Genomic DNA, 144179 nt, shown 5'->3' with positions numbered 1-144179 from the left:
TAAATTACATACAAAACATACTGTAGGGTAGCATCAGTTCTGTGTGCAGCAAAGGCAAACCCCTTTCTAACGCAAAAGGCATTTCTCTTTGTCACAGGTAGCTGGAGGTATGAATATGCTGCATGGTGGCTATAGTTATGCAACAGATTTTGGAAAAAAAGCAAGCTAGACATCGTGATAAAAATCCTTTGTTTTAGCCCCCTACTAGTAATAACCAAAGTTCTGCTTCAGTGCTTCAGAGCTGCCTTTTTTTTTTTTTTTCTTTCTGTGGGTGAGAAGTAGTTCACTTGGTGAAATATTGTGAAATACCGAACACTTTGTTAGTCCTGCAGAATTTGACTAATAGTGGAGATTTTACAGGAACAGAGGACTGATGGGAGGTGAGCTAAAGGAGAGTCTGTTACAGAATCCAGTTGCCCTGCGCTGGTCCCAGCTGCAAAAATGATAGTATATGTGTGTATTGATTTTTTTTACCAGCCAAACCACTGAGTGTACCTGAACCTGTAAAACAATAGAATATTGATCTATTAAAGAAAATGATCTATTTAATGTATCTATTCTCTTTACTAGTGCAGGGTGCAGAGAGACATCCATTTGCTGTTGTAGCCTGGCATACCTGTTCCACAGATATGTGGTGTAAATTGAATGTGTAAATTTAGCCCACATCTCCTGTTTAAAAATAATGAAATACTGGCTAAATGTTCCACTGTCAGTTTCCAGATACACCAAGTGGCTTGCACGGAGCCATTTGAAATAGAAGACCTATTAATAAGTAGAGCTGGATTTTTTTTCCAACCAGCAATTTGTTTAACAGGTTTCCACTGCAACTCCTAAATGATTTCACTTAAAAGGACACTGTGAATGTTAATTAAAAACATTCATTAGGGTTTTAATAATTCCTTAGAGGCTTTAAACACAAATCTGTTTCTGTACAAAAAATGTTTTTTTTTCTTGTCTTCATCCATCTATGGAAATGAATGCATGTTGCTGGACTGTTAATACTGCTTCACCTCCAACCCCCTCTTTGCCTTGAGAAAATAAATATACTTTTTATTGGCGATGGGGAAAATTCACACTCACATTTTAATTTTCTTTTATGATAAACAATTGGAAATCAGAACTGTAACCCAGCCTTCTTCTGTTTGATCAGTTCAGACATCTCTTTTGGGGGAGAGGCTTGTGTAATGTTGGTTAGGTATGTAAGCATGATATGGTAGATCTGTTCCTATGTTACACCAGTACATCTTTGAAACCTCTGTTTGGTTGGCATCAGTATAGCTGGGAAAAAAAAATCTAATTTGTGTTGATAATTTTTGTGAGCAATATGGTTAGGCAAAAACTGAAGATGGCTGAACATGCCACATAGATGAAATTCAGGGTTCCAGATTCATTGGGAGCTTTGCCATTAACATCAATGTGACCAAAATGTAATTATACATGAATATACAATGCACACAGGAACTCATGAGTCCTTTCATCATTCATAAAAAGGAATGGATATATGTGAATCTTTTCAAATCTTCATTAGGTATATTTTGACAGTATTTGCTGATTCTTTTTGCATATTTCCATACAGAGGAACCTAACTCAAATATTTAGACTCGTGCAAATTTTAACAATTGTGAGGCTGTATGATTATCCTTGTATGCCATATTTCTATGAAAGCAAGTCAGATTGTCATTTGTATTACTGGAATTTTAATCTGCTTTCTTGGTCTTTCTCTTGTACTTTCTTAGTTCATGCAGTTGAAATCTAAGTCTCAATCTAATCTCATTCCATTGTTCAGGTCAATTTTTTCCCCTTTGTATTTCTACCAAATATTCCAATTCTGTCCAGGTGCGAGGCATAGTAAAGTACATGGTTTCAAATTAATGTTTTTTGTTTGTTTGATTTTTAATCTCTTGATTATTAAATATCTGTTTAAATCCATTCGCCCATACATTTCATTTGCATAACTGAATGTTTTTTTTGTAGTGATGCATATTCTGTATATGCCAGCTCCAGAAGTCTTCAAGGAGAAGTGTATTTCATAGTTTTCACTTTGTGGTATATAAGGATTCTTATTTTTTGAATAAGTATTGATTGCATAGTACAATTGTACAAGCTTTACTTTTATTCAGAAGGAAAAGCTTGGCTGATGATGAACAAGAGCATTCATGGCAGTCCAATAGGGAAAATAATACCTTGACACCTGTAATGAACTCACTGTAAAATTTCATAAGAGCAAATGTTGCTGTGCAATGACTACTGTAAAACCAATATGAAATCCAAGATTTGACATTTTCATTTGAAGTATGGGACACTGTCTGTGGGTTTCTAGTTCTGAAAAATTTGCGTGGCATATTCCAGTGTTGCCTGCTGTATTGGTAAGGAATAGCCAATCTCTTCTTAAAAGGACCTCAAAGGGACAAGAAGAGATTAACATTGAACAAGTATTCTTATAGCAAATACTATATCCTACCATGTTTTCCATATATTCAAGGAAGAGTAAGCAAGGGAGATATAACCATCTCTCAGATTAAATCCTTAATGCAGAACAGCTAAGGTTGGGCTCAGTCCAATATTAGTTAATAGCAGCATCCTAAAAAGCTGAAAATGTTTCTAAGGTCCCCCTAAGGAGAGCAGAAAGTGCTTTATACAGAGAAATAACAGTCAGGTTGTCATGATGAGACATAGTTCAACTCTGAGCATATCTACTTCCACTACACATTAATTCTCCAAGCTGGTACTCATTGACAGAAATTTCAAGGTGTTTTTCTAGCCTGGCAGCTCTCTTACAGACTCCTACATAGTCAGAGCTTGAGGTCAAAGTTTATGTAGGCACACACCTATATAAAGCACTTCTGTTCAACCCTTTTGAATCTTCATGGTCCTGGCTATCAGTGGCTATACCTGGATCACTTTTCACTTAAGACTTTAAAGCAGATAAAAGCTGGAGAGCTGTAATAAACAGATTTACTACATAACATACAGGGTTTCCCCCTATTCTTTGCCTTATTAACATGCCAAGTGGTTCATTGGTAATGTTTGCTTTGATACTCACAAATCTGCTTGTCCTGCAGACATTAGGTGCTATAAAGATGTCACTCTCAGAACAGCACTTTTGAAAATGCTGTTCTCAGGAAATTTTTGCTATTTCTCATTACCCATCTTGGCTGATCTTCAGTGTTTAACTTTGCAGTGCAGCTTGTAATATGAGACCAAAAATAGAGGAATGTGGAAAATACTCCGCAGTACCACTCTTTAAAATGTTTGAGCAGTCACCATAGACTTTCAGTATTTCATACCCACAAAGCAAGGCAGCTGGTTGCTGAATTAACAGCTAAGATGGCTATTCAAATCAGACTTAGTGTGTTTAAAATGACCTAACATTTATTCAGCATCACCAATTACAAAACTCTCTGTTACATGCCTAGATAACCTTGTTGTCTGTCAGATAAGTCAACTGTTTCTATTCCTATGCAGCCATATAATTGCATGAGAGACTATTAAAAAGTTTTCCTTGCCTATCTTATGCAATGACTGTTGCCATTTGGAAAATAAATGTTCCCCATCACAGAAAATGAAAGAGTACCAGATGTGGCTTGTGAGAATATTTGCTTATAATACATGACAGTTGGTTTTGAAATTCATCTCTGCTCTTGGGGACATTGGGTCTCACCTCCCACTTTTCAGAATAGTGTTTTAAGACAGGAGGTAACCTCTGTAGAAAAACTTTCTGTTCCTCAACTAACACTGTTCCAACCCTTTTAAAGGCCAAAGACAAAGTGAATATAATGCTTCATTAAGGCAAAAGACTGTGATCCATTTTCCGTGTTTTACAAAAACTGGAAAAGTTTTCCAGATCAGTTTTGGAGGACCAGCTTTGCAAAACTGCAGGCTGGAAAAGTTCAGGATGAAAAGAACTAGAAAATACTGTGAAACAGATTGCAATAGAAAATCCTATATTATATTCATGAAGATATGAAAAGTACTGTTACACAGCCAGAAAGTTACTTTGCCACCTTGGAACAAACAAGCATTTCGCATGGTTTCAAATATTCATTATCTCAAATGTTTTGACCATATTGTCTTTAAAAAATACTACATTGTGAACAAATAGATTCCTTTACATTTTTCAAATTCAGTCTCAAAAGACTTCAGCATAAACATATGTTAAAACTGCTCATTTTGAAAGGAGGTAGGGAATAGCCTTGATGAACAAGTTTTATAATACATGTAAATGGAAAAGGAGGCAACAGCAAAGAGAGTGAAGGTGCAAGAAGTTTAATTCAGTCCATTTAGAAAGAACCTGGGTAAATTTAGGCAAAGAAAATGGAAAAAACAGTGACAGGAGATACAATATTGTAGAACGAAAAAGTTTCGGTGGTTGCAAGGAGATAGAACTGAAGCAGCAGTCAAAATAGCTGGGAGATGTCTGCACAAGACAGTGATTAGGAGAAGAGCTGCCATGGGTAAGATTGCACTAGGATCCGTAGACATGGAACATCTTAGGAAGCAGTGGGGAGTCCTGTGTAAGATACCACAGAGGCAAGCCTGGACATGCAGAAAAGTAGATTCAAGAGTCATTAACTCTGAGAAATAAGTATGTCCAGAACAGCTGGCAAAGACATCCAAGAGATGGCAGGGAAGAGGGGAAAGGGAATGATGACCGAGCCTTAAGAGGTGCCAGCAGACACAGGGGGAAATAGAAGATCCATCAGCATTAACTCTCTAATGCTGTCAACCAGATGAAGAAACAATAAGTTGGTGTCACAAAAACCTAAGGGTGGGAGTATCTTGTGGAGTAGTGTGCAGCCCATGATGTCAAAGGTAACATAGCTATCAAAGAAGAATGAGCACAGAGAAATGACCCTACAAGAAATAGGAGCTTAATGTGAAGGATGACAAGACAAATTAGATACTTGGCAGTATACCTAAAGCGACTCCTTCAGCTACTCTGACCACCTACATTGGCAGAGTAATTAGAAGATCTTCCAAACACAGTGATAAATGGTGTGATAGGGACAGGGAGATCTATGCCTATTTATAAAGTGCCTGTCATTGCAGTATCTAGATATCTCAGCAGACAGTTAAAGAAAGATAGTCACTCTCCTATAGGAGAATATTTTCTTCAATTTTGGTTAGATGTGTTTGGTATAAAAAGATATTCCAAATAAGAAAAATGTTGTCAGGCATGAAAAAAGTAGAGAAGGCCTCTCTGCACTGAGGAGCTGTGTACATCTTTAGGAATGGGAAGTATTCATTTTTTTTGAAGCTGAAATAAAAATATCTGTTATAGAACTTTATAATGGTTAGCCTCTTTCTGAAGAAAAAGAAAGGAAAAAAACAAAACAAACAAAAAAAACACCTCAACAAGCCTATGCAGAAAAGAGCTGGTGCACAGCTTCACTAGCAGTGTTAGGAAATGGTGCTTAGGGCTTGGAAATAATGAGTTCCCAATGTGTTTTTCTAATCAAAGTGTCAGCATGAAATTCACTATATTTGGAGACCATCTTATTACCAAGGCAGCAGTGTATGAAAAGTTCATTGTGGATAGTATTTTCGTGTCTCATTTTTGAATTAGATTTGCCTTTGCCCTTCCCTTTTAATAGTTTTAAGTCAAAAGCAGTAGAAACAAGACAAGAGCAGTACTTATCACATCTGTTCTAGCTTCCTTGGACTAGCAGACATCCCTGTCAGTCTTGGTCATCTTTCCATGCAACACTGTTTTGAGCTTGATACTCAAACGCTTCCCCACCTCGCCCCCAAGATTTTGGCACTTCATAAATCAGACAAATTAGACAAATCCCATGGTGGTACTTCTTTCCCTGTTTAGTCTATTGGATGCAGACAGGCATGTACTGTAGGTTTCTGAATAGTTTATTTTCTAATTTATTTTCTTATTTTTGTGGGTTTTACCCAATAATGTTTTCCTATCACAAATCCAGAGACATATTTCCACTGCTGAATCCATATAATTGTATCAGGTGTAAACATAGTGGTGCTTCTAAAGAGACTTCTGTTCCTTCTTTTTACTTACAGTAGCAACATCATGTATTCTTGAGAAACTGATTTTCTACTTTACATTTTGTTTAAAAAAATATGCATATATATAATTAGTGACATGTATGATTATGTTTCTAAGAATATGGAAGAAAGAAGCAGATTAGATTTGCTTTATCTTAGTGAAAGCAGTCAAAGGAATCCACATTTTCTTCCCTTAATTCTTGCCTGGTTTTGATTATCTAAGTTATGTGAGCATTGCAAAATTTCTTGTAATTTCTGATACTTTATTTTCCTAGAAAATCTCCAAACAGCTATCCAGGAAATTGTTACTTGATCTTTTTTGTAAGCCTTGTCTCATGTCCACCCTCATATTTATGTGAACACACAGATATAGATGTAGCCAAGGCTCTGTCATATGATACAAGAGAGCGCAATATAGTTTGGTATTAATGAAAGAACGAAGAGTTAAAGGGCTGCTGGAAACTCTTTAAACCCTTCACAATCTGCTAACAAAAATCTAACAAAATCTGCTCCAAAACAAATGTAGGCATAGAGGAGAATTCAAATAATAACATGGTTATACTGCTTTGCTTCATGGAATACATGTGTTACTTAAAAAGAGATTGTTAGAAGTTGTACAGAGAGTGCATGCTACTTTGCTGTGCTGCAGAATGTAAATAGGAATTACAGGCTTGTTCTTAACATATACACAGTGCACTGCAGGCAGGATTCAATAAAATCTGTTGAGAGGAAGTTGCTAAAAACAAATAAACACACAAAAAAGACAAAACAAACAAACAAAAAAATGAAATTACATGCAAAATCTCATGCAAAAATGACAAATCCACCTGAATTTCACAACATTAAAGCATCTCCCCAGTTGGGTTCCTAAACCAACCCTTCCTTGAAAAAAAAATGTAGCTGGGAAGATGAGGAAACACTATTTTTTACTCATTAGCTTACAAGATAGAAGATAGAAAAAAAAAAAAAAAGTCTGTATAGGTTGGTTTTAGAAGGAAAGGGATAGACATTTAATGCCCTACTACAGTCCTTCAACCCCCTCTACACCAGAGCATGTGTAAGTAAAGAGATGGGGAGTTAAACAACTTCCATTAGTAAAACAATGTTATGTTCATGTCTGCCAGCTTTGTTGCCAAACATTCTTTATGAACAACGGGGAAAGAGTAATCCTTTGGACTGCATTCACAAAAATAGAGGTTATTAATAGTAAGTGTTGCAGTGTGGGACATTGACTCATTAAAAGGTGGAGTATAAAAACCTGAACTGATATACACTCCACATTTGCAATTATGTATTGTATTTTAGTTCCAGACATTTCTGTTGATATTGTCCAAATTACGGTATATTTTTTGTGATCCCTCTAATAACTTTGAACAAGTGTGTTGAAGCAGCTGTTCATTTGGACTATTCCACATTGATTGTGAAAACTCAAATGCTTCTTGTACATCAGCAAAAGATTATGCAAAAGTCATCCAAACAAACAAGATCAGCTGAACAAAAGCAATAGGAATGTTATCTGATAACAATAACTGTTTCCTTCTCATTTTTATACAATGTGAACATATAGATTGAAATGACTGCAGAAGAAAAAGTGATTACACAGAAAATGTTGACAAGTGAGAAAGGTAAATTAACAAAAATAGGTGAAACGTTGATGTTATTTTTATGTTTCTTTTAGCTATAATCAATGCTTGAAGTGCATCAGCATGCCATGGTACCAGCTAGTACTATGCACCAGCTAGTATTGCCACTGGTGTGGGGGTTTCTTTCTTTTAAATGTGCATAACATCTCTTCATTATTGCTCTCTAGGCAATGCAGAAAATGTTGCTGTTCTATCCCTGTAAAATATATTAACATTGATTCAAATCTTTTGTCAGTGGCTTTTTTGTCAGTGACTCGTTGCTTTAGGACACTCTCACAGAAAGAGGTTCATTGCTCTGGCTAAGCACCTGCCTTCTGACAATGGAGAGAAAAAAGGCTGAATCTTTCTTTCAATGAAAAGTGGGAGAATTTTTGTGTAACTTACTGTAACTTACTAGGGGGAAAACAAACAAACAAACAAGCAAACAAACAACACACATATCTATGATGCTTAGATTAAAAGTAAGTTGTACACAGTGCTTATACACAGTGCTTACAATGTGCATCTGTTTACAAAAGACCAGAAGATTTAATATGTAAGCATGAATAGTTGTTTGCTTTGTTCCCTCCTTTTCTTATAAAGGACACTTTCCAGTGTTACAACAAGCTGCTGTCCTTGAAATAACTTTATTTTTCTCCTTTTGGCATTTGGGGGGAGGAGAAAAGGAAAAAGTCATAAAATTTTGTCTTTACTTTCAGAAGGATCTTTCATACTTCATCTTTAAAGTGTCTTTCTAAGACTCGGAGTGCTATGCATACTGCATTTTACAGATGAGGAAGAAGCTAGATAAAAAATAATGCTTTACTTTCAGATCTTATGGTGATGGTTAATTGTACAATTGCTCCTTCTTTTGCAGTGTCTGGCAAATGTCATCTCTATGCACTTCAGTTTCTCAGAATCTAGGAATCAAATGAGCTACAAGCTGCAATAATATCTCAATATTTGGCCAGTCTCTTTTCATAACGTTAGCCTACTGCCCTTTGATACAGCTGATGACAGAGATGATTTTACCACCTACAGCTTAAGGTTTCTTTGTCACAATTACTTTAGAGTGGTGCTGGGATGAAGACTAAACTCAAAATACCGTGATTTCTTTATCTCATTATAAAATTTTCTCTTTTATAACTTACTTTTCTGTCTGGCCCTTTGCTTGCACCCCACACCCCTTTTTAAGGTACATTATTTCCAAGATTATCATCCACACTATATCTTTTTCAATTTGATTTTATACTGTTGTTTGTTTGTCTCCCTTGGTGATTTTGGCATTAGGAGACCTGCAGAGAACCATGTACCCTGTGCTGGCAATGGTATTGCCACTGCAAAGAGGAGACTGAGAGCATGTGTTAAAAGCACAATCCCTGTTAATGTGGGTATACCTGGTATCACTAATGTGCGGCTATATTGATCCCTCAAGGCTACCATCATCCTGCACTTCAGAGAAGCTCCACTAAATTATTCTCTGGGTGCTTCAGCTTCAGCCAGAGAACCATAAACCTGCAGCCAGCATCAGATTATCACTGTGGTTATTTATGTGCAAGTTTGTCTGGACTAAAGCTGTGGCAGGAGAGAATCCTAATAAGTAGTCTTCCTTCAGGAACAGGTTTGAAACAATTTAAATAAAGGTTACTTATATCAACATTTACTAGTAATTAATCATTACCTTGCCAGTCTTGACTATCCTACTTTCCTCCTTTCACTGTCTAAGCAGGGAAAACCCAGTAAAGGCCTAAAAATCTATTTTCATATTCATATTCAAAAGCTACCTGCTTTATTAGTAGTTTCACATCCCGAGCCCTAAGTGCATTATATGTTTAAATTAGGGTCTCCCCGTAAGTATGGTTTTTGCTTGTGAGGCATGACATCACTGGCAGAAAGCTTATCATCTTACTTCTTCTGGTGACAGTTAGGACCCAACATGATTTTCTATTGTAATATTTGCATTTCTGGAAGATTAGAGCGTCATCAGCAATCACTGTAGATCATACACAATCCCTCAGGATGTGTATGTGTAAAAAGCTTATGACATCTTACTGTGGTCATCTACCTTCACTTCACCTCTCAACTGATGATGACTTCCCTGGAAAATGCAATGTGATGTTTTAACATTTCCCTGTTATTTAAAAGCTACAAATTCTTACCAGGTTTCTAAAGCCCACAAGAGTAATACTGCTTGAAAAAAAACAGCCTTCATTAATATAGAGGGAGCTAAGTGTACTTCCATGTTTACATGTGTACACAGGACACTGCTATAACGTTACATTAAAGGTGAATCAGAATTTCTTTTGACTAGATTCTAGTGTGATCACTAAAGACTCCTAGCCTTGCTTTTACATGAAAGTCACCTCTAGCCTGTGGTAAATTTCAATAAACTGTCTCGGTATAGAGAGTAAAGATGGCCATACATCTATGTTAAACTGGATTTTGTGGAAAAAAATTGTTAAGGTAAACAGTTATATTGTTTTAACTGTTACTTAATAGCTTTTAGTTTTACTTTTTATTTTTAAATTTTTAATTCCACAGCAAAAAGTTTTCAATTATACTTGTTTAAAAACAGTATGCATAGTATATTTTTATCTGTTTCTTAGGTTGTCTTCTCTAGTTTTATAATATATTGTAAGTTTACCTTTCCCTCCCGTGTTTTGCATGAGGCAGTTATACTCTTTCTTCCAATTAGGACAACTGGGCATAATATCATCTATCCTATAAAGGATATTTGCATGTTTTACAACAGGACAAATGGGCAATACATTTTTCTTTGCAGAAATTAATATTCTTCATTGTAAACAATATAATCCATCATGTTTGCTCTACATGGTGAAGTGAATATCCTGATAGTTAGCAAGAAAGCTTACTGAAGTACAGTGACCATCTGCATCTCTCTGTTGGGCTTTAAAGGCCAGTTCTCCCTTCTAAAGATTTATAATACAAAGGGCAATTCACTAATTAGTACTGTAAATTAGTGTTGCCATGAGGTTAAAAAAAAAAAAAAAAAAACCTAACAGCCCCTGCAGTATTTCAATTAATGTTATTTTTAATTGCATGTATTAGCATTTGAGAACAAGATTGATTAGCTTTTGACTGTCAAAGAAACAGAACTTGAAGCTCTTAAATACTAAAATGGAAGTTGTTAATTATATTTAAAAATCCATAGATACAGTACATGGAAATCTGGAAGGTCATCTGAGTACTAAAGAGAGTATGTTTCATTTCTGTTCTGTTTAAATAAAAATTTGAAATGTTTGCATAGAGCCGCACGTATTTTTCATGCTCTCTACTAATTGATCACACAAATTAACATCTCCAGAAATCACTTTAAAAACAAAACAGCTTTAATAGTGCATCTGTTTATAGAAAGTAATTTTAGAAGTTGTTTAACTTTAAAGTGATTAGTTAATTCTCAATTTGTGATTAAAGTGGCAAGACCTGAAATTTCTCCTAAAGCTGTCATGGATATTCCTCTGTAGACCCTTGAAGGCTGGTTCTGAGACAGGACTTGTGCTCCTTTAGCCCCAAGTTGAAGACCCCTGCCTGAGGTAGGCTTAGAGACCTCAGAATGGGACACAGAATAGCCAGCAAACACAAAAGAGATCTTCCTGTAGCAAGCTAATAAGGATCCTGAGGCTAGCTGTTCTGTGTAGCACCCAACAGAGCTGCTTGAGTCCAATAAGGTAGCCACAGGCTGATAATCTTTCCAGAATACACCTCTAATTATTGTTTAAAAGAAACAACCACTTTCAGGACTTTCTCCATTATTAATAGGCCCATGTTAGAGCAGTAATCTGGGAAGCAGAACACCTGGATTCATGTTCTTCCTCAGCTTGAAAGGGTTTAAATACATCACCCATCTTGCAGGGATATATATTAACATCCAGACCATGAAGGAAGGGAGAGGAAGGGAAGGGAGAGAGGAAAAGGCAATAGGCTTTTCTTCTAACTAGTTGTGTTGTGCTGTTTTGCAACAGAAAGTGAGTGATCTACTAAAGCTAAGTATTTAGCCTTATCTATTTCAGTATTGCTTGAGTCCTGCCTGGACTCAGGAAGAAAAAGGTATCTGTTCAAACCAATTAACTTCTGGTTGTAGCCCTTAGGCACTTGTTCAAGTCCTCTGAAGATTGTGCAGTGGAATCTAAGTTGATGTACGTTGTTAGACCTCTATCTCCACTTGTTGAAGATCTTCTCTTTAATGACTCTTGGACGCATACTTAAGTGTTTTGCTGAACTGAAGCCTTCAACCCAGATCCCAATTGGAGTGGAAACCTTAGTTCCACACGTGGAGGACATGGCTCCTACCATTACAGAAGCAAAGAATATAAATCTTGGCAGCAGAGACCACAGTAATTGACAACATTGTGCTGACTTCCGTGTTCTACCTTTACCTCTTGCCATTTGTTTCACATAATTATTCATTAACCTTATTCTTTTTCTCACAGACATATACAAAGAAAATGCTGCAGATTATAAGTAATCATATATTAATTATTCTACAACAATTTTAATGTGAAGGATCTATTGCCTGGTTTCTTACTGCTTGACATCTTCTAACTAGATAATAGTAAAAAGTGAAGAACTCGAAGGAAAGGGAGATTAAGAAAAGTAAAACTGAAATTTAAAACATAAGACAAATGAAGCCTGGTACCTTCCAGTTAGAAAATAATAATAATAATAATAATCACACTTTAAGTAAAAAAAAAAAAAAAAATCAACATTTCTCAGAAATTTTCATTTTGAAAAAGGTTTTCAGCTGAAAAATCTTTCATACAAAAAATTTCATTTACATGTGTCAAAACAGTATGTCAACACATCAGAGGACAAGGATTTTTTTAGAGGCAATTAGAAGATATATTTTAGAGCTAATTTGACTATCTAATGAGAATATCGCAAATGAAGTGATTCAAGATAGCTCAAGTACTAGTGATCAGAGTTTGACAAGGTCAAAAGTTTCTATTATTAATATTTATATACTTAAGTGGGCCAGTAGTTTATTCACAGTTAATACTTAAAAAACAACAACAAATCAACAAACAAAAACACCAACAGCATAGTGTCCATCAATGAATTATTATACCAATCTCTTCTAACCTGCTCTTGAATCCCTACCTGCAGTACACAGGTCAAATAGAATGCTATATTTAATTCCTGGAGAAACAGATTATAAATCAAATTAAATAGAATTAACAGTACCTAATTACTAGTTATATACTTCACCTGGAGTACCATATTCAGTAGTGATCACCATACATTAGGATATAGCCATCCTTGGTGGCTTATAATGCAGAACCTGAAGTACAATAAAACTCAGAGAAAAAGGAAAAAAATAAAAAGAGAGAATAAAAAAGCACTTTATTTTTAATATTTGAATAAAATTCTTGAGGTTTAAAGAAATTGTCATACATGACATTTTATTAGATAATCATAAAACAATGAATTGCATAACTGGTACAAACACATCCTGCTGATCTCTGAAAAGAAAAAGTAGCCTTAAAATGTTTTAATTTTGTTTCCACTACATGGTTGTAGCTTTCTGGGATAGAGGTACTAATTCTCAAATTGTTAAGAACTATCCTAAAAACAGGTTATCTTTACATTTCTGTTTACTACTTCCTCAAGATCTAGAGTAATCACTGTAAACACAGAAACAAGGAAGTGCTGTATCCTTCTCCTATAAAACTTTGCCAATGTTATTTAATTACAAAGCATAAAACATGAGAGGTACACAGATACCACTAGTGCTTTAAATTGGACTAATCATGGCAAAGTTTTAAATACTTTTTCCTTAAAGAGTGCCTTTTAAGTGTTTTGTAAGTTATTTCCCAATTTCTTGTGTCAACAACGAGAGTCAGTTAACATCTGTGTCTTATTTATCTATTCGTGTGTTGGGAAAATGCCTACCTATTTCTATTTGTAATCAAGACATGTTTCTTGTTGGTATTCACCTAATACATAAGTACCAACTTATTGTTTTACAAGTGGATAAAATGAGAGAAATGAGATTAGTTATAATACTGAACCTCTTTTTGCTTTTGCTTCTTTAAAAGTATGGACATAAAAGTATTCCCTCCACCTAGACTTAAGCCCTTTCTAAAGGGCTTTCAAGAGGCATTGCTGTGTTAGGGAATGCTTGTGCAGCAGTTAAGGATGTGATTAGCTTTCTGGTCACTGAAATTTTGATATGCATACAGCCTTAATTTTTGCAGGCATCTATTACTTTTTGGCCAGTATGTAAGGGGTGTTCTCATTGTTGGCTGCCCAGCCATAGACAATTATCCCAATACGGCTATGTGCTTTTTTATTTTCAAAAAGAGTGACAACCACCCAAAGTAGAAGAATAAGCTTAACTCGTCATCTGAAGAACTATGGCAGGATGGTGACAGAGAAAGACTGCATTCTTTCTTTTGCAAATGAAAAACAAAAGTCCAATCTTGCCTGCAGGAGAATTTTATTTATTTTTTTATTTATTTTTTTCTACCAGTGTTTGAACAGTATGACATTTCTTTGCTGAGAAGCCATTACTTCCAGATATTGCCTTGCCACTAGAAGGAAGCTGCTCTAAAGAATGACCTCACGAGATCTACTGTCTACATGTAGACTTGGTTGTAAAGAAGATGTGTGATGAATATTACTGCTAGCAGAGTAAGGAGTTAGAAGCTCATTCTAGGAATCTAACATCAAGATTTTTCATGTAACAGGTATTACATGCCTTTGTATATTAAACCAGTGTCATACAGAACTAAAAACTTTTTTTTTTTTTTACCACTACACCAATAGTAAATGGGTCTGTGATAGGATGTCTATATTATATTTCCAGTTTTCTTGCAAGTGTATTTTTACAATGTATAGTTCTTATTACTTTAATGGACTCTGAATTGATTTGCTTGCACTACAGAAACTATGAGACCAACTCTGAGAATGACATGTTTCTTGCAATTTATTTATTTATTTATTTTACAGTACAACAGGTTACTGAAACACTCACATAAGTTTTGATAAGCCATTCTCCTATAGTCTTTCCTAATGTCATCTTTACTTTATTTTCCATAAATTTAATTGAATCCTGATAGGACTGTCTACTGAAAGACTAAGACGCACTTATCTGAAGACTCTGAAAGCCTTCATGCTCCAAGATACCACACTCAGCAAAATACGTACCCACTTCTAAACTTTTTCACACAATAAGTTTGATGCATTTTGGGTCTGTCTGGCAGTACTGGTTTGTTCTGTGCAAGCAATTCCTGTTGCACTGGAATCATGTTCTGTCCCCTGCAGGATAAGAGCCAAAGAGAACTAAACCATGAGTCATTCTTCCATGAATGACATGATTCTATTAGAAAAGATACCTCATGGAGGAAAAAAGTCTGTTAGATCCAATGCACAAATTCAACTAACATAGCCACAGGAAAAAATAGCTCTATGGAGGATTTTATAGCAAAAATGCATAATAATGGTCTTGTTTGGGAATTCAAAGATAGCAGAGACTTATACTGAAGTTTACTGAGCTTCTTTAGAGAACTTTAGTGTTAGTAATAAATTTTGGTTTGAACACTAGCTTGATGCATTAGAAAACTATGCCAAAGTACACTTTTGTTCTTGTCATGAAAATATGGAGAAAAAGGTCTACATATCACTGCTGTGGCAAGTTGACATCCAACAAGATTTATGCTATTTGAAAACCCTATTCTTGCTAAATACATTACATATGTAGGTTCAGTGTAATTTACTTGGAACTTTGCTGCTACAAATAATGTTAATATCTCTGTTTTGATATGACATGAAATTTATTTAATCTGGTACCTCATTTTGAAATATATTCATTAAAAGTGCTGCACGGAGGAAGAATCTGTCAGCGCAAATGGTGTTCATTTTCAGTGTGACAGTATTCACAAGTCCCAAGGAATAGAACAGTTGAATAGATAATGTCACATATCATAGCATTATTCGGATGGTGTGATCTTCTTATTGATTGGACAGCAGTTGCAAATTTAAAGCTTATGCTACATTTCACTAATACCATGACAATGAAGAACATGAGAAATGGTCTGTCAAATGTGTGAAAATTGTGTCATGCAAGTAAATAAAGACACAGTTTATAATTCTCTGTAAGGATGAGGATAACATTTGTTCTGGAATTAAACAATAATGAAACAGAGGCTCTGCTTTGTGCTTTAAACATAAAATGGGGTTATAATGGAAGAACAATTCTTTCATTACTGATATTATGAAATAGCTGAAATGGTTAGCTTCCCTATAGTGTAAAAAAGCCACTTCTCAAGCAGATAAATGAAGGTAACACTCTTGAGACTGCAGTTTGTAATCTCTGTAGCATTATCAGCCTTTGAGACAGAGGGAATTTTATCCTCTTTTTATTGTTATAAAATAAAGCTTCTTTTAACAGAAATCTTTCCTAGTTAAAAAAAATATATATATATATTAAAAAATATATATATATAATATATATATATAATATATAATATATAATATATATATAATATATATATAATATATAATTATATATAATATATATATAATTATATGTATATAATTATATAATATATATATAATATATAATATATATATATTTATATATTTTTTTCCATATGCAATACTTATCAGAGCTAGAGTCCAAAAGGCCAAACTAACACTTCTAGAATTCTTAAACTATCTTTCATCAGGTTATGTCAGAACTCAAAAGAACTGGAACAAACGAGTGAATAATAGCTCATATCATGGCATTATTTGGATGTTGTGAGTAGAAATGCGTCAAGCAGCATGATTAGAATTTGTTGAATATATTTTTATTCTATCCCTCACTCAGTAGCATTTTAAATGCCATGGTATCCTGCCTGGCCTCCAGCTGTCACTCTAGAAAGGCACGGGTCTTCCACAGATCCTCTGTCATTTTTGCCAGCCTCATGGAGATGTCTTGAACACTCTCAATGTCACTGCATTTATGCAATTGATTCTCCCTGGGAGTGTTTCTGGGTTTCATTATGTGCTTAAACAACAAGGAGGAAACACTAATGAAGTAAGAAAAAAGATGTAGTCTGACCAGAGAGTCAGGGACTTGGAACTTGGCTTTCATTATGCCTCTATGGGAGCACCTGTATGTTCCCAATGAGAAAGGTGCCTGGATCCTTGTGTTTAGGGTTCAACACAGTTCAATACACCCAGCTTTTGCAGTGTGTTACATGTAAAATGTAAAGCTTGGAAGTGGAGACAGAGGTAAAGGGATCTACATCCCTTGGGTTCCCAGGAGTAGAGACAGAGATACGTCCTTGCCCATGTCCAGCCTGTATTTTAAGAGCAATTCCATGGTCATTGTTTACCCTCTGGAGGGCACTCTGGAACAAAATTAGAGCAAACCGGATTAACTTCAGGAAGGGAATAGAGAGTTGCCTTTAAGCGTACCTCCAGTTTGGTTTGTGTATCCACTCACTGCACACTGTGCCTAGCCTGGCTGTCCCCTGTATTTCTTTGTCCTTGTGGAGTTATCACTGGACTACCATTGGCTGTACAGAAGAGCCTGGTGGAAAGAGCCTTCAAAGGGTTTTGATGTTGCTTTCCACAAAAACAAATATTTATAGCATGTAGGCTGGCTGTGAAGATAGTATACACATGAGCAGTGAAATCTCAGAAGGACCTGCAAGCTCAGGTGCATATGGGCTTAATTATTCTTCTAGTTTATTGCCCTATCCACTAGCTTGGATCTGCATTGTGTGGGAGAGAGAAGTTGTTTTTTTTCACTTGTTGAATTACTTGCTGAAATGAATTTTTGATGGCAAGCTGACAGAAATATCCCTACACATCTCTTCCAAGCAGGGCTGTGCACAGGAGTTGCCTGCTGTTTTGCAAGGTATGCAGATGGGTGTGATCACCATCATTGACAGCATCCTCACTGGAGCTGGCAGAGACAAGAAAGAATGTCAAGGATCTTTATGTTGGGATTTTTTGGTCTCACATATTACTAAGGTTTCATTTTCATATATTTATCCAATTCTGCTGAAAATTGCCACCAGGTAAAATCATCCAGGCTTGCATTTCATTTTGGCATTTTTCCTAGTCTCTTGCCCATATTTTTCTGTATTGCTACTCGCTTTAGAAAGGTGACAATGGGGTGCCAAAATGAGTCACTATCTTTCAAAGGTCAGCTCAGAGAAAGAGTAGCCCTACAGGCCTGATCCCAGCCACGCTGATAAGTGTCCTGTACATCTCTGGACCTTTTCAGCCTGGAAGGCTGTGTACCCTTGCTTCAGCCCCAACAGAAGCCATGTAATGGAATGGTACCCATCGCTTACTGTCCGATTTGCAAACAATGTGCCCTGTGAATGCCCAATCTGCATCAGAGTACTGTGCCAGTCACTCCTGGCCTTACTTACAATGAATCTTTAGCTCTCATGAAGTACTAAATCCCCATAAATGATGATGAATTTGCTGTCCACTCATTCTTTGTATGAGTAGAAATTCAGGAAACATAGTGCGTGAGATGCTCTTGAACAAACAGCTCTTCATGACATATAATCTGTCCACCCACAAAACCCTCCTGAGTTGCCTGGAAAAGAGAGGGCTTTTGAGCATGACTTTGGGCTAACTAGGTTGCCCTGAGAGAATAAATGTGATCTGCAGACCCTAGCTGCCATGATTAACAATATGCAGTTAATGGATAGGAAGGATCAAGCATCATCAGAAACAGTCCTTTATTCTCCCTAAGCATTTAAAACTGTATCTCAATCATTCCAGCACAAGAAATAGGGCTGAAAAAAAGTTTTTATATAAGTAATTTCAGGGATTGCACTTCCTTCTAGAATGACAAACTACTGCACAAGGAAAACAGATGAAATTATATGACATAAATTTGTGGTTTACTGAAAACCAAAATAAGCAATTTGAGTCAATTAGGTATGTGCTACAAGTCATTCCACTGTGTGTTTTACAAGTGAAATTTTCACTCTCCTGACACAGTCTATATATTCTGCTACAACTGTTCAAATGGGTTATGACTTTCTTTTCTAAATCAGTAAAATAAGCATCCCTCAGTCCCTGGCAGCAGCAAATGGAGCCAGTATTTCTGCTGCTGTCTGCCACCCCACGTGATCCATCCTTCATACAATTACAGCACTGGCAATGCTGAGCAGGAGCTTCACAAGAAAAAGAAGACTCCAAACTTCAGCAAAACCATTCAGCTATGTGTGCCCTGGGGTCACAGCCATGGAACATGTCGGGAGACCAGCAAAACACTGCAATTCCTTTACGGGATATCAAGGGATCCTTTATCTTGCTATAACCATTCATGGACCCCTATCACTTTCAGATGATGGCAGAAAATCGTTGGCACTAAAGTCCCTACTGTCCAGCAATGACAAAGAAAACGTCACTGCGTATCAATTGTCTTGTGGCAATTGTCACTGAACACTGACAGCATGCAAAGTGCACTGCCATTCCAATTATTAAAAGGTCTTTTAGTCCAACCTGGTTTTCCCAAAGGTAATTGCTATCAATTTATTTATCTAGTTTTTCCTAATTACAAGAAGAAAAAATGGCTTAGTGAAATGCATTGGCATTTCATAGTGTTTTTGGGGGAAAAAATCCCCAGAAATGTAGACAAAATATGTTTCTTTAGTAGAATATGATAAGTCATTCTCTATTGATTTAGAAACTTCACTCAAGGAAAGTTTTGCAGTGTTTAAAATGAGATTGAAAAGTGAATGCATTGGATTTTTTTTATCTGTATTATCAAAGTCTAGGGTTGGTTTTGATTCAGTCTTCTTTTTTTTCCTGATGAAACGTTTCATGTTGTAATGTAATAGAATTAATAAGATCTGATACACTGACTTTTAATGAAATTTCATTTTTCAAAAATAGGCACATAAAAATGTCTCCATAATAAACTTAATTAGAGAAAATAGAAGATTGTATTATTTCATCATTAATACAAAGAGATGGATAATTAGGAGGATGCGATACGCATATTGAGTGAAACCAACCTTCTGCAGGAGGCTGGAGTATACAGACCTTCTGTGGGATGTTATTTAAGCCAATATATAGGACTCCAGGCCCCATCACTTGCTATGGTTATAGTACTCAATACTCTTTAAATGTACTTTTCAAACTCAGTGCTCTCTCCTCCCTTTGGAGAGGTATGCTGCTGATGTACTTTGGCCCATCCAGGAAGGAAATCTTTTGCCTCATGGGGCCTTGTGGACTACTTGCTGAATAGTTTTGCCCTCTCCTGTGGGGACTAGTGTAAGCTAAGAGACATCACTGGCACCTCCTATGGTTGATCTCCACTTCATACGTTTTTTCAGCACTGAAGAAATGGTAACAGTGCTTATATTTTAATCCTTTCATAGCCTGCTTGTGACACCGAAGTCCACAAGCTCTAAGTTATCACAGTCCCACTGATGACAATTTATACCAGGTGAGGAACTGGCACTTTACACTTTGTTTTTTTGGTCATCTGGTGCAGATTATCTGTACCCAAAACATATTTGTATTAACCATTCTGTTCCAATTCCTCCCCAGAAGAGCCCAAAACATGTTGCATTTTCCTTTTTTGTTCAGTCTCCCTTCCAGTTCCTTAGCCTTTCACTAAAGCTTTACTTTCTTGGTTTCAGTAATTTTCCTGACATTTTTCTTCATTTTCTTCTGTACTAGTATATCTTCATGTGCTTCTGCAATGTTATTGTCAAAGTCTTATTTCATTATATAACTCTTACTTACATCAGTTGATACACTGCACATGTCAATACTTTTATTATCCAGTTTTTACCACAGAAACAGTAAAAAGTCCTCTATTTAGCTTGATACCATATTATTTGTAAATGTAGTACAAACTGTGGTGTTCAAAATGTTGTGTTGATGACTGAACCAGTTGCTGTTTTGCTGGAAGATGGAGCAAATGGAGCAAATTAATTTTCTGATGCAATCAGAATGAAAGGCAGTTTTTCAGCTGTTGAGGGTGAAATTCACTCCTGTTCACAGGATCTGTACAAGGACCTCATTTAAGTTTAGCCAATGTGTGAGACCTTGTATAGGTACTTTACACTGACGGAAATTTATTGAGCTGATTTGTTCCGTCTATTATATTAGTACTGTTCCGAATATGCTAAGCTCTCATTGGTGAATTTTCTCTAGTAATTCCATTCTTTTTACCTTGTTACCAATTTTATGATTGATATTAAATTAGTCCTATCAAGGATGATAGCTTCCCAACCTGTCCTAAAATATCCCCAACTTATTTTAAGAAAATATCCCCAACTTATTTTAAGAAAATACAGCCAATATATTTTAAAATAAATGTTTTAAATTATGCTTATATTAAAAATGACTATTCTTAGTAACCAACATTCATAAAAAGACTATATCATAATAAAGTAGTGTAACAGTATTTGGAGAAAAAGTAGCTAAAAAAACATTTGCATTTCAAGCCTACAAACAACAGGGTTTTGAGAAGTGGTTTGAGAACTCATTGTTTTCCAAACTGAGGTGCCAGAGTTAACTTCTACAATCACTTGAAACCAGTTTTTCTGATGGTTCCACTGTGAAATAGTCTGCCATGTAGTGGGATTTTTGCATGCACTTCTTTGGGTTGGGGTGTTGACTTTTTTGCTTTTAAACAATCATCATAATTTCAGGCAACAGCAGTAAGACAGCATGCTACACCCTATTTTCACAAAGACCGGACAGGCAGTTGCTGTTCAGGGAAGCACTAAGAACTGAAGGTAACTTTAAATGCCTGTGAAACATAGTCCTGGATGTGCATTCCTGGGGTTAGAATTTTACAAGTGAGCCTCTCGGTTTCATCCTGCCACCCGTGTTTTCAGTAGACAATTCCATGTCCTTGCTTCCAAACCACCTCTAGCAGTGCACCTCTGCCAGTTGACAGCAGCCCTCCACAGCACACAGACACTTTGCAGTGTCAAAAAGCGTACCAGTATTTTGAGATCAAATTAATATTTCCCCATTTAAAATTTTGACATTGTGAAAAGGGCTCTGTTCCAACTGATTGCTGCTGTGAATTGTTCCTTACCCCTTATAATAAGTCATTAATTTTATCATTGCTCCTCAGCAGATATCTCATGACAACAGGCCTGTAGTCATACCTTACTAGCAACTTCATTGATTAAATGTTCATAAAGCAACAGCTGTGGGGAAGGTGTCTATCCCTCAGTCCCTGGGTTCATTTCATGCTTGTTGCTGTGAGACCACAGCCTGGTTTTGCTGTACTTTTGGTAGTGGCCCCAAGGTCTGGCTGCAGTTCCTGCTGCAAATCTGTGCACAGCTTGGAGCTGCCAGGTCTTCCCATCACTTCCACTCTCTGCAGAAACAGGCTGCTGATCCTGTTTCTCAACAGCTTTCAGTAAGCTCAGATCTAGAATCACAAAATATATTCTTCATATTCTTGCTTCTCTCTTACCTCTCCCCCCAACCTGCTCACTGTATTTTATGGGGAAAGTTTGGTGCCGAAGACTAATTCCTAGAACAGGGTCTGCTGTGAGAAATCACAGCTGGAGGCAAGCTCTGAGTTCTCTGACTACCTGCTTGGGACTTTCAGTAGCTTCTCTCCCCAGATGACATTTTTGCACTGACTTTTGCAACCCCCCTTCTTTCTGTGGGTGCTGTACAGGGTAGCCTCGGCATCTTGCTCCAGGCTCTGAACACCACCACAGATGTCAGACATCTGGAAAGTAAGCATCATGGCAAGCATTCAGACCTCCCACATGTGAGCACATCATCTAGATGACTAGATTTGTATGACTAGAACACTAAGGAAAGACGATATTTTTTCTCTCCGTGTGTGGTATTTTTCTCCACAGCCATATGATAACACTTCTATAGTGGGTCTCTCATATGATTTTCCACCATGAACTTGAATTCCCTGTCTTTTCAGAGACTCATTCATATCCCCCTTGCATCCAAGGAGAAATAACTCAACCCCAATGGCCACAGATAAAACAGCTGTTATCAACCTATTTGGCTGGGTTTTTAGCAGATTTTGAACTCTTGGGGAAAGACTGGGGCAGTGGAGGATAGTGGTACAGGACAGCATGCATCAGGTTTTCTTCAGCATTTAGAAGTATCAGTCTACCCTATCTGGTTACAGTGTATAATTCAATTAGCATTGTCCCTTAAATGCCTGTCTGCTGAGTTATCCAAACTTATTCCCTGTTTACTCCTGTGGTCCCCTTTATAGATGCATTTCCTGTTGCCATTAGTCTCTATCTTTTTCTGTCATTTTATTTCTCTGCTAGAAGCCATATAATTCTTATCAGCACCCATAGTACATCATCCAATCCTCCTTGTATTGTATGGTGCTATCAATATTCCATTCTTATATGTTTTTAATCTCAGACAAGAATATTGTATCGTCTTCATTCTGATAAAAGAAATGTAATATTTTTTGTATGGAAACTATTCTGTAATCCACATGAATATACAAGAGATTTGTTTTCTGTATTGAAAAGAGATCTTTTTTTACAGTATCTTTAGATCAGAAAAGACATTACATTTTTTAACATGTTTTTCTCCTTAAAGGATGAATTTAGTGCTCATGAAAGCTGCCACATTGACAGCTCTGAGAAAAGAAGCCTATTTAATTGGCCATGGAAAAGATAATTAGCAGCAGTGTAAGCTAGACTGCTTATGCATTCACCTGGAAAAATCTATGATCCTGCTTCCATTCAAGTCAATGGTAAAATTCCCTCAAACCTGGTGCTTCATTTGGCTTCTGAGCCTGCCCACAGAAATAATCCCTGTGGCAATGGTAGATGTTAGGTATTCTTAAAATTCTTCTCCAACTGGAGATACCATGAATATGTTTGGAGAACTGAACACTTTTAATGTGGCCACATCTCTGGCAGCTATCGGTCTATGCCAGATTTGCATCACTGACATGGAGAAAAGAAAGGGTATAGCTCTTTGCCACAATTTCAAGCCCCCCTGATGATTTTAAAACTGATGGTATTAACCATGCATGATATATTACAAATCTCCTTTAAAGTCACTTTTTAGCTGTAAAAGGAGTGAGAGATTTTATCAACAAATATGGTGTCTACCACTGTGGTTTGTAAATGTTATGCCCAGAAGAAATCTTATTTTATAAACAGATGGATCCTTTTTACTTGATTCACTAATGCTTCACAATTAACTAATTAACAGGTTTATTGCCAAAATTAGCAATAAAAAGTGTTCAGGAGTTTTGACCAAAGCAGTCTTTGGCAATTACATAGATACAAAAACAATCTGCATGATAGTTTGAGGCTAAACATTCCTCAGATCAGAATTTAACCTGCTGTTTTCAAATAAAAGTTGACAAATAGGAAACCAAACCCTGCAGATTTCTTCAACCATTTCATATTTGAGAGCCTCAGTCTTAATTAGTATTAATTACAGGTAACACAACAAAAGTTTGAAGGGGTGATTATGCTTTTTCTAGACAAACAAAATAGTTTAATGTTCTACATGTTAATGGACTAGCTTCTTCATTAGTATCCTCTAATGATATAGTTCTGGGTCAGGAATCATTGTGTTTTTCATATATAAATATTTATATTTATATATAAATATAAATATTATATAAATAATATTTAGTTTTAAAGGGCACCATATCCTATAGGAATATATAGCACAAGAGACATTTAAAATCTCATTATTGAATATTACAGCAGATAAGGAAGAGGAGGAAGTCTCATAAAAACAGATTACTTGAGTAATCAACCACACAATTTCCTTGTAAAAAATCTTTCCCTTTCAACCTTATACACACAAAATGAAAATGAACAGAGTTTTAAAAATGAACAGTTTTAAAAAATCATATTCATTTTGTAGATTTATCTCCTGTATTGATTAATAGATGTAGACCAGTGATTTACTCACTCTTGGCCATTTATTTGAAAATAAAACATACCCTAAAGTACAAAATATACATGTAGTCAAGGAAAGTCATAGTCAAGTCAAGAAGAGAGTAATTTGCAGGTATACAGTGTCAGTATGTGTGTCCATCCATATGTAGCAATTCAGTAATGATTTATTATACTACCCAGTCTGACCCATTATACCTTCTTTTTGACATTGCATCTTGCAAACTGTTTATATTTTTCTTTCTGGACAAGATCTGTCTGTACAGTTTACAGAAGGTAACACTTAAACTGATATTGTATTTTGCAGAGTGCTCAATTTTTAATACAATGGATGGAGAATGAAGTACATAACTCTGTTACCATGAGTGGGAGTTATTATATTCCATTTTCTACAGACTACAAAAATAATGCATTATTATTTCCTTCCATTTTCTACCCATGATTTGCTGGTCTATTTACATAGCTGATAAATAAAACTGTCATATAAGTGACCAAAAGGACAAAATGTTTTTCTTTTTTGAATAAGGATATAAAGTCTATATAACATGGATTTAATACAACATAAATAGTTTGTTACTTGTATATCAATATTGCATTGTAATATATCAATATTGATATATTCATCAACATTCATTCAATATTCATCATCATCAATATTCATCATACATTCATTCAAGATATCAATATTGCATTTTAATTATTTAAAAACAACAATAAAAAACTATTGGAAGACTTGTTTGGACTTAGAATTTTGTTAAACTGAACTATTTTCTTAAATGTAAGATAAAGCCATATTTTTTCTGATTACAGCATTTGATTTCATTGTTACTCTAATTTTTATTCCTTTCTAAAGGACTGTTCATTTTCTAACTTTAATTTCTGTGAATGAAATATAGGTATACATTTGGACTGGTTTTGAAGATAGTCCTTAATTTTATATTTAACAGTGTTAACATATTTATTTATCTTACCTTGTATGTTAGGTTACAATTTTAAAGAAGTACTTTGTATTGTGGATTCATTTAATGAACTGAAGCATATCTACAGTAATTTATTCACAGTGGGCCTCTTCTGTTTGTATGTATTAAAGAAGGACTCTGCATGAGAGGTAATAAACATTGGGGAAGTTTGGAACTGGTGTAGATTGCTAGAAGTTTGATTCTTTAATGTTCTTAGCATACGTACCAACCAGAATATTTTATGAAGAGTGCATGTACTAAAAGGCAAAATTTCAGTTTATGTCAGCTTTCTTTTAAGTGGAGGATGTTATCATTCTGTTAGAAAGGAGTGTTATAATAATAGAAACACCGAAAGATTTAAATATAGAGAGATAGTGGACAGTGCTATAATATACAATTTATCCTATTTGATACTTGTTAACAAGGGCAGTGATCCATGAAGAAGATTCTTCCTTGAGTTTTTGTGTCTGAGCTTAAATTAATGGTTTGGGAGTGGAGTTTATTACTATGTGCTATATAGCTAGCAATCGTTTAAATTCAACACAAACTGCAAATGGACTAGAGTTCTCAAGGTGCCTAGTTATGGTTGTGATTGGCAACCAATCATTTCTTTCTCATTTTCATTACAATATGTCATCAGAAACGCAAGTTTGTAAGATGCTTCTTCTGTTTACCATATGTTTTATATTCATGAACCCAATCACAGAAAAAAAAAAAAAAAAAAAAAAAAAATTAAATTAGCAATACTACTACCTTTTTCAAACATGAAGCAAGTACATACATTAGTTTTCAACCCATCTGACCTTTAAGGATTAGTAAATGAGAAACAGACATCAGCAAACAGCATCTGAACCTTTAGGGACAGTTGATGTAATCGTATGCCAGTGTGGCCTGCACATCAATATAGTGATTCCTAAGAATAATAGAGATATTATGTTAGTGAAACAGAAATCATAGAATGATGATCTGAGGATCAGCGAGAAGTAAGGTTTTGACCTTGAAGAGGTTTAAAAATGCCTTCTGAACAGCTATCTGGGACATAATTAAAGGCATTTTAACATGATAAGCCCTGAAGAATGCAAACCATCATCTGTGCACATTGAAGAGTAAAAGATATTGCTTTTATAGCTGTGGAGCTTATGGTCAGAAGTGATATGAAATATTGGAAATGTGACAGTTTTATAATAATTTTATACTCATTGTAATAATTTTCATTTGCAGCTTTTTGCCAGTGAATCTCTGGACTGGCATTAAATATTTCTCACTCCAGCTTGCTCTGCAATATTGGAACGTCTCTGTGGCCCTTCTTTTTTCACATAACAGTGTGCATAGAAGTTGCAAGCAAACAGACATTAAGATGATGCCTGTTATTCAAGCTAACAAAAGAATAAGGGATGAGAATTCCCAAATACTTTTTGTTAAGTTTCTACATGAAGAATTCACTGGAGTCTATTACAAAAATGCAACTGTGGTATTTCAAGCAAGAAAATAAATAAGTCTGGTTGACTTCTGCAAACCAATTATTGCCAGAAAATGGGAAGATGAAAAGAAAATATGCAGATGAGGAAACTCATAGTACTTTTTTTTTTCTTCTTCTTTGAACTCTGAAGCAGTCTAATCAATATCCCCCACAACACACGGAGAGCATGATGTAATCTAGCTCTTCTGTAAAACACAGGATGGACTATGTTATCTACTCTGTGGGTTCATCACAATAAAACTGAAAATAGTGATACATTTCATGTTAATTTTTCTTCTACTGAGAAGTATGAATAAGTCCAGAGCAAAGAGTTCAACCATGTAGTTGAAACAGAGGTGCTTTTATTATTGCCGTGGAAGTACCATGTAAGTTGCCTGCCTGTTTATGACTGATAACTTTGGCTCTTAAAGTGACTCCCTGAATGCCTCTCTTCACTTAGTTAGGGAATTATTTCTCACAAGCTGTAGCAGTATCTCTTTTCTATATTTAAATTTCTGTAATTGTTCCTATATCTGACTGTATTGCTAAACTTTAGTCAAAACATTGTACACTATGCAATTAAACCATTTCCATTGTCAGTTTAAACAGTTGCTCCTTTCTTTAAATACCTTAACAGAAAATTCAACCTCCAACTAGCTCTCAAACTCATAATCATACTCATTATTTATCTTAATAATCATTATAGCACATTTGGTCTAAATCTCTAATTCATTGACACTTGTCTGCTGGGAGAGATTCCATTTGTAAATGTTGCATACCTTTCATTTTGGAGGATATACGGCAAAAATGTCCTAAAATCTTACTACAGGACGATAAATCACAGTCACTGATATCACAGCTGATGAATGGATTTTATTTAAACTTTTGTGACATCAAGGTTTGTGTTAAGAGCAAAAATGGTTAAGTTAATCTCAGAAAACCTTAGAGAGAGGTACAAATAGATATATTTATGTGTTTCAGCTGAACTACAGCATTTGATAAGCAACCCAAAGCAGTACAAAATGTCTTAAATGGACGATTTGGATCAGAGAACGGAAGAGGTGGCTGTCACCCATAAGATGAACTCATCCAGTCATGTTCAGAAATTTGGCAAGAGCCCTGACACAAAGGAGCCCAATTCTGCATCTGCATGGAGCATCAAAGCCTTGCTCCTTGTGGGTGAAGCCTCTCAGGAGTTACTGCCTAACCCTGAACCAATACAACCAGAGCAGCCTATGCCATGGACTTCAAAAGCTGAACCCCATCTGAGGTGAGAAGTAGGCTATGTGTGTTTGGGTCAGTGGTGACAGGAGCCAGGTAAACAGTTTCCACTAAACAGACAAATATTCTCAATCCTTCACTTACTCAAACATGAAATTCAAGTTCGTTATGTTTTGGTTTTGGTTTTGGTTTTGTTTGTTTGGTTGCTTTTTTAATCAAAATCATGCTGGAGATGTATTCAACTGCTCACAACTACACCAAATCATTCAAACTCTTACTACAACTGGTTCTGAAAAGAACACTGCTGCCTTCATTTACACCCACTAGGAATCTCCCAATTGAGTCACTTCCTCCAAAAGTATACCAGATTCCTAAGATGCTAGATTATTCTGAAAGATACTGTAGAGTCTTGCATACAGATAAACTGCAACAAGTGTAATGTAACAACTATAGCAGTTCCTCTGAGATGAGAGAGATTATTTCCCTCCATCAGTTTTTTATTGTTCTCTCCTGATAAGACCCTTTACTACCCTTAGGGTGCTTCTCTTCTATTTAACCAAGAACGAAGAAAGCTATTTTTATCATTGAACAATATTTATTTCTGTATAAAAATCTTTCATATTTTGACGTGTTTGTAATGCTTTGAGCTTAATGCCTCAGAGAAAGACTAGCTATTCTCAGTGTATCTGTTTGTGGCACTCAACAGAAACTTTTTGATTTCCTTTGTTTATTAATCTTTATATCTATGCTCTGTTTTATACTGAGAGTGTAACAGCATTCGTGGCTTTTATTTATGTCTGTATTAGCCTCAGTGCTGATATATTTTGCTAATTAAAGATGTACAGCATTTATGTGATGCCATGAAGAATGCACTATTTCCCTGCCTTGTAAACTGGATGGCTAGAAAATGTTTAATCACATTAAGGGTACAATAACAGTCTTTGTCCTTCACATGGGTTTCCAGTAGCCATAAAGATATAAGGGAAAAGTGCAATATTTATTTTCTGCATAAATATTTTTTCAGAATTTAAACTCCATTCAGAGTGAAATTTCAGTGTCTTTAACTAGCAGGGTTTTTTGTTTGTTTGTTTGTTTGTTTTTAATTCTTTTAATTCATTTACCTCTTTCAGAAAAAGGCCAACAGTTTCAGGCTGCCTACTGACACTATTAAACAAAATTAAATAAATACTGGCTCAACCGTTGTGCAGCTAAAGAAGAGTAGATTTTGTGCCTGTATAGTGCTGCTTACATAAGCACAATGCTAACTACCTTGCAGGCATTGATTTGCATGGTATCTCTGTAAACCGCTCCAGACACAGACAGATTAATGAGCTCCTCTGTATTTAACCACCTTCGCCATTAATTCTGAGACTCAGAGGAAAGGAGAGGAGAGGTATCCTGTGATACAAATCTACATATTCTCTCAACTCTCTCAAAACTGTTCCGTCTTTTATATTGACTTCATTATGTTCCAGTGGCAAGCAAACAACAACTGCCTCCCCTGACTGAATTTTATTCTGCATTCCATTTATTTGTAGCATACTACATCTCTATTAAGGCTTATAGTAAAATGGAGTGTGAGGCTTGCTAGGTTCTGGCTACATTAGTAAAAAGATGGCAGACAGTATCATAGGCTACAAGAAAAATAACGTTTGTAATATATTTGTTCTCTTCTAGCAATCTTGCAAATTTGTGGTTTCTGTTTTATTTTTGCTCTGCTAAGAAATCAGTGCTAAAAATCAAATATATTCTTTGTATAATTTGGTTTTCTTAGCCCAATTCAGCCCCAGAAAATAAAATAATAATATTCCACCTGTTTTCCTAGAACAGAATGGAGTTTTCTTGATCAGAAGCCTGTGGCTTCACAGTATTTTGTACCAAATAAGCTCCAACTCCTCTTTTCTTCCATCTCACAACTCTCTCTCTTTTTTTTTTTTTTTTTTTTCCTTAGCTTTTTACTTGCACTAGGCTCAACTTCCTTGGTTTCCAGGATAGAGTCTTGTAGATTTGCTTTGGACCATTTAGTAGAACAACTGAAGTAAACTCCTCATTCGTAAAGCAGGTTGATTTTACTCCCTCCATGGGGAAGAGGGCAGGCATTGGTGAAATCACAGTTAAAAATAGCAAAGATGAACAATGTGAGGAAAAGATGCATTGATTTATTGTGATCTTAGTGATAAAGTAGTTTTCAGTTTCCAATGAAGGTAGAAAATACATCTTAAAAAAAAAAAAAAATCCAGATAACTTCCCTCCAGAAGAATATCCTAAGTGTGGCAGGGAAATAAAGAAATCTCAAGCAACCTATCAGTGATGTTCAGTAGATGAATTCATCTGATCTGGCATCCCCAGGTCTTTCAGACAGGAAGTGCACAGAAATGGCACAGTTCTCATGCTCCATATAACACTTTATACTTTTGTATACTTTTGTATAAAGTGTTATACCTCTGTGAAGAGACACTTCACAGACCATAATGTCTAGGGGAAATCTAAAGTCTGATAAAAAGTGTTTAACTTTAACTTTGTTAACCAAATAACTGAATATATCATCTCCATCCTTGAATTAATATTATTTGTAAAAATACAGGCAATGAAAATCTGAAAAAAGAAGTGTAGAAATTTAATCTTCTTGTTAATAAAATTAAAATGTTTAGACGTTATTTATATGGTTTTTATTTTTATTTACAACCATTTTCTTTAGTAGTAGCACCACATTGCAAATCTTCCAAGAGCAGAATCTATGAAAGGACAATCGACAAGATAATAATGTAAAACTAACATGAAAGGGTCATTGCTCTGAATCACAATCAAAGTTTTAAGGAGCATCATGGAGTAATGGGGGAAAGAACTTCCTTCTTCTGAAAATAAATGGGAAAGAGATTGGCCTTCTATTCTACAGAGGAGATAGAAGGTAAAATAAAATATCATTCTTCATTCTTAAAATGTGGTACAAGACTGAGATACTGTTAACATGATGTTAATAAATGCTCAGTTCTGCTCTATGAACCTTCTGGGCAAAATTTGTTATGCTTAATAATGTCAAGGAACAAGGAAATTTTAGCTGTAGTAACCATAATAATATCTCTGTTCCTTCAAGAACAGTATTTTGGCTTGAGGCTTGCAATCCTCCTGCTGCTTCCATATGAACTTTGGGAGCCAAATTATCCAAAACAGGTTTTTTTTTCAAGTGGAATGAACCTGATATTCCCACTCTCCCAGGCAAGTGAGGCAAGCGGGAAGGTTGCACAGTTGCAGCCATCACACCATGTCTCAAAGTAGAAAGGACCAACAGGGACTGTTAAGCAAATTAATGTATTTGGATGTGACTGAGTCACCTAAAACATAGATCACTGCTGAAATGAGATGGCATTATTCAATTGTCTTTATCTCATTTCTTTGTTTATTTGCTTCTAAACTCTCTGATGGCGTGGAAGGGGTGGAAGGGAAATCTCTAAATACTTCAAATGTCCTCCTAAATGTGTAACTCTGCTGAATACTGATGACAGCTACAGCCATCAAGTGCAACACATCTAGTTGCAAGAAAATAGTAGAGAGCATTCCCTTCTCCTCCCTTAACACATTATACTTTTATTTCAGATCTGGCAAAGTAAAATTACTGCCCATGCACCCTTAGCACCTGGTTCAAACCCATAAGAGCTCTTAACTCTCTTGTTGAGAACAGATTAGTTTTCCTTCTAATGAGGGGAGCATAAGGGGCAAAGGAGGAAGAGAGGTATAACAGCTATTCAGGGACAGATCAGAATAAGTATAACTGCAACCCTGCCAAGTCAATAGAAAAGAGAATGGTTTTCTCCCTCAGCTCCACTAGAAACTGCAGTGAGTATATCTACACCTTCTGTGTGACTGGGTCTGAGTCATGGACTTTGGCCCTGTGAGCCTCCTGCTATATCCAAATCAGGACAGAGGCACTCCCACCCCTCAACTCAGGGTGGGATGCTGGTTCTCCCCAACTGAGAGCAGGGACTGCCATGAAAGGCTTTCCTCTGCATTTTCAATACACGGGTAAATGCAACAATTCACACTGCAGATGCCTTATCCTCATTTGTTGCCTTTGCACAAGGAGTGAAGAGAATCACAATTTCATAGCTGAAACTGGCTTGTGTTATTGGGTCATGTCCCTAGCTCCTATCCAGTGGAGCAGGCCAGGGGAGATGCAGTCATGCAAGCAGTGTGCACTTCAGTGGGATGCTCTCTGTTCATGTTCAAAGTTCTGTGAGTTGGCAAAAGGCTCAGGTGGTGGGTACTCATGTTTTTTATTTCTCAGTAGTACACAGTGTAAGAGAGGTACTCATCTCCAGACATTACTATCTCAACTGGGACATGGCATCTTGTAGCACCATATCCCATGCAAAGGTGATCAACAATAAAGATCCAAGCCTCTACTTAGTCCAGAAAGCTTCAGTTTCTTTAAACTATCACCCACAGGAGCCTTATCAAAATTAGGCAGTACTGTGTTGAGACAGAACATTCTTATGACTTGTAAAGATGTGACAAATTTACGTCCAGTGGTCCAGCTCCTCTCAGAGCAGCTCAACTAGGTCACCTACTTCTGTTGTCCAAAGTTGATCAGGTAGGAATCCAAAAACTTAACGTGCGCTCTCTCTTACTTCTTACTTCAGAGAAACTCACGCCAGTATTAAAGAACAGGCATCCTCATATTGTACTGGTCAGATTTCTGCTTTCTACTGCCATTGCCAGCTTGGATGCAACTCCCCTGCTAGTAGTCCTGGCAGTCCTTGAAGGAGCTGCTCACTGCTGTGGATCCAGCTCTTGCAGGTGCCATTTCAGGCACTGAAATTGAGACACTTCTCACATTCCTGCTTTTCTGCCAGAAGAAAATCAGGAACGTGAGAATTGCTCTTGCTGCTCCTATGCTTCATTACCTTACCATAATGTCCACTTTTCTTCAGATATCCCTTCACCTGGGATAAGTGTACTGCTTGCTTTATGCTTATTTCCCAACAGAAATACAGTATTTTTTTTTCATAATCCTTCCACATTTAAAATTTGAATTACAAAAGAAGAAATAAATGCAAATTATACTGACTGGGCTGGTTTTGCCCCAGAAATCTGGGCCTGGCCTTCTGCAAGTGAGTGGGATCAGTCCTTGTAAGTCCTCTGATCTTCTGGCAATGGGGTGCACTAATATAGTAATGTGGAGACATCAAAATACAGGGAAATTGTATGCTACAGGAGAGAGGGTATGAAAACAGTAGGAGTGAAATGAAAGCTGACAAATTAGACTGTGAGGCCTCTTGCGCTTGCTACGTGTCTGTGCAGTATGTGATAGTATTGGGGCACTCAGGGTATGAACAATAATAATGAGAGATCAGTTGATGAGTTGCACAATGGATAGCTGAAGTAGCACCTTTATTGATTCTTCAAACTATTTAATTCTTTCTTTCTAGCTTACTCAGATATCTATTTAGTTGGCATCTGTCTTAACTTCATACATCATTGTAACTGTTTTCTTCCCAGACTGACTGCTACTTAAGGGATAATAGGAGGGATGCTCTGTTTTACTAGACAATAATATGGTTCCTGCTTGAATCAATTACAAGGCTGAAGGGAACCTGATTATTGCCAGAGAAAATGGGGCATCCCTCCTATTGTGCTTAATATACTAGAAGTGAACCAATAAAGTTGATTTTTGGATACAAAGTTAATTACATTGAAAAATCAGCTGTAATCCAGCTGATGAATACTGCTTTTAAACACCCAGAAGTATACTCATTTAGACCTATTATTTCCTATTTGTAGGAATTAGGGTCTCTATAAAGTTAGCTGATCAATTTCATTTTAATTGTTTCCTTATTATAGAAAGAAGTATGGAATGAAGATAATACTCATGCCCACCTCTCAAGGGTGTCCTGAGAATTAACCAGTTAATGCTTTTACAGCACTTTTAACTTGTACAAGGAAATATAAATGTTATGCATTATTAAGTAATAATTAGTATTAAGCAGGAATACCTAAAGAGCAATTACAGATTGCTTTCTCATGCCCTTTCCAATCCCTACCACTTATTAGGAGGAATCCCACCTAGAGTGCGGAGAATGCACTGCCTAAGGACTACAATTTACATCTGCCTCCATTTGTTTCAGTAAATCAAGCCTTCTGGCTCTCCCTTTTTCCACTCACATTGAGAGAGACAGGTTTACAGGCAATGCAAAGCAAGGCTATGTGTAGGCAAAACATATGCCTGCAAGCCACTAGAGAAGATAGAACATGTCGGAAAATAGGCCAGATGGCTGTTCATTTATCTTTGTGGACTTTCTGTCTTGCAGCATTGGACCTTTGATAATGTTGAGATTTTCTGTGATACCCCTGATGACATTTGTGCTGAAAGTCTGCCCAGATGTGGTGAGAAGGACAAAACTGACTTTGCTTTCAGGTTCTTTGTGTCATGTGGAAGAAAAACATCTAAGAAACAAGAAATGGGTGTGCTGCAGGTATTTACACCTTCATAAACTTCCACCTCCAAGTGATGGTGAAGCTCCTGAACATCACCCAGTAAACAACAAATATCAGTTGCAGATGGAGATGTGCATCAGTTCTGCCTAACAACCACGCACATAGGTTTGCCTGAAGGAATGAAGATTTGAATTTCCAATATTAAGATTTTTAAACAGTACACATGTGAAATAGGGAGGTTGTAGGGTGATAAGGATTAAGAGGGAGAAAGCCATGAAGATTCTCTCATATCATTTTACTCACAGAAGACCTCATTTTGAGAGAGGCAGTGTGACAATAAATACGTTGTTTGCTCTGGCTGGGAGTCTGCATTTTTACCATAATTTTATGTAATCTCCCCAGCAATTCAAAGGAAAATACAGCAGACTCTTATGTGCTCCTGCCACATTTATTTATATCGCAGGAACCAGTCACCTAAGCTTTCAGCTTGAAGTTAATAAATTCTGTGAGCAGTTACACGATGCTAGAGTTGGCAGATAAGGCCATCAAGCCCACAGAAAATACTCACTGTCCCCTTTCAGGAAAGAGTTGTCCTGTTTCAAGGCCTTGTCCAAGCTAACATGTAGGTTTACATTATTCAGCATGCTAAGGGCCAAATTCTGTCCCTAATGAATAGAGAGCAGAGAGCTCCTGCTGCAGCTGAGGAGGCAGGATGGGCCAGGCTACAAAGCACCCATGCTTTGATCACTGGTGAGACCTTCCTCTTATCAGGACAGAGCTTATCAGACATGTTCTGCACAGGGGTGAAAAAGTTTAGCTTGCTGTGCTGCATAGCCAAACCTTACCTGGTTGTGAGACTGGTGGGGGAGTGAGATGATCGTGCAGGTTATTTTTAACATGTTCTGGTTTCCTTCAAAAAATTGAAATATTCTTGTATTCCTAGCCGTGGGTTAATTATATCTTCATTTTCAACCAGCATTTATCCAATCCACATTATATTTCTGTAACATATTTTATATGAGTTTTCAATCCTACCACATCAAGTGCTTCTTTAATGCAATTCTTCTGCTAGTCAGAAATATTAGTAATTAAATTCTCTCAAATACGCTAGTGTAAAGCAAAGGGAGAACATCCCAATTCTATCAGCACTGGTGTTAATTATTTTAGGCAAGCTGTCATTTATGTTTTCTAAAGTGGATTTTGTTCTTGCAGTCAGGAACATTGCTTAGTGCAGAATTAATTAATCATTATAAATATAAAACCTGCAGTATCAGCTTCTGCGTTCAGTAAGGTTTCAAGAGGCAAGGTTGAAGGAGTCAATAGGCTGCTGTGGGGAATCATGGTTTTTTCATCTGATACAAGGACAATTAAATTATACACTTAATCTTTACAGGGATATGTATTTAAATCATCATTGCAAAATAATAAAAAAGAAAATTTGATAATGCATTGTAACTGGCAAATTTTAGTGATGCAATATTGTCTTTAAAATGCTGTATAAAACAAGATTAGTGAAAGCTGAGTTTACTATAAATCTGAAAAGTTGTTTTTAAAATTATCTTTCTCATTTTAACTATTCAGAAAATAGATGGGTCATTAATTTACTTGCTGTACTACAAACACTGACATATAGAAGTACAAACCCATGAGAGTAAAGAGATAATAATCCAACCTTGCCTAGAGCATGGTGCATAAGAACTAAGTGCCAGCACCTGGAACTATGGGGGTGGCTTTAATAGGAAAGGCCAAGCAAGACTGACAGCTCAGGAAAACGAGAATTAATGACAAAATAAACTCAAAATTTAATCTTGTTATTTGGTGCAAATGATGTTGGCTTTTCTTTTCTCTCTCTTTTTTTCCTTTTTTTTTTTTTTTTTTTTTTTTTTTTACCTACACTCTCAAAAACTCTCAAAAACCAATTAAGTGATAAAACATAAAGGGACAAAATTTCATTGCTTTACACCAGCAGAAAAATGGCTGATTATTTTCTCATGCTAGGATCAAAAATGTGATGAATGGCCACTAGCCACTTTACTGAATTGACTGCCACCATCATGTAGCATGTCTCATTGTTTTACAATCTAGATTTGTTGGCATTTAAGCTCTAAAAGCAAGGTATGATCTTGGGCTTTGAAGACATGATGGAAATTGAAGATATCTGAAGAAATACAATCTGAATCCCATGCCATGCATGTTTGCCTCCTATTGAAATTGTACTCTCTACATTTCAAAGCCATTCTCTTGACATGTAGGTTGTACGTGATTGAAAGGTATGGGTCTATCTGTGCAATACATAGTAGTATTAATTATGTAAGCTTCCTCAGTTTTATAGTTTATAATAAAAGATATTATTTTATGATTTGTATCACTACAATTATGTTTCTAATGGGATTTTAATTGACTTTGAATCCAATTTAAAAAAATCCCTATTTTTAAAGCACACCTCAGCTGCTGCCACTTTGAATCTGTGCCAAGCTGGCAGACTGTAACTCATTGTGTCATCATTTAAATGTCTTGCTGCAGTGCTGGCTTTAGGGGTTCTTAAGTGACCTGCATTTAATACAGTCTCTTAACTGGTAGCAGTTTCAGAATGTAGGGATGCTGAAGTCTCAAATAAGTGTGCTACTGACAGTAGTTATCTAGTAGGATTGTGTTATTTAATTTTTCTTGACACTTGTTAAGCTGATAATCTTTTAAAGGTGCTTTTATGAAGTACTGCAATTACTTTCCCAACACATGCTTGGAGATTGGGCCTACCCAAAAACCCTATTTACCTAGACAAGCCTAGGATTTGGTAGGCATATAATTAACTGAATACTATTTTACAAGCATCTTTCTTTATCTTGCATACAGCTGACATCCACATCCAAATACGCACAAAGTTTGAAGTGAGTAGAAATATGAACCTTTATTTCTTCATTTGGGCTAGTTGTTGTTGCTCTATGTCTTTCACATAGCAATTTCCCAATCCTTCTATACGCATGTTGATTAAAAATACATAGAACTCAAGCTGAGTTGGTTTTAGATAACTTTCAGTTATAAGATAAGCAGTAGTAATATTATACATGCAGAAACCTCTCTTAGTAGTTGTGATAACTTCACATAAACTCATTTGACTAAATAGAGCATATGACTGCCCTCAGACTGAAGCAACTGCCTAACACCCATTGAAAACAGTGGTTCATCTACCAGTATCATGTATATGCTGCTACTGCTGATGATGATCTCAGTTCATGCTTCAGTCTTTAGAGCTTTCCAGAGCAAACTTTCCATTAACTCAGAAGACTCTGAAAGGTTAATTAATCACTGACTGGGTCTGAGGGAAATTGCAGTAAACTATTGCCCAGAGGTATTAAAGTGCTCCTTGCGATTGGCTTCAGGCAATATTACCTAATCCTAGGAATGGTTTTAACCTTCAGGCAGCAGTTCATTGTGGTTGGCCTCAAGTGCAGTCAATAATAAGTATATGCTATTAGGACTGTGCTGGTAATTGAATCTTGGTTTAGTGGAAGAACCAAGAATTTTGAAAACATTTTTGTTTGTTTGTTTAGGTTCTATACAGCATAACTTTTGATAGCATTTTTAACAACTGCGAAAAATGAACTAGAATCAGAATGCATGTTGCCTACCCCTGTTTCAGAAAACAAGAATTTGACCTGCTTTTCTTCCTCTTTCTAGACGAATGCCCTAAACACTGAGATTTGGAACATTGATTTTATTTCTGCTGAAATTCTTCCACATTTTAAAAAATGTTCAAATACTAATTAGTACAGAAGCTAGTACCTAACTATCAGGACATAGTTTTCTTCTGAGCTCTGAGTATCTACATTAGTGAATAAAGAGGATATCAAGCCAGCTAATGAGTCAGCTCCAGGACCAGTATGGTTGTGTCAGTGCAGGGCTGTGCTCAGGCTAATTAGCTCATTTGAAGAGAAGAGCTAATTAACTCTGGAAGAGCACTGGGCGGCTGTTTCTCATATGCAGCTCCTGTTCCTGCTGTACACCTCTGCAGCTCATGTGTAGCTCAGACTCTACTGTAGACCCCTGGATGCTGCAGACCTCAGTGCAGAACTTCACTATGATCTGAGAATAAAATATGTGGACATGGTTAACATCTTGTAGTTAGTCTTTTTTTGGTTCAACTCTTTCATCTTTGTTTTATCTCTGCATTTATCCATTATTTGCAGTATGCTACTGAAAACTGTTTAGTAGCACGATTTCTTCCTGTAAAAGAAATAACAAAAGTATTTGAGGCATCAGAAACAGGTGACAGAAACCGTATGGCTGCACAGACAACCAAAATTTCCAATGGCCCTTCTGGTTTGAATCTACCATATGAGGAGATGCACAGCTGACAAAACACAACTGTATGGCTCAGCAGACAGGCATGAAAGCAAGTGTAGATGTGACTTTTCTAACAGTTACTGCTTAGAATTTTCCATTTAAAATTTGCCCTTCTGTTTTCAAATAACAGTACTAGTATAAAAATGCAATTCTATTACCCTACAGTTTCATTTTCTATACAAATTCTGAATACAGACTAATACATTTCCTCTCCCCATGATACACCAAAGTGTAACCCACTGAATAAAGAATAGCTCCCCGTGCAGCTGAGCATTATATTATAATGAAGAGATTCAGTTATCAGCTTATTAATATTTTTAAATGAAACAATTGTTTTGAAACAAGAAAAATAAAGAACTATTTCTTTCTATTGTGTATTTGAATTAGGGTGTTTTCAGTCATTATTTCAAATGAGTTCAATAGAGCTGGCATAACATAGATCCACATAATAATAATAAAAAAAGTGTTGAATTATTATGTTAACTTTCTGAGTACCATTGTTTGTCATAACTCAACTAAACAGGCAAGTGAGACATTTAGACACCTGATGGCAATCTTTCATTAAATTTGATTAAATATGATTTGTGCTTCTTTCCGTAGGAAATTGACTTACTATAACAATACATTTTAGTTTTGTATAGCATTTTGGTCTCCCCCCCCCAAAAAAAAAAAAAAAAAGAAAAAAAAAGGAAGAAACAAACAAACAAACAAACACAAATCATCTTACGAAGCAGAATGAACATATAATGCTTCTTGTATGCGGGTTCAACAGTTCCCAGAGAGGCAGCATGGGAAAAAAAAAGATGAGCTGAAATTAGTGGGGAAAAAAGCAAGAATTTTAAAGGAGGAAAGATGTTTAAGCATTTTTGCAGCCAGTTAGAGTGAGAAGAAACTGGAAGAAAGTAGCAATGGGAGGGAAGAAAAGGTGAGTGAGGTTTATGTTGTGTTAAATGATGCAACAACCTAATGACATGCATGGATTGTGTTACTGCAGAGACTTAAACAGATGCTGCACACTTTTTCTTAGGGCTGACTGGCCAGCTAGCCAGGCTTTCTTATTGTTATGCCAAGTACAATAAAGTTATTTTCACAAAATGAATGTGATCATCTGTGACAAATTCTACCCTTCCTCTCTATCTACAGTTATTTCAAATGTACTGAGCTTTGCAGCAGCTCCATACTTGAGGCTGAGAGGAAGGCATGCTGAAGGAAATGTGCATTCAAACCCATTTGGTAGCTGATGAAATAAATAGCAGTCTTGGTGTTTGTCAGTCTGTCTGTTCCAAAGACTGTAAAGTGCTCTTCTACAGAGCACTTGACAGGAACCTGAAAGAGGTAGTCATAGTTGTCAGGATCCTTGGCTCCTGACACAGTTTTGTGGGATCAAAGGAAGGATGAGCAAAGGACTCTATATCTTTTTCTTCTTCTGGATCCAAGTGGCAATTCAACTCTTTTCCCATATATAGGGGCCTTGACGGGAGTGGTGGTGGTAGCTGAATAGCACATCTATCTTCCTTCTCTGCCTCTCAGACCTCCAACAATTATTTACATTGGAAACACTGAAGAGAGATTTTATGTGCATCCAGTTCTGCTGTCCCTGCTTGAGGGGCTTGAGCACAACTGGTGAGTAAAGACAGATGGAGGACAGATAGGTAAGCCCTTAGACAGTCCCAGCTCTCTCTCACCCGACAGTGGTTTCATCATGCAGACTGCCCAACTGTGGAAGCATATTGTGAATGCCGGGGCTGTGGTCACTCAGAAAGAGATGTTGATTAGTTTTCAGGAGGTAGAACAAGAACCTGTCTCTCTTTTCTTCCTGAAAATATACTGCCATCCTAGAAACAGCCTAAAGGAAAGATCTATTTAGTATTATTAGAGGGGCAGGTGACCCATTCTCTGTAATCACCAGTAATAGGACCCACAGGAATGGTGTTAAGCTGAGGCAGGGGAAGTTTAGGCTGGACATCAGGAAGAGGTTCTTCACTGAGTGGGTGGTTGCACACTGGAACAGGCTTCCCAGTGAAGTAGTCACTGCACCAAGCCTAAGAAGTGATTGGACTGTGCACTTAGCCACATGGTCTAAAATTTTGGGTAGACCTGTGCAGTGCCAGGAGCTGGACTTGATGATCCTTACGGGTCCCTTCCAACTCAGGTTATTCTATGATTGTATGATTTCATTATTATGAATAAGTGTAAGCACAAATGAGTGCTTGGTCCTGGACAATGCTGAGAGTAACCCATATTTGCTACAGGAGGTCTTCTAGTGTGTTACTTGGTGGGAGAGAGAGAGATTCAGTCAAAAATACTACCTTCTGAAGCATCTCTTGGTTTTGCATATTAGTTTCTGAAATATCTCTTGACTTCAAGAAATGATGTGCCTCTTGGGTTGGGCTAAAACATGTAATTCTGGTAACCTTAAAAATTGTCTGACAGAGGCAAGGGGATGTACCTGACCTTTTCTTCATAATATACAAACCCACGTTAAAATCAACAAAGCATCTCTTGTAATTTTTATACATCTCCATAAGTAGAAGCAATGGCAGTATTCAATACCAAAGAAGTGAATTTTAACCTTGCTTCCCAGTTCACCCAGCCACAGATCCTTACAGCCACAAGGTTGTTTGTGAGGTGGATGTAGGATGCCAGGTGCCACCTCATCTTCAATGGTGGAATTTGGTATTCTTCAGCCTTTGAAGACTATTTGCAGTCAAGACTCAGGAAGACAACTGTGTATTTGAATCCTCTTTGAACGTTTGTCTGCCAGATGTAATATATGTATCAATCTTACCTTTCCAAGATCTCTTTTATAGCATCATAATTCTTTGTCAAGAAATAGTCTTTTGTGTTATAGAAGATGAATGAACTGTGTTGAAGATACAAACAAAGAAATCAGATAGTTATTTTTTGATTTGTCCCTTTACCTCAGTAAGCAAAAAGACTTCCTGTAGTCATGGTGTAAAGATGTGCTAGTCACATTAATGTTTCTACATCCAAATTTTATTTAGCTTCACAAAAATCAAACGGAAGACATAAAAAAAAAAGAAAAAAAAAAAGAAAAAAAATAAACTTAGGTTAATAATTGAAATAAGACATTCAATTTCTGCTGCTGTAAGGGTTACTTGAGCTGTGGATACACCATGATCTTAGGGCAAGGGCTGGAATTTAAAAATTTAACCCTTCAGCTAAAAGAACAGGGTTTAAAAGGCTAAGAGATTATCTAATGTTTCACAGCATTATCTTCAGCTACCATTTAGAAAGCTATAGAAATTAAATAGAGCTATTGGGATCTGATGTAAGTAATAATACCTGTTATAAGAAGTATTACTTGTAACTATCCCCCTTGCCCTTCAAAAAAGTTATAATCAGCCCTTACCTCAAATAAATTTGAAAATTCAGGATGGCCATCAAAGTAAATTATACAGATTATACTTTGAAAAGTAGCAATAATGAATTAGTAATAACATCACATGTATATTTCAGTCTCCCAATCCCAATGTGTTTTGGAAGTAAATCATTAACAAACTTTTAATGCATAGGCTACTTTTTAATTCACTGGCTCCCAACCCAGCTACTTTCCTTGAAAGCATGGCAGCTACAGGTGCTCTATACCTTCCTTTGGCAAAGGAGACATTTGCTTAACCAGAAGCCTAAATTTTAACAGAAAGCCCAAGATTTCAGCCATTTGAAATGCAAACAAGACCTGTCCTAGTCTTTTCTATTGATCATCATTAATACAATCACCCGTTTCGTGTTGATGAAATCAGAAATCTTCCTCACCTTTCTTTATTTGGAGTTTTAAAGCAGTTCTTGACCAATCTCCTACATGTTCAAAGCCAGGTGTCAATAGGGAACAACTTCTTTTCACCACTGCAAGCTACAGGGTTTAGATAAGCAACAAACAGAGTCATTAGAAGCATTATATAATTGCATATACCAGTTATGGGTCTATGGATGAATGACTATTATATTAAAATCCTCTTGGCAGACGGCCTAAGCAGACATATGCAGTGGAAGCTGTAGCAGAGATCTAATTTAATTTACTTTTTTAAACCATCCTTTGTTTTGGGGGGAGGTTGTTGTTGTTTTCATCCCGACAGATTTAGTTTGTATGAAGCTTAAAAGCTGTTATAAAGATTTGGAAACCAAAACCTGCCTCTTCCAGTAAAATTTCTTTCCTTGCGGAATTTAGAAGGATAAGATTATAAGAGTTGCCATTTCTCTGGTTTTTGATAGGGATTAGAATCCTGGTCTAAAGTGACCCATATAATAAATAAATAAATAAATAAATGAAATATGGATGCTGCATCTCTGCTAGGAAAACTGGGACATTGGGTCTCCTTTGTTACCCCTCCTTTGTTACCAGACTTTGTTACCTGAAGAATATCTTCAGTGTATATCTCTAGATGCAGGAGATTTGTTTCTTTCCAATGATTTCTTTACAATGAGAGAAAAACAATCTGTTAGTTAAAAGTGGAACTAAATGTTTTGTTACTGTTATGAATTTCGAATTTTTAAACCAGATGCAATGATATTTATTGGATTTACAATAAGATATTCCTATGCCTAAAGATGTAAGCACTTTCATATAATTAACATTATATTAAATGCAGTTACACTGAGTCTCTCCAACATTAGAACGGTCCACTTCCCAGCTAACTATGTACCATGTGCACTCTTGTGAAGTGTACATGACACAAAGCTGAGGGGTGCAGTCAATACACCAGAAGGAAGGGAAGCCATTCGAAAGGACCTGGGCAAGCTTGAGAAATGGGCCCACATGAACCTAATGATGTTCAACAAGGCCAAGTGCAAGGTGCTGCACCTGGGTTGGGGCAATCCCAGACAAGTGCAGACTGGGAGAAGAACTCATTGAGAACAGCCCTGCAGAGAAGGACTTGGGGGTGTTGGTGGACAAAAGGCTTGATACGAGCCAATAGTGTGCACTTGCAGTCCAGAAGGTCAACTGCATCCTGGGCAACATCAACAGAGGAGTGACCAGCAGGTCAAGGGAGGGGATTGTTGCGCTCTGCTCTGCCCTTGTGAGGACCCACCTGGAGTGCTGCAGCCAGGTCTGGGGTTCCCAGCACAAGATCCAAAGATCCACAAAGATGTGGACCTGTTAGAGTGGGTTGAGAGGAGGGCCATAAGGATGATCAGAGGGCTCTAGATCACCTCTCCTGTGAAGAAAGGCTGAGAGAGCTGGGGGTGTTCAGCCTGGAGAAGAGAAGGTTAAGGGGAGGCCTCATTGCAGCCTTTTAGTACTTAAATGGAACTTATGGTAGAGAGAGACTTTTTACATAGGCAGGACAAGGGGAACAGTGTTAAACTAAAAGAGGCTAATCTAAAATAAGATTTAGATTTGATTTTTGGAGGAAATTTTTCATTCAGAGAGAGGTGAGGCACTGGAACAGGTGGCCAAAGATGCTGTGGATGTTCTGTCCTTGGAAGTGCTCAAAGCCAGGTTGAATGGAGCCCTGCACAACATGATTTAGTGGGTGGCATCCCTGCCCAGGTCAGGGAGGCTGGAACTACATGAGCTTTAAGGTCCCTTCCAACCCAAACCACACTATAATTTTATGATATGATTCTATCTTCAAACCTGTTCAAAAACCTACACAAGAGGTTTATTTTGTAGTCTGCTGGAATGGCGTGTTTCACAGGCAGAGAGGAGATCCTTTGGATAGGCCATACATAATAAAGCACAGATATGTTAATGATGAGAACATGAAACAGAACCATATAAACTCTGAAGGAGAATGTCATTACAATCAGATATATAATTATTCACAAGTACTACAGATGCTTGAAAGATAAATCTGGAATCTCCTTGCTTTCTGAAATTTGGTGTACAAGAAGAGGTGATTCTTTTACATTGTAACTACTGGAAAATTTAAGGATGTGTATTTAGAGAAAGTTGTTTATCATCAAAATTATGTTTTTTACAGCCGGTTTATCACTTGATTCCAAACTTAGGTGATTTTTGAGCATTTCTGATGAGACTTCACAAGTAATTTAATCCCTCATCCCCACATTGCCAAACACTTGATTGTTAGGGGGCTGCTGCACATGACATTTTCACAGCTTCATCAAGTGCTTAATGAGCTTCATAATGTTGAGTCTAAGGCCTAACCTTTATTAATTCTCAAGTTCTGTTTCAGTGAGGTCACTGAGATCTGGTCATCTATAAACGTTACTAACTTCTCGAATGACATACCTTGCAGTTCCTTGATCAGGCTTGTTGCTATAGAGAGACCTACACCATTTCACAACCTGCTGATAAAAAATCAGTAGTTTCTGTAATACCTTGCCTCCTTTGTTGACTTTGATATCCTTAGAGGTACTGCAGCAAATACACCTAAATACCTAGAGGACCTTTCTATGTAATCTTAGCAGTTCATAGCATCGTTCTCCTCTTTCCTCCACTCTTTTCTTAGTACTCATACATGCATCCAGTTCATTCTTCACAATCTCCAGATGCCTTTGTATTTTCTTTGTAACTATAAGGTAGAAAATAACTTAACTGCAGAGGGCTCTGAAAGGCATCCTCAGTGGCATGCTATCTCTAAGTCTTTTAGTCCTCAGTGAGGACCTGAATTTTGTTAATGTGTAATTAGGCATTCCTGTAGAATCAAGATTATATTATTTCAGGTGATATTTAGTTCAAACTTTGATTAAGTGTGGTAGGTAAATTAATCATATAATTTTGCTTGCTGGTTTACTAAACTTCTTTTATATTTTTGTTTTCGAAACTTTCTTTGGACTTCTGCTAGTGCATGACGTGCTATCCCAAGTTTGACTTATATATCTCCTCCCTCTAACACTAATTTAGTTAGAGATCAGTTTGTTGTGTGTGTTCTTTTTCATAGTCATACTGAGTGTCATATTAATGTTACCAGTCATTCGTATGAAAGTCAATAGCCAAAGTTAGCAAAGTAGACCTAAGAAGAAAATCTTAATTTTATTAGCTCAGGAGGAGTACGGAATTTGAGCCATGCTGAGATAATATCTCATAGTAGGTCACACCCAAGGGCTGACATTATCTCTCAGGAACACATGTTCCTGGTGTGACTTATTAATTATATTTAATTGCATGAAAATTAATGATCTTTTTCAGTGACTACTGGGTTACTCTACACCTGCAAGACAAAGTATATTAACTTAATTTTCTTTGTCTTTGAGCAGCTAGATGCTCTCACTTCATCTTCATCAACTCTCTACTCTTCCAGTATTTAACTAATTTTATATTGTTTAACAGCATGAACACTTTATGATTTCAATAACAAAATTCTCTGCTGTTTTTATTGCATTTATAATATGTGGGCAAAATGGCAAATTTACCTCATTTACCTTAAAATTTCCCTTGATTTGAGAAAGGTTTAGAAGTCATTTGACAATATAAATATATAAGTTCATAATTCTGTTAGACTCCTGTTTGTATTAGAATTAGACATTATCAAGACAACCAAGACCTCTACAATCAAAAAGTGAAACAGACTAATAATATTGCTGGAAAATAAACTTCAAAATTGGTTTTAAGTAGCCGTATTAAAAACCTACTATCTCCCCCAGACGAAAGTACTAGTATTAGAGAACATAAACTACTGAAGGGCTAGAAGTGAAAGCTCAAATAAGAATTTTGTATTTCTTAAAGAGTTTCCTAGCCTCAGGACAGAGACTTTTTTACTATTTTTTTTTTTCTGTTTGACTTTGCAGATCTTAGTTCCTTTCTATGCTTTATATGATAAACTCATATACGCCATATTCATAAACCTGTGATACCTACTAAACAAATTTAACATTCGAGACATTTCTACTTTTGATAACCTTTTTGTTGAATGTACTGTGTGGCTGATTTTATGGAGTAACTGTAAAAAGCTGGAATAAATGATGAAAGAATCAAGAAAAACATGCTCTGAAGGAAAAGGGATGATGCTATGCTATTGCTGCTGAATGTTATTCGTTACAGTCTATAAGCACAGCTGCAGAATATTTACTGATGAACACTTAGCAAGACCAGTATATCTTAAGAGACCAGAAGAATGAATTCGAGCTTTAAATATCTATTCGTTAATTTTTAGCATATACATGTATTACATATCTTTCCACAGACAATCAAGCTTCTTCAAAAATACCTATTTCTCAAGTCTTCCAAATGTTTCCAACAGCATGAATCTGACTTTTATAGTGTTCTCTTCATGTTAAACATAGTGCTGAACACTTGAACAATCCAATGCAGCCCACACACCTGTAAGATTTATTCTTTGTAGTAGCATATTGTTAAATTTCTTACTCATAAGATCATCATTTTATTGAAAATATAAAAAGTAAAAACTTGTAAATGAGTGTAGAAAAATTAATTTAAAACATTAACTGCTTTTTTTTGTTTGTTTTATAACATTTTTTATGCATTTTTAAGAACAGTTTGAGTTTCAATATAGGAGAGAAAAGACGATATAAGAAAGTTCAGGTCACTTGAATTCATGATTACATGTATAGTTGTATTTAATGGCATATCTAAGTTTTTTGGTCTGAAACAACATAAAAATATGAAGACCAAAATTCTCATAAAACTTTCAGTTTATTACTCATTCATTTCAAAATGACTGTTTAAAACTTACCTCTTCAGTCGTTTAAGAGGTGACTTAATCAAGTGTCTACATGAAGCAGGCTTATTTGATAGCAGACATCACTTAAATCTAGCGGAGAAAGATATTACTCAAATGGTTGGAAGCTGAATTTTGACAAAAATGTCTGATACTTTATTACGTATGAGAGTAGTTGACTACTATAAGTTAACTTACTGAGTGGTGTGGTAGGTTCTCCATTTGTAGAAGTCTTTAAATCAATATAGAATACCTTTTTTTTTTTTTTTTTTTTTTTTTTTTCCAAGAACTCCTGTATTCAAAACAGTTGCTGATTAAATGTAAGAACTGTCATGCTCCATGCTCTTTAGCCTATATTACTTCTGAAGTCAAACTAGATTATAATATGAGACCCTCCTGGACTTAGGATCTATTAATTTTTATATCTTGGCCTACTACAGAGAAAAGTTTTATTAAATACAGCTTTTCTCTGATAATTTTTAATATTTAATTAGAACTCCATCATTCTAGGCCACTGGATGCTACTGAACTGGCTAGTGATAAATTATTTCTTGCTGAAGTACATTAGCTGTGGCACGCTCTTCTGGAGTCAATAAATTTCTCATGGGTCTAAAGTATCTTATCAAAGGTTCCTTTCACAAAACAGTAACATAACTATCTTTGTGCAGGTCTAGAACTTATGGACTTGAATTCCTTCTTCTAAGTAGCATTTAAGTTACATGTATGTGTAAAGTTCATTTTCTCTAGTCAGTGGTGGAAGATAAGATTTGAGAGAACTTCTGTTCATAGTTATCTATCTCTGTTGGTTTAGAGCAATCTTAGTTATGCTTCTTATTGTATACATAAATTAGGATTTAATTAAGACTTGAAGGCAAACTACATCACTAGCTGTGAAATGGAAATCAAGAAAAAAATAGTGTTCCATCAAATTTTCTTAAGTATACAAAAGTCTTCTATGTGCTTTTGCCTTTGAGAAAATATAACGTAAAATGAGGCAGATGTTGCTTTCATGTTCATTACACAATAACATTTTAGATAAAATGATCATCAAGTCAAGCTGATAGCAAAGAAAGGTTCTTGATCTTTGTGAAATATGCACACAAAGATAAATATGATCATGTTTTCAAGTTGAGACTTTCGGTGTAAACAAGAGATTCTCACGTTTATACAATTGGTCATTGGTTGACAGCCCTAGAGCTTTATTTCTTGAAATTCTTTAGAACAATCTATGTGAAAACATCAAAACACAATCCTGTTGGACTCAAAAACAAATCCGAAAACAAAAAAAAAACAAAAAAAAAAAAAAAAAGATGTATATAGAGAATGTTTTAGTAGGGAATGGGAACTGGACATGACCTCTTGGATCATCAAGAGCTTTTTATTGCAGGTAAACAAGTCACATACTGCATTCGAAAGAAGTAGTCTCTGTCAGTTTCTATCCAATCCTACCCGTTAGTAACTTTACTTTTTTTTCAGCAGTCCCAGCTGACACCTTCTTGCAGTATATATCTTTAGCATTCCCCTTGCATGTGTTCAACCACAACTTTCCAGCAGCTGCTGAAGAAAGATTAACTGTTTTCCATTTTCACAAAGAAAATTTTTGATGTTTGTCAATCTCATCCCTATTATCCCAATCTCATCCCTATTAAAAGATCCCAAGGATCTTTTCTAAATGCTTCTCTACTGTTCTACGCAATTTCACCTTTCTCTCAGAGTTTGTTTTCTGAGCAGCTACTGCTTGTATCTGCAAAGAAAGTGAGTTATTCGTATCAGAGAACATACCCCTTTTCACATCCTAAATCTGAATTAATTATATTGTCAGATTTCACAAAATCTCAGCCACCCTAACTGTTTTTCAGAAATCTGTGTTTTACTTCTAGAGTTCAGCTTTTTGAATGAAAGACTTTAATTCTTACTTCCCATTTTATCCTGACCTCAGGGACAGGTGGATTGTATGTATTTCATCCCTTCCTTTTAATCACTGTAAGTCCCATGTTTCAGAGTCATCAAAGTACACGGTGATGTGTTGATCCATAAGGAAAGAATCTTACACATCACGTGAACTGTGTGACCTAGACGGAAGCATGGATTTTTTTATTATTATTATTTTTAGTACAGAACACAATGAGAGCCAGTATTTGACTCATTTTCTTGGAAACCCTTACAGATTTTAAATCTTGACCGCCCAATATATATGATGTATTGGAGAATGGTGATACTCAGGTCCCATTCCTAACACATGACTGAGCCATGTGATCTTTCAGCCATGTGATCTTTTCAAGGCCCATTTTTGGGATGTATTTCATATGTCCTGGCTGTCAGGGTGTACTTTCAGTGAAATGTTTTCCATCAGGCTCTTTGCTGACTGTTATAGAATTTTCTGATTACCAAAACCTATGATAATATGAGCTGCATACCCTGACTGTTTTGCAGAACAGAGAAGTGCTCTGAATGCTCTTACACCAAACCAGTCATAAAACCTAGCTGAAAGTGTTTTATTTCCTCCATTATACTCTCATTATAAAATGGGCAAATTCTAAACATTATATTTCTGTTCAGCATTGGACACAAATAATTTGCAACATAATATGCCAGAAAGGGCATCCTTAATGGAAGGTGCAAGATACATTTTGAATTAATGCTGGAGAAAAGTACCCATCATTTCATCCTTCAGAAGAGATTAATTAGTTTAGTTATTTTTGAAAATTCATCTGTTAAGAGAAAAAGTACACTGACATGAAAAGAACCTTCAAGAGAAGGTTTGCCTCATTATAGGACTTTTAGATTAAAAGATAAAATTGAAGACATACTTTTAGGTAATATGAAAGATAAATCCTAAAACTATTCTTCATAAATCATTTCATGTATTACTGACCCCATGGGTACACGATAGAGGGACCCCTTTATGGAGAAGCAATAGTATACTGATAGTATTTATATCTGCCTATTGATGATAAACGGTATTCTATAATGACAGTGCTAAAATTGACTTTTACTTCCTTAAACCATCATTGTATCGAACCATGTAACCAGAAAATCACAATGTAGTGATCTTTCTGTATGCTAATCCTTCTATGAGAGCTTAATGACTTGTCTGTTCATATTGGAGATAATAAACTCCACAATGGAAGCAATAGCTGTCTTGGTGACTTTGCATAAATCATTATTTGTAAAAGTGAAGGAAAACCTATACACAGAAGCTAAGCAATGAGATTACTCACCTTTTCAGTATTAACTCTGATAATTGGCTTTAAAGTATCTGTAATATGGTGAATAAATAGATACAGAGCAAAAAATAAATATTATCTCAAGGTGTAATCAATAAGATCTCCTATGTAGTCAGTAAAATCATTTAATATCTCAGAATGATTGACCTTTCCTAAGCAAAACCATACTATGTGCTTATAAATAACAAGGACCTGAGACTATACAACACATGAAAGAAAGAAATGGAGTTTAACAATTCAATAACGGAAAAGTGAAGTAATTGTTAAACTTTATTGTTACAGGAAAACACGGGGGACCTGTCTTTTTAAGTAGGAGATTTGAATGCTGTGGGTAATAGGTTTGTTATTTACAAAAGTGTCTGCAGAAAATAACGCTTAGAACTTAGTATCTCCCAGAGAAAACACATCTGTAATAAATTGAATAAATGCAATGGAAAGAGCACTTACTCTGTCTGTTAGTAAGAAAGCATAGTCTGTAGATAAAATTACCCTGGTATGTATGAGTTGTGAGTGCTTAAATCCCCTTTCAGCCTGAATTTGAACAGTAAAATAAATAAAATTTGTAACTTTATCTCCAAACTTGAGAACGAGAGTGAAAGGCTTTATTCATTTTCTTTCTTCTCTCATTGAATAAGGAGATACCAATTCTGATTCTGTGTCCCTTTATTCCTTAAAAAGGGAGAGAGTGGTATCCACCAAACTATACACGGAAATAGCAGTGCATGTATGTGTTTCGGTAGGGTCTTGCCTTAGCCTTGCTGTCTCTCATGCTGTCTGTTATTCTCTTGTTGGAGGTTATCTTGAATTGGAACATAAGTTCTTGAGAACTAGGGCTGTGTCTTTGTCAGTAATTACACAGAGACAAGGCTTTAACCAGAAGATGAAGAAAAAGAAAAAGCAAATCAGAATTAAATGAGCCAGGGCTGAAAGAATGGAAAGTGGGCCCATTTAGTACTCTGCTGGTTAGTGCTTTAGATAGTTAATTAGTGAATTTGATTTGTATTGGCATATTTGTAATTCTTGCATCCTCTGTCAAAGATATCAAGATGTCAAAGAAGACAGGTGGAGGAAATGTTAATATACATCTAAATTATGCAACAAATTTACTTTAAATTCCTTTGTGAAATGACCTCTCTTCCTTATCACCCCCTACATCCTTTCCTTGCTTAAAAACAATTAGGAAATGAGTTTTTCTCAGGTGATGTAGGTAGTCGGCTTCACTTCATATGACTTACAGTTAGTAGCTTGGTTAAAATTACTTTTTATTAGAAATGGTCACTTGAAACACGATGTAAAAATTATGTTAAGGGTAGAAACCAAGAAGCTCAGCTTCTGAAGTCAAAGCAGTTCCTGAATGGATGGCTGCATTACTCTATTTTGAGGATAGGTAGCCCTGCAGCACAGAGCCAGTTCAAGTGAAGTGCTTTGGACAGGAAGGTCACCTTATCCATACTTTAAGCTGCTACCCTCCTTTGAACCACTAGTGGACCATAAGGGAGCTAACCTTTACAGCTGAAGCTTCCTTGCTTTGTTTGGGTTTTAGTATACTATAACCAGCACATTAAAAATACCCTTATTCTGAAAAAGTTTAAACATGCTCCAGGAAAGAAAAACACCCTATCTCCAAATGCATAGTGTGTATCCTGAAATGAAGACCTGAAATATTCTTTCTTTTATATAACAGTAGTGCATGAAAACACAAAGGTTTAGAGAAAGAAGAGAAAAGCCATATTACTAAACATCATATTACTAAAAAATGTTATTGAAAGAGAGGATCTCATCTGAATTTTGATTGATAATTCTGAATAATGAATAAATAGCCTTTATTTCTTTCTTAATATATCTGTATAGTTCCGCTTTATGTTAATATATTTTACATATAGGCTTAATGAACTCCTTAATATAAAAAGCACTTGATCTTCTCTTCAGTGACAAGTTGTAATGTACCTTATGAAAATTTTTGGAGATCATGACTAAAAAGGTATATAACACCCTGAACTTTTGTTACAGGTTATTTTACACTGTGAATAGTGGTTAAAAATCCATTTGTTGCTTAACTAATTGTTATGTGTAATTAATAATTTAAAAGTTGAATAATTCCTGTGGATACTCACACCACACTCTGACATTTATTTTAGTTTCATGCATTCATAATATCCAAAGGCAAAATTTATACCCAAACAATTTAGTTTCCCAAAATGCCTTTGATTTATTTTCCTCATTTATATTGCCATGGTGTTTGAAGTGTGCCAAGCTGTTATCAAAGAGCTATGGAGGAAGCATCCCCTCCATAAAATGCACAATCAAAAGCATCTATCCTGCAAGCTGCTCCACACGGGAGAACCTTTATCCCTGAGTGGAGGTCTTTTGAAACACATCCCAGGAACAAGGAATAGACTCTGCAGGACACTTTTTTTTTTTTTCTTTTTTTTTTTCTTTTTTTCTTTATTAATGAAGAATGCTGGGGAAGGAAGAAGCATAAATAAGAAAGATTTTTATTTGAATGATCCTCTTCAATTCATCATCACATTATGAAATGCTAGACAGATGATAAATATCTTCAAATATTTAACAATATACCTCAAAATGCAACCATGTAATTTTAAGTATTATAATTACCACTAAAAGCATGTATTTAAGAAGAAGTTGTCTGTGGTGCCAGACTAAGCAGCCAGAAAATGCCAGATGTAATCATCCATAGGATCTTAATTGTGCTCCACCTGTGCACTTTCATGGGCCTGAAAGAGTTCTCTGCACGTGCTTTTGATATCTCAGAATGTGAATAAGGCCTCCATCAAGGACGTCTGGCAACTATAAATTCAATGTTCCTAATCTTTCTTGGTATTCACTACTATAAACAAATGATGGTCTTTTAACTCAGGTTTTTCATCTAACTGGTAAAATATTTGTTCTAAATTCTCATTATGTGCAATTACAATATCTTTCCCATAGCTCCTTAACCATTACAACACAGATTTGAAAGATTTGAAGTATGGGAGCTGGTATTTTGGTGCTGTCAATCAGCTGCCAATGAAAAGTGACTCCTAGCACAACTGTGTCAGGTAGAATGAGCAATCAGAAAAAAAAAGGCTAGCCAAATTTCCCCTGCGTTCCCCTCATTCCCAAGCATTTTAAATACCATGCCTGTTATTTTACTTGCTGGTGTGTTGGTAACAGCCTTGGTCCAGACCTTTAAAATGTTCACTGTCAAATTACAGCTCTGCAAAAAGCTAAATTTCCCCTTAAAAAAACAAGTGATGAAAAAAATGAAATTGATACTTCGGCTAAACCCAAATGGAATTTTAAGAGAGAAAGGAAAGGCATTTCTATAGCTTGAGATTTTTCTTTTGCTGCATTTCAAATACTTGCTACAAGCTACACAGGTGATAGCATTCTTAGGAAAGCTTCTTTTTCTTAGGAAAAATCTTTTATAATAAAAATATTGAGAAATATAAAAATGAGTAACTACTATCTTTCAAAGCTACTGGACTTTGCAACCCAAGTAACATTTCCCAATATAAAGGTTTTGTGGTAAGCTTAATAAGCAGTCACATAAGGATTTGTAAAAATGTAAGCAATTCACGTTTCTTATCTATTTGAAGATACTTAACCTTTAGTTTTGTGTTTTACAACATATTCACAGCATCCATCTATTAACATATGAATTCTAGAAGCTTACTGATTTTTACAATAATAGAAAAACAGTTGGTTTTATTTCCAGCTGCAGCCATAATTCAGGACTTAGTCTAGCTGCTTCTTTCCTCCAAGCCTCATTTTTTTTCTAAAATGTAAGGTGACATACTAACCTTCCTTTACAGTTCCTTGTACCAGCTATGGGTGAGAATGCAGTATAAAACAACTGCAGTTTCCTAATGCAATTTTCAGTTTCCAACTTTTTTGTACACATCATCCTCTCCTTATTCATAGCTGCACAGAGCAGTCCTCACACCGCACTGCTGACAGGAGCAGACCACAGCCTAGTATCTGCTTTCATTTCTGTTTCAGGTAATAAGACAATAAATATTTAGGTAATAAGATTATAGGTATTTCCTTAGGAAAGTGCCTTGCCCTTTCATGCAGCATTTTGTGTTCCTCTGGCATCTTTCAATACTTATTTTATACTATAAGACCCAAATTGAGAGCTGTTCAAGATTTTCAGGTTAATATTTGGAAGGAAAAAGGGTGAGTTCAGACTGACCATTGCTCACAAACTTCTGCTCTACAAGTAATTCAGGGATGCCTTGTAGTAGTGTAGAGAGAAACTGATATTTAATAAATTCACTATAGATACCTTTTCAACAACCATCTCTAGTAACCATATCATCAGCTGTATTTATCTGCATTTGTTTTTGTACTAACAATTCTTGAAAACATTGTGGAGGACTGGGAAAACACATCTAAGTAGAAAGATTTATTTTCTTGGGCCTTATTAGATCAATTTTGGGAAAAAAGTGTGGAGCACTTAGTCCCTACATTTAATGAGGATTGTTGGTGGTGGTTTTTTTTGTTTGTTTGTTTTTTCAAGCTATAATCAAATGTCTCTTCATGAGCTCCTGAGAAGCAAAATGCATTGTTGAAGCTGGACCAAAGTGCCTGGGACTGAGATGTTTTATGACATTGTTCAGGGTCCCTCAGCCAAGAAGGGAAAAAGATGGTGGCAGCTGAGAATATCAGTCCCAGTGTAAGTAGTTACATTTTCAAGGATTTCAGGTTGTGGTGACTAGCAGTTATTCTCTAAAACTTAACAAATTACAGAAAAGAATGCATATGTCATATCCCTTCCTTAAAATCACTGAAAAGACATCTTAACATGTACAGTAGATGTCCTTTTCCACTCACTCCACTAAAAAGATTTGCATTTAAGTTTCACACATTTAATTCTACATCCTAAAATGCCAGTATGTTACTCTATAAACTTCAGCTTGAAGCAATTATTTTTGGCATTCTGATCACTGAATTTATTTTTTTTTTCTAATGACAAAGAATATCCAAATACAACTATTCAGAAATCTGCAAAGAACTGCAAGTTAAAAGAAACCCGAATTAGGTCCACATTTTCCAAAATGAGCTTAAAACATAAGATTAATGGTTGTACAGATTTGTTAAATTGTCCTTTGCATTTCTATATAGATCCCATTATTCCTAGAAAAATTTTCAGGACATTTCAGTTTTTGTCAAAACTAACACAACCTCTCTTATCTATGAAGCTGGGATTCCCAGCTGTTGGATAGAGGACGTGCTTTTCTTATTACTCTCATCTGGTACTAAATGATAAGATGGACGACAACACTCCATTTTAAAACTAGCTGTTGCAATAAAAAGCTCCTATTGTTACATGGGGCAATGCCTGTTGTTAATATTAATCTCTAAGAATCTAATAACCTAATGAAATAATTTGCATCATGGCTTATTTTGAATGCTGTTGCTTACAGTACAGTGCCAGTAACATGAAGAAAGGGCTTATTTTTCACAATTTAAGCATCTTGTAGCATGGGAGTATTCAGCAGATGCAAATGAATTGCTTTAAACAATGAGAAATACTGCACCTTCTGCAAATGAATTGATTTAGACAATGAGAAATACAGCACTTCTTGAATGAATCAATTTGCAGAGTACAGCAAAATTCTCAAGTGCTAGTATTTTTAATGAGTCTCATGTTGTTTGTGTAGGAATGTCTAGAAGATGAATCAATCCTCATGGCACTCTTCCTTTTCTTCTCAACCTTTAATAAATACTGAATACTCATTGTCAAGCTAGTTGTCAGATGATGAAAATCCAGTCCATCATCTTGGAGGCTGTTTTAGAACGTTGATAGTTTTGATAAACATAGATATACACAAAAATCTGTTGTCTCTAATGCTGACTTGCTGACTGCAGTCCTGTCCTCAGTCCTCTCCTTATATCATCCAGAGTCCCTCTAATCCTGAATTTCCACCTAAGGCAAATGTCATCATTTGTTAGCCAGATGTGCTTAGTGCTCAGTTCTCTTACATATTTGTGTGTATCCTACTCTAAATTACCATAGGTAGGTGGTACTGCTGCACTTTAGCTAATTAAAATTATTTTTAAATCACTCATTTAATCACAATAGAAATAACAATATATGGGGGGAAGGGGGGAGAGGGGGAGGGGAATATGAGAAACTATCAGACATTGAAATCCCAGTTTCTGATCAGATGCTGAAGTAACATGACATGTTAAAAAACAATAGATCATCAGATACTGTAACTAAAACTTTGTTTCTAGGGAAAAAACAGCAAGAACATCAACAACAACAACACAACAGAGGAACCAAAGTGGAAAGGGGAGTTCCAGGAGTGATCTTATGAGACCCTTTACAACTCTGAGATACAGGACCCTTGGATTTATTCCACAAAGGTGGTCTCTGGATCCCCATATTCATCAGTTAATAATGTCTCATAGAGAATCACACTAGTCATAGTTTTGTTTCTTTTTCTGTAGTCTAAGAGCCTTAAAAATATTATTTCTTCTTTTCATCTGATGTCACTGTTACTCAGTGGAAATCCAGTCTCTGGACTCATCAACTAGTGAGTCACCACCAGTCACTTTAAGAACAGGTCTTAATTTTGGGGAGAAAAAAAAAAGTCCTGTCTCAGTTTTATCTGATGGAGTAAAACAGGGTGTATCACTATATATAAATCAAGTATATACATATGTATATCATATGTATATCAAGTACATAAAGATGTATTCAGGATTTCTATATAAACATATGTGTACATACAAATTATATAATTAAATATGATAAGATGGATTCCCATTTTAGACCTTTGAAAGACTATAGTTTCATTTCTTACAGAGATACGGCTGGATGCTGTTTCATTGAAATAGTGCAGTTAGCCTTCAGTAACTCCCCTGCAATGTCTCTGAACGCAAAACCTGGCACCAGTGCTGTAACTGGGTAGTTTGGAGAGTATTGCAAGTACAAATCCTTAAAGGACAGGGACTTCATTTGGGTCATAGAGAAACATCAGCCTTAATGTTTTCAAATTTCACAGTTCCTTGTACTGTGGACATTGAGATATAACATGTAGCAACCGTTTAAAAAAAATTTGGTTGATGGCATAATCAAGGACTGTGCTGACAACACAGAACTGTGGCATGTGGTACTGGAGTCCCTTGATTTCACTGTGGAATGCTATATAGCTATACCTATAGTGCTGTAACATGAAATAACAGAAAAATAAATACATTATTTGTATATAATACAGAAGATTCTCTCAAATGTCACCTGCACACAGTTTTACCTCTTCTAGTTGTCATTATTACTCTTGACTGCTATTGTGGTAAAAACTAGAGTCTGTTTATGACTTGAACGTTTTTTTTTTTGATTTGCATAGCAACTGCGTAATCAAACAACAAAAGATTCAGCAGGAAAATAGTGGGGAGGGAAAGGTAAGGTGTTGGGTGAAGACCTGATAATAGGAAATGTTCAGGGTCAGTATTATATTCAGCTATCTCTAAAAAAAAAATGCTTTTTCCACTTACCAATCTATTTCCTATTACAAAACAGAAGTTTGCATTTAGTTGATGGAATGCAAAGGAAAGACAAATTAAGAAAGATAGACAGAAGCACAGAATTGCTCAGCTTGGCAGGCATCTCTGAATATTATCTAGTCCTAATGCCTCTTTCCAAAAAGGGTAACCTAGAGCACGTTGTTCAGAACTATGTCCAGCTGGGATTTAAATGTCTCCAAGGAGAAGTCCACAACCCTTCTGATCAACCTGTTCCAGTGTCTGACCACCACCACAGTAAAAATAGTTTTTAATGTTCAAATGGGGTTTTCTGTATTTCAGTTTGTGCTCATTTCCCCCTTGACTCTTCACTGTCCTCCACTGAGAAGAATATGTCTCTTTCTTTACTTCCCCCATACTAGGTATCTGTAAATATTGACAAGATCTCCCTGAGTCATCTCATCTTGCAGCTGAGCCATTTGAGCCCTTTTAGCCTCTCTTCAAAAGTCAGACACTCCAATCCCTTATTCACCTTCATGGTTCTTTGCAGGACTAACTCTGGTAAGCCCCTATCTTTGTCACAGTGGTGATCTGAGAAATGGATCTGGTCTCACCAGTGCTGAACAGAGAGGAAGGATCATGTCCCTCAAACGCTGGCAATCCTCTGCCTAACACAGCCCAGGAGGCTGTTGGCTGTCTTGGCACAAGGGTATATTGTTGGCTTATGTTTATGGAGATTTTTTTTTTTTTTTTCTGTATCCACGCAAGTGCTAGCAAAAACTGGAGCCTAAATGTTGTAATAAAAAGTTTATCTATAAACTATTCACTAATATTAAACTACTAAATGAAGGGACTTGGAGGATTTCAGGGCATATGTTTATCTCTAGGTAGTGGGAAAACTGTCCTATTCATTGCACTGATCCACTTGAACATTCATGCTAACTAGTTCCACAGTGAGCATTCCTTGTCCGTGGGGTCTTTGGCTGATAGCAAACAGGCTTGGGTGCAAGTAGTAGACTTTAGGGGCTATCCTCAGAGGCTCTGATTTGGAGTCTACTACACTGGCTTAGCTCTTTGGTCAAGTCCCAGGTCTGCTTACCTTGACATCAGGATCAGGTGCTATGCTTCTGTTGATGTTGATAGATAATTTGTAAATTGTGTTGTCAACACAACATTTAATCTGTTCCAAACAGCTCATAAACAAACCTATGATTAATTCTTCCAGTCTGTGTCTTCTGGACAGGATTTACAGCGTTCTACTTGTGTGGATGAAAAATAGAGAAAGACAAGCTGTCACCACTGAGAAAAAGAGTATTTTTTCCCTACACTTTGTAGCTTAAGAATCATTTTATCATGACTTTACTGTATGAAAATGGCAGAAGATTTAAATTTGTGAGTGATGATGCAGAAGCTGTAAAACTTGATGGACTCAGGAGTGTTCATACCAAATTACCACACGCTATACACATTTTAGGCCGGGAACATCCAGTTCACAATGCAATAGAAATTCGGAAGTGTTATTCCATGCATAGGACGATGTTAGCCAATGACATTTGAAAGAGCTGTTTATTTATAGCCTCAGCTGAATGTTGCAACACAGCTGGAGGAAAAAATGAGTAATTTCAAAGACAAATAATTCAGGAGATCTGTTGTGGATGAGGGGTGGGGAGGCACTGAGTTTACTGTGTCCAGATACTGAATAGCATTAAACAAAGAATCGGAAGGAGTAAGGCTTGTTTTACTAACCTTGTCTTTTGTTATCATATTAAATTTTACTTACAACTCAGAAGATCATGTTACTGTAGCTTTGAAATATTTTTCATTTATGTGTGCCTTTGAATCAGCGTGCTACTACCTCTGTTGGTTTAGTCCAGTCAAGACATATATACAGTTCTGAAGCACTGTTTTCATAAGGTTTTTATATCACCCTCAAGCACAGTTCCCATCTAATAACTTGGGTTTGAAAATTAGAAACTCAATGCCACTAAAATAAAATTCTATTCCTATCAGAATTATTATGATACAACATATACAAGCAGTTTGTGGCTGATACGGAAAGATTAAAGCAAATAGCTATCTATTAATTTCAGGAGTATCAAAAATGTAAATAGGAACCTGACATACCAGTTCTTTTTTAAATGCTAGCTAGTTTCTGCAATCCAACTCTCTTGGATGAAATATATTTTTGCAATCTGCTTTTCTGAGTTTGCATATCTGCATCTTTAAAGCCAATTTTGGTCTGTTTTTTCCTTTCTCTTTATTTTCTCTAATGCATCTTCTAGGTTAAAAATATATATATATATTATTTTTGTGCATGCATTAATGTTCATAATGTAAAAGTAAGAAGGTCTGTTCCTAAGAAAGGATAACAATAGACTGATGCCTGTAGATAGTTTGCATGTAACATCTAGGGTAATGCTAATCCAAATACAGAAAGTAATTACACTGACCTTGATATCTGTCATCATTATCTTGCTCATAGCACAAATTTTTTGCCAAAGATGTCATCAAAACCATAGTTTTAGATCTATTTCCAGTAAGAAACTCCTTCTAATCATTGCTGTACAAATGTTGTGGTTTTAAGGATACAAAAGTATCAGTGTATCTAATCGCCATAATTGTTCCAAGAGAGAATTAAGATAAACTTCCTTCACAGACTTCATTCCAATGGCTTTCATATACTTCTTGCAGTGTCAAAGCACTTCAAAACACTGTTTTATAGAAGATTATCTTGTACCTGGGGAAAAAGAAAGGAGAACAGAAAGAACAATTTAAGGAGTTAAAACACCTGAAGTGCACTTCATTCTTTCATAGGAAAAGATGTCATAAATTGACAAAATGCTCTAATGTTTCCCAACTTATAGGAAGCATTTCTGATATACAAGGTACATACCAACAACATGGCTAAATGCAACGATAGCCCCTGAGAAACAAGAGACTCATTCATCCACACAAAGAGAATAATACACAGTGATTTTCAATCTTCTGTGAACAGCAGTGGACTATTGGGTTTATTCCATGATTATAAAAGCCTCATAATCTATGATTGCTGCAAGCAGAAGTGATTTATTGGAGTACTCTCACATATATGAGATAAACCTATAACTTGCTGGCAGCTATTTTTTTTAAGGAGGGTATTAAAAGAAAGGCCAGCAGCTTGCTTACTTTGTAGCCTCAGAAAGCAATGATTTGCAGCTTCAAAATATCAGTTTTGATGAATAGTTATGGTGAAATTATAACTGCTGTTATACAGTGAGATAAACTTTCACCTCCATGAGGAAAATATAGATTACAAAAACGGATTGTAAACAATCGATGCTTTATATTCCTCTTTCCTAACTGAGCAATTTTTGAATTTATGCCAGTCCGACAAAAGCATTAATAATGTTTAGCCACTAGGTATTTGTGAAAGAAATTGGAAATTGTTTTTAATTTGTTAGTCTGGTGAAGCGATAACACACTGATTCAAGAAGGAGGAAGAATTGGTGGTAGCATTATGTATGCTATTTGCATACATAGATATAGAAACACAAATGTATGTCCTCCTACATGTACACACACTCTTCTGCACAAAGGAAGATAAGTATAGTGAATATAGGGAGGAAAATCATAATCAGTTTTCGAGAGATAAGGAAGGAAAGTAACTCAAAAGCAGGAGAGTCTCCAATGAGTTATGAAACTCATTTCCTAAGTATCACAGGCATTTTCAACATTCCTTTTATACTTGTTATATATTTTAAATTAGTCTTATTTTATGTTCTTATTGAGTTTTCTTCAGTTATCTCATCTGTGAAATACAGTGCAAAGCACACAGCCTATTTGCTCTATATAATCTATGTGATGAGGTCTGGAAAGGAAATTTATTATAAATAATGTAGTGAGATGCATTTTAAAAGCCTTGTCCTATTCAGCTGAATTTCCTCACTTTGATTTCAAAATCAGTGAAAGGTTCACATGCTACAGGAACAAAGAAGTGAGTAATAAAGGAAAGAAAATCAGAAGAAATACAAATTGCAGCTGGGAACATGATTCAGTTTTGCCAAACCTAAACACAAGGAGCAACATGTTAAAATACTCTGATGAGAACCACAAAATTCCTTCATGCAGAAAACTTAGAATGAGCTTCACATTCATGAGTTCTTATTGCCAATTTAACTCAGTTCAGCATCAAAAAAAGGGAAATTCCATACATTTGTGGTGTAAAGGTTATCTGAAGACTGAAATTAAACAAAGCATAAGAGGGAGAACGAAGTCCCTAAACTAAAGTAGTTTTCATAGTCTCTTTGAAAGAAAGTGATGAGTACTTACAAAAATAAAAACCCAAGCAAGAGCCCTGGAAAAGGTTTACATATTGGAATGTAGTATATACAGGCCAGAAGAATTATAGACACAGAAAAATTAATCTGCCTTTGAAGAAGGGGTGAGCTGGAAGCAAACTAAGTCTTTGGGCAGAATCACTTAGTGCTTGTTAGGCGTGAGATAGGTTTCACCAGTTCCCAAGTCGGGCAAGTTTTTCTGTCTTGTTGACAGGAAAAGAAGAAAAAAATTTCTTTCTTCCTCTCTTCCTTTCCCTTTCACCAGAACCCTTCAAAACCTTCTATACCTTCCAGATTATGTGTTAATTTGATAGATCTGTTGTGATTCCTCTGTAGACAAATATAATGCAGAATAGATATTTCTTAGGTATTTTGTTCAAAATACACAGTGTTTGGAAGTGATTCACCTCCCTGAACATTGGTGCATTTAGCACCATCTGACACATCCTGCGTTACCTGCGATATCTTCATAGGAGTGGCAGATATGACCCAGCACCCTGCACCATTCTGGATAGGCACTTAGGAATCAACTTGTATGTCATTGTATGCCTGTGCTTGCACAACTGATTTGTGCCTCTACTTCTAAATCTGTATGACTTTTTTTCTTTTTCAGTTTAACAAGGTCTTGGTTTTACCTTTCATATAGATTGATTGAGTGGTTTCAACAGTTACTGAGTAACTTTGAAAGCCCAATTGCCCCTCCTACATAGGTTTCAAATTCATCTCATTCTTCTTAGAGGAGGACTTCTCATGTTCAGACCATAAGATATTTGGAACAGAAGACTTACATGCTTTCTTCTCTTCTGTGCACAGAAACTTCAAGATTCAAAGTTTTATATGATGCAGGAGAGTGTGTCTGAGGGCCCCAGATTGAGGAAGGCAAATGAAGTCCTTACTGCCACTGCAAAACTTGTGTCACTGCAAATTACAGAAAAATTTTGCTTGCAGGAGCAAGATCCACATCCACAGAGCTTCACCTATTCTCAGCATATCTGCACCCCTGGATGTGGCTCTATAACTATTGCAACTTGCACAGTCGCTTTTTCCTAAGGAGGAGAAAGCAAAACAGGGAGAAGCAATTTTAAAAGGTGCTTTTATTACATTTTAGAGAATTTTTTGATTGATATTTTGTGTTGAAAAAGTCTAGTTCAGCAAAAATACAACTTTCTGCATGGATGTATCAGTTTCAGTGAAGAATACTTTGCAAAAAGTTTCCTCAAACACAAGGGGAAATATCGGCTATGAGCTAATGTGTCCTATAATAGGACATTACTTAGTGGAGATAATAATTGGATTAATTGCAGGATGGATTGGAATCCTTGCATTACTATATGCAGGAGAATACTGCTATATGCAGGAGAATACCTTATGCACAAAGATAATAATTCTTCTGATACTGTCATTTTTCAGCTTCTCCAACTTGACACTGTTCCTCTTGATAGGAATGACTGAGTTTTCATTGTAAAGGAAGGACTGACTCTAGTTTTGAGTTTAGAATGTTGAGACTGGGGCATTTAAGTTAAACCTGCTAGTCCATACCAGGAGGACTGGAACATTATCTCATACTGAGATGTCCCACATGTGATGCAGTAGGGTATTCCATGACATCTTAGCACTTGACATTTTGAAAGACATTTGAAATGACTTTGCTTTGTTTAAATGGAGAATGGAGACTATTTTAAAAATCTTGTTGATTTTTGGAGAAAAAAAAAAAAAAGTACATCTCACATTATTGGAATATGAAAATTATTCTTTCATATGTGTACTAAAACTATTAGTTTATTCCACAATAGAATCTACAGAGTTCTACACAAAACAAAATAGCAATAAGGAAAGCATAACATTTGAATCTTTCTTAATATGATTAAAAGATGAAAACTAAACAATTGTAAAAAGTAACCCATTTTAATAATAATTCTGATCAAGCAAAGCATTAAGCAAAAAAAAAATAAAAAAGTGAAAACTGAATGAAAAGGAGAGTGATGGAATTACTTGAAGTGTTTTCTAAAGGTGTCATCACTTTTTATCTTCAGCCTGATTTACTATGTGATGTAAGTTAAAATCATTAGTACCTTTTTTTTTTTTTTAATTATTATTCTAAATTGTACTGTTATTTCATTTCAAAACTTCTGTGACATCCACATAAATTATTTTGATATCATTTAAATCACAGACAAGCTAAATAAAACATTTTTTAATTCTTTCTTGCTTCGTGCTCAAAAGCTTTGGCTGTATTTTTATCAAAAGATAGGATCGCATCCTATGAATAGACAATCCCTCATAGCCATCAACTGCCCTTTTTTTTTTTTGGGTTAGGAACTGAAAATAAGATTAATTATGTAATCTTCCAAAGAGAGATTTCCAGTTACACTTTAAATGAAATGCTCCCCCCTTAAAAGGATTTAACTCAGGCTTAATGAGAAAGTTATTGTATGTTAATTAAATACACACTGATTACTATGAATATTTATTGAAGTGTAACAATAATTTGCATGAAGATAGATGTTGAACAACTGAATTTCAGTAAATATGTTCCTAATAATTATTTAACATTCACTAAATTATGCAACTAAATGATTTTTTGGCAAAGATATTGAGTATTTACTATATATTATAGGCCCAATTGTATCATTACTTACACAGGTGCAATCCCATCTAATTAAAAGGGAAGTTGTCATGTAACTGAGGGCAAGATGCAATCATATATACCAATTGATTACTAAGCATATTTAATGACATTGACTAGCAGTTCTGAGATCTAAAGAAACTATTCTACTCTCTCCTTTCAAAATTCATGAAAACTAAGCTGAATAACCCAGCCAGAGTTTCTCTTTTCTAATATAGTATGCATTCTATAACCAGTTCCAGTCTTAGGATCCTCACCGTCTGTGGAGTTTCTCACTCCAATTTGTATCCTGGATCTTAAAATTTTGACAGCAAGTTTGGTCATGCATATATCCTACAGTACTACATCACCAAGCCCTGATAAAAAACCACAGTCACCCTACCTTAATTCCTTTCTGCTGCTGTTCCTCTAAAAGTGGAATTATGAGCACAGCTAATCTAATTTACCTGTGGAGGATACTGAAAACAAATTTTAGATATTGCTAGTCTTCCACCTTCTAGATGCAGTATAAATTAGTAAAAATATTACGTGTGGTGTCCTTAATTTCACTTAGTCTAGCACTTGGTATCCTCCTCAGCTGGAAGATTTTGGAGACAATTTCTACAATTTTGTGGGAGAAAGGAACAATCCTCAGGCAACTGTCAGATCTGGAACTTTCTGTGCTTCTTGTTCAAGTCAATCTTATCAATAGTTGAGGAACTAAGCATAAAGAAAGACTAAATATTAGAGACAATCTGTTTTCTGTAGTTCAATGATAACCTACATCATCTGGGAATCACATCTGATTCATCTGGGACTAGAGAGCATCCTGCCCTCCTTCTACTTATGAAATTCTATCTGGTGTCTCTTAAATGCTTATTCAGTCCTTGAATCAATTATCAGAACACAGAGATTCTCTATCTTTAGAAGATGTAAACAACACAGAGAGGAAATGTCACAGATTTTATTCCAGGAAAAGTTTAACTTAGAACAATTCAGAGCTTGCTGCATACCACTAATACTAAAAGTCTCAAAGAGAATCAAACAGGACAGAGAGAATAGAGCCTGCAGTTATGCCTTTTGCACTTATTTGTTGGTCCACTATTTACTTCTCATGCCACATCTTTTGAATCAGCATGTTGTCATAACTTCTCTCCCTCACATGTGACAGTGAAGCATTGGAATGGTGTCATGGTTCTGCTCGAGTGGGCAGCCGAGCTCCACCACAGCTGCTCTCTCTATCCCCCTCCTCAAAGAGGAATGGGGAGAAAATACGATGAAAAGGGCTCAAAGGTTGAGACAAAGACAAGAAGATCATGCAGTAATTCTTGTAACGGGCAAAACAGATTGCATAGAGAATAGTAAGATTTATTGCTTATTACTAACAAGCTAAAGAAGTGAGAAACAAAGGAAAGAAATCAAAAGCGCCTTCCCCTCCCATCCACCCTCTTCCACCTCCTTCCCATGAGTGGCACAGGGGAACAGGGGAATGGGGGTTATGGTCAGTCTACAGCACTTCTCTGCCGCTCCTTCTCGGTGACTCTCGTCCCCTGTGCTGTGGGGTCCCACCCACGGGATGCAGTCCTTGATGAACTGATCCGGCGTGGGCTTCCCACAGGCAGCAGCTCTTCCAGAACTGCTCCAGATATGGGTCTGTACCACGGGGTCCATCCCTCAGGAGAAAACTGCTCCAACCTGGCTCCCCCACGGGCAGCAGCTCCTGCCAGGTCACCTGCTCCTGCATGGTCTCCTCTCCGCGGGCTACAGGTCCAGCCCGAAATCTAATCCGACAGGGGTCTTCCACAGGTGGCAGCCTCTGTTGGTGCAGGTCCACCTGCTCCACCATGGTCTCCTCCACAGGCTGCAGCGTGGAACCCTGCTCCACTGTGGCACTCCATGGGCTGCAGGGGGACATCCTGCTTCACCATGGTCCTCACCACAGGCCGCAAGGGACTTCTGCTCCAGCGCCTGGAGCACCTCTCCCCCTCCTTCTTCACTGACCTTGGTGCCTGCAAGGCTGTTCCTCACTCCTCTCACTCTCCCAGCTGCTGTGTGGTGCAGCATTTTTTCCCTGTCTTAAATATGCTCTCACAGAGGTGCAAAACAACTTCGCTTATTGGCTCGGCTCTGGTCAGCAGTGGGGCCCTTCCCAAACATGGGGCAGCTTCCAGATCCTTCTCACAGAAGCCACCCCTATGGCCCCCTGCTACCAAAACATTACAAATGGGTATTGGGACCTGCATGCTCACTGCACAACCAGTGCACTTCAGCTAGAGGTGGGAAAGAGACTGAAAGGGAAGACATGCTTCTAAAGGAAAAATCTGTCAGTCATGGTGCAATTGTCATCCATCTCATTCCGTTCTATCTGTCAGCACTACGAGATGTGTGGAAATAGATTGTGTCTTTGAAATCTCAAAGTCTTTCTAAGAGCTACTGGAACACTAAAGGTTCCTATGCGTAGCTGGAAAGTCCATCTGGAATTTTCCATCCACTGCCAAATTCCTTAAATGACTTTTTCTCTAAAATATCATGCAGTCTTATTTTAGTACGTATATATGTCATGAAATTGCCTTGCTTTCTGGCCTTTTTCTTAGTCTAATTTTTAGAAAACAAAAAAATGGAAAACACAGGTCTAAGAAGTGTTCTTGGTACATCACTGAATTGTGGATGCTTATAGGAACAACCCCGTAATTTAAAAAAGCTAATGGAATTATCAACTGAATAGAAAAGAAAATAGAATTATGAAATGGGTTGCATATGAATGCTACCTGTGTTTAATAAGCCTTCTAAAGGTTAAGATTTAATAATATCACCAATATAGATGATAAATGTTGATATATCTGATGTACATTTAATGAGTGGTTTTTGTAAACAATTAAAATTAGAAATCCTGAAGTTAGACAAATTTGAGTTAGGACTGCTTTGGAAAAAATAAGTATCTATGGCAAATAAGACAGATCAAAAAGGATATTTAAGAGAATATTTATTTGTACTCTGCTTAATTTTTACCATTAGCACTAGGCTAATTCCTTCTTCCTGATGGTAATAAAGCTATACACAACATTTACACAACATTTTAAGTATCAACACAGATAACAACCTGAGGTAGGCCTCATCTCCTACTGCACTTTGATGAAAAATAATAATAATAAAGCATATTAACCATAAGCTAATCTCAGTGGCTATTTTTAATTCATTTGAATCAAATCAGCAGCTTTCTTGACATTGCGTAGTCAAGAGCTATGCAAGGAATATGAAGAAGGCAGGAGTAACTAGAAGCTCTGTCAGTCTCCTTGCTGTTTCCACCCTGACTGTATTTCCTCTATTTCCTCCACATCCTAAATATCCAGGCATTGCTGACAACTTCTCACTCTTTAGATTTTACATGAATTTAGCACTTTTTTTTTCTTTTTTCTTTTTTTTTTTTTGACACAAAGAAAAACCCTTCAAGCAAAACCTTTGATTGTTTGCTTCCTAGCCCAGGAGATGAAGGGTGTCATAGTTTCCAGTCAAGAGTTTCCAGTCAAGAGATTCCAGAAGGGTTATTAACTAATGTCCACCTCTATTATAACTTCCAGCACTCCAAATCCTGCAAGTGCGAACTTCTTTCAAACCAAGCTCATGCAGCCACTTTAGTGGATAAGACTATACCCATTATTGATATATGCTGGAGTAAGGTGTTTTCAGCTATGCCTTTTCTGAGCATCGGCACAGGACATTTGTTGCAGATGTTATTTCAGGAAAATATTAGTGTAAGTTCTCCAGCAAGGCATTGATTCCTGCAGTCTATTAGTGGAGGATGCAGAAAAGAGAAAAGAAAAATATCAGTCAAGAAATGAAGGGTTTTGAGTTGTGCTACTACTCTACCTATTCTACCCTATTTTCTTTTTGCTTGAGGTACACAGATGTGGTAGTCTGCAAAACCTCTGTATGGCAACTGGCAAAACCTGTCTTCTTGGATGCAAGTGCACTTCTTAGAGGTAAACAGAACCCTGGTGTGAGGCAATATGACCACGTCTCCTGCAGTGGGCCTTAGGATGTTAGGCAGAATTGTAGCAAAAAGCAGGCATACATTCCTGGGGTTCCTAGTTCTGAGAGATACACACAATGTGACAAATATTAATGGGTCTAAATGGGTACTAAATGGGTGTAAATAGAATGGTCTCAAATGGCACTATAGCATAGTGCACAGTATCCATTGGGGCAGAAGGGATGGAGGGAGCAATGTCTTCCTAGGACTTCTCAGCAGCAATATTGTCACTGAAGAAAAATAATGAAAAATAACTGGTCTGGTGAATGCTAGAAAGGTTAGATCTTATTTTCTTATTTCCTTTTTTTTTTTTTTTTTTTTTTTTTTTTTTTTTTTTTATAATCTTCTTTAACAATTAGAATGTGGAATGGGAATAGTGAAAACATTTCTCTGCTAACACCAATTCTATTGCCTTTGTTCTAAAAAGAACCTCAAACTTTGAATCCCATCTGAAGGCTTTTACGTCAACAACTGATTCTCTCCCCTAGGTACTTGAGTCTACTGAAGAGGATCCAGACACATAAATCCTTTTATGGATTTGGCCTTAACCTTGTCAAGTTCTGCACCTTGTCTTTTGTCAGCTCCCAGACAAAGAGGACATGTTTAAATGTGTTTATTTTCTTATTATCTGTTTTCTCTGTAAGGTTTTTGTTGTAAATCAGTGTGTTTTGGAGATCATTATTTTATGCTGTCATATCCTGGAAGAAAGAGTGTAGATGTTTACCTGACATGAGGCTTGCTAAATTGTCAGAGTGAATAGAAAGATCCCAATTCCTTAACAATTTTTGTCTCTAATCCACAGAGAGGAGAACAGAACTACTGCAAGAGTTCTGGTCCCAGAAGGCTGATGGCCAGATGTCTAAGATGAATCAGAAAACCCTTACTGCAGTCAAAAATGGGGTCAGAGGTGCAATTAACTGAGAAACTGCTGTAATTTGTATTTCATTATTATTTGTAAATCAATACAAAGAGTTTTGCTAGACAGTCAATTGCTGTTTTAGTAAGAGAAAATTTGTAATGAAAAAATATGCAGTATGTGTAATAAATATGTATAAATATATATTATATATGTTTATATATTTATATAAATATATATAAATATTATAATAAACAACTTTCCACATTTTTTTCTCATGCAACCTTAGCCTTACCTGATTTACATGCAAGAACACACAAAAAGACATGGATGTCCCACACAAAGTAACTGATGTGTGTACTGATTAGTATGGTTTAATTGTAAAAAGATATTCCTAGTGTGCATGAATATCTGGAGCAGAAAAAGAGTTTGTACTGAGAAGAACAATTAATAAAAGACCCCAGAAGAGTCAGATCATTGCAGGGATCTCCAAAACTCATAAAGTACACACTGAGAAAGAAAGAAGAAAAGGTAAGCAGCTGGAGGAACCATCCATTTAGGCTCTATTTGACTTCCTGGATCAGAACCTCAGCACACAGGAATCAGAGGGCACTTTTTCTTATGCTCTCATCATCAATCATTTTGTCCAAAAATATGCTGGTAGTCAACCAAGAATATACACATAACATTAGATTGTAAATGTCCATGTTTATTAAGTAGTGTCACACAAGGTATTTCTTCTCATAAAACATTATTATTATTATTATTATTACTGTTATTGCTCTTATTATTTTAAAATATACTATTAAAATTGAAATGAAACAGATAAGCATTTTAGTTGCTTGCCATTTCCAGTCCTTTTGATATTGATCTCTGTTGTTGTCTTAACACATTCTTTCAAAAGGCAGAATGGAGGTGAGTACCCCCTCTGCTGAAGTGCCTGCACTTTGTGCTGCAGAAGGAACTCTTTCCCACTGAGTGGGAGGAACCCTGTTGTGTGTGGGCCCTGCTAAACTGTCATACAGAGGTGCCCTAGAAAGGGCAAGGAACACCTTAGTACTGTGGTTGACCAAAAAGAAGTCAGGGAAAACTGAACAATGAAGCAGATCTGGGTGCTCATACCTGTAAGGAGTCCAAACAATTCTGAAGCAGTTTAGAAGCATATATTTGTCTTCAAAAATTACAGAAGATATTTCATGTTGTTCTGTCCCTTGAGGTCTCTAAGCATACAAGTAATTCTAAGCCACAGTAGCCTTCTCTTTATCCTACTCTACCTTGGTTATTCCAAGATCCAAGGGTGTTTTTTGTTTTACCCCTCTCTCTTTTAATGTAGACAAGACATTTCTGGGGATGCTAAAATAAGTTTGTGAACACAGTGCTGATATTTATATACATAGAAAAAACACCCACAATTTGCTACTACAATTGTGAAAGAAGTCTCTCTCCACTGTTATCTCAGCTTTATGATATATTTTACATGGGATGAAACTTCGTGCATATATTAAAAGAAACAAAGAAAATAATTATTGAATCGGCACACCAAAAGCAAGAGTGGTTCTTTAATCACACTCTAATCCATGAATACTGAGTAGAATACTACAGTAAAAAAAAGAAAAAAGATATTTTGACTGAGACATAGCAGAGCTTTAGTGCTCATAATACACTGCTTTTATGAGGTTATATTTCTAAGATATATTATTAGATTATGCCAAAATTTAGGTTGTGCAGCTGCAAGAACTTGAAAAATTGCCTCTAGTGTATCAGATACAAAACATGCAACATTAAATTTTGTGAACTGTAAGTTAGCTAAGTGCATGATGTCTCTTTAAGGAAAGAGATTCCAATCAGAATGGATGGAAATCTAGGGACCATTGAAACAAATGAGCTTTTTGCTGGTAAAATGACCAGAGCTCCAGGTCTTTACCAGAAAAATGACAACAAGTTACATTATTTGATATCAGTTCCCTGCTGCTCCTTGGAAGAAGACAGTGCTATAGGAAAGCTGACATCTACCCAAAGGGAATTAGCAGGATAGAAAACTGTTAAGGCTCTAGATATCAGCTGTTGATATCAATTTCATGCCAGAAAGTAAAAGTGATTATTAAGGAGGAAAGAAAGAAAAAGACTACGTAGATTTTCAGTGGGATATTCTAAAAAGCCAATTTAATTCAACTTCACGTTTTGTAGCTTTATTCCCATATCTGTTGATTGCTAATATGAGGTCCCAATAGACAGAGATGTGCTATGATGCAAAATTTAAAATGCCAGTATACTTACCGTGTTTATTTAGTTATAAACCGAGAACAAGGAGTTTAGAAATGATCTGGTTACACTGTAAGCAGTCATGTAAGCAGTTTGGAGAGTAATATACAGAAAAAAATAAATCAAAATAGTACATAGAAGGTATGTAACCAGGTTCCAGTGATATTTGAGAAACACATCTCCTTAAACTGATCTTAAAGTGGACATGTAGAATCAAAAAAAAAAAAAAAAAAAAAAAAAAAAAAAAAATTTATAACTATTATTGATAATGTGTTCCAATACCCATTGCCAAATGTGCTTGAATTAGAGGGATATAAAATTTTGCATTCTTAATGTCAAATGTAGAATATTATGAACTCCTTTTGCCTATAATCACTTAGATCAAGCCTTCCTCTTGCACCTGTAATGTCCAAGGAGTCTAAGCACATTGCATTTTGCCACCCATGGTTTGGCTGAGTATGATTCCCAATAAATCACTGGAGCCAGAAGATCCTGAAAAAATGAGTCAAAAACCTAAGAAACAGTAGAAGTTATAAAAGAGTCGATAAGTTAAGATAAATTTGGAGAAATAATAAATCATTTAGTTCAGATGAAACTCCATTCTGTGGTAAGATTGTGTTAAATTACTCAGTAGAAGACATCATCTGGAAAAGAGAACACGGGTGATTTCCTTGTTAAGCAGTTAGCTGCATGAACTGTAACTGAAAATGATGAATGTAGAAGATATTGTTTATTCAGGATAAACACAAAAAGCAGTTAATATCACTTGTGAAAGAACCAACACTCAGAGCACAGATCATATTCAAAACTGGAATCTGAGCAATGAAGACAGGTGAATTTTTAAGTGGACTAGATAAACATACAAAAAGGCAGAGTTCTTATCTCAGTTTTGTAGCCAATGAGTGGCAGCACCTGACTGCAGCTGTAGGCAGCAAAAAAAAGGTCTGGAGGAGTATGAGTATGGAGCAGTAGGAGCATGAAGCTTAAGGTGACCCTTCTGGCTGGGTCCTTCTATAAGGTGATCTGGAGAATCCTGAGTAAAGACCTGGTCTTGCTGCATTCTTGCTCTCTTTAGGGAAATCAGAGAGAATATACATTGCTTGTAAATAACAGGATCAATTTTTTGAAAGTCCTAATTCTTTCATCCAATTTATTTTCTGCTACTACAAACAGTCCGTACACCTTCAAATTTTGGCTATCTGTTCTGGGCACAAGCAGATAAAATGGTTGAGAAAGTACTACACAATCACAGAATGCTCCAGAGAGCAATGGTATCTCTGAATGTTGTAAATAATGCAGAAAGGGCATGAGATGCAGAAAGGAGGTAAATATTTAGTCTGAGATTGTCAAAGAAGCATGAGGGAATTAGACTTCTAAATCCTAACAAAATTCAACAGGAGCTGGAAGCCTTAATTCCCTTAGTCTCCTTTGAAAATCCCATTTGTAATTTCATATTTAAGGAGGAATACTGATTCTACATAATATCAATTTCACTAAGGAGACACCAGTCTATTTTCTACACTTCTCATTTCAAAAGGCTTGTTATTCAACATCGTAAACATAACCAGTCCAGCTGAGGTCAGTGGGTCAAAATTAGACTCAAAGTGTGGGGTAACTTTCTGTACTGATTTATACAATGAATATCCATAATATTTTTCATTTTGCTTTAGTTAACAGCTATACTACTCTATTTAGAATATTCCCTCGGTGTTTCCTACTCAAGCACTTTAATTATGAGATAAGGACTTACTGTTTCCTGCTTTGATAGGAATTGCTCACCTCTCAAGTGAGTTGGAGTTAACAGTGTTTTTTGTTTTTTTTTCTTTTTTCCCATTAGACTTCCTTTATTAATTCCTTGTGTTGGTGCATTTCAGTACACTGAAAAAAAAAATGAAAAGAAAAAAGAAAGGAAAGGAAAGGAAAGGAAAGGAAAGGAAAGGAAAGGAAAGGAAAGGAAAGGAAAGGAAAGGAAAGGAAAGGAAAGGAAAGGAAAGGAAAGGAAAGGAAAGGAAAGGAAAGGAAAGGAAAGGAAAGGAAAGGAAAGGAAAGGAAAGGAAAAGAAAAAGCCTTCAGTGTTATGTAACATATCCATTATTCTTTTCTCTCCCTGAAATATATTTATTTTGTGTAGTGGTCTATGTTTTCCTCTTTGAATTCTTCACTTCATATATGTCAAGTAAACAGTTTTATTTGTTTTAGCTAAAAAAATATTTAAAAATATCAGTTTTTATATAAAGGAGAGTTTTTATATAAAGGAGAGTTTTATATAAAGGAAAAATTTATATATTTTATGTCTTCTCCCATCTTCCATGTTTGCTTTCATTTTGGTCTTCGGGATTGTTTCTCATACCTTTGTGTAACAAAGTAGGAAAGCAGTAGTTTATACTTATACACTGTTGTACACATATACAACATGCAAGACTGTGGAAAATCAAGCTGTCCAGTTTTTACCTTCTCTTCATATGTTTTTACACATTGCCGCAAGGCAAAACCAGGTTCTATTAGACAACACTCATGGGGGTGCAGCTGTGTACTAATTACCTTTCCAGACTACCAGCAGAAAAATGAAAGCAATATAGGGTAGTCCATTAATTTTACAAACATTGGGGCAGATCTTCAACTGATGTAAATGGACATTGCTGCGATGACTTTATCTGATGGATTTACTCCTGCTGGGGATAAAGCCTCCTTTATTGACTTTTCAAAACATTTTTAGATTTCAGGCCAAACTTTACATTACATTTTGATTAATTTCTCTTAGCCCATGTAGATCTAGCCCATCTTGACTGCTGTGCAGATTATACTCATCTTGTATCTGAAGTGTAAGGTTACTATTGTATTTTATTTGCTGTGTTCTGTAAAGCTGATTTTTAATCCACAGATCGTTCTTATTCAGCATTACAAGTAGATTAACAGGATCTGAGCAAAATAACTCTAAAAAAAATGAACTGCTGTCAGATGTGAGCTTTTCAGTTTAATAGTAAATTAATTACTTATTATTTGTATTTTAACAATAACAAATAACCTCAACTTTTGTTATGATAGAAAACATGTTATCGTATTAAACATCATTTTGGGACCACTAATAACATTGAACAGTTATTGAATACACTCAAACCGTTTCTTTTTCTCTTTCTCTTGGCTGTAATGAGCTAATCTACCTACATGAGGGATTGAATACAAAGTGTGAAGAGGAAGGTCCATGGAAAGAAAGGGACCAATATACATTGTTGAAGTTTGCTTATTTGGAGCTTAGTGAAGTCCATAAATTTAAAGTACATTTCAAACAACGATAAAATGAATGTGCTTCTCTGAAGGAAACTGAAATTAAAATAACTTCAAACAAGCAGGGATCCTGCTTCATAGATAGGCTTATACTGAAAAGGCTCTACAGAGAAAGTTATGGACAATATTTCATATCCATGTGGCACCAGGTAAGCATCTAAATTCAGTCTGAGTTCAGACCAGAGATGTATTTTGTTGTCTTTGTTTTTATTACAAGAGGCCACATCAAAAACAATCTAGACAGGCCCCATGACCTAAAGAATCGGAAGCACAGCTCACAGCTGGACGTGGCACACGATGGCAGCATGTACCCATGGCTGTCCACATATGTTCTCTGCTGTGAAACAGAGATGATCTAAAATGAAGGGAATCCACATGAAGACATCCAAGGAAACTCAAATCCTTCCAAAACTGGCCTCAGGGGCGTTTGCTTTAAGTAAGCAGCATGGACAAATATCTGATCTGGTCTAAAGAGCAGCCTCGGAGAGAGATGGTAGAAAAGCTCTTGGTGAAGATAGGAACTACCAAAAGAAGTATAAAGTAACTGCTTCATTTAAAAAAAAAAAAAAAAAAAAAAAAAAAAAAAAAAAAAAACTCCCATTTCAGGTTTGATTCTAATTTCCCAAGAAGAGAAGAAGAGAGTTTATTCCTAGTACAGATATTGCTGGGTTTGTACCTGGAAGTTCAGTAATACGAAAAACCTAATTCTTATATTGTTCTTAAAGAAAACAAACAAACAAAAAAAAAAGTGGAGGGGTGGGAGAAAAAAGAAAAGATTAATTTAATCAGATAACATTCATTAGATATCCATGAAAATCCAAAACAAATACATTGCCTAATCAAGAATCAAGATGAAAGAACAAGTATACTTGTGATGTTTTAATCTAAAAAATAAACAGTTCAGTATATTGATAGGGCTTAATTACGTCCTTTCTTACTTAAATTACTTTCTGTATGAAAACTGTAGATATTAAATTATGCTAAAATAAAATATTCTTTATCATTATTTAACATTTCTTTTATACTTGTGAAACTTTTGTGAGGTTAGTCCATAAATGCACATCAAATATTTTAATACAAAGGATGTTGACTTAAACTCATCATCTGCTTAATCAACATTTTTAGTTTATTATCAGAAAGAATCAGTAACCTTGATGAACTTTATCTTAATTTATGCTTTAATCAAATAGAGAGAGAACTAAATAATAAGTGATCACATTGGAAATACATTGCAAAGTGTGCGCCAGGAAAATAATTCAGCAATATTTGGCAGCAAATACTATCTTCTTGCAACCAAAGACTGACAATAGAGTAACACAATCCTTATCAGAGTATATTTCTGTTGTGGGACTGGGAACATCTATTACATTCCAAATTATGACTACAATTGTACCTACAGTCCCTCTGGGTTATACTTGGCTGATGAAATTAGTACTATTATCTTGAAACATGTTTTCTTAAAGATACTCTTTCCAGATTCTTCCCTGAGTCCTTGTATGCAGGGACTATATGACAGTCCTTGAGGTGTTCCCAAGCACTTCAATCAGATGAACTTGAGGGCAAACTAAAGCTGAGATTGGCATGTCTGAAAAAACACTCCTGAGCGAGCAGCAGCAGGCAAATGATGAGTGAAAAAAAAAATAATAATAATAAAAAAAGGAGGGCTCTCCTACTACCATGCTGTCATGTAATAAAGAAGTATTGAACACTCACTTGGGGTTTGTTTGTTTGGTTTTAGCACAACTTCACTCTTCTAAAACACACCTGAAAGCTTTGAAAGGGAAAACTGCAACAAATACTCACAGAACTTCTTCTCTGCCTTCATGAAGATGCCTTTTTTACAGTTAGAAACAAATACAAAACAATGAATCAACTGAGAGAAGTGTATCCTTTCATTCAGGTACTTATGCACAACAGAAACAAGGTGGGTCTTTAGCTTATATAATAACTTGTGTTTTTCCATTTCTAACCCACTGTCCATGCAAATGAAATATTCAGTATGCTACAAACTCAGAGGGCGCCATGACCCATGATGTGGTGACATGGGCTTTCTTCTCTGTCTCAGGGATTCAGACAGGAGCAAATCCCAGGGGCATGGGCTGTTGTTTAGGTCTCAGCATTTTCAAGTATTTCAAAAGACATTTCTCATATTCGTGGCTTAAAAATTCCAGCACTTTAAACAAAGCATTCAAAACTTATTACTAGCTGCATCCTTGGAGTAATAATTGATGATCATGAATACATCATAGAACCAGCTGGAAATTCTTTCCAATGAAATAGTTTAAACAAATATATGGAGAAAGAGTGTATTTTTTCAAAATCATCAGGCACTAATCAGTTCTATGAACGATGGGCATTTTCAAGAAATCATGACTTCCTTTCTGATATTCTGTAGTTGTCTATAATTCTTTGTCACAGATGAATGTCCTTGATTTCATCTATCATGCTTCTTTCTGCCTTCTTCTTCCCTAGTAAATTTTTATTTTCCCTTTTCAGATTCCATGATAATAAACAAATAGTTATTTACCACAAATGAAAAAAAAAATCAATATAGTTGCAGAAAAAGGGTATGGATTCATGGAGGGATTAGAATAAGGTAGATGTACTGAATCACACCTCAGATGTACTGAGTCACACCTTGTGCTGGACTCAAGGAAGCTAGACCAAGTGTTTCTCTGTGAGAGTCACGGGTGATATTTGCTTTGAGTAAAATCATTTCCCAGATGTGCAAATGTAGCTTAGCCCTAATCATTCAGACAGAAATGGTCTTGTCAAGGCTTATTTGGTAAAACTATTTTTGGGGACCATAAAAGTTCCTACTCATTTAAGACAAAGTGGTATGTAGGTAATATAAATTAATACACTCATTACATGTTTATACCTAATTAAGTGCTGTCATGAACCTTCAACAAAGGCTGTTTATGCTTTTCAAAAGACAAAAGCCAAATGAAGCTCTCAGCTAAAAATAAGAATTAGATTTCCATTTATCATTGTACAAGCCATTCAAAATCACTGGCAAGGCCTGGAAGAAGTAGGCTGAGCTTTTGGGATGTCTAAGAATTTTAGAAGTATAATAGATCCTACAATTCATTCTTCTGTTTTGAATTTAAACTCAAATGATGAAACTGATTATCTTTGGCTGTGAGCTGAACTGTATGGTCTCCTGAAGCATGTGGTATTTGCATAATGTAGTCTGAAAGTCCTTCTTTCCCTTTACAGTACCTTTTGTATTCTGGGTTTGTGAATTCAATGACTATGAAGAGATTATTAACTTTCTTCTGTTTATCCCAGAAGAATAAAGAGAGGTCTTGTTTTTTCATGTGTTCTACTTGATGAATGTGTTTTTCTCTATGTTATTATCTTTTTGCACTGAGAACATTTTCAGTAAAAATCTTGTTTAGGAACCACATGAAACTGACACAAAGCATATGCATCCGCAGATTTATTTGTCTTTTTGCAAAGTGAGTTTCTATTACCATGTATACCTTTTTAAAAGCTGCTGAAGTATAAAAGCTTTTATCATTTGGTGAGGAGCTATTTTATATTACTACTTTATGGAATCACATCATAATCTGTCAAACTCCCCTTTATAATTATTAGTGAATCCTAAATGACAGAGTTCATTCCTTGACACCTTGTATGACAGTGAAAAATAAGATTTTTCATGTAAGTTGCTTGCAATATAGACTAATTGGCATACTAATTGACTTTTACTATAATTTAAGTTTATTGTTTATTGCTTTTAGATTGTTAGCTGACATTCATTTTTCTACTATAACACAGTAGATATTGTTTTTGTAAAGACAAATGCACTTTAATTGTACCGTACCAGTGAGATGTCTCAGTTTTCTGTTTGAACAACCTGTATACCTAAGGTGAGGTATTTAAGAGATTTTGTCTGGACTAGTATTATTCAAGTGACAGGATCCTTTACTTTCCAATATTTTAGGTAAGTCAGATATATGGCTTATTGGCCATACTTAATAGCTTGCTTAAATCCATTAAATACAAAGTTTAAGTAACATTAAAGATCTATCATAGTTCAACAAACAGAAAAAAGTTCTAGATCAAATCTGGAGCAATCCTTTGTAGAAACACAGGAAAAGAAGTAATTTGATAACATGAATTAGTCTCAGGTTCAAATCTATATTTCTAGATTTTATGAAGCTAATGTCAATCACTGGATGCATTTTATTAAAATCAACATAACAGCTGTGATTTATGTATATAATATACCAAGGGATCTAGCTGATAAATTCAAATTCCTAAAAAAAGTAACACCACTTTTTGTGTGACGTAATAAATCTCAGGATAGAGTACTGACCATTGCCTGGGCTCTATTCAGATTTTTCATCAAAAAAGACATCCATTTCTTTGACACCATCAATAAAATTAGTCTATTTCATTTAAAGCATGTTTTATTCTACAGTGTATATGATTATTATATCATCTTTATTTTTAAGCATCTATTTCACCGTAATGTTATTACCCATAATAAGTTTCATACTGATAGTGCTGACAGTACTGAAAATTGTCCTCTCTTCATCCACACAAGCAAGCAAAGTTAATTTTCTCATACTGTGGTCCAATTTTAGTGCCATACAGATAAGCCCCATGATCTGTATCACATTTATACATATATGTCTAGGTATCCAACACAGTAAATTACAGTGATTATCATTATCTGGTAAAATGAGCTCTCACTCTAAAGCTTTGTTACAGCCACTCTTAAACTCTGCTTAGAAAACTGTTTTGTCCTTGTTATTGAATGAGGCTATAGATAAAAGTTCATTTTTCGTCAAGATTAATTGAGGAACACAAAATGACCTGGCAGAACTTGTACAAGTGTGACAGAAGAGAGGAGCAGGACTCTATTTCTTCCAGAAATGAAACTTCACTGCTTCTTATGGATAACATTTGTGCATGTGGATATCATTTGTTTACAAATGATTTCATAAGTTGTGGATGATTTCAGTGCGACAAATGAAAATGCACACGTAACGTGAGAGCCTGACAAATAAAAAATACCTGTAACTTCTCTGTTGAAGTTTAGATTTTGAATATGGAACCAAGAAACATTAATTCCAAAAGGCAGACAATTATCTTGCCATGTATGTTTTTAAGCACCAATATTCAAAGTTTTTTAAAGTGGAAAGAGTCAAGCCATTGATGGGCAGAGTACTTTTTAAAGATGTTAAATGGACCATCACCTCAAGAAACGATTGACATTGACAAAGAAATTAGAATCTCAGAATTAGACATTTTATCATCTAGTTAAAGCCTCAGAAAGCAGAAGGCAAAGACTGAGTCACCAAGGAAATGCTGAAAGCTTGTTATGATGAGATTCCCAATAAAACCCCCAATTTTTTTCAGTGAAGGAAGGAACCTGAAGAAAACTCAGAACAAGGTGAAAGCCTGTCTGCAGTGGTTGGTGAGTATTACAGGTCTTTCAGTGATAGGCAAAGTCTTCTGTAGTCTCACTTTAAGCAGAAAAAAAGACATGAGTGGGGAAATCTACAGGAAGAGCAGAACAAAAATATGAACGATTCATTCAAAAAATGAATTCATAACATCCTGAGATTTTCATAGACTATACCAAAAAAAAAAAAAAAAAAAGTTAGAAATATGTCTGACAAGTGTCAAGTATCCACCACCACAAGTATGCCATGAGGCAGCTGGTGAAACAGAGCCAGCCTGCTGAATCATTTTGAGAGGCATACGTGAGAGTGGTTTTTCAAGCACTTCTGTTGGGAAGAGACATGCACCAAAGTAATTACTCTAATGGTATCATTAATAATTCCACCATCATCATCAGGTGTCCACACATTTAATTTGCTTATGGTGCTTAAGACATTTTACCAGCCCTGGAAGCTCAAGGAGGATGAACACCTCCCATTGTGGTGGAGATCAGTGGACTGTCTTTCTAGAAGACCTTTTACATTCTGGTGAAGCTACTAGCATAACCTTTAAATTTGATTGATTAAGCAATGAATTGGGGTCAGTTTTAAAACTGTGCAGACCAGAAACAGGCATTTTGTTTTGTGCTACTTCAAAAAAAAAAAAAAAATGCAGAACTTCAAAAATTCCAAATACAATGAAAGACTGTCCATAGCACTTTCTCTTGTGTCAAAACATAGTGTCAGAGAAAGTAATAGTTTGGTAAAACATACATTTTATACCAGCTATGTATATGGGTCATTATTTTCACCTATACTACTTCATATTTCACTGTGAAAAGCTTAATTCTGACCCAAGATGAAAAGCTTTCCCACCTCAGTATAGAACGTGAACAGCAGAAACAGGTCCTAGTTTTCCTTGGTACATAAAGTCATAACACCTCCCTGGGAACACCAGTCAGTATTAGAGGTAGCAACAGAATACAGAAATAAAATGTTTCCTGGCAGTGGAGGAACTGAAGCAGGCAGAGGAGGGTTGGCTGATATATCAAGGGTAGTCAGGATGAGGTGGCCCTAATGTGGAAGACAACCCCAAGCAAGAGGTTACAGACAGGGAAGTCCTACTGATGGAAAAGCAGTCAGACCAGAAAGCAGGAAGAGAAACAAGGGACTTCTAGGGGAAGATGGGAAAGGGAGCCCTTCAGAGTCCTGAAAGACAAAGCTGGAGAAATGGCTGGATGGAGGTTGAATGTTAAGGCAACTTCACAGGATAGTAGGATATATGCCATACGGGGGTACCAAATGGATTAAAATGAAGACAGGAAATGCTGAATGGTAGCATGAGAGTATAATCCAAGTGAAACTATGGTTGATGATGACTTCCATGGACCAAGCAAAAGATATTTGAACAAGCTGGAGGTCTGGAGGTGCACAAGGAGCCTGGAGGAGACACAACCAGGACAGCTGACCCAAACCAGCCAAAAGACACTCCATGCCATATGATACCATGTAGGACAATAAAAACTGGGATGACTGGGGGGGGACGGGGAATAGGACATACTGCTGCTCAGGGACTGACTGGACATCAGTCAGCAGGTGGTGACCAATCGCATTGTGCATCACTTGTTTTTTATATATTTGTTTGTGTGTTTGTTACTATTATTTTCCTTTCCTTTTCTATCCTACTCTCTTCATCTCAACCTACAAGTTTCTACTTTTTTTCTTCTGATTCTGTCCCCCCATTCCACTCAGGGCTGGGGGACCAAATGGCTGTGTGGTGTTTAGCTGCCCGCTGGGTTAAACAACAATTGCCTTTTTGGCAAAGAAAAGATTGGCTGGCTTTGAGCAGGAAGGATGAGAGAAGAAAGTTGGAGGTCAGAGGACAATATACAGAAAAAATTCTAAAGAATGAAAGAATGATGAATGTATGGAGATGAGAAACAGCAAAGCGTGAAGGACTTTTGAAAAGGTAGGAATGGAAAACTCCAGGGCAAAAGAGGAAAATGTACATGAGTGAAGAAAGATGTTGATAGTGATGATGAATCTTGTATCTTCATAAATGAAGAGAGACATAAATGTCTCTCTTCTATTCAAATAAATAGAAAATAGCCAGTTGTTTCAGTAAGGACATCAGTTCAGTGAAATTTTGAAGAGGCGGGAGCATAGACTGGGGCTACTCCGTAACAGTGGACTTGTGCAACAGTTACATACTGTGTGGAAGACATTTATCATGGACACGTTCCAAGTATAGTGAAGGTAATTCACTTGGGGGTATGTGTGTATGAGAAGTTCTACAGTTGTCTGTGACCCTAACTAAATGGACCGCAACTGCTTATTCCTTTCATGCTTAAAACTTTAGTTACTCACTCAAGCTGATAACTCTTTATATTCTTATTTGTCTAATAGCAGACGCCTGTGGCAGGATTTAAAATTCACCTCTTAAAACTGCATTTTGGTCTAATGACATAGGTCTTGTTAATGTTAATTGATGTTTGCTATCTGAATCCCTAGAAAAACTTCAGATTTTACTCTCAGCCTTCAGTCAGTATCCTGACTTATCTTTAAACTCTCGGTGAAAAGTACTTCTGGTTGTCAAGCAAATACAGTTTCTAATTAATTAAACTTTTAAAATTCTTTTTCCTTATATAAGCAGAGGAATATTTAGTTAGTATAATGCTTTGCTTTGTCTATAGTACATATGAAACATAGAGTATCAGCTACAGAATAGCTCCACTCCGAGATAACATTCATGAGTGGTCTGTGCGTCAACTTACTTTTATTATTCTTCATTAACCTTTTAGCATTCAGCTTCCAGTTTTCAGTATCACAAAGCAAACATCAGCTGTGGAGTAGTCAATAGTTACTTCTGCCACTGGACAATAATAATAATTAAAAAAGGTGTATATTTTTTCATTTATTTTACACCACACATATTTGCTTATGATGACAACTGAAATTCTTTGAGAACTGTTGTGCTTTGTTTTTGTTTTTGCTTTTAAATTAGTTCTTCCCAAAAGCATAATACATGAATACTTTGTTGATTGTTTTTGCTACTAATTCTTTTTTCTTCAAACACAAGATATAAGATTGCAAATTTTCAGCACTTGCAGTGTGCAACATTTTAAAATTTTGGCAATTTTTGATATTTTTTTCTATTGTTTTTCCTCTAGCTTGTACAATTTCCCTTACTTCTGTTAAGTCCTACTCTTTCTACCTTACATTTTAGATTTTCAGTCTTTTTTATCTTCAATACTCTTAGTATTGAATTAACTTCTTACAGACTTTTTGGAGGACCGTATTGTCAGTGAAAAGACTTCTAAGACTTCTGTGAATTGCCAGGTACCAACTACTGTCAAAAATTGGTTTTAAATTTATTTTTACTGCATTTGTATTTTCACTCATTAGTCATAGCTCTGGATTTTAATGTTCTCTATGAGCTGCAATCTCATCTCTGACATGCTCTGTCTCTCGTTTCTGAATCATCTCTGTTGGTCTTACTTCTTTTGCACTTTTGTCATAATAATTCTTTTTTAATGAACAATTACTTAGTGGGGCCAGCTCCTGTTGCAGAGGTAGAATGCTTTTACAATATACTAAATTGTTCACTTTTTGGATGTAATATTTTAACACCACACTCCTCTGAGTGGCTTACATTAACTGTATAAATGCTGTTCTGTGTAAATATACTTACCCTCAGAAATTTCACTTGACTGCCAGCCTAGCCATGACAACATTTTAGTGGTCTCAGAATTGTACTAGAGTATACCAAAGAATCTAATTTTACTAAAAATACTTATGAAATCACACCACTACGTCTTCTAGTTTTCATTGACTAAAAATGGTAAGCCATGTGTCAAAAATGCCTACCCAGGCATTCTGCCATCTGCTCATATAACGTGGTATGTAAAACGAGCATTTCAAATACCTAGCATACATAGTCCAAAAGCGTATAGATAAAGAAAATAATAATACTCTGATATCTAGCATAAAATTACATTTTCATTGGTTCCGTTATGTTATTAATCTTTCTAGATGATATTCACAACATATTTTATTTTTTATTGCCTTCTATACATTTCTTTATAGTCCACCTCAATGCTACTCAGTTTTATATTTTTTGTAATTCAAAGTCTTGAATATGCCAGATTCAAAATATCTGCTCTTAGTTTCCAGGGTCCTGCCAACAAAATAAGATAACCTACACATTCATTTCACACTGCTGAGTGCTGGGTTTGCAGCTTCATTTGCAGTCATTCTTCTGTCTGAACACATCTCCTCTGTTCTACCATTTTATCATTTTCTTCTCCTTGCCCCACTTCATTTGTGCTCATTTCATGAGGCATAGCATATCTTCTAATGCAGTATATATTCTTCTGCCCTGACTTGTTTTGAGGTAAACATGCAAATGCACAGGTTTTGGTGAACCTTCTTGATTTTTTTTTTTTTCTGAAATTATCATTGTAGTTGTAATCCTATTTTTTCTGTACTTGCATAAAATTAAAATGCTGAAAGAATGCAAAACTTCTGGTTATTTTGTAATTTAATCAAAGACAGTGATTTTATGGAAACAGGAAAGTGATGTATATCCACGTGATCACAAACACCATTTCATTTCTTTAACAGAGGCATTCATTTGTCACTAGTGACCATTTTGTGGTCTTGATTATTTTGGCATACAGAGACTATCATGCTAAGGAGAACATTTGTAGTAACCCTTTTTTTACTATGCATCAAATTATATGTATTTTAGTACACTTGGGTAAAATGATGAACTTACTTTTTTTTTTTCCCCTTTTGTCAATGATAGGAAGGTGTCTGCATTTTCTTAATCTTCAGAATGTGAGTCCTTTAAAATCCTGCTGTTGTGATTTAGACTTAGAGAGGCTCAGTTATTAGATGAGTACCGCCATTTGACTGCAGTAGAGGCCAAATTACACACCTGCAACTATTACATGCTGCAACTATTTCCTTTTGTTTTAATTGCTTTTTTTTTTTGCCTTTTTTTTTTTTTTTGCCCCCCTCTTTTTTTTTTTCTAGGCTCCATTGCAGCATTCTCAATACCCACCAACCTCTAGATTCTGTTCAACTTCCTCATCTTCTGTAAAATACCAACTTCCAAATCCAGTTTGTAATAAGCCTGCTATAAACTTTTATAAGGTTTACTTGTCCCATAGGAATTTAGCTTTCATTTTACTTTCTCTAATACACATTGCGTACCTTGTCACTTTGGTTCCATTACATCCTGTCATTTATATTATAATAAGTCATTCCCGAGTTAATCAACATCCCTACTTACAATGCTTATTAATGTGACACATTCTGGTGTTCCTTCTTCTGTGACCACTAAATTTTAAAAGCATATTCCTTCTCCTTTCATTCCTCTACCTCTTCGAAAGGGATTTTTGTATTTTACTGGGGTTTTTTTGTTTGTTTTTGTTTTGTTTTGTTTTGTTTTTTTCACTATCTTCCCCACTCTCCATGCTATTCTAATTTCTTTCATTTTACATACCCTTGTCAAATGAGCTGAACAATATGGTGCTTGATGTCTATTTTTTTTTCTCACTCTCTTTTTTTTTTTTTTAATAACTTTTCTCAGATGTCTAGAAAGACCTTAATGGTACCAACAATTGTTTGCATGAAAATTAAACCTGTGGGACCCAATCAGGTGAGTTCTTATTATCCTGAGCATTATACAAATGCAGTTGTTACCTGAGGTCAAGAGGACACGGAGTTATATATTTTGGTTGCGGATTTAATATAAGAAAAGGTGCAACAAAGGATCGCAACACAGAGAAAGAAAAGGACAGCACAGGGTACCACTTCAGAGCAGTAGATACACTTTGGCCTGAACTTATATTAATTTTCAGCACTTGGAAAGTCTGGAGAGTCTAGCTGAACCTAGTTACCCTGAGCACCTGCAGAGTCTACAAACACAGCTGCAACGAAGCACTTTGACAATAGGAGTATAGTGTAGAGGCTGCTAGCTCCCAGAGTGACTCAACACTTCACTTCAGTCCCTCAGAATATCTGGAAAACCTGGAAACTTAAACTCAGACAACATAATGTACAGGCAAATACTTTGACTAAGCTGGTATCAAAATTTCTCTATACGGCCTGTATCCATTGCCATTTGTAAAAACTCTTTGGCAGTACAGATAAAAATATATGGTGTGAAGAAAGAAAATGGCAATTACTCAGCATTTCCAAACTCTTGACTGAGATATGAAAAGAAAGAAGTGAATTTTTGTCTTGTTTTTCTCATCCTTACAACATACTATTGCATTCTAGCTCCAGTTTAGGCTTAGTTTTAAAGGAAAAAATTATAAGTCTTTTATCATTGTTTGTGGATGCTCATTGTCACAAATGTTGCCTGAGATTAAACATTTGCCTGAATTATCTTGTGAACAAGTGTATCTGTGGAGTCTACCACTTAAAAAATCTTCCACGCTTCCTTCCACAAATGTCCTTCAAAAATTGGTAGAATGTCAACCCATCTTACTGATACAGTGAACTTTGCAGTCATAGCACTGCCTGCATTTTTACCTCCTTCTTATGTAAGTGAAAAAAAAAAGGAGTATCTTTCTTTCAATTGCCATTCAACCTATGTCTTTTAAACCATACCATACACCATGGTGGAAGCCCAGTTAGCTGGGGGGTAAAATTCCATTACCATTCCTACTCAGTTCTATCTTCACAGATTAGACAATCCAGGCTCCTGGTAATTTTGTTACTTATCTCTCAACTGCCAGCAACTTAATAATATTGTTTTTATGATGCAGTATTTACAAATAAACACCATATTTCAGAGGCTATTGCATCAGAATCCAGCTCAAAAAGACTCCAATTGTGTTTGGTTTTTCTTTGATGTATGCTATAGGCTTGTATCTACAGGTCAAGTTATAGTGTTACAATTTAGATGATGATTGTGCTATTTAAAAATAGTGTGCACCTAAATGTGAAGGTATAAGTACAGGTACACGTTAGATGGAGATTGCTTAACTCCATTCCTGTGTTAATATCTATACCATTATGTAGCACATTCATATTTGTAGGATCATGAATGCTCAAAAAGAATAGCACAGCTTTAAATATACATTATGTGCTTAAAGTGGGAGAATTTTCTCTTTAAGATGAGCTTCTTTGGTTCTTCTAATCGTTCAGACTTTTTCAACCCTAAAAACTTCCAAGTTTTCCCTTCTAGTTAAATATTTGAGCTGCGGATCATTTTTTCCTGAGGTATATTAGCTTTCATTTTTCCCATGTTAAATCTCATGGGCAGTTAGCCAGCTTCTTTATTACTCCTCCTATAATCTTTTAACCCTCCCTTCATTTTCTGCTTTCTGAACCCTTTATGAGAGAATCAAAGTGAACTCTGGAACATATGTACACACAGCTACGTCCATTTTAAATTGCTAATTGCACCTTTTTCTTGAAGACTGGGAATGGATTTGCTTTCTTTATAGCTTTATTCTGATGTAATGCCACTCATTTGTAAAACAGAGAGAGGAGCCAGGCAGCATGGTCCTGATCTGAAGTCTACTGTTGAAAAGACCCTTATTGACTTCAGTAGGCTTGGGATTCAGCCATAAATCTGTGAAGTCAAATGATAGGGTCAATGGTTTAGTACTCTATAAATTTCATTTAATAAATGAATGCAAAATTTGATCCAAAATGTCCCCATAAATTTATACTCTCTTTTCACATCCTTTAAATCAATATGGATGCAACACAAGGAATGTATCAGTGTCAAGCTACCAATAGCTCTGCTACTGTAGTTTTTTGTTTTATATGCCCTTCCTTTTAATGATAGGAAAACAAACATCTCTACTTTGTTCATTTTTAATAACTATATAAATTCAAATTCAGAGTGACTTTGGGGGTTTTATGCTTTTTAAAAAATATTGTACAAATTCAAACTCACTCTCTGGGGAAAAAAAAAAAAGTCTGTGCAAAACTTTAACCCCATGTAATATGTCTTAATGAAACTGTTAGAAATCCAGAGAAAGAAAGGTCTGTAACAGTAGCAATGACAGTGTTAATGGTGCTACTGCATCATACAGAGCCTGCAGAGGGCACACAGGCCTTCTTCAGAAAGATATGGAAAGACATTGATGTATCTCATAAAGCTGACAGGTCGTCGCTATCCATTGCCTTGCAGAACAGATTAATAGATTCATTGGCTCTTACTAGACAAAACTGTTCACAGCAGATAGAATTTATCCTGAAAAGTTGCTGCATTCTGCTTGCTGGTACAAAACACTCTTCAGCTTTCCATCTTTCAGTGTTGGCAGGTACTTAAATAAGAAACACAGAGAACCAGTTTACAGTTATGAGTCTCTGTCGTCACTCATAATTATAGTTCTTAGATAGATTTTAAAAGCTCTTTTTGTCCAAAATAGAACATTACATAGACCCCAGGGGCACAATTAATCACCCTCTGGATATATCAACAGCATGATACAAGAGCTGGTAAATTTCATGTTATTTTTTTGTGTATGTGTTGGATAGAAATCAAAAAGGAACTCTTTGGCAATACACCTCAGATCATTACAAAGTTGTCTAATGTGGCACTCCAACCTTGACAGCCACAGATCTGCTCTGCTCAGAGCCAAAGAGGACTTGTAAAACCAAACAAGTCCTCATTCTGTTATCTTAAATACCTTCACCTAGGGCACCCCAGTGTATCTGTTACAATAAAGAGGGGATAAAAGAGGAAAAAATCTAATGTCCTTTACATGAGTGAACAAAATAGAGAAGTATTTAAATGGCTACTAATATTATTGAAGAGTTAGCATTTGTATGAGTATTCTCTTTGATGGGACTGAGTAAGGGCTCATTAAGGGTATGTGTAGGATACGTAACCAGGCTCTATATCTTCTTGGAACTGATCCAATAACTGTTTCATCATAGTCTCTGTGTCTAGTGCTTTTCAAACCACATGCAAAAAAAAATTACAAAATCTGAATAAGTGATAGTAAATATTGCTGGTTTATTCCCTGCTATTTTAAAACAATTATGAAGAGAATATATATGGATTCACAACTTAATGCTTTTTACAACTGTAATTTTGTATTACATCACTTATTTAAGAATACTGGGAAATGTTTTGCAATAACTCTCAAATGGTATTACCAGTCTCATGGTGTTATTTGAGATAATGTCTAAAGTAGGCTTCGTTATTATGTTTGCTTCTTGTTCTTCTCTCTGTGTTGTATCTCTATCTTCTTTTATTTAACTGCAGTGGTTTTGTAAGTCAAAGTCTGAAACTGTTTCACCATGTAGGTTTTTTGATCCTCAATACTACCTAGGGCACTAGTATTAGCTTAAATATCTCCAAATCTGTAGGAGAATCCTGCTGGGTCATGAAAACAAAACTTCTTGGTTAAAAAGAAACCAAAGCAGTACCATGCATATTTCATTGTATTCCATGAGCTGAAAAAGAAATGAGCAGACATCTGCAAAATAAAAAGGTAATGTCTTGCTGAATTTTATTGCCTACACAAACATCCATGAACATCAAACAGGACAGCCAGATCTTATATAGATTACAGCAAATGGAAAGGCTTTGTGACAAAAGTATTGTTTCAAAACTGGTGAGTCTATGGATTCTCTAAAATAATAATTAAAAAAAAAAAAAAAAAGAGCATTCAAGCATTTGTTCTTAATTCTCCCAAGGCTATTGACAGGTAGAAAATGGCTTCTGTGAAAGTAGAAGGTGCTTTTGATGTACTTAATTTCTCTTGAACATTTCCATCTTGATGCTTAACCGTGACTCAGCAATTTTTAAACGCTGTTTCTTTTGGTGGAAGATCATGTTCAAACTAAGACCATGCATCAATGAGTTGCAATATAGTCTACTAAATTTATGAAGACAAAAAGTTATCATGCTGTCTTTAGCTATTATTCTCCTGGCTGGTGCGTGTGAAGAAAATAAGATGTCCTCAGTTAAGAGGTCAGGTTAGAGTTTAGAGCATCATGACTGTTTATCTACATGTTTTCTATATTGTTTTATATGGGCCTACATATACAAAATAAAAACCAGAGTAATAATATCTCTCTGATGTATAGCTGCACTTCAAGACTAAATTATGATTCTCTAATGCATTGAAGTGGTGGTGGTGGGGGTGGAATAAGGGTCAAATTAATAGTAATAAGGTAAGGGGTTGGAATGTATTTTCTAATAGGGCTTTTAGTGATCTAAATTTTAGGTCAAGCAAGGTCCAGTTACTCGCTCTCCAGTCTGCCAGTTCTGCCCAGTGTGCAATTCTCCCCATCAAAATATACAGTGCCATGGATAGTCAGAGCTCCTGGGTCTTACCTGAGGCTCTAGTGCTATTTTTTACTTCTCATGCTGCATCTTGCTCTCTGCCTTTAGGAAAAGTGAATATATTATAATCAGTTTGCTGTTTCAGAATTAAGAGAAGAAAGAAGAGGTAGGGCTATACCTTTGGGCATCTTTAGTTCTTTCAGTTACCCTCAAACACTCTAGTCTTTTAAACAAATACAAAAATCTGAATTTCTAATCATTGAGGGGAGAAGCTATAATTTTTTTTCTGTCCAATACATTTTAGACCAAAAAATACATTTTAAATAGAAATATAATACCTTCTTCCTGCACTCCAACCTTCAAATTACGGTCTAATATCTCAATTCCACGTAAGAGTTCCAGGTGGTTTATAGGAGTCTAAGTGCTATTTGGGTAGCCTGTCCATCAGCAGGGCTAAATACCTCAGCCTCAGTAATTCCAGGTTCAAGGGAGTGCAGAAGAGCTTGTTCTTCAGATTTGGCTATGTTTCTGGCTCTTCAATCTGCACCTGATGATGTCTCTAAAAGGAGTAGGCACAGATGAACTCTGTAAAATATGTGCTGGGGGAAGGCTTTTAGTGATCCATCTTATCTCTTCTGCCAGAAAATATTCCCCCTAGAATCCACTGCTTATGGCATTCTCCCTAACCCATTTCAGTTACAGCAAGTCAGATAAGTGAGCCCTGTGATTTAAATAGTCTGAGCCAACCTGGCTCATCTTCAGAGAAACATGTTAGGGAATGATTATATGAGCAACTGTCATGAGAGATGAGGCTGAGCTGGGGAGAAGGAGGAGGAGGAATAACCCCAAAGGGGTCAGTGGTGAGCAGCTGTGGACACACAAGAGAAGGGAATTGATTGTGCTGGCACATCTGGAAGACAACAGCTGTCCAGACCTCAGAGACCATTGTTCTGGGAGTTGAGGTGAAAGATGCAGAATACATGACAGGAGGTACCAAAAAGATTAACATCATCACTAGTTTTGATGCCAGGTAATTCTGGAAAGATCGTTTTGGCGTGCTTGGACATGATTAGTAAGAACATGCTGTGAGAGCATGCAGTGCCCACTGTGGAACAAGATGAGGCAGTTTTAGTTGCTTTCTTCAGAGCCCTTTTTCCTCAGCTCTGGTAGTTCTTGGTACTTTGGTAGAAAGTCCACGATGCTCACAAAATACTGTAGGGAAGGAGTTTTATGGATATTACTAATGCATCTTGCCAGAAAAAAAAAAAAAAAAAAAAAAAAAAAAAAATCAAACCGGTCGACTTTGCACTAAAACACATAAGAAAATAAGAAATGGTTGTGCAGCCATGTCTGTTTTATCTTTTATGAAGGTTGTATTCTTCTGTGCTAAGTAATAACTGGAGATGACGTAGATGACGCTTTAAATGCCTTAGCTGTTAGTTTCTTTTTCCTTTCCTTTCCTTTCCTTTCCTTTCCTTTCCTTTCCTTTCCTTTCCTTTCCTTTCCTTTCCTTTCCTTTCCTTTCCTTTCCTTTCCTTTCCTTTCCTTTCCTTTCCTTTCCTTTCCTTTCCTTTCCTCTCCTCTCCTCTCCTCTCCTCTCCTCTCCTCTCCTCTCCTCTCCTCTCCTCTCCTCTCCTCTCCTCTCCTCTCCTCTCCTCTCCTCTCCTCTCCTCTCCTCTCCTCTCCTCTCCTCTCCTCTCCTCTCCTCTCCTCTCCTCTCCTCTCCTCTCCTCTCCTCTCCTCTCCTCTCCTCTCCTCTCCTCTCCTCTCCTCTCCTCTCCTCTCCTCTCCTCTCCTCTCCTCTCCTCTCCTCTCCTCTCCTCTCCTCTCCTCTCCTCTCCTCTCCTCTCCTCTCCTCTCCTCTCCTCTCCTCTCCTCTCCTCTCCTCTCCTCTCCTCTCCTCTCCTCTCTTCTCTTCTCTTCTCTTCTCTTCTCTTCTCTTCTCTTCTCTTCTCTTCTCTTCTCTTCTCTTCTCTTCTCTTCTCTTCTCTTCTCTTCTCTTCTCTTCTCTTCTCTTCTCTTCTCTTCTCTTCTCTTCTCTTCTCTTCTCTTCTCTTCTCTTCTCTTCTCTTCTCTTCTCTTCTCTTCTCTTCTCTTCTCTTCTTCTCTTCTCTTCTCTTCTCTTCTCTTCTCTTCTCTTCTCTTCTCTTCTCTTCTCTTCTCTTCTCTTCTCTTCTCTTCTCTTCTCTTCTCTTCTCTTCTCTTCTCTTCTCTTCTCTTCTCTTCTCTTCTCTTCTCTTCTCTTCTCTTCTCTTCTCTTCTCTTCTCTTCTCTTCTCTTCTCTTCTCTTCTCTTCTCTCCCAGTGAGCAGCTGACAAAAAGCTGACCTATTTATTTCTAAACTGCTTTCCTGACGCTGATGTAGTTACAATGAAATCAGCTCTTTGGTGCAGATAAAAACAAAACTGATCTTTAGGGCTTTTACTGCATGTCACAGTAAGCTCTTCCTAGAACTGGAAAGCAACTGGAATGCTGGCAGATTTGTCAGCATCACAAGAAATATGCTGTTGCAGAGAGTGATGTGTCATGAAAACATTTGCACAGAGAAGTTGTATTTCAGTTTTCTGTGTTTCTTAGTGCCGAAAGGTGAGTGAACATATTGCAAGCCTTTGCCTGGGTCTAACCCCAGGCACATGGAGACTGTGGGACAATTCTTTGGTTCAGCTTCAACATTCTTGTATCGTGAACAAAGTGTTGCAATGGTAGGAGGCTGGCTACAGTGGGCCAAAGTTTGAGACTTCATTTTCTTTAAAGACCAAATTAAAGGAAATACAAGGTCCTTCACTCTCTGTCTCTTTCACTATTTTTAAGAATAGAAAAGAAATAGAAGCATCACAATGTCACAGTATTAAAATATTTGCATTTTTATCTCATTTTCTTCAAACTTCCCCTTTTCCATATCCGTGCCCTCTTATTAGTGTCCCCTTTGCTTCCTAATTTTGTTTCATAAGCTTTTCTTCCTCTTTTTTCCTCCTTCCATTGCTTGTCTCTGACACATAACCTTTCTATCCTACTTTTCTGAACAATTTATGAAATTCTAGTTTTCCATAAGATTTTTCATAATATATGAGTACTATCTTAATGCAAATATTTAAGGAAAACACTTGAAGATAAAGTGAAGTACTTCAGCACTGAAGTGCATATTCAGATGCCCTCAACATTAAGTCAGTGGTAGTTAACAAAACTTCTAATAGTAATCCTTAGTAAAAAAAAAAAATACTGAATTTTAATCAAAAATCAAGTCTTTTTTTCTATATCTCTTGTGATTTTTTTTTTTCTTATTGCTTATGGGAGTTACCTTGAAAATAGTATTATATGTATTCAGAAAGTGTGTAATAAGACAATAGTAAAATACAAATAATGCATCTGTGAAACCTTATTTGATCAGTACATTTAGAGTGCCAAATCTACCATTGTCTACTCCTCTGCAGTACCCTCTGTTTGGGAATTTATTCATATCACCTGCTTATGAGATGCATTCAAAACAGAAACATCATAATTAGGCCTTTATGCCAGAATTTCAGGGGAATTAAAATTCAACTCTTCCCTATAATTTTAATCTGGCTAAAATCAGAGGCAATTGCAGAGCTGAAGCTACATATTTTGCTCTGAGGATCTGGTTTAGATGAACCCTTTGATAATATCATATGAGAAGAGTTGGTCTAAAGAGATTTCCAACATAGGACTGATAGTGACAGTGATAGGCACCTGGAATTACTTATGATAGATGGACAAATAGGTAGGATAAGCAGTTTTAAATCAGTTTTTCTAGGAAATGAAATCTTCTACTCCTAAGATCTCCAGAGTAGTTTAACTTAGTTCCCCTGACCAACTCATCTACCCCTTTACTCCATGAACACAGCCAGCATTTTTACAGGATAGAGTGACTCCCTCTCAACTTGCTCTTGCGGAAGCTCCCTGAGATCTCGGGCTGCCTTGGGCTCCCTTCGGCTCTCACCCTGTGACAAATCCAATAGCCATGCCTTCTAAGGCCCCCACTGCCCTGCAGCACCCTTCCACCTTGTTTCCATGTCTGATCACTAATGCAGTTTCTCTTCAGGCAGAGTCATCTCCTTCAAGTGTCACCAGGTGCTGCTGAGCAGCTTCCCAGGCTGCAGTAGGACGCAAGGAACATCTGTGCCAGAGCAAATGTCACACTGTGCTAGGAAAAGCAGGACTTGACCCAAAGGGTTTCTGTAATATATTGGTATAGCCAGCATTCAAAAGTTCAGTGGGTAAATTAAATATGAACTAAAAGGTAAGGTGGGACAAGTCTCTCATCTTGCACTCCACTTTTATCTAATGCACTTAGTTATTTTCACATGATGACTTCAGTGTTTTCATTCCCACATTCCAGTGAGTTTGGAAAGTGTCCCAATACCATTTCAAAGACAATGATTCAAGGCAAAGGTGCATGTTCTCAAAGACTACACCTACTCTGCTAAAGGCATCTGTCTTGGCCAATGGTCCCCTTGCTGCAGTCTAAGTGGCAGCCTGATTGATGTTCACATTGTTCAAGTTTAACTCCCTCTAGAGGAGAATGGATGCATCCACACTGACTAGCCAGTGGCCCTGCTTATCCTTTTGGTTCAAAGTAATGGCCTTAATACATACATCTTCTTGTGTCTTTTATACGTAAAAGTGCCTAAACCCGAGAACTGTCATGGCCCAGTAGAGTGATGTTTTCAGGATTCTCCCTGAAAACAAGGATTCTCTTCTAAGACATAAAATAAAAGCTTAAGATTGTCTCAGATTTATTGCCTTGAATATTTTACACAGATAGATTTGAAGGGTTTTATAAAACAGGATGAGCCAAACCTGGCAGTCTTGTTTGCAGTCTTGCTTTGAAGGAACCTCACCCACATTTCACATGAATTAGATCTAGGAGAGATGAAATTGAATTATTCCTGAGGAATAATGTGAGGGAAAAATAACACACACACATAGTGTTGATGATCAGTGGACAAGGGCCTGGGAGTGAACTAAAGAGCCAAGTTATTTGAGAGTGTAGCTGCACTGCAGGTATTAAGACACTTCATTTCTATCACTCTCAATAGCAAGTCAAATCCACATAAGGATATGGGTCTAAGTAACTAGCCTGAAGCAGTGAAAAAAATTAACCTACACTCAGCCTCTGAAATATGCCTAAAAGGCATGAAAAGTTACTAACTAGCTGAAAACCATTTTATGCTTGTACTCCAGTTCATTGGGAATATGAGGCCAGAGCTCCAGATAAGAGTACTGGTGATTCACATGGTGTTTTGTAACTCTAAAGCTAGCTAGAACTTGAGGTCTGAGACAAAACATCCTCTGAGCGCACTGTAACCACATGAAAGACTGCAAATAGCAGTCTCACTACCATTTCTCATAGACAACAAATGCTTGCAATGGGGTCACTCTTTGGTTTTCCTCTTTTTCTCTTCTTACACTGTCTACCTGAAGTGAAGACAGTGCAGAAAAAATAAAGCAGATTAATGCTGGAGTCTGCTTGCCATCTCCCCAGGTTGATACACAACAAGGAAAATAGTCTTGGGCCTTCCACTCACAATGCTTAGTCCCATACCAAGGTAGGCCTTAAGTTCAATCTCTGAAAGAAATACGCTCTAAAATCAATTTTCCTTCTGTTAAAATACTGAGCCTGTGATGCAGTTCAGCATTGGTCCTGTGTTCCCCAAGCTACCATTACAGTTACTGACTTCAAAGGGCAATGGGAGAAAGATAAACTTCCAGCCTAGTCTCACTTTGCAATTTAGTCACTCTTTCAACAAGAATACAAGCTTGAATTATGGTAACAAAGTGTTAGAACATTCTACCCTGTTTTGGGCAGGGTGTAGCAAATCTGTATTTTAAGCATATCCCAAATTAATAAAAAGCACCAGAGAAAGTGCATGCATAAGTGAAAAATCAAACATAAGTGGGCTGGCCTGAGGATATAATTATTTATTGAAATAGATTTTTCTTTTCTTTATGGTTTTAGGAACAAATGGCAGGTGTAAACAAAGAATAATATCAGTCATAATTAGTTGTGCAGACTATTTTGAATTACACAGTTGAGAACTGGATAAATAATTCAGATTTGACTCATTAGATCTAAAAGCAAAATCTATTTATAAACGAGAATGCTTAATAATATGTAGTCCTCAGATTAATAGTTTGAGTGAATTACCAAAATAGTCTTGCAGCTCTGGTAACCTTAATCACATGACGTGTTTCTGTTCTTCATTCACAATTTCTCTGTTTCATGCCAGTCAATGTCTTTATTAGAACATTTTTTGGAAATTAAACGCTTACTTGAGGAAAGTTTCTTTTTAAGGTCAACAAATTTTCTGCATTCCTCACCTGGTCCTTCCTGATACCTGTGTTGCGTTTGTGACTAACCAGCACCTTCCCAAATGCTGTCTCTAAAATCAGGGCCCACCTTTCAGCATTTTGACAGACTTCCATCATAATGTTTGGTAACTTCTTGCCAAACTCTACTCTTCAGCTCCTCTAACCTTTCAGTCTATAACCAGAAGTTCCCACTTGACCCAATCATATGTCTTTACCATTTTCAGCCCCATTTTGAGAAATTAAAATAAATAAATTAATTAATTAAATTAAAAAATTCCTCCTTTTAAATATTTGGCGAACACCATTAAGTCACCTGCTCATCTGAATATAGAAAATGTTGCAAGGTTCCTTAATACCTCACTTAACATTTTGCATTTCTGATCTTGCTTTTTTTTTTTTTTTTTTTCAAATCCAATCTTTTTTTTTCAAATCTAATAAATAGGATAAGTAATGAACGATATATTAAGTTGCAACAGCACTTCATATTACCAGCTGCTTTCACCCTGCTTATCTACCCAATAGCCACATTCTTAGCTGCTTGCACATCCTCATCTGTTTATTACTACAACCAAACAATTTCATCAGTAAAGATACAGTACTAGCTTCAGGTAATTGATGAATATAAAGAATAGCAATAGAATGAATATGGGAATTGCCTTTAAATATGTCTGTCTTTAAATAGTTGTGTATTTAAAGAGGCTCTGGGTGTTTGGGACAATAATAGACCAAGAAGCCTTATAGGTGATCAGAATAAATTAGTTGAAATAATAATTTAAAACAAAGTGACAAAACACTTGGGAGACCATGACTAAATAAGGGCCAATCAGCACAGTTTCTACAGAGCAAAATATTGTTGTGTTAATCTCCTAGAACTCCTTGAATATGTTAATAAAGAAGAGCAGCTGGCATAATTTATTCTAACCTCTCTGGGCCACTGACAAAATTCTTTGTGAGAAGCTATGAAGGAAACTAAATAGTGATGGATCAAGAAGTGGTGGAGGCAAAAGAGGTGAAGGGCAGGATTAAATGGTCAATTTCATCATGTCAAAGGATAACAGCGGTGGGCCCCAAGGTTCCTGCTCATCTGCTTATTTATTAATCATTTGGGAAGCTGGAAGAGCTGTGAGGCAGCAAAATTTGCAAGGGATAAAAAATAGTTCAGTTAAAGTTCAGAGATGATTGTGTGCAACTTCTGAAACAAACAAAATTGTGTGACCTACTCACTCTGACAAATGAATTATCAACCAAAGCAAAGTAAGGTACACCGGGTGGAAAAAATATGAATTACTCAACACCTCACAGAGCTCTAAATTAGCGTACCAGCTTTAGAAAGGGACCTAGTTATCCTTGTAAATTACTTCAGTAAAGACTTCTGCTTAATGTGCAGCTGTACCAGATAAGCAAACATATTAAGATGCATAAAGAATGGGAACTAATAGAGAAAGGATTAAACTGCCAATGCCATAGTGTGATCTGAAATACTGTGTGCAGTACCAGTGACTCCATCTTATAAACAATAATGCTGATTTAGAGAGGGTTCAGTGAAGGACAATGGGAATGATCAAGAGCATTAAAAAGTTCCCTTATGAAAAAAGATCGAAGACACTGGGGCTGTTGACCATGAAAAAAGGGATGTTAAATTTACAAAGAGTTATGAAGTATAAAGTTATGTCTAATGACACACACACAAAGGGAGAGGCAAAAAAATTAGAAAGAGTAAAATGGAAAAATAATTACTTTTCCATACAATTTCAGTTAGATTCTGAAACTGAGGTATCACTAAGGCCAAGAAAGGAATAGAAATCACAAAGACACTTCTCAACAGGTATAGGGATGCCCAGAATTTTCAGGGATAACATGTTAGAACCAGCTTTTTTTTTTTTTTTTTTTTTTTTTTTGAGTCAAACTGAGTTAGGGAAGCCTGCTGTGGCACAAATTATCCCACATCCTTGCTGCTAGGTTTCTTTGAGCACCTCCCTCTGAATCATCCTGAGTGTTGTAGAAGACAAAGTATTAAATAAGACAATTTGAGATGATTCCTACAGTTGCCATGAATCAAAAGCCTTCATTTTATACTGCAAACCACTTGCAATACCTACTTGTGCTTTATTCATTAATTTTTAACCTATTTCATTAATTTTTGTACTGTTCTCCACTGAGTCTGTGCAATGCTATTTTTTAAAATCATAATGTAACATAAGTGGTAAAATTCATCATAGAGATCTAAGTATATTATGTTAACACTTTAATCTTTATCACCCAGACTTAAATGATCTTATGAAAAAATGATAACAGATTTCCTTGATAAGACCTATTTTCCATAAAACCATATTAACTGGCATTAATTATGCTAAAATCTTATTCTTTTTTATTGATTGTGTCCCATACAAGCCCTTCCATGGTTTTAAGAGAAACTGATATCAGACTAAGTAGCCTGTAACTCCTTATATGATCTCATTTCACTCTTTTTAAAATAGTAACACTTGCTACTAGTCTTCTGGATCTTTTTTTTTTTTTTTTTTTTTTTCTTTTTTTTTTTTTCTACAAATCAAGATTTGTTCAAAATCAGCATTAATATTCTGACTGTTGCTAAGCCAATTCTTTAATACTACTGGGTGCAAGTTACTGGGCACAGTAGATTCTAAAATGCTTAATGGTTTTTGTTTCACATCCTCCCCAGTTTCTAATGGAATAAAAAGTATTTAATTAATCACTGTAAGAGATGAATACATCATGCTAATGATGAATACTTCTGTTTTTCTTGCATAGTGATCGACAATTTTACAATCCTGGTCAAGTACTGGATCTATGCCATTTCTAGAATTTTATTTGTTTCTGATTTAGTTAAAACATTCCTTCTCATCAGTTCTTACATGTCTTTAGCTTTCCTTGTCAGCTTGTCAGCTTTTTCTAACTGCTGGTATGGGCTCACCATGATGAATTTCCCTGTGTTTCCTTTTTTCTCCACGTGCTACTGTGGCAGGTGCTTTCACCTGTCCTCTTCACAAGGATGTTTTCTTACCCAGAGATGACTTTGGTGATTATTGCAGGGGTGCACTGATGGAACCAGGGCCTCAGAGTCCTCCAAGCTGGAGACTCATGTCAGAATTACCGACTGGTAGTGAAATACTTGCCCTCATCACATTCAAAAAGATTTCTGTAGCCTTCTGGCTACAGAAATTCAAATAGAGTGATGCAATTGGAGTAGACCTGTAAAGAGAAGTGTCGGGCATTGAGCATCTGGTGTTCACACCACATTTCTCCGGGGTCTTTCCTTAGGACCAGCTCTAGCCACAGTTCCCAGACTGAATGGGACACATCTAGGTTTAGTGTATCTAAAGATTCACTTCAGAAGCACATTATTGACCTGAGTAGAAATAATAATGTAGATGCATCTTTTAATAAAAAAAAATACTGACTTGATCCAGATTTTTCCAGGATCTGATTGACTCTCAGCTACCAAATAACCCTAAATATATATATATATATAAATATATAAATATATATATATATATACAGATGCATATATAAAGGAGAGGGAGAGAGAGAGAGAATCATTTCTTTTTGTAATGTCATGTGTGGTGAAAATCATCCTACTGACTATTTCTTTTCAAAATCTATATATATTCTTCCAGAATGAACCTATGAAACATCACTTTTTCTACCAAATCTAGCACAAAACAAAGGCATCTGCTGAAATGGAGGGACAAGGATATTGCCAAAGACAAGCTGAAAAAAAAAAATCTTATCCTTAAAAAATTACAGGTTGTTTGTTGTTGTTGTTTATATATATATATATATAATTAAGATGGCTAGGAATTATCAAATGAATCTAAGTAAAGAGAAAGTCTGAAAGGGTTGTAATGAGCAGCTTTTGAATTAGAGGTAGCAAAACATTAAATAACTAAATTTCCAATCAGTGTAATTTTTAAATGACCTCTAAATCAAAACTAGTTTGATTATACACTGTTTGAAGAAAATTAATTATCCTTCTTTTCCTTCAAAGTATGGAAATTTTCAGGCCAAACCAATTTCCAAGCCAAAGTTATAAAAGGGCAAAAATAGGACTTTAGAAGCTGTTTGCAACCTTAACAATAGGGAGAATACAGTTTTTCCTTAATAAAGAGAAGGTGGACGTGACAAAACTGCCTGAGAGGGCTACAGATTTGATAAGAAGAGGGGGTGAACCAAAACTTTTAAAAATCCAACACTTAGAGAGTTTAGCTGAAACTTCTTTCATGTGTAACGTTGAATAGTCTGACACAGGGCTAGCACAGGTAGCTGCTGTTCCTGTTATGCACTTTGTGTCCAGAAGGAAACTTCAATGTGCAAATGTTGGGTAGGAAAATGGACACCCCAAAATGGGGCACTGCATTTCTACCTGTCTGAACTATTACTCTGTAAGTAGAACAGAAAGCTAAATGTTTTCTTTTCCTATAAATTCAGCAATGCAAAGCTTGTTTCACACATGGAGCCACTGTTTCTCATTCCAGCATCTTAACTTCTTCAGTCAGTTGGTGGTGGACCTGTTGGATATAGATAAGATGAAGAAGATTCAGCCAAGGTGAAATAGCATGTTACAGCTTAACTCAGACTTTCCTGATAGCATCAAGGCTGAACTTGACTGTTGGTTGCACTTTACTTTCTGGATGTAGTGATGAAATACAGTCATTGAATTATCTTGAGTCACCCATTTGCTGGGAAGTTCAGGTTTCTAAAAACCTTGATTATGTAGCTGAAATACTGGGGAAAGTCATATATCAGCAACAGAGCTGGATGAATGACAATTCATTTGTGATGAGGGGTTTTTTGCTTCATTTACCATTTGTCACTCTTACATATAATTATTTGAAATATTTTGTTGAATAATTTCTATAAATATTTTTGGTATGCACGTTATTGGAAGGCAGTTTAACCAATGTATCTGATATTAGGCATTCAAAAGGGAATCTGATTGGATATATCAGTCACATGTTTGTTTTCTAATTGGTTGAGGATATCTCTCAGAATCTGCCTGCTAGTAATAATAATAATTATAAATGCAAAGTTATTGCGGCATTGATCATTCTTGCCAATAAACTGATATACTGGATTATTTGTGGAAAGCAAACACAAAAAAGGATGTGAATAGTTAATTACAGCTCATTCATTTGAAAGACTATTTGAAAAAAAAAAAAAAAAAAAAGAAAGGAAAAGATTGGGAATGTTCCACCAAATGATACTCACTGCTATCTTCTTCCCTCTCCTGTCTTTGAAACTCTGTTGTTTGAAGGACAGATGCTACAGATGCTGGCATTCAGTTGTCCTTTCAGGACTTGTCGCAATGCCATACCTAGTATGAAACCTCAGGTTAAAATAGTTAAGTAGAAATTTTTACTTTAGCATTTCCTGTTCCCAGTACCATCCGGTGTAGAGTACAGAGTAATGGTTTATAATGCCCTGTATATACTATTTGCTTATGAACAAATATTTTAAAGGTTTGTAAAAACTTTTTTAGCTAACTTTCACAAGATATAGATATTTGACTCAGGATGGATTGTCTCCAGAGTACATCCCTGGTGACTCCTTATATGAATTACATAAACTGAAGTGTCATTTGTAACAATTGTCTCATAATTTGGAAATCCCACCAGAATATATATATACCTTTATTTCAATGCATTAATACATGGCTCCTCTGATCCTCTTTACAGGTGACTTCCAGTTTAGCACATGGCCTAATTCAGAGAGTTATTCACTCTTCTTTACTCATTAAAGTAGAACTGAAAGAAAAACTACTTGATCTCCATCCATACCCAAATGCTTCTGCCTTGCCAGCAAGAATTCACTGATTCCTTCTGGATAACTATATTATAGACCTGACTACACTGGGCATCAAAAAAGCTGAAGATACAATCTGCATAACATTTACATATATTTACATACATATGCCTGGCCAGAAAATACAGCAAAAGAGGGCTAATGGAAGTGTTCTCTGTTCTTTTGGTGTGCCTTTCTTTTTTTATTATTTTTTTTTTCTTTTTCAGGCATCTGTTTTACTCAAAAATTTTCCAAGTTGTCCCTGTGCCCCAGATTTGCTTCCACTCAACCATGATTAGTTATCACGCTTTTTCAGTTTTTGTCCTTACATACTCTACACAATTTTCTCAGTCTAGCAGGATTCTTTAAAAATGTCCTAATTCACCACTATTAATGTATTCAAAACATTTCCACTGCTAGCTTGTGTCTTATTTCCCCAACTTTGTCCTTCAACATCCTAGATCTCCTCTCCATTTCTGCCTCCACAGCTCCTCCCATATTTTATTTCCACCATGGAACAGAAGAATAGGATGAGGAGGATAGTGTTGTATTTGCTGTACCTAGGTTTCTGGCATTTAGATAAGTTCAGTGGCTTTCCTGTTTTCTTCTGGGTTAATGCAGCTATCACAGATGGTATGCTTGATGATATTCAGCTACCATCCCAGGTTTATTGTCTTGACCATAAAAGCTACAGAACATATCAGGGAGATGCTGGAGAATGGATATAGAGCTTCTGAAAGATGATAGTTAAATACACATGGTGCAGTCTTCACCTCTTAAATTTCCTAGTTACAACCTCGTCAGATGAAGAGATTCCTTCATGAGAAACAATCATAAGAACTAGCATATTAAAGAAAAAAAAAAGAAAATCAAAAAAGGAATGAATCTTTCTTGAAAAATAAACTGAGAAGAAAATCAAACTTGGATGTCACTGAAGTCTGCTGCATGTTAAGTCTATGCTAAAATATGGAGAAAGTTGTTAACAGGTGAGGGTGATAACTATAGCCTTTATAGCATCAGAAAGGCAAACATTGCCTCTGAGCCTTACCCCTTGGACTCCAAATTATACTGCAACAGGTTCATATATTTCTGTAAGGACATTCATACCCCAGTTAAAGGTGTGCTCTGAGTTAGGCCAACAGCAACAATATTCTTTAAGGGAATCTGTTTTCTTATTCAGACTTTCAGCTGAGTCTAACTGCCAAAGCTAATCATGTTGTTTTTCCCCTAGAGCCCTGATTCAGTCAATTCTGGGGCAAAGATTTTGTATAGAATTTCTTCCCCAGTTAGAGATTTCCACAGACTGATTTCAAGTAGCTAATGAGAATGTACAGGGATTATAAACATACTTTCTTTGGGTATTTTGGGTATGATTAATCCTGTTTCCTGACTTCAGAACACTAATATGTATATAATGAATTCTTTTTACTGTTGTTCTCATTTTCTTTGGACTTCAGGTATGAAAAAGAAGGGGTAAAAAAAGAAGTTGATTAGTACTGCTTCTGGCATTAAACAATTGAGCTGGAGTTAGGAAAATACTTTTGAAGGGATTTTTCTGCCACTGTTCGAAAGCTGCTTGAACTTACAAAATAGCCAATGAAGGCTTAAGAACCTTGTGGAAAATTTTCCACTAAAAGTAAATTTATATATTCCATTTCTCATGCTGTCACCAAAAGGGAATGAATGTATTTTTTCAACAATTTAAAGGTAGATTGAAGTACACTTCCAGTAGAAGCAGTTATCAAATGACAGTTAAGAAGTTCATTGTTGGTAACTGTGCAAAAGAGGATATGCATGGATAGTTTGTTCAGTTTCTAGTTAAATACTATTTCTCAATGAATTAAAAATAAGGACTCTCCTGGGGAAATCTAACAGAAGATTTCTGCACATAACCTTTAGGTAAAGAAGTCAAACCTTGTAAACAACCAGAACAGAATCTCTGAGGGAAAAATGATTGTGAAATAACTGAACAGTGCATAATGGGTTAACCAAGTCAACAGACATTATTTTATTGTAATATCCTGCTGATTGTGAACATATCACCAAAGCATATATCTGCCTATGAACAGCTTAAAAGAAGTGCCTGTATAGTGATTGGCTTCCTTTGGGATAATGCAGGAGGATGTGTGTAAGATTTAAAATTGTGTTTTCCTTTTAGGAACTGTAATGGGGCCCTTATTTTTTTCTTCCTTTGGAAAAATAAAGAATTAAATAAAATAAGTAAATTAAAAAATTAAGCATTAATCTCCTAGTGGTACCTAGTAACGAAATGTGCTAAGATGTAGTCTATAGGAATAGAGGCAGAGAAAATGAGTCTCAGTGACTCTTATCAAGACCAGCAAATACATTAGGTAGCAAATGCTTAGGCCAATATTTAACAGTAACCTCTTTTGTCAGTCACTGACAATTGATGCAAGTGTCTGAGGTAAAAGGCTAGCTTGCCTTTGAAAACATCACTGGCTGGTGTCACCAGTTCCACTTTTGCAGGATCTAACACTTTGCAAACTTATCCTAAATGACACTTGTATCTGCACTTTTGAGGAACTGCATCAGTTCCTGCACATGGATTTTCTTTATAATTGATGTTATGGGAAATATTTTTCTTCAAATGTTAATTTCAGAAGGTATGGAAATGCTGTGAGCCAAAACATGTGGAGGTTTTCTGCCACCCATTCTACCTGATGTTTTTTCCACCCACTTAAAATCAGTTAATATCGTCTTCCTGTGTGAGACTCAGGACTGAATTAAGTAGGAGAAGGTTGTAAAATGCCTTATTAGCTGTAGATGTTAACTTTTGTTCAAGGCAACTGCTTTAGCAGATCTAAGCCTTCAAGAAAAGCTATGCTGTTCTTGTTTGCATATAATTATATTTTTCTCTGTATACTCAATGATACAATTATTACCCGCAATTGCTGTCACTTGAAAAAGTTCAACTGAATCCATGGATGTTTATCAATTTTTTTGGTCTCTAAAACTGTAATCTAGAGTCTAGATTATATTCTCTACCTTAAAATAATACCCTTTTAGAATTTGTATTACACAGTGGTTCACATCCATCTTTAGAGAATCAGAGTGAGAGAATTCAACTCAGAGGTTAATTTGGTCCATACACTTAGGCAATAGCAGGTCTGAGGAAAATTAGCACCAATAATTATAAAACTGATGTAAGTCATGAATCTTATTAGAGTAATTTTTAACAATTTAAGGACTAGAGGATCACAAATGTCAGGAATTCAGTCATATCCTTGGCTTTTAATAAATGGCAAATATTGATAGAATTTAGGCTCCCTACGTTTGTGAGCTTAATTAGCCTCTAAGAACACAGAAGATAAAATGATCAATTTTAAAGTAGTGTTACTAAGCTAAGAGATTCAAGCCAAATTGGACATGGATATTATTAGACTGTATTTATTGCAAAAGGGGAACTCTAATTTTTTACTAATTTTTTCTATAAGCATCAATCAGAAATGATTTTCATTTATTTTTCTTCTGAGTGACTATATATGCTACTAAGAAACAGGTGTTGCTTCTTCTCATACAGGTCCACAGGCAGAAGAATTCTGTTTTATTATACTATAACCTGCAAGCTGTAGGTGATTTAACTACCCAAGTATCTATTGCAAAAGTAATACATCAGGACACAACCTGTCCAGCAAGTCCATGAATGCATTGCTGAGACAATTAGTTACATAGGATAGGAAAATGGGATGGATGAGCTTTCAGAAAATGCTTCTAACTCATAGAAAATTAAGAGGCAAATATTACTGTGGAATGATAGAGTTTAAGATGTTTGGAAAGGGTTCACACACATAAAGCCAATGGATTTCAGAAAAAGACAAACATCAATAAACTCAAGAGAATTGATAGGTGAGGTCTCCAGTGATGTTGGTCTCAGGGAATAATGATTAAGGAGATCTGGCAGATGTTTAAGACAGAGGAAAGCTAGGAAACACACCACAACACCAATTAGACCAAAATATAAATTCAAACATGAGATTCAACCCTAATCTAAAGGAAAATAATTTAAGTTAGAAAGTAACACAAGTATAAAAGTCCAGCACAATTTTAGGGGCAAAAATGAGAACAGCACAGAAACTGAAATGCACTTAATAATGGACACGTGTAAGAAATAATTCTGAAAGGACCTGAATATTCAAAGGCAAACCAAAGAAAAAACTAGTCTCCCAATGAGCATAATAGAAGAGTTACTTATCTGAGATGCCAAGATTTAAGTTTTTCAGCTTTGTTAGGTGGCTCTTCTAGTTATTTCCAGTGATAAAGGTATTCACAGAATCTAGATAAGATAGTTCTGAATCATCCACATGTGATGAATTTTGTTGTTTTAAAAAATCTGGCTCATGAAATCTTGGAGTCATTAACAATAATATATGAAATTGTGGAAGACAACAGATACAGTGGGGGTTGCAAATGTCTTTGCTAAAGCAGCCAAGCATAATGCTTGTCTCAAAAAGTGGGAGAAAATAGGAACATTCCCCAAAGAGAATGCAATAATTTAATAATTTGTAAGCACCTGCATCAAAAAGAGAATTTTCTTATACCTGATGCAGATTTAAAAAATTCATACCACATTTCAAACTGCTAGAAGATAGAAATCATGTCAGTAGGAAAGAAGATAAGCTATATGACTTGATTTCACTAAGTCTATCAGTATATGACAAGTTTCTTATAAGCAAATTAAGGAAATGTGCCTTCACTGGAACAGTTTGAGCGACATACTTTAAGGAGGAAATCTCAATGACTTATTGACATATTTGTGTTATGCTCCCACAAGGTTTTGTCCTCAGTTTAGTACCAATCAATGTTTCTATTACTAGTGACCAGAAGTATGGAAAAAATATTACAATATCACACCAACTGAGGAAGGATTTACATCATACTGATGACCTGCTTAGAATCCAAAATGTTCTAAAAAAAAATGTGAAACTTTTTATGAATCCAAATTAAGGGTGATGAACTTGCCATCACTGAAAGTTCTTATGGACAGATTAGACTAACATCTGCCCAAAACAATAGGTAGATAACAGTGATGCTCCAATCCAGTGGCAAAATAGGTTCATGAATTCTTTTTCAGGTACATAATTTGTTTTAGTTTCAGTCATGGATTTATGAAAACATGAATGGAGTAAAGGTGCTGAGTTCCTCTCCTTGTGCCAGCAGAATCCTTACAGGCTTTGTAGAGTTCTGCTAAATGTAATAAACAACTTTTACTTCTCCAGCATCAGTCCTTCAGGCACAAATGGTTCATTAGTATACCAGCATTTACCTCCATCAGATAACTATGGTTCCTGCCTCAGCATCACAGCAGGGCCTTTGCTTTTCTTCTACCCTGCCAGGATTTCAATATGTTAGAGGCTAACAAAACTGATTTATTTTTATTCTGAGTTTGAGGCTTCTATCTTACTGCTTCTCTAACTTACTGTTCCAATTTATAGATGAATTTGCTGCTTCTAAACACACTAGAAACACTATTGCGGAGACACATATGCCTAAAATTTACAGCTACATGTGATGTCAAATATTAGCTTTGATTTGTCCACAACAGATAGATTTCCTAGTTTCATTTTCACATATGTGATTTACAGTAGTACTTTACCCTACCTATAATTTCTATATTCCTACTATTGTTTGATTTATGGTTTAAGTTTGATTTACTGTTATGTTTGAATTTCTTCTTGCTTTTCTTTTTTAAATATGTCAGCTTTTTGAATACACACTGAAATAAAATCTTTCTGTCCATTGTTGTCTCATATGTTGTATTGATATATATAATGCTTTTCTGGTATACAGAACACTAAATTTTGGTTCTTGCCCTTGAATACCTCTTGCATTCTCTTAGTCTTATAGGATTTGAGCTTATCCAATTTACATCTGCCCTTCAAGGATTTGTATTTCTTTTATTTCCTGATACAGTTTTGATGTTATCTCTAATTTGATCTTGGACTGATGTCAGATCTTTTCTCAACAACTGTAGAATATATATGCAGTCATTACAGTTCAGAGCTATCTCTTATAGACAAGACATTGAATACTTTAGCACTGTGATTTGACTGGACCCAGGAGTGTTTCAATAACTACTAATATTTAGCTTTAGTGAGATTCCTTGAAACAAAAAACATTCCTTAGAGAGTCAATCCTTTTTATGTGTATAAAACCAGAATGCACTTCTGTTCAGATATTTGGTGTAGTTATTGTGGGAACTGCAGAAGCAAAAAATGAAGACAATGAATCATCTGGCTGGAATCCACAATGTAGCCAGTATGAGACAAACATATTTTAAACCCTCTCTTTTTCTACTGGTTTCTGTTTTTCTTTCAAATAATATGGTTTGCCCCACACTGACAGATCTTTGTTTAAAGGGTTTCCTATCAGAGACCTGCACCTGTACTGGGGAATCACCTGCACTGAAATTTTGTGTGAGTGTTAATGCTTAGTTTTGGCAGATGTTACCTCAGGAACAAAAGCTATATGGAAATAATGGCAGTTCTAAGGTTTATGGCTTAATGAAAAAATAATGTGGGTGACAGCCCCGCCCATATCAGGGGGGTTGGAACTAGATATTCTTTAAGGTCCCTTTCAACCTAAGCCATTCTATGACTCAGATTCTGTGAAAGAAGGAAAGAGAGAAGGAAGGAGAGAAAGGGGGACAGAGGAGAGTGAAGAAGAGAGGTTGAGAAAGAAGAAAAAAAAAAGGAAGAAAAAAAAGGGGAAGGGAAGGGAAGGGAAGGGAAGGGAAGGGAAGGGAAGGGAAGGGAAGGGAAGGGAAGGGAAGGGAAGGGAAGGGAAGGGAAGGGAAGGGAAGGGAAGGGAAGGGAAGGGAAGGGAAGGGAAGGGAAGGGAAGGGAAGGGAAGGGAAGGGAAGGGAAGGGAAGGGAAGGGAAGGGAAGGGAAGGGAAGGGAAGGGAAGGGAAGGGAAGGGAAGGTTACAGTCTTAAGAAGCAACAGTAGGACCAAAAAAACAATAGTGCCTAACCAAGATGTGCTTTGTAGTCAGCCAAAAAAAACTGCCCTGGAAATCTATGGACTATTTTACTGATGGGTTAAAACAAGGCTTTCTGTTTTGGAGACGACTGTGGGCATGTGTGTGTATTTGTGTTGATGCCACTTTTCCTGGAGTAAGCAAAGTTATATCCTCTTTTTTTACCTTTTACCTTGTAAGCTAATGCTGTTAGTGCTTCTAGCTATGCCAAATGCCAAAGATGTTGCAAGAAAGCAAAATGAAAAGCATGAGGCAGTGGTTCAAATGTTAAAGGATGTGGGCAAAGCCAGTGGTGACAGATAAACAAAGGAGGAGTTCCAGGAAGGAATTGAATGAAAGAGCTTTTTGAAAAATAGGGAAGGGTGTGTGCGCATTGTGTGTGTGATTTAAACTTCCTCACTTCATTCAATTCATTTCTATATTTTCCACTTCTATGGAAAAGTACTCTGAACCATTACCTCAGACAATGAGCTTTGCAAAAACTTCCATGCAAAATTATCCTTTATTATTTTTAAATTCCATCAAATACTTTTAAATTATTTCCTAGTCATTAACTATTTGAATACAAACAATCTATGTAGCAAAATGCAAATGAGGGATTTTCAACCCACAGACTGCTTTTAATGGGCTCAGAAAAGCTAACTAAAAAAGGCTAGCATGTTTCCAAATGGTTCAAATTTGTCATACAGCAACTTCCACTTGAAAATATTTAGGGATCTGCATGCAGAAGAAAAGATTAAAATCACTGATGTAAATGATACCAGAAGCATTAGCTTTTTTGCATGGTTAGGGGCATATCCTTTTTACTTATTATTCCAGGTTCCTTGTGAAGTGCCAATAGCTGCATTTGGTATTGTACAATATTCATACAGCCTCCAGAGAAAAGAGCATGCATTGAAAAGGAGACAGTAGCAAAATAGACACTGCACCTTGAAAAGCACAAAGGAAGTTATAAGTAGGAGGGTTGACATTTTTCTCTTCTTTTATCTTTCCTGGACATAAAAAAAAAAAAAAATCTTCATTTTAAAGATTTACAATAGGTTTACAATAGGGCATTTTAAAAATAGATTCACTAGATTCACGTTGTGACACTGTGCAAGCGGGTCACCGCGTTACAGGTCTTGCAAAAACCTGTGGCTCTATTTGCATTGCTAATCTCAAGTACCCATAAACAGACAATTGCAGTACATTGTTGATTCCACTAGAGGGGTCAATTGTTCCTGTATGATAAATGCTTAGCCGGAAGACTGGTAAATCTCAGTAATACCAGCTGATTGCCACTTCTTTCTGATCTCTAACAAATAAACACAAGAAATTATTTGGCTTAATAGCAAGAGACAGCTACCGGACTTCTATACACTTTGTGTTTTACAAAGCCCATAGGAAAGTTTTAAATCTTATGGCTTGTACTGCCATTCAGAGGTGGTAACTACTGCTATACTTTAGGATTTGTTATAAGCTCGCAGCCTCTTCCTCTTTTGGAGATGAATTATTTATTGTTGAGGTAAATCAGAAAGTCTTCTGAAATAATTGGGATAGTAAAGACAAGATGTGGAGGCTGCTCCTCTAAGTGGTATTTACCTGGCTCTAGGAGAAGTCCTGCAGAAGTCAGTTCAGCAGTCTGGCTGAAAATATGCCCAATGCAATAGCTAGCCAGAATGTCACAGTCTGAAAAAAACTTATGATCATTTTTAATTTACAGAATTTTAAGCAGCATTATTTGCCTTCAGAAAGCTATCAATAACCCTGACTTTATAATTATACCTTTGTTTTGAGTAACAGTCAGTTATAAAGGAGCCTGGCTAAAGGGAGGCATGCTAAGACTCCCTGTCTTTGTCTTTGAGGAAGAGGTGGAATATGGGCCAAGGTTTCCTCTACTTATTCCTTTGCTTTTCCTAATCTGCTCTTCAACTGGGTACCTGCTTCAGCAGCTAAGAAAGCACCGGAGGAACAGGAAATGGAAATGCTGCAGTACAAAGTGTGGTTAATAATATTTATTAATGCATGCAGAGAACTATTAAATTAAAAAAATTAATGGAGGTCAAAAGCCAGCTTCTAATTCTCTTCAGGCAAAAGAAAGAATTTATTAAAAAGCAGAAAAGGTATCCACAGAGAAACTTTCCCCATTTGTGTTATGTTCATGAAATATAGACATCATCTTGACATTCAGTTGATGAAAGAGAAGAAAAGAAACTAAAATTAACACTCAGGCAGTTAACATTAGCCACATTATGGGAGGGGGGACAAAAGCCCTGCATGCTCTGTTTGACACAGGCTGTTCTAAAGATCTGTTAAAGTTTGCAGAGTGCCATTTCCCAAAGAATCTTTTTGCAGAACCAGCTTTCATCATACCATATCTTCAGTACAGATAATCTTGGCATGGCATTATTTTACACAATGCAGCAAGCTGAAAATCTGAAGAAGGGATATCCAGATCTTCTGGCTGTGTGGATGCGATACAAAAAATTGGAGCAAAGAGGAAAAGAGTCACAAGCATGCATCAAATATGCTTTTTATTAGTGAAGGCATTCTTCTCTGATGACAAAAATATTTGTTCAAATTTTCACATCAAAACAAGATTCAGGTGTAGTTGATCAAGTAACCTAAAGCTGCCTGATAACTTAAATAAATTCTCAGAAAGCACCTCAATTATTTTTTAATTTTCTGCGTGCTGGCAAGATGATTCTCAGTATGGTTTCCCTGCAAAATTTGCATGAGGAGAGCAAAAGTAACATGGTTTGAACCCATTGCTACATTTTACAGAGATGGTTGTACAGGGAGAAAAAAAAAAATAGAGAAAGAGTTTTAAAATGTCACGGTTCTACTGCCTCCAAAGCCAGCTGCAAGCCTCCATAGTTTTCTCACAGAGATGAAATCTATACATGTGTGTAAGGCTGGGTACAGCCTGAATCTTTCTGAACCTTTTAAAATAAGGGATTTGTAGCGGCTTTGAGCAGGACCCTCTGCACACAGGTGAATTTCACCGTGGCAACAAACCAGGACTGTTGTCTCAAACACTGGATTTTTTTTATCCACTTATTTTTACTGGATTAAACTCTTTGTGCTTCATCAGTCTTGTTAAAATCTGACATTATTTCCCCTGATATTAACCCCCAATTTATCATTTACTCAAGACTGCACAAGGTTTCATCCTGGGAGTAGGTTTTTTCCTTTATCCATCTCCTTAAAAGCATAATTATCCTTTTGTAGGAGTTTGCTGTGATCGGAGGTGTTCCTGGCTTCATGAGCACACAGGAAGATGAGGATCTTACATTCTAATTATAATTTCAAACTATTAAATGTGAGGCCTGAGACTAAACGCGAACCTTTAAGAACCAAGAAACAATACTGCCAAGAAATACAAGGAACTGCAAGGAGCAGTCCAAGCTCAGTCATGTATAAAATTTACAACACAGCTGAAGGGCAGGTCTATCATTTTCACTTTCCACTTTGGCTTGGATTACTGAAAAAGTTGTGGTTTAAATCCAGAAGGATCAGGCCTGCATTCATCACCTTACAACATCCTCAGCAGGACCCTTTGTCCCAAGCTCAGCACTGTGCTAGCACAGCTGTGCAGCTTCTGCCCAGCAGCTGGCTCCAGCCTTGCCAGTTCAGACAGAAGGGAATATTCCACCACTCAGACATCTCATACAAGTATACAGATTTCCCCTTTCCTCTTTTTCACTCTGAATAATCTCACCTGAAAATATCGGACTGAAGGCTAGCATTGAGCTAATCAGCAAACAAAAGTTTTTCCACAAAAATTATCTGAAGGGGTATTCATAGCAAGCTCCCGGCAAATGTGCTAATCCAATCTGTTGTGTAAATATTACGTCTGGGACTGAGAGAGTCTGTGTGTGTACAGTATGAGATGATAAATCCGGGGTGTCAGGCTGTATGTGCGCAGCAGTACATGCAATGGAACCCTTGGACAAGGGCAATGGCAAACTATGAATGTCACCAGTGATGTCACGGGCATCTTAAGGTGTGAGGAATGCTCTGAAATCATGCCTCCATGGCATTCCTTGGACAAACTTTAACTCCTGGGCATTTCTGCTTCTGCAGCTTTGTTCATCACCAAACCTGCAGCTTGTACTTAATTTATATGAATCGAGTGCTCTTTCATTAACAAGGCGTTTTTGTGCTACCGTGTCTTGGCAGGATTTAGAGATGTAGGAAGCCCAAGGTAGCAGGGAAGATGGGTCCACAAACAACTGCCATAGAGGATTGTTGTTACTGATCACATTTGTATCCTACTCATGTGGGACACTCACTCAGTGGGTAGCATCCCATAGGCAGGGATGCCACCCACAAGATCAGGTTGCTCAGGGCCTCATCTAAACTGGTCTTGCATATTGTAATTTTGTATATTGTAATCTTGAATATTGCAGTCTTGTATATTCCTAAAAGGTATGTTTACCAGTTAATAAGTCTAAGGAATTCCATCACGTTTAAACTATTTCTAAGGCAAATATTCTTTCCAGGTTTTCTCAGGGATAACAATTTATGTAGTGTTTTAAGCTGCACTCACTTTTTGACTTCATGTCTTCATGCTCTAAACCCACCACCCACCCACCCACTCACACTCCTTACCCTCAATCATTTCTTCATGTCCTGAGTTACTAGATGACTTGTTGTTGTTGCTGTTTTCTTTTCTATCAGCTATTGGTAAATGATTGTCTTAATGTCAGACCAAAAAACTTTTTCTCTTTTTCTAAATTGGGTTGCCTATGACAGTAGGTTCAGGGAAATTTCGTCTGTTCATTTCTTTTCATTGTAGAATCCTTTATCACATTTAACACCTCTCCTTATACAAGAAAGGAATTACAGGTTATATTGTTGTTGTGATAGTTTAGCTGTCTGTGTCTGGATTTTGGCATTGCCAAATAAGTGGTATGAATTTCCTCCTTTCATTCTCCAGGATTACACTACTACATTTTTTTCTTAGTGTCAATTAACTTTTCTTGAACTTGACAGGTAGGCAGCACTCAGGAATGGCATAAATCTGGAAATAAAATGTTTTTGTGGTATTCTTTATACCCCTCTGCAAAAATGGTTGTCTAGATTTACATGCCAACTTACTCCAGTACTTACATAAGTGGCCTAATTTAAAAATAATAATTATTATTGTTGAATATCTAAAGTTTCCCACTGAATGGAATGAACTTAAATTCTCAGATCAAACAGAATTAAATAAAAACTCCAAGGTAAATGCTAGAATATATCACTTAATCTAAGCAGAAACCCAAGGAATAGCTACTAATTAACATTGCTATATGGAGTTCTGTTATTTTACATCATGTTAAATCCTATTTAGTGAATATATTTAAATAATTGCACCTACAACATTGGTATGTTAATGTAAACTATTGCTAAATAAAAGTCACTGAAATATGCATGTCCATCCCAATTATGAGGAGATGTAGCTTCAACCTTTGTCTGTATCTTTTTGCAATGATTTGTAATCTGCACTCAGTGCATTAAGATTTGTTAAAGAAAATTGAAATGATTTCCATTTATAAAGAAATAACAACAGTTTCAATTTGCTTCATTTTTTTTAATTAGGACTTTTAATGGGTCATTATTTTCCCAGCTCTGCTTCAGATTTGAAAAGTACTTTTAATCAGGAACACAATTTGTCCAATATACCATAGCAAAAGAGGGAGATGCATAAACATGAGTATACAAGCGATGTTGAAAAATAAACTATGGGATGTTTTCCCTCTATGCCTGTTTCATGAAACATTTGTTGAATGATGTTTATTTATCCTGTTGGATTTGTTTATGCATTTTTTCCATAGAAAATGTCTAAAATTTCAGCAGGAAAAATAAGAACAGAGATTTTAATAAATCACATTGTTCAAATGTAATCTTACAGGCAAAGTCCTCTAAGGTATTTAATAAAGTAGGCCAGAGAACTCTCCTTTGTGGATAAAACTCTGTTGCAACTTCCAAGTTGTTGGTGAGATAGATCTATTACATTATTAGCTCTGGGGTAAGGTTTCCCAGTGCTGCTAAAATATGCTCAATTTAAATTCTATATTATATCACCCTGTCTGAATAATTTTATATCTATATTTTACTTTTAAATGCTTAGCTGACTCATGTATTTTAAAGAATTCTAAACATCTTTAATATATATATATATATACATTTTCATGTTACCTTTCTTTTTTATTGCATTTAACTAGAATAGGAGGAGGATCAAGGCCAAGGTTAAAACCAGAGGTTGCACTATATTTATATTTTGCTCAATACCAGCACTTAAGAACAGAGGCCAGGCATTTAAAAATAGGCTGAAGGGGATGAAAAGATTTAGAAGGGAATGCCTGGCAATCCCAGAAACTACCAGGTGAGTCATAGCTCTGCCACTGCAATGAGCTCTGGTCAGGGAAATTGGTACAATTTAGCTCAGAAAAGGGAGAGTGCAAAAATATAGAGGCAGAGCGGGGCTGTATTTCAATATTATTAAGAAATCCTTCTCACTTTGACCTGCATCTACGGTCTTCCAGCATCCATGCAGATCAGTACAGGATTCTAGCATCAACCTGAAGGTTTCTGTGTTGGTACTAGCTAGGACTATAGGCAAGATGTCCCACTGTAAGTGGAACTGGTCGGTAGCTCAGGATACTGCCTCCAGGCCTCTGATCCTCTTGTTCCAGAGAGTATGGACAAGGCACATATGTTCACGCACCCGTGCAGACCACTTAATACTAGTTTGTTCTGTAAGAGAACAAGAAATAAGTGAAGTACATACAGGAGTTGTGCCAAAGAGACCTAGATCTAAGGCAATCTCATAAATTCTTAGAGTTGGATTTAGGAAATTTTCACATGTGAAATATTTTTATTTTTTTTTGCTTCTCTATGAAGAGGGATTTGATGCTGCTGGAAGTGGCATTTGTTCTGAAAGAGGAAATTTCTTTTTTCAAATACTCCATCATACCAACGTGAAGTATTCCCACAGAGGCTTCAGTTAAAACTTCAGTCTGTGTACAAACCAAACAAACTGTAGAACTATAGTACTCTTCATAAGGAAAGGACATATATAAATTCAGCTTCTTGGCCAAAGTTGAGCTCAGGTAATAATAACACTTTTTTACCCAAGCTAAACTTTTGCTTGATGAGGGGAGGGGAGGTGAGACGAGGCGAGGCGAGGAGAGTCTCAGCAGCTTGTTTTAATTCTCAGCAGTTTGTTAAACAGCTGCCTATATCCAGGCTCTTGACTGATGTTAAATGTGAGTTCCTTCAGGATTGCCACTAACCTACAAGTCCAAAATGACCCCTACTTTCTAAATCTGTATCAAAAGGAATAAAGAGTATCTTCAACTTGACTAGAAATAAGTTCTCTGTGCTTTAGACTTCACATTGTTATCACATAATATTTTTCACTTCCTGGGGCTGCTAGTAGCTAATTCCATTTTTTTCCCATCCTTATGTCTTTTTTTTCCTTTGTTTCAAGGGGGTCATTCCTCACAGGAAATGCCAGTATTGAGTCAAAGTGTGATTTCAAGCCCACAAAGTCACACATTTTCCACTGGGAGGTGGGTCTGATCATATAATTACCTTTTGACACTTCCATGGTATCCTTTTTCACCCAAGTACAATGAGTTGGGCATTTCAGTATCTGCTCATCCTCAATTTAGACCTGTTTTGAAAATACAAAAGAACCTTAAGTGATCTGTCCACAGCATTGAAATACCAACCTTAGTGGGTACTTTGAAAACTCAAAGGCTTTACAAGATGAATAGCAAACTGCGGATGACAGCTCCTGTGGAGCCATTATTGAATTGCAGCAGTGATGACTGCATTGCTTTGGATTTAGATAAAAGACTCCATACAAGACAAATGGTAGGAGGACATCAAACAAGACTGTGTCCATGCGGTGACAGAAGCAATCCAATTGAAGAAGCTGTTGATTTCCCCAAGGCAACTTACTATTTCTTCTTGAGTAATTTATATTAAGGAACTAAAGATTGTATATTCATCTTCTATTTATATTTTTCTCTAAAAATACTGCTTCTAGTTGTCAAATATGTTATTTGGTTAAACTGTTTGCTGGAAAGGAAATACCAGTATTGGAACTTGTTAATTTTTTTGCATCTGTGTTTTATTTAACCTCAATATCGCTATGTCTAAAGGTTATAGACTGAGAGTAACAATCAATACTGATCAGATAAAAAGATTAGTCAGCAAATCAATAGCATACATACCAACAGGAAGCACTGTGCACTCTAGACAACATTGAATACAAAAGGTACAGATAAACATCTTCACCTTTATTTAGATGAAAGCTGATTCTAGAGCACTTCCACTATCTCTTTAATAATGCACAAACCTTTTGGAGTCTTAGCTGGCTATGCAAGCATAATGTAGATCTTGAATAAGTTTTAGTTGGCTATACAAGCATAATGTAGATCTTGAATAAGTTTTAAGATACGGCCTGATTATCATATAAAATAGCTTTGTACAAAAACATCAGATTTGGGGTTTACTGATAGGTATTCAAGCTGCATCATGGAAAGGATGTTTGTGTAACTTCTTTTAGGAAGTCTACATAAGCATTTGAGTTTTCCTGTCTTTCCCACATAAGGTCACTTACAGGTTTACAAGGAATGAGGTTGGGTCACACAAACCAGATTGTCTCCTAAAAAACTGCAGAGGAATATACACCCTGTAAGCAAGCACATATCACGTGCTGCAGCCGGGAATGGGCATTCAGCCCACAGAGCTGGTCGGTAATTTTTCCTGAGCAGAACTGCCTGAAATGCCTATAGTGCTGTATAGGTCTTCATATATGACCCATGTCAATAGGTCTTTAATATATACTGGTTCGTTCTATGGATACACTTTTATTTGTCCATCATAACTACTAATAGTGAGAGACAAAGACTTAATTTCTTAGAGTAAAACTACAGATGAAAGTTCAGTTCTAAACGCTAAAGCAGCATTTACTTTACTGTAGCTTCTTAAAGGTGCATATTTGCATTTTTTAGGTAAAGTCAGTCATTCTATGAAGGTGAAGAGATTAAACATATATACACACATAGGTGTGGATAGAAACATAAATAATAATGAATTACCATATATTTTGTATCTGCTCTCCTTCTATATTTATTTATTTATTTATTTACAACTTGGTATGCTTGCTTTCTGCTTTGGATCAGGTCTGGCTGCCATCCTTGTATTTTCTGCTCTTCCCCAATATGTCTCAGCACATATTTCTCTCTGCATGCCTTCCTCTTCTTCCCTTCTGACTTCTTTTCATTCCCAGCCCCTTCTTATGAAATTTAGAGTAGGCTAGATTGGGATTAAAGTAAATAACCCTCAAAGAATAAATCCTTCTTTCCGATCCTTCAACTCCTCCCTCCCACACATACCACTTGACAAAGCGTGGTTGGTTGTCATCAAAAATCTCACCTGGGATGCCACCCTGCCAGAAGGTATGGTCCAAAATCCCTCCTCATCCTGATGCGGTATATACCTTTGTTGCTGAAAGCTTAAAATAAATGCCACCCATTTTCAAATGACATTAGAGCAGAAGGAGCCTTTAGCCTGTCATCCCCTTACAATAATAATAAAAATAAAAATAAATAGCAATTTTTTTGCATAATCAAGAAACAGATCCCCTCCACCCCACCTTCAAATGCTTGACTGCTTTAATGTGTGCTGTGAGTCTCTGAACTCCTTGCAATGATCTTAGTCCCAGGAGGAATTATCCGCATCTGCTCCTTTCCTTTCAGGATACTATGAGCAATATACCAGAGAATCTAAAAGCTAAGTTTGTTCTGAGCAGTTTCATTGAAAAGAACAGGTTTCAATAAGCTAAATTTAAAAATAGCTTCAATACTGTCTAATCTGTGATTCCTGCTTGGCACTGATAATTAGAACTAAAAAAAAAAAAAAAAAGAAAAAAAAAAGAAAACTAACATGATTGATCTCAGTGAAAACATTTTTGTTTTGTTCTCTTGAAGCTACCCTCAGAATTCTACTTTGCATGATTACTTGCAGTATTTTTCCATCTTCTTTTTTACTTTTCAGAACTGGCAATTTTGTCCAAAACCCAAATAACTGGCAAGTGCAATTGTCAGCCCAGGGATAAGATCCAAATAAAATTATTCTTGCTTTCTCTTTTTCACCCAGGTCCTAATGGGAGCAAGGCTACCTTTCTCATTACAGAGTTTTTACTTTTAATTAGCTCCTTCCTCTTGCTGACACCTGCAGTATTTGGCTCCTGGTTGGGAGGCTGGAGCACTCGACGCCTTCCCTGTTCTTCCCTTGGTGAGCCAGTTGGAGAAGGAAGAACGAAACCACCTCCCGCATCTGAAAAAGTAGCATAGGTACGTACCTATGGCTCCCTTGACTTCATCCATATTTATGGCTGCTCAGCATCTCTAAAAAGCAGAACACAACAGCAGACTTTATGCCTTGTAGTCAAAAACTAGAGACCTTCAGGCTCAAGCTGTTTCCTCCCTTCTATGATATCATACATGCAGAAAGGTGTCTGTGGGGAACCACATTTTTTTCATTAATATCCATACGTGTATTGCTCCTTTAACTAGAAGAAATATGAAGAGAGCAAAATCAGGTACCCTCTGAGCCCTTTTTCAAGTAAACATTTTAATCAGTAAAAAATATGTTTTGTTTCATGTGGCAGAGGAATCCACCTGTTTGCCCTCCACTTTATATTGCTCATATATTTTGCAAAATCAGTTTTCCCCCTAAAGAAAATTTATGTGGATTTTGTCTTTTGGTTTCTTCCTTCCTGCAGACAATTACCTGATTAAAGTCTTCCGATCCGAAGAACTGAATAGAAACTTACTAATGCAATTCCTCTGCAGCCTCCTCTCAAAAAAAAAAAAAAAAAAAAAAAAAAAAAAAAAAGAGAGAGAGAGAGCGAAAAGGAGAGAAGAGAAGAGAAGAGAAGAGAAGAGAAGAGAAGAGAAGAGAAGAGAAGAGAAGAGAAGAGAAGAGAAGAGAAGAGAAGAGAAGAGAAGAGAAGAGAAGAGAAGAGAGAAGAGAAGAGAAGAGAAGAGAAGAGAAGAGAAGAGAAGAGAAGAGAAGAGAAGAGAAGAGAAGAGAAGAGAAGAGAAGAGAAGAGAAGAGAAGAGAAGAGAAGAGAAGAGAAGAGAAGAGAAGAGAAGAGAAGAGAAGAGAAGAGAAGAGAAGAGAAGAGAAGAGAAGAGAGAAGAGAAGAGAAGAGAAGAGAAGAGAAGAGAAGAGAAGAGAAGAGAAGAGAAGAGAAGAGAAGAGAAGAGAAGAGAAGAGAAGAGAAGAGAAGAGAAGAGAAGAGAAGAGAAGAGAAGAGAAGAGAAGAGAAGAGAAGAGAAGAGAAGAGAAGAGAAGAGAAGAGAAGAGAAGAGAAGAGAAGAGAAGAGAAGAGAAGAGAAGAGAAGAGAAGAGAAGAGAAGAGAAGAGAAGACAAAGGAAAGGAAAGGAAAGGAAAGGAAAGGAAAGGAAAGGAAAGGAAAGGAAAGGAAAGGAAAGGAAAGGAAAGGAAAGGAAAGGAAAGGAAAGGAAAGGAAAGGAAAGGAAAGGAAAGGAAAGGAAAGGAAAGGAAAGGAAAGGAAAGGAAAGGAAAGGAAAGGAAAGGAAAGAAAGAAAAGAAAAGAAAAGAAAAGAAAAGAAAAGAAAAGAAAAGAAAAGAAAAGAAAAGAAAAGAAAAGAAAAGAAAAGAAAAGAAAAGAAAAGAAAAGAAAAAGAAAAGAAAAGAAAAGAAAAGAAAAGAAAAGAAAAGAAAAGAAAAGAAAAGAAAAGAAAAGAAAAGAAAAGAAAAGAAAAGAAAAGAAAAGAAAAGAAAAGAAAAGAAGAAAGAAAAAAAGAAGCAAACCACCTCAAAGCCTGTGTCAAAGGCACGTCTCAAAAGCATATGTTGATTCCACAGTACAAAGTCACTTTAAATCCCCTACTCCCTCATTTCTACTCCCCAGGAGGAATCAAACCAAACAGAGAACAGCTTACATTGTCAAGACCTGGGAGCTCGTTGTAAGAATAACTAGTTCTTGACATTTGAAATTACTCTGGTTCAAACATTTTTTGATCTTTCCTATTAGCCCTGTGTCTTGAGAAATAAAAATATAATAATCAGAAAGTACATAATTGGGTTCAGGGTATTCTGTGGTCACCCTCACTGGCTCTGGAGATAAAGGCACTTTGAAAGATTACGCACAGATATCTGGAATTTATTCTGCACAGTCTGTGAAATGACAGATCTTTTTTCTTAATTATGCTGGCTATCAGTCTAACACCTGTAGTTAGCCATTCTGTCCTGAGGAATCTCTTCTGATACACTTTATTGTTCCACCAGAGACATAGCAGCAAAGCAGTATGTGGATATTAGGACATTTATTACTGCAGACTCTGAGGATAACTCTCATCCCCACTCCCACTGTTTGACACCACTATGCCTCCACCGCCTCCAGGCTTTGAGGAACAATCCACAGGGAATGCTGCCACACTTCCCCAAGTATTATGGACTGGAAGCTGCAGTTTTACAAGGTGTTTGGACAGAACTACATGTGCATTAGCCAATCCACACAACTTCTAATTAGATGTTTTTAGGAGGGTCAGTCCAGTGCATTCATGTGCCAGTTGCCAGTGTAGCCGCCTGACAGCCGTTCCCGTTCCATGCTGCCCAGCCCATCACCAGCTCTTCTTCAAACCTCCACAAGTTCCTTTGCTGCTGCAATGAATCATATGCAGAGGGCTTTCCACAAGCCAGGTTTATTGAGCTGTATTATAGGAAAATATATTTCAGATGGCCCAGCTGCAGCTAAAACAGTCTGTCATTTTTAATTCTTTCTGTCATCTCATTAGGTATACAGCTAGAATGACAGTGAAAAACAAAACAAATAAACAAACAAAAAAAACCCTACAACAAACAAGAGCAAGCAAAACCCAGAACACAATGTTTTCATACCTTCCTGTTCAGATTTTAACAGAAACACCAAGGCACTGAAAGATTCATTGGCCAAACATATGTGACTTGGTGCTGTGTATAATAAAGTGACATGTAGAATGCTCTCAGTAGGCACATAAAGCAATTAAAAATAACTGTGCTTCAGAGCATTGTGTTATAACATAAAAGGTCATCCCTATAAACATGAAAAAGACAACTGTGTTTTCCTGCAAACAGACAAACAAATGCTCAACTAGAGGTTCCTTACTCACATGGTAATCTTTAAAAATCTCTGAAAAGATGACATATCCTGCATCCTTGTCCCTCAGACTGTGTCTTTTCATCAGGAGTTAATATTTTAAGTGAATGCAATTGGAAATGATATAGAGGCCAACTATATATCAGAAGACAATACTGTACTAAATACAAAATATTAACCCTGTGCATACACATGACAGTGAAGTAAACCCTGGCTAAAATTTTGTGAAAATGAAAATTCTATTTTTTCCTCATAAAGATTGTTTGTTTTCACATTAATGCATTGAAGTTGTATTCCAATGGAAGCTGCAGAGAGTACATTTTGAGGACTCTGATAATTTTTGCAGTAACACTCTGAGTTTGTGATAATAATGTTTATGCACGGATGTAAAGAATGTGCTGACAGAATAACAAGGAGTCAGACAGTGTTTGCACAGTGTTCATTTTTATTTAAGGAAAAAAAGGAGTACTACACCTGGGTATGAACAAACAGCTTTTTCAGAAGTGGAAGTAGTTCGCAGTATATTGCAACTCCCTAAACTCCCTGGATTAATCAAAAAAAAAATAAGTTATAGGCAAATCAGTGTATCGTAAGTTTTTATTTTTATGCCAATAGAGAGTTCTCTTTAAATGACTGTCCTACTAATACTAAAAGGAATCTTAGCCCAAACAGCAGTGTTATTAAGTAAGGATGTGTTCAAAAAATGTACATTTATTGCAAAGAAATGGTAGTACTATGCACTTTTTTCTCTTGTATTAAGACTATATTCACATTCCACCTCTGCTTGTAATGCCGAAATGCCCCCAGGGGTGTATTGAATGATAACAAAGGTACAAATGTAGCATATGGAAATAGTTATCTGCTGTTTCTTAATATGCAGCTATGGTATTTGAAAGCTAATTGATGTACCAAAACCTCATATTTTACAATGCCATGGGATGAGAAGAGATTACAGGTAATGTCATTTGCTTTCCAACTGATCAGAGAAATTGCCCTGATCAATACCTGCAGAACTGTGTAGCAGCTCCATTTGGAGGAAATACACTGAATTGGGTAGAAAGAAAAGGAAACAGTCATGAAGAGTAGAGGAGAAGCAGTGAAATATTCAGTTGGAAGAAGTATTTATTTGGAAAGTTGAAGCAAGTAAAAGTCTGCAGCTTCACAACAGACTCTTGAATTGCAATGGGTAACCACAACCGATGCCTCCCTCTTTTGAAGTATTCAACCTAATTAGAGCAGGGGCAGAGAGATCAGATGTTCCTTGCTACTTTTGAAAAGTAACTGGGAAAAATCCACGTAATCAGGAGGTATTTATGATTTCCATTGACTTTCAATTTTCTTGGTTCATCTGTTCCCTTTCAGACCGTTTGATGTTAGTCTGTTCTAAACTGTATGTTGAATTTGCTTTAATCAGGTGTCTTTGTAACAGGTATTAGGTCATTTACTGTTTGATTTTTTCAGTGAAAATACAGATCTTCTTGGTTTCAAAAGTGTCCTTTGAAGAAGCCTGTCATATTCCAGGCAGAAGAAAAAAAAAAAAAAAAAAGAAAAAAGAAAAAAAAATAATAAAAAAAAAATAGGATAAAGCAGGATAGTAGGGAGCAATCCTGCAAATCTCATCTTTTCCCACAATGGTGGAGAACTCCAACTCCGATGTGAGTGGGACCCTTTCTATTCATCATTGCACCCCATTTTCCTATCTCTTGTAATCTGAGCTCATGCCAATTACCAAATGTAGAACTTAAAATCAAGGCTGAGAATTATGTGCACTAAGGGCTAGCTCATCCAAATGCTTTTCTTAATTTTACACCTCCTCTCTTCAGAACCTTCTCACACCTTTGCTGCTTCTGGACTCTCAAGTCCCCTTTCCCCTGTATCATATCTGAGTTTAGAGTCACAGCCTTAATGGCACCTTATCTCCAGCCCCAGATTTCAGCTCCTTATCCAATCCCACCTATCTGCTGGCCATTTCAGCCACCTGAAATCCCCCTTCTTGCCAGCTATCCCCATTAAATCAAAAGTCCTACTACTCACAAGGACATTCTAAGTGCTGCAGTTAATGAAAAGCCACTTAATCGATGCTCTGTGGTTAGAAGCAATCTCCTACAGTCAGTGGGTATAAGTTCCGCTCAAGCAGAATTTCCCTTTGGAAGAGCATGTCTTTCTACTTTGCCTGTAGAAGGAGTCCACAACAAATATGCTCCTTATCTCCTCGCCTAGCAAGCACCAATAAGCTAAGTCTCTGCTTGTTTAGCTTTAAAGTTTAGCTTAAAAGAGTATGTTTAATTAGAAAATCTAGCTCCTATGCTTTGGCAGTGAGAACTCTGAAAAGTCTCTGCCGAAGAAACATAGTCACCTCTAATAGACATATTTTAACTTTTTAGAGGAGCTCTCTCATATATTCTAGGTTCAACGTTGGTAGTAGGTGCTGAACACCACTGAAAAACAAACCATAAGCTATCTTGAAAATTTATTTTACTTGTTCCTAATATACTTTTTTAAGATTAATATCTCCTTACTTGCATTAGGAAGGGGGGTCTTAAGATGGTACTGTTTGGGACATGGAAAGAATAAATTGTGTAATGCCAACTGAAAAGGTGCTGAGGTAGCCGGTAATTGACAGAGTTAATGAAGTATGTTAAGCAGGTACAATATAGATGAAGTTGTCCCCTGCAGGGTGATTGGCCACTGGGGAAATAATGTGACAGTTGTCTTTGTGTAAAAATAATGTGGTACTCTTTCTTTGCCAAATCCTATCTACAATGAGAGATGAAAGAGATCTTGCAAGGATATCTAGGTCTTCCTATAGCAATACTGTGCTTGTAGCTGGCAAGTGAAGGACAAGAAAAAGAGAGGGTATGAAATGTAATGGCTATCTGTAAAGTAGTTAGGATATTTTCTACAACCCACACAGGAATTACTCACTATAGAAAAGTAATAATTTTACACTGTTTTCTATAATCCATGTTTATATATTACAATACATTATGGTGCTGTCTGGGGATGAATGAGAGAAGAATTTGGCTTTCCAGTTTTCTGGAAGTTGATTATTTTTAGATATTGTTTTAATAATTAACTATTTCCCAAGAAGTACAATGGGTTTAGACAGCAAAGGATATTTTTGAGAGCAAGACTGGCGCACGCTTCGTTGGGTTAGAAACTGGCTGGATAGCCGGGCCCAAAGAGTCGTGGTAAATGGAGTCAAGTCCAGTTGGAGGCCAGTCACTAGTGGCGTCCCCCAGGGTTTGGTGCTGGGGCCAGTCCTTTTTAATATCTTCATCGAAGATCTGAATGAGGGCATTGAGTGCACCCTCAGTAAGTTTGCAGATGACAACAAGCTATGCGCATGTGTCAATCTGCTTGAGGGTAGGAAAGCTCTGCAGGAGGATCTGGATAGGCTGCACCGATGGGCTGAGGTCAACTGCATGAAGTTTAACAAGGCCAAGTGCCGGGTCCTGCACCTGGGGCGCAATAACCCCAAGCAGAGCTATAGGCTGGGAGAGGAATGGTTGGAAAGCTGCCAGGCAGAGAAGGACCTGGGAGTGATGGTGGATAGTTGGCTGAATATGAGCCAGCAGTGTGCTCAGGTGGCCAAGAAAGCCAACGGCATCCTGGCTTGTATCAGAAGCAGTGTGACCAGCAGGGATAGGGAGGTGATTGTCCCCCTGTACTTGGCTCTGGTGAGGCTGCACCTTGAGTACTGTGTTCAGTTTTGGGCCCCTCGCTACAAGAAAGACATTGAGGTGCTCGAGCGAGTCTAGAGAAGGGCAACGAAGCTGGTGAGAGGTCTGGAGAACAAGTCCTATAAGGAGCGGCTGAGGGAGCTGGGCTTGTTCAGCCTGGAGAAAAGGAGGCTCAGGAGCAACCTTATTGCTCTCTACAGATACCTTAAAGGAGGCTGTAGTGAGGTGGGGGTTGGCCTGTTCTCCCACGTGCCTGGTGACAGGACGAGGGGGAATGGGCTAAAGTTGCGCCAGGGGAGTTTTAGGTTGGATGTTAGGAAGAACTTCTTTACTGAAAGGGTTGTTAGACACTGGAACAGGCTGCCCAGGGAAGTGGTGGAGTCACCATCCCTGGAGGTCTTTAAAAGACGTTTAGATGTAGAGCTTAGGGATATGGTTTAGTGGGGATTGTTAGCGTTAGGTCAGAGGTTGGACTCAATGATCTTGAGGTCTCTTCCAACCTAGAAATTCTGTGATTCTTGAATATAGTTATTATGTTATTATCTCAGTCTATTGTATATCAATATTACCATTGAAACGTCAAGGAAAATATCAAATGGAAACAGAGCTCAGCCTCTCAATTATAAGAAGCAATGTGGTCAGCACTGGTTCCGAAAGAAGCATTTAGAATAATGAGTAATGAAATCATGAGTAATGAGTAATGAGTAATGAAAATGAGTAATCATGAGTAATGAGTAATGAAAAATCATTGATAGCATCAGTTTGGTGTCTAAATAGTCCAATGTGATATCCCAGTATTGTTCTTATAAATATGTCAGAAGAGCAGCCATGGCCTTCCTTAGCCATCAGATCTCAAAACACTCTGCAGCTTTCTTGAATCTTTCAAGGGCTGACAGTATTTTCATGTCCTGGACAGATGAAAATTATACATTTTTTAATTATTGAAGTTATGGCTGTTGACATTTTCTTGGTTGATATTTATCAGTTCATAATACAGGCGAGTTACTTCTTATTGAACCTTTAAGTTTTTCAGTGTGGTTTTATCTTCATCAACATCTTATATATACGGGGGGGGGGGGGGGGGGGGGGGGTGGGGTGGAAGGAAAGCACTTTACCAAAAAAATATCCTTTAAAAGGTGTCCTTCAAATAGAAGACAATCCTTTCAAATAGAAGTCCTTCTAAATAGAAGATTAGCCAAGTGGTCTTCCTAGTGTTCTTAAAGATAATGACATTTAGAGAGAGAAGCAATGCTTAGCAAACAACTGAGAACAGAAACTAAGAAAATATTTCTAAGCATCACATGGCAAACCATCTACTAATTTGCAATTGGGAAAGAGATTAATATAAAACACTTATTCATTGTAGGATTTAGGCTTACTATAACCATGTACTCCTTTCTGAAGCTTTCTTGTGATTTTAAGATTTGTATAGCTATTTGTTATTACATTATCAAGAATAACAATAACATGAGAATATTTTCAGCAAAACTTTTTATTATGGGTATTTGAAAATCATTCCTTTAAAATTTATTAGGGACTGCTGTTTAAAACATTTTTGTGTCCAAAATATCTCAGGTGATGCCATTAATATGGCATAAAATAAACACAAAGATGTTAGATACCAAGAGATCAAACCAAGTAGCAATTATCTTAAGCGTTTTTCTGGTATCTACCCAGATTTGCCTTTTGGGAGTGCTAACTTAGTAAATAATCACTATACATAAACAAAGCATTGGCTATAACTCTCAGAAGAACTTAAAATCATCTTCAAAGTGTTTTGCTTTGTTTGACAAAATAGTCTTTGGGGATGTACTAATGGACAAAGCTAAGGATCTGAGGAAATGGAACTTGATCCATTTGAAAAAGAATAGAAGGCTGAAGGAAGCAAATGTAAAAATATGCTGGTATTCACTCAAAAAGTGCTGACTTCCTCTTGTAGGTCATCTCACCAGCCCACCTTTTACCACAAAACAACGTAATTAAAAAGTAATGATGTTCTGTGCTAACAAGACTTTTCTCTTTTCAACCCTTGTTTTTCAACCCTTGTTTAGGACTAACTGATGAGACAGGGTAAGCTACACATAGGGTTGTGAGTTTGTATCTTCCAGTCTGCCTTAAAGATAAAAGATACCATACAATCCCACAAAATCAGGTCAACCAAAGCACTCTTAATCTATATGTAATTAATAAATGCTGAAATTGTATTTTATATCTCAAGGCTTTGTACAAATATCCACATGATATAGCTGTAATTAACTACTAAAGTGGGCAAGCAGTTGCAAATTGTTATGTGCAGGAACGAGAAACCAACATGTTCAGGCAGATAGGGTATCTTATACAATGCAATGTAAAAAAATGTCCAGGATAAAGGCTTTTTATAAAGTCTAGCAAGAAAGACACTTTTCATTTTACCATCTTCCTGCTAAATATCCTACCTTTTCTAAATCCCTGTGCAAGTATTTGAAGGGCAACAAGTCTGAGCCTGTTGTGAGGAATTAATTGAACATACAAGGGGATTGTGCTGTGTGCAACATCTCAATTAACTTACTTGTTAAATAGGTAATGGCACTTGACTGCTAACTTGTGAAGGAATCTGTTTTCTAAATGGATATTGCTACTTGTGTAAAGGATATGGTCTAGGGTCTTGCTAAATAATGAGGACTGCAAAATGTGCAGAAATCTAAATAGCATACCAGGCAGGGCTAGATAATGAAAGCCTGCCCTTCCTCCTGGCTCTGATACTTTCCTCTGTTTCCCAGAGAATTTGAATGAGAAGATGTTTTCTCAGATTTGAAGAACCACTGGACATAGCTATGCAGAGAATGAGCCAGCCACATTCAGATAAAAAACTGCAAACGATTTCCTAGGATATCAGGGTGTTTTGTTTGCTTGTTTGTTTTTCCTTTTAATAAACTTTCAGATCTCCACTGAGCCAAGAACAGAGCTGAGATACCAAATATAAAAACCCTCAAAAAAATCTACAGCATCATGCTCCTCAAAGGTGTACTCTTGATGTATCTCTCTTCCATTCCAGAATTTTCCCTTACATCACTAGCTTCCTTAACAGCAGAGATAACCAACCTTGAGAGGGTTTTGCTCTTAAATGTTGATGTTGGTTTTTTTTTGTGGTTTTTGTTTGTTTGTTTTTATTTATTTATTTATTTTTTACTTTGTCTACTCTTGATTTCAACAAATTCGTCTAAATCACCAGGTCTTGGTTTGTGTTAATCATAACTGATGGGGATAAAATACAAAGAAAATTATATAATAAGGTCCATATACTTAGTTTACAAGGAACTTTGAGTCTATATCTCCACAAGTTTTTATCTAGTTACATTGTTGATTTGGTTTGGTTTAATTTCATTTCATTTCTTTTTGTTTTGTTTCATTATGTTAAAAATGAAAACTTAAAAAAAAACACTACATTATCTGATGTTAAAAAGTTTGAAGAGAATATATTCTGATTTGGAGTTCTGCTGAAGAACACGTCTAATTTTAATTAAAGCAAACTATTACAGAATGTAAAGTCTGCATGTTTCAGTTTGATTCTCCCTTGGTACAGGCCATCTTATAAATACAGTGGCATCTCTTTGAAAGTGAGACAGACTCTCTAACCTCTTGTAGGATTCATAAAATCCTGCCCATATGTCATGTGGCTGCCACCTTACCTTCTCATGGGACAGAAAGTCCTGGCAACCACTTCAGAAATTGAAAGAGCACTTTTTTTTTTTCCTTTTTTTTTTTTTTTTTAAGAAGTTTTCTCAAATGAAACAAAGCTTCACATTGTTCATCATCAAGTTTCTAAAGGATTAACCCTCTCCTCAATGCCTATATCACCAGTTCTCAGCTGGATACTGGGAAACTAAGTGCAATCAAAGGAAGAAACATTTTCTCTGTAGATTTTAAGTAAGACATTCCTCCCACTTAAGAAATGTCATTGGTTCAGTGACTTCTGCTCACTCTCTTCATGTGAAAAGATCAGAGAACAGTTTTGTAAAGTTACTGGGACAACTGCAGTTTTCTTCATCTGGAACTTGAAAAACTCCTTTTTAAGAGCCTTTTCTAACAGATGATACATTAAAGAAGACTGGCATGCCACAATGTATTTCTGTAAACAAGGGTGTCCCCCTGGCACTGGATAGATCTCTTTGAAGCTATCAGAGCTCCATCCAAGCCCAGGAACTCCAGCAGGTCTGGCTGCAGGACTGATGGTCACCGTTCTGGCTGCCATTTTTGCAATCCTCTGGCATACTTGCATGTATGGGATACAGTCATCCTTCTCATTTTTGTTCACGAAATCAAAAACTCTTAAGGACAGTGGAAAAAGAAAATTTCTCTGTCAGATGGAAACACAGAGGAAAACACCACAAGTATAATGCATTTCTATAAATCTTAATTACATATATAAATTAATAAACTAAACTCAGACATACAGTTAGTAGTTTAATTATTCTGTAATGTAACTGAATACTAAAACAGATGACCATGTGCCAGCCTCCACCCCACTCAATTGTCTTTGTGCCTCTAACTTACATACATAATGGTGTCTCTGCTCTTGTGTATCTTCTGCTGAAAATATTAAAGTACTAGATATGCAAATGCCATTAATTTCTCACTTAAGCCATGGTTCTTCCAAACAAGGCTGTGATTGAGGAGGCCCTGTTGTGGTATGTCCCTGGCCCAAAATCTTTGGCCTTGGCCCAAAAAGTCAAAGTAGGCAAGATTTAGAAAAGTGTTGCTTGTCCTTGTTCTACCTACCAAAAAACCTGAGCTATGAATAGATGAGATGTGAGCTAATTTGTACAGATACTGAGGTGCTTGCTTACAATTCATGAACTTTTCAGTAAGGGACATTGATTACAGGTTTCACCAAACTTGAGGCCTTTGTTGGAATGGCCATGTAAGGTTCAGAATAATCAAGGCAGTCACAAGTGATTTGGTTGCACAGGGAGCAGGACTGAGGTGCCTTTCTTATGTTCCTGGTGTCAGCTGGAGGAGCCCAGGACTAAATTACTCATTTACATGCTCTACCAAGATCAGATGAATAGTTTGTAGCAGAGAAAGGAATCAAATCCTGCAGTTCATAATTTTTGGCAAATTAGTTTTAAATGTTATACTGCTTGTTTGCATAAGTTTGTCTAGAACTTTCTAAAGGTACTGATGCCATTAGCATCAGCAGTGTCTAAATATCAGTATTTTGATTACTGTTAATATACGTGAGTTTCAATAAATGAATTTACCTAAGAATAAAAATATCTTTTATAAAAAAATATAGCCAATTTTTTAGAAATGTATTGATTTAATGTACCTAGACTAGTGAAAAATCTGTTAGATTAAGCTATCTGCCATTAGTTTCAATTAAAATTTATTGATCTGAGTAAATGTGGTTAGATTAAGTGTTGTCTGACTGTGAAAAAAGTATTTGCTTAAACAAAAATTGTATGAGTATTTAGACATGCATTTTAGGTTGGGGACTCTTCTAGCATCAGTAGAACCATTTATGTATCAATAAATTTATTTAAATATAAATGAAAATATCCTTTCTGAAATGAAAAAAGATGATTACAGTAACATTGGGACTACTATGCATATTAATTATAGTAAAATTGTTTTTGAAATAATAAGCATTCAGGAATGAATATTGTAACTGAAAATTATGGATATCCAATCTCTCTGTGAGAGAAATCAGGCTTCCTATGGAAAGGTGTTATTTTTGAACCACAAAACTGAGATTTCTTGGTATCTTCTGAAATAAAAAAATTTATATAATAAAATATCTGGTAGTCTTAGATAGCAGGACAACACAGATGCAGAATATGGCATGCAGCTATTTTAAAGTGCTATGTGTACATTATTCATGGGATTAATTTTAACCTCTGAGTATCTAAAATACATATGGAAATAAAAAGCATGCAAGCAATAAGGTAGATACACCAATCCTTTATTAGTTCTATAAAAACTGGAAGCCCTTGGGACTCCAATCTGTGAGCAGCAGAATACCTTCAATTCCCATAAAAGCTGGAATTGCTGATTACCACTGTCTCAGCTGCCTGCCTTCGCACCCAGGTGATAACTACTGCACGTGGCCAGCCAGAGAACAGCCTGAATTTATCCCACAGTGCTTTGCTTATGGCCATGCAGCAACGCAGCACCAGGGCTCAGAATAACAAATCAGGAGATCTGAACTGGTTGCTCTATACTTATTCTTCACTGAAACGCATCCTATTCATTTACACTGTTTACACTATAACTGATTATTTTAGACAAATATTGTTTATTTTATTCTTATGTATTTAATTAAAAAAATATGACCCTGGATACAACTCCCACCTGACTTATATCACAATAGCACACTTTGTCTGGTAGACCTGCAATGACTGTGACAGTGCATCTGTATATGTACCCTATTCACAGGCACTGGAGGGCTGACAATTAAAAGCAGCAGTAAAACAGGTTCTGGATTGCAGGAGTAGCCAGTTCCACAACAGCTCAAAGCTGCAGTATTGAGGGTGATCACAATTCAGATAGACACATACCATGCAATCCTTGGGAGTCCAAGAGGAAAGAACACAAGGCACATTTGGGGGCAAATTTTCGGTGCTATATGTGTAAAAAATAAAATCTCCATTAGCTTTAGTAGGATTCATAATGCCATATCCCCTATATTATACCCACAAATGTCCCCTTGAATGGCAAGAAGGCTCAACAATGAACTATACATAGATAGGTACTGAATTCTGAATTAAAGAAGCAACAAGTAATGATTGAAGTTACAAAGTCATTCTCCAAACAGGAAGAATTACTACCACTAACTGCTGAAATTCTTGATGGAGTGTTTTTTTTGTTTTGTTTTGTTTTGTTTTTGATTAAAAAAAAAAAAAAAAGATGCTGGTACTTTCTTTTCTATAGCTTCTGCGTCTCTGATTTTTCAGCTCCCCTTATATTGTTACTTTCTAGAATTACTTCTAGAAATGATAAATATAAAAATATATTGAGTTTTGTAGTAGAAGCAGAGATTTTAATGTTTCCAAAATGTGTGACTTTAAAAAAGCCTCCAAATTTTGAAGTCTCGTGACAATTTTGTGAATACTGACAGTGATACATACATAAAGTATCTGTACAGTTTCCCTGTTATTGCATATTACACTTTGCTACCAGATTTTGACATTTATCAGCATACTGTTTTCACTAGAGAAGAAAGAAATGAAGGGGGAAGATGTTGGGTCTTTTTCCATATGGTTCTTGGTGCAGAGAATGTTCAAAGGCTCTTCTCTGAGTCAAAATTAAGCAACCATGGGTAATTTATTTGATTATAGCTCTACTTTCAGCAAGGAATTTATCAATCAGCTCTTTCTTTTTAACTTTTCTGTTTCAAGCTGCTATTGGGTCTAGCAGTTGTATAGAAATAGTCTTTGGTTTGTCTTTTTCCTTTGCTTATACAGAAAAATACTATTTCTGTTCTCATTTTCCCACTATTTTTATTGTTAAGAGATGTCAAAATAATCTCTTTGGATGTATGGGTCACAGTCACGCTTTTGAACAGAGGTTTCCTTTAGTTTCAGCCAGCAGTTCCCATAAAGATGTGCTTTCACACTAACTTGAAATGAAGAACACAATTCTTCAAGCTTCCACAAGGTTTTGTTTAATTCCTACAGTAATGAGAGTTATACCCCACTACTGTGTTCTTACAATGCAGAAATAAAAAGTCATACCTGAAAATGTGATGTGTTTAAACTTTCACATTGGGATAGACCTCTCAGACTGCATGTCACATAGCAATTATAACAACCATTATCATCTAAAAGGAAAAACTATGCAAGTGTGAAAATGAGAGATGAAATCCAGGTGCATTCCTACAAAGGAATGTATGGATCAGTGAGCAAGCCTTGGGGCAAGACAGGGCATGAAAATCAGCCACAGCACTGAGCAGCCAACACCCCATATAGTATTTGATTATCAACTGTTAAGCAAAAAGTAAACTGTGAGCTTCAGAAACAAAAAACACGGATAAAAATCTGATCCCAGGAATCCTACAATCTAACACCTTTTCTAGGGCGGGGACGTTAACACAACTCTTTGTTGATTTCCTTCACCTCTCATTTGGAGGAATAAGCACAGAGTAGAAGAGGGAAGGAAGAATTAATTCTCTTCCTTGATATTCATGTTTGCTTGTATTTATTGATATTCTTACATGTTACCAATCTTGCTAAATTGGCAGAGAAATTTACAGTACCAGAACAAATCTCTACTGTCTTTTTAACACAAGAATGTTGAGAGATTGCTACTTTCCCATCCAAAGTACTTATTCACCTGGAGTGAGTTGACATTGCAAAAACAGAAAACTATCTGCTAACCAGGCATTTATGATTTAAAATCAGAAAAAAAAAAAAAAAAAAAAAAAAAAAACACCACCACCCCGCTTTCCTTATTTTCCTCGGTGGGAGTTTCTGTCTGAATAATTAGAGTTATCTTCAGAGGTTGAAGAACTGAAGCTGCTTTTGAAGCAATGAGATAACAGGTACCCAAGCACTCGGAGAACAAAGCTGCTTACAGCATGATCCCAGTCACTTAGGGGCTAAGTCGCAGAGACACAGAAGCTCCCTTAACCAAAGCCAGCCCCAGTAACCAAAATCCCAGCAAAACAGAGATGACAGGGCAGAACATAGAAAAGCAGGAATACTTACATTATAGGATTTACTTTAATCCATATCATAAACTAGGTCAGATGACTATCTAAGCAGGTAAGAATTAAATGAAGAATAAGTGCAACAAATAAGAAAGAAAAGAATCAGTAAAAGATAAGGTAAAACAGTAAGACAAACAGAAAATATTGTACCAGGCCAAAGCAGCAAAACACGTGCAGAGAGTTGTTGGCAGGTTAATAGGCAGTGTTACAAATGTGAACAGAAACTCAAGGAAAGGATTCCATAAGATGACAGAGATATTTGTAATGTAACTAATTTAATATATTACTTTTAAATGTTCACTGTAATAATGCTTTAATGTCACCTATACCAGTCTATATTAGGAGTACCATATTCCATTATACTTTGAGTATTTCATGGGTCACATTTTGCCTACTTCCTTACTTGAACACAGCAAAGCTGTCTTAAAGAGCTTACTGCCTCCTGGTTGCTTCCACCTGGCTGGGGAGAGTGAATAAAGAAGGACAGAAGGACCAAACACCTACTTGCACCCACTGATGTTTGCTCTAGCAAGCCTTTAAGATCTTCCCAGTTCTCCATGTGGGGTTGATGACTCTATCATAGGTATGTTGCAATATGATGTAATTAAGAAAAAATTGATAGTAATTGAGAAGAAGGCTCTTTCCTTTCCTTTTGGCTGACAATGAGTCTACCACTGCGAAGAAATCTGAAGGCCACTGAAGCAATGGAAATGAGTTCCCTCTCTCAGTGGAGTATGTGGTAGTAACTATAGGCAGTATTCTGTAGCTATCTGCCTTTTCTTCTTCTATGCTTTTGAAACAGAGCTAGACTCATCCTCATACCAGCTACTAAAGAGCTCTGAAGGCAGAGCCAGTGGAGTGAGACATGCTGCTCCTGTGCCTCATGTTATCTTATCAGCTTCTACTCCTGATCCCTAGGATGCAGGGGAATTTCTAGCATAAACCTTAAGCACTCCCACAAGCCATCGAGTCAGCTTAAATGGAGAAATTATTAAGCTTCTTAATTTAGTCATTTTATTTCTTAAGCCTGAATCTCTCCAGAAACTGGAGGAGAAAAGTCAAACATTTATTAGAATACTCACTTATCTGACTGAGTTCAGCTTCTCTGTAAATAGCTTTTCTACTTTCTCATGCATGTTTGCCCACCCTCTGGTCTCTTCATCTTTAGAAAAACTTTCCTGGAACTAGACATTTTTAGGAAAGATAAAACAAGAATCTGTGTAAATGAAGAAAGTCTGGATTTCTCATAAAATATATATCTTTCACTAACAGAGGCAGCATATTTCCAGAGACAATTTATCTTGCAGAACTCAAATTCCCAAACCTGAGCTCATGAAGTTAACATGAGGTTGTTCTACAGTGTGTTTCATGTATCAAGTATTTCAAGACTATCAATTCTGTCTTAATTAAATCACACCTATGATGAAGTCATAGACCCCACACTGAGAACTGGAAAGATCCTAAAGACTTACTAAAGCAAACCTCAGTGGGTACAAGTAAGTGTCTGGTCCTTCTGGCCTTCTTTACTCACTCCCCCCAAACCAGGTGGTAGCAATCAGGAGGCAGTAAGTACTTCAAGACAGCCTCACTGTGCTCAAGTAAGGAACTGGGCTCTGAGGATTGTGCTTCTGCTGTGCAGGCTCCAGCCCCAATGTATGAACCTGCTCTGCTGGAAAGACTTTTTCTGAGGGCAGAATTCAACCATCCTGTGATGCTATCTTGGTGTGATCTTCTCTAATTTGCATAACAATGTTTACTCATAATTTTTGTCAATCCCTAAGTCCCTTATCAAAAGTAGACAAACAGGAGACCCCCACAGCAATGTCTTTCTTAGGATTTTATCTGAAGAGGGGCAGGAGATTTCCTTTCAGAAACTCCTTGCACCTGTTCAGCCACCCTGCACTAGACCTGCAGAGCTGCTTTTCACCTGGCCCTACTGCACACATGCAGAAGCAATATGGTAAGTGCAAAACTGCAGTATGAATTGTACAGCTCAGTTACTTAGACGTTGCTTTTAACTAGAGGCATTTACTCCCATCAATTAAGGGTTAGCTAGTGTGACTGAACACTGCAGAATACTCTCTGTGACCGTTTGTTTCAATTCCTAGTCAAATTTGCCTGCAATCACATTCCTTCTACATGCACTTCTCACAAATGGCCTATTCATTAGTTTTGTGCTAGGCTAGGAATACGTGCTGAAAATGGAGCTACTCAAAACAATTCCAGTTCAACATTAAAAAAAAAAAAAAGAGGAAAAAAAAAAAAAAAGGTGAAAATTTTAACTACATTTTCAGCTATGAATAAAAAAGAAAGACAAATAAAAACTGAAATCAAGTTTCAAATTTGTAACCATGGCAATGGCAGGTCTCTAATGGGCAGAGACTGTCAGAGAGTAGCACTATCCTATATTCTAGCACTATTCACTGAAGAAGGGGCATCACTGCACATATAGCAAACAGGCCCCAAATGACATCTAAGACCATCCAGGATGTTCCAGGTTTAAGACAAATGCTCGAATTCTAGGATGAATCTCAGGCAGGCCAAAAGGTATGGAGATAAGCTGTGTTTGCTGTTGTTTTCCATCATTTTCTGTCTCTTGAGACTGTAAGTGCTTCAGGCCACAACAGTATATAAGTACATTTCCAGATAAAAGCAACAAAGGCAGGCAAAAATTGTATACTGTGGGTGGAAAGGGTTAACAAAAGTCATTGAACAACGAAAAGTATGAATTTATTTTTATCTTCAGACTACTCTTAAAATGTCTGGGAAGGAGCTGTGAGCATTTTTTCAGGGTTTGTTTGTGGTTTTTTTTTTTTGTTGTTGTTGTTGTTTTTTGTAGCCAAAACTTACTTTAAGAGTTGGGAGGATGAGTCAAGAAGAAAAGATGGTAAGGTAAGGAAGGAGGAGCAAAAACGGCAGCCCAAGCTGGAAAAACACATCCAGGAGGATGTTAACAAAGCAAACACCCACCCAGCAGAGCATCTAATGCCAAAGATCAAGCTGTGGCATGTAGCTGGTAACATCTGAGGTCAAGAGTCTGCAAACCCTCTAATGATGGTTATCTCTGTCTCTTGGCTTCCTGTACTTCGGCCTTATGCTCCATTTCTTTCACCAGCCCTCATGCTAAGTGCCTAGTTGATGGCAACTCTTCTCAGCCTCTAAGAAGGGTAAGCCCCAGCCAGCATTTCTGTGGTTTCTGTTTCCTGTGTTAGCAAATAACTCTGAGTTATAACTTTCATTTGGGAAAATCAGGGTCTGTTCATGGACAATTCGCAAACATAAGAAGATTCAAAAATTCAATGAATAACTGACTTGTTATGAATTATTACCTCTTCTGCTTGCAGCTCAGCAACTCTGCACAGCCAATCAAGCCAGCACACACCCCAAAAAAACATGAGGCAGATCACTTCTTACCTTGTTCTTCCTGTGACCTTACAGCACTGGCTTGCAGAAAGAATATGCGTATACAGATATCTTGGCATAACTTCAAGAGCAGTTCAGTAAGTAGTTCACAACTGCTGACCATCTGGCTGTTAGATCTAAGAGGGATCTGTTAATGTTAGAGCTAGAACATTGCCAAACTGCAGCAGAATCTGTGCAGCAGGAGTGTATGTAGGTCCTCTTTCAAAACCCCAATAGAAATCATGGCAATTGTTTTTTCTACCCATTTATTCAAGGAATGTCCCATTATTTCTGGTGCCACCCCATCCAGAGGCATTATTGAGGAAGGAGCTCCATTGTTTGACTATACGGTCATAAGCAGCCCAAAAGAGCTTCCAAACTAAGTTTCTTTCTCCATAGTATACAGGGAAAAGGACAAATTTTTGTGCACCCTCTTGGTCCTTCCTGCACTTGCAGATGATCAAAAGCAATGGAATAGATAGATATAGCTGCTGTTAACACAGCTCCAACCTTGTGTTAGAGGCAAGGTAATGCACTGTAGTTAACACTGCTCTTTCTCAGTTTGAAGCCTGGTAGAATAAGTCTGCATCCATCCACAGAATGTGTGATAAGCAAGGAACAAAGAGCAAGGATGGGGAAATATATGAATGTATACAGGCCGATTTATGCAGTATCATGAGGGCTGCTGCACAGACTCTTCACTCGGACATCTCTCCACAGTTTTATTACAGTGGTGTCACAGGAGAAATGATCCTGAAGAATCTGGCAGTAACAACATGTATCATCTTGTATGTCAGTTTAGGAAAGTCTTTTCATTCAGTGGGAGCAAAAAATAAAAGCTATGAGGAAAAAAAAAAAAAAAGTACTGAGTTGGAGTTGTTGTTACCAATTTTACAAAACACCTCGGAAGTCATTTTGGAAACAATAAAATGCAATTATAAATTCTAAATTTGCCCCCAAATAGAAATTTTGAAAACTGCCTAAACACTCGTGCTTTCCCTTGTAGTCATTTAAACGTATTCAGAATTTGTTTTATCTTAGGCCCAGGTTTAAAACGTGCTTTGTTTTTTGTTTTTTTGTTTTTTCCTAGACATTTTTTCATTTTTCTCACTGGGCAGATTGGTCTAACTTAAAATATTACCTCAAAGTACTTTCCCCTCTTATGTATGCTTCCAATGTGCAGATCAGTCCATGAAATTTAGAGATTTTATCTTAATTGAACCCAGTAGAAAAACCTGAGGTTTGCCCATCACTACTTACATTGTTGTTTTTGAAAAATAGCCTCAAGTCTATTTAATTAATTGTTCATTGTTTTAATCTCCCAACCCAGGTAGATTAATACCTACACTGCCCACAGATCAATGATTTCTGAAGTCTCCTACAGATTAGCACACCTGCAGTTTAAAGACATTTTGCCTTAGAAGGAAAGAAAGAAAGAATGAATGAATGAAAGAAAGAAAGAATAAAAATATTCCCAGGAGGAACCTTTCAGGGATCAATTCATAAGCAAAGGAAAAACATGCTATTCTCAGCAAGGAAACAATGTACTTTATGTCTGCTACAGTGATTAATAACATCCTATACCTAGAGCATATTTAAAGGGCTCCATCAATCTGTTTAGGCCAAAAGCTGACCCATTTTAAATTCTTAAAATATGATGAGAAATGTTCCAACTTTTTTTTTTCCCCAAAATTTAAAGAAACAAATGAAAGCTATAGAGTTGCCATAAATGATATTCTCCACCAAAACCACTGACTATCACTGCGAGAAACACCCAGAAACTTGTGGTAGAAGTTTAGCAGTGCAGCATTCTGAATAAAACTTTAGGGTTTAAACCAACTTAAAACTTTCCAAAACTCAGAACAGAGGAGAACTGCAAGTTATGCTGCTGATGATTTTTTATACACTCAACAATTCAGAAGAGGAAGGTTTTTTTTTGTTTGTTTGTTTTGTTGTTGTTGTTGTTGTTGTTTTCCTAGCCCATATTTGATCTCTCAGGTGAAGTTCTGCCTGTCTTCTGACTTGAAGGGCCATAAACACAGAGCTGGAAAAATGAGGGTTTTGTGTCTATTTCTGTCTAACAGAGGTGGTAACATTGTTCTAGAACTGAGATACCATTGCCATCTATAAGTATTCAGAAGCTGAAAGACTACATCCCAGTTTACGTTTAATAAAATCAGTCATCAGCCTTGAGCCTTCCCTCCTCCACATGAGCTGCAGCTGAATGCCTTGATGGCCTTCCAGAGCTATCAAACCAGTGCTTATTACCTTTAAGGATCAGATCCTTGAGCTCTCCTCCAGCAAAGCACATATACAGCTACTCAGAAGGTGAGTAATCTTGAAGATTTCAGTAGGACTAGACAGAAACACAAAGTCACATTGGGATTTTATTGGGCAGGAGACTTTCAAAAATAAATAAATTCATAAATCCTCAAAGCATGAGGAGGCTAAAAAAAATTAATTTTTTAAAAAATCATCAAAATCTTCAATCAAAATAGATAAAAATCTCATTTTTCTTATCTACTGAAAAAGTACCTTTCTTGAAGACAAAATTGAATTATTAATATACATCCAATAGCCAAGCACAAGACAGAGTGTATGCTAATTGGAGAGTTAAAATAGGCATTTATGATCCTAAATTTAGCCTCCCATTAATAAATATAAAATAAAAAAATTTTGGCCAAGCTGTTTTAGAACACATCAAACTCATTAAGAGTGAAGCACAGAAAGCTAGGGCACTGTCTTGCATCTCAGACAGGCAGCAGAAGGGCTAGCAAGCAATACCTCCATCCATCCCATTACACAGGTAGTGTTTGGTGGGACCAATCAATTGCATGTCACGCCCATCACAATAAAAAGAAATAAATGTTAACTGGTAAAGTTAGCAGGACTGATGACAAAATAAAATCTTTGATATAATACAGAATGGATAAATAGGAACACAAATTCTTGAGAACTCAGTTAAAGATATCCAGCATGAGAAAAAAAATTGAATTACTGGGTGGGCGAGTTAGAGCTTTCAGAGAGAAGCAAGCAAGGCAGCAAACAAGGGCTGCTTCTGTCTGGCCTCCAACATGGTCCCTTTGAACCATGAATGCCTCAGAATTGCCTCACCAGCTTGGTGAACAAAGACTATGTTCTTGCTTTGCTCTATTTCATGGGAAACTCATATAGTGCTTTAGTTGCCTAGGTGTCTTGGAAGGATTCGGGGCATTTTACGGCATCTCAGTATTATCCCAAGAGCTTTTAGAAAATTGGGGAGCTTAGCCCTATATGACTGAAAAGTGCTCCCCAGATCTGATCCTACGCTACCAGGATGCAATGGGTTAGCATTATCTGCATGAAGGACATAACAAAATTCATCCTTGAATGGCAAATACTTTGCCTGCTTTTTTGTTGTATATCACCAGTGTATATTCTCACTCCAGTTATTACTTGTTTCTAAAACTTTCATTACAGAAGCAGTTAAAAAATAACTTTCTCCTTTTAAAATGTTGATTTGTTTTTCTTGCAGTGAATGTGCTGCAAAATGTTGAGGTAAGCATTAGTTAAAGGGCTACTACACCGTACCAGCAGGAGCAATTTACTTCTTATGCATATATTCCTGAACATTATTTTTTCCCTTTCTCTTTGTGAATGGAAACCACTTCCTTACAGCAGCCGACCGTTTTCCTCCCCCCGTTCCAGCCCTTTCTTCACCTGCTCAGCAGCAGGGACATGTTGAGGGCATGGGCAGTGGAAGTACACATAGCAGATCTGTGCATTAATAGACACAGTTGCACCAAATAAATGCAGTCTACAGACATCATTTCAAGCTGAAAACTCTACATTATCTGTGTGTTAAAACTGTGTTAAGCTGTTTAATTGTTCTGTGATTACCAGAGTACTTACCTTGTGAGGATATTAATTATCCAGGTATAAAGAGACCAAGTTTTTCTGTAAGGAGAGTGCCATTCTCTCTCTCTCTCTCTCTCTCTCTCTCCCTCTCCCTCTTTTAAGTTATTCAAGTTTCTTTTACTCATTTCAGCTAAATAAATCTTGCCCAGGAAAGACAAAAAAAAAAAAAAAAAAAAAAAAAAAAAGTCTAAATGCAAATTAACCTTACTGTTTAAATATCACAGACCATTTTCTCTGAGCCCAGTTACAATAACTAGTAATTATAAAAATTGCTTGCCTTGGGCTTCTGGCTAAGCCAATGCTAAACTTGTCCTTTTATTAGATCTGTCAGACTGAGTTAATTATCTTTATGATAATAGATGTGCCTTACCTCAAACAAAACAAATACCCTTATAATTAGCTTTTTAGTTAGAATTTTAATTTATTTATAAAGACTGTTTGTTTTGTTTCTGTTTCTGCTTTACAAAGAAGTTTGGGTTTTAACAGGTTACTAGTCATCTTAGCCATGTTGAAAAAGAAAACCAGCTCACTATTTTGACCAAAGACTGTGGTTAACACTATCTCCTCTAGCCACTGCAAAAACTACTGGGCTATGTGAAAGTGCCTGTGCATGCTGGTGTAAAAGACAAGAGAAAAGATGAGAAGAAGAAACGAGGCATATTCTTTTAATCCTGCAACTTCTCTTTGAGGTGACTTTTGAAACAGCACATTAACTGAATTTAATAGTGAAGCATGCTAGCAAACACTAATCCTGGCTGCATGTTTTCTTTTGAATCCTTGTTCTGAAGTCAGGGCTGAACTTCCCTTACACTACTGAAAATAGAAAGCATAGTCTGGTTTAATATATCTCTGTCTCCACAAAATCCCTTTAAATCTCTCTCTCTTTCTGTCCTCTTTCTTCCTTTCTTCTCTTCCTCACATATTCTTTGAACTCATCCTGCAAGCCCTCCAAGCAGAGCTCCCAGTAAGAACTGAGACATGCAGAATGGTT

The sequence above is a fragment of the Aythya fuligula genome, chromosome 4, assembly GCF_009819795.1.
Source record: "Aythya fuligula isolate bAytFul2 chromosome 4, bAytFul2.pri, whole genome shotgun sequence".
In the NCBI taxonomy this organism is placed as follows: domain Eukaryota; kingdom Metazoa; phylum Chordata; class Aves; order Anseriformes; family Anatidae; genus Aythya; species Aythya fuligula.
Note: the sequence above shows the minus strand (reverse complement) of the source record.